This window comes from Oryctolagus cuniculus, chromosome 12 (assembly GCF_051225735.1).
Source record: "Oryctolagus cuniculus isolate XC-2025 breed Fujian yellow rabbit chromosome 12, ASM5122573v1, whole genome shotgun sequence".
Classification (NCBI taxonomy): domain Eukaryota; kingdom Metazoa; phylum Chordata; class Mammalia; order Lagomorpha; family Leporidae; genus Oryctolagus; species Oryctolagus cuniculus.
This window is the reverse complement of record NC_142878.1, coordinates 118,945,827-119,090,005: the sequence shown is the minus strand read 5'-3', so window position 1 is coordinate 119,090,005 and position 144,179 is coordinate 118,945,827. Positions and strand designations below refer to the sequence as shown.

The 144,179-nt window shown below is 43.2% G+C and overlaps 1 long non-coding RNA gene and 2 pseudogenes across 6 annotated transcripts in view; 2 read left to right on the top strand and 1 right to left on the bottom strand.

Annotated features, from left to right (window-relative positions):
• Window positions 1-10,185, bottom strand: part of LOC100358829 (NIF3-like protein 1 pseudogene) — a 12,860-nt pseudogene extending 2,675 nt beyond the window's left edge. The window contains exons 1-2 of the transcript XR_016217733.1: window positions 10,012-10,185; window positions 9,631-9,862 (exon numbers count right to left, since the gene is read on the bottom strand). The product of XR_016217733.1 is annotated as an NIF3-like protein 1 pseudogene (transcript). The remainder of the gene's footprint in view (window positions 1-9,630; window positions 9,863-10,011) is intronic.
• Window positions 10,186-37,356: 27,171 nt separating this feature from the next.
• On the top strand, window positions 37,357-134,509 carry LOC138844837 (uncharacterized). 5 transcript variants are annotated; one of them, XR_016217730.1, is made up of 6 exons: window positions 95,657-96,102; window positions 114,431-114,548; window positions 131,412-131,504; window positions 131,667-131,739; window positions 133,209-133,271; window positions 133,562-134,509. It is a non-coding gene; the product is annotated as an uncharacterized LOC138844837 (long non-coding RNA). The 5 variants fall into 5 exon arrangements; XR_016217731.1 differs by lacking the exon at window positions 131,412-131,504 and having other exon boundaries at window positions 95,662-96,102; window positions 133,562-134,507; XR_011381204.2 differs by lacking the exons at window positions 95,657-96,102; window positions 131,412-131,504; window positions 131,667-131,739; window positions 133,209-133,271; window positions 133,562-134,509 and adding exons at window positions 37,357-37,576; window positions 42,055-42,170 and having other exon boundaries at window positions 114,431-114,884.
• On the top strand, window positions 75,233-77,240 carry LOC138844581 (palmitoyltransferase ZDHHC5 pseudogene; annotated as a pseudogene).
• Window positions 134,510-144,179: the final 9,670 nt, after the last annotated feature.

Here is a 144,179-nt window from a genome sequence, read left to right as displayed (position 1 = left end):
CTTTGGCTCTGACTATAATTTATGTTACTGGTAAGGGTTTCAGGGCTTCGATTAAGACTAATTTGAGTAGGTTAAAATTCAAATGTATAATAGAATGATTTGCCTGAAAATATAACATTTAAAAGTGTCTGTGCAACCTACATTAATAGACTGAGAGAAATGAATGGAGAATTATTTAAGGCCACACAATAGATTCTGTCCTCCACACATTCCTGGTCTTATCTATATATAAGTACAGGCTCCAAAAAGCTCTCAAAGATCATACTGTTTTAGCAATTCCAAAATAACCTAAATAACCTGTTTATGCTTTTTTTTTTAAATTTGACAAGTAGAGTTAGATAGTGAGAGAGAGGTCTTCCTTCTGTTTGTTGGTTAAGCCCCCAAACGGCAGCTACGGACAGCACTGTGCTGATCTGAAACCAGGAGCCAGCTGATTCCTCCTGGTCTCCCATGCAGGTGCAGGGGCCCAAGCACTTGGGCCACCCTCCACTGCCTTCCTGGGCCACAGCAGAAAGCTGGACTGGAAGAGAAGAAACCAAGACTAGAACCCATATGGGTTCTAGTGCCCATATGAGATACTGGCACCACAGGTGGAGGATTAACCAACTAAGCCATCCCTGTTTATGTTTTAACACTAGGTAATTCTTGGCTCTGCAGCATATTGAGTGTTTATTTCCAGCCTTGAACTAAAACACTATGCACAACATCATCTTTATGACTCATAAAGGTTCTGTTTCAGAATACATCTCATAGGTATTTAGCAAATTTCCTCTTAATATTTAATTTGAAATGTAACAAATATGTCTTTTTGCTATAGCATCAGAAAGACAAGAGACTGTCTAAAGCCATACAACCCTGAACCTCCCACCCCCAATCTCATCTGATCTTGGAAACTAAGATGGGTCAGGCCTGGTTAGTGCATGGATGGGAGAAAGACAAGATACTAATTTGCTCTCAGCTTACATGGCTCTATTGTCTTATAACCATGCCAACTTTATCTTGTTCATGTGCATTCTCTAAGGATGAATGTTGTGTTTGCCTTTCTATTTTAATTAACAAATTTTCATAAAGGTCCTAAAGCACAATGTAAAATGAGCTGAGGAATGATGAAGTAAGCAAGTTACTGAGATATATTAATTTCTCTGGTCTTAGAAACATGTAGACATGTAGAAGTCAATAGATCTATACCTGGAAGAGAAAATGAAAGAAGGTGGTAGTGAGAGAACTGGTCAGGATTGTACCTACATTCTACTGTGCAAAACAAGATTATGATAGAAATGTATACAGAATAACAGATATATAAGCTGGAAGAACAAAAACAATAAACCTTCCTCTGCAAGAATAGTGTTTTACCCATGATTACAGGCTGGAAAGACATTCTTGAAAGAGCACTCACAATTTATTAATTGGTAAAGATTAAACACAACTTAGTTTCATGAAGACATTCATTTGCTACTGATTTTTTAAAAAATTTAAGTTAGTAAAGATAATATAATTTTAAGAATTATTACCCAAATTAATTACAGAATTTCAAAGAAAGATCATGTGTCACTAACTACTGAACAATGAAAAAATAAATCAATGATATTAACCATGTTCCTCTTAATACAGGTATCCCCTTGGGATGCCATGTTAGCATGTTTCAATAGAGTATCTCCAGATTTTATATACCTAAAATTCCATAAAAAGCATGCATGTTGGAGGAGTCCAAGATGGTGGAATAGGGAAGTGCATATACTAGTGGTAACTAGTTTCAAAAAATGTTGGAAGTACATTATTGGGGAAGAGTTAGAGAAAACTGTGGTGGAAATTCTACAGGAGAGAACGCCATGGATCAGTGTGGAAGATGCAGACATGCAGCATGAACACAGACACAACATGATGCCAGCAGCCAAAGGAGAAAGCACCAGCTTTGGAGAGTGAGGTGAGATCAGACTGCAGCAACCCATACCACTGGTGATACAGACAGAGGGAGACTTTGACGTGAGCCTGGCCTGGAGCTCTGAGGGGGAAAGTGTACCCACTGACCCAGTAAAAAAACAAGGGGGGGCATATTTCTCTCACTACATTCACTAAGCAATGGTGCCCAATATCAGTTGAGAGAAGGTGGACACCATTTTGGACAGAAACAGAAGATGCAGAAGTTCTTGTGCACGTGCTCAGCACCTGGCTGAGACAAGATGCCATCTACTACCAGTACCAGTGGCAGCAGCTTGAATGCATGCAACTTGCAACTGGTGGGGAGAAGGAAGCATTTGGTTGGTGGCTATTGTGCATGTGTGAGATCCAGAGATTCTAACAGAAGGAAAACTCCATGTTTCCCACTGACTTTGAGTCTGGCTGGGCAAATTGACTAGAGTCTGTGCACCCACATACTACTGAGGTCCCCCCAATCTCTCAACATGTCACAGGCTCCAGTGCTCAAACTGTCAAGGCTCTGGGAATGTCTGCCTCTCTGTGAATGAGACAGTCTAGCAAGGTGGAGCAAATCCTCTGCAACCCTTGACAGTGGGAGCCCTGCGTACTGAGACTGTGGAAACTCTGTGACTGCATAAGAAGGCACAGGATATAGCTGGTTCTCTGGGCAACCAATGTGAGCTGCTCTACAGGCACTAATCAAAAGAGAAAATTTTAAAAACCACAGGCAAGTGAAAAATGCTCACTATCACTAGTCACCAGAGAAATGCAAATCACAATCACAATGAGGTTTGACCTCACCCCTGTCAGAGTGGCTCTCAAACAGAAATCAACAATCAACAAATGCTGGCCAGAATGTGGGGAAAAGGCATCTTAATCCACTATTGGTGGGAAAATAAACTAGCACAGCTATTGTGGAAGATGTATGGAGACACCTCAGAAACTTGAACGTAGATATACCATATGACTCAGCAATCTTAATCCTGGGAATTAATCTAAGTGAAATGAAATAGGCACATGAGGGGCCAGCACTGTGGTGCAGTAGGTTAATGCCCTGGCCTGAAACGCTGGCATCCCATATGAGCACCAGTTCTAGTCTTGCCTGCTCCTCTTCTGATCCAGCTCTCTGCTGTAGCCTGGGATAGCAGTGGAAGATGGCCCAAGTTCTTGGGCCCCTGCACCACATGGGAGACCTGAAGGAAGCTCCTGGCTTCTGGCTTCAGATCAGTACCGCTCTGGCCATTGCAGTCATCTGGGGAATGAACCAGTGGGTAGAAGACCTCTCTCTCTGTCTCTACCTCTCTCTGTAACTGTTATTTCAAATAAATTAAATCTTAAAAAAAGAAATAGGCATATGAAAGAGCTATCTGTATCCTCATGTTCATTGCAGCTCAATTAACAATAGCTAAGATATGGATTCAACCTAGATGTCCATCAGCTGATGACTGGATAAAAAAATGTGATACATATATATATATATATATGTACATACATATATATGTATATATAATAAACAACTACTCAGCTATAAAATATAATGAAATCCTTTGTTTTGCAACACAATGAATACAATCAAAAACCATTAAATTTATTGAAATAAGCCAATCCCAAAAAGACAAATTCCTATGTTCTCCTTGATCTGTGGTAACTAATAGAGCAGCAAAAAATGGAATGTATAGGAGTGAAATTGATATTTTGAGAGTTTATGATTGTTTACAGCCCTTGTCTCTACTTCTGAACAACAGTGCTGTACTCTTTACTTAGTATAGGGTGAATCTTAAGAGTAAAAAGTCCACTGAAAGTAGATCAGTGTAGAAAGTAAGAGAAGCAGGGCTGACACTGTGGTGTAGTGGGGAGAACTGTGCCCAGTTTCAGTCCCAGAGGCTCCACTTCCAATCCAGCTCCCTGCTAATGTGCCTGGAAAAGATCAGATCACTCAGGGGCTTGGGCCCCTGCAACCATGTGGGAAACTGGGAAGAAGCTCCTGGCTCCTGGCTTTGGACCAGCCCATCTCCAGCCATCACAGCCATGTGGGGAGTAAACCAGTGGATGGAAGATCTCTGTCTCTTCCTTCCTTTGTCTTTGTAACTTTGCCTTTCAAATAAAAAATGAATAGATCTTTAAGGAAAAATAAGACAGGGAATTAGAGAGAAAGGATGAGAGGGGATGTGTGGGTGGGAGAGAGGATAAGGTGGGAAGTATCACTATGTTCCTAAATCTGTATATATGAAATACATGAAATCTGTTTACCTTAAATTAAAAAAATTAAAAACTGACATTTCAATAGCTGTGAAATAGAATAACTACAATAAAAAATTCTACTTGTAGGCCAAATAAATTGGAATAGTAATAAAAATGTAATATAATTTTTAAAATGGTCTGACTTTAACATGTATCATCCCAGATGATGTATTGAAAACCTAATAATACCTGGGACTGGTGCTGTGGCACTGAGGGCTGAGCCTCTGCCTGTGGTGCTGGCATCCCATATGTTACCAGTTCATGTCCTGGCTGATCCTCTTCCAATCTAGCTCTCTGCCACCTGAGAAAGCAGTGGAGAATGACCCAAGTGCTTTGACCCCTACCTTGATATAGGAGACCTGGAGGAAGCTCCTAGCTCCTAGGTTCAGACTGGCCAAGCTCCAGCCATTGTCGCCATTTGAGGAGTGAACCATCAGATGGAAGACCTTTCTCTCTGTCTTTCCCTCTCTCTGTCTGTAGCTCTACCTCTCAAATAAACAAAATCTTAAAAAAAAGTCCCCAAGACAATAGTTTCAACCCTCAGGAATAGATTGACACCAATTTTGAAAGGACCTTGAGGTGATAAGTTTTATCTCTTACACTCTCTCTCACCATGTAATGACTTCTGCCATGTTAAGTTACAGGAATATGGCCCTCTCCTGATGGGGCCTCTTGATCATGGACTTCTCATATGACTGTAAGATACACTTTTTCTTTATAAATTACACATTCTACACTGGTTTTGTAACAACACAAAATAGACTAAGACTGAAAATAGATCAATACATATTTTCTCATCTTTAGGAAAGAGAGAAGGAAAATGGAGAGCCAGCATGTGGCTTAGCAGGTTAAACTGCTGCCTGGAGTGCTGGCATCCTATTTGGGCACTGATTCTAGTCCTGGCTTGCTTTATTTATTTTTTTTTTTTGACAGGCACAGTGGACAGTGAGAGAGAGAGACAGAGAGAAAGGTCTTCCTTTGCCGTTGGTTCACCCTCCAATGGCTGCCGCGGCCGGCGCGCTGCGGCCGGTGCACCGCGCTGATCCGATGGCAGGAGCCAGGAGCTAGGTGCTTTTCCTGGTCTCCCATGGGGTGCAGGGCCCAAGCACCTGGGCCATCCTCCACTGCACTCCCTGGCCACAGCAGAGAGCTGGCTTGGAAGAGGGGCAACCGGGACAGAATCCAGCGCCCCGACCGGGACTAGAACCCGGTGTGCCGGCGCAGCTAGGCAGAGGATTAGCCTAGTGAGCCGCGGCGCCGGCTTGGCTTTTTACTTCTGATAACTCCTTATTAATATGCCTGGAAAAGCAACAAAAGATGCCCTAAGTACTTGAGAGTGTGTACTCATGTGGAGAATTGGATGAAGATCCTGACTTCTGGCTTCAGCTTGACCCAGCCCTGGACATAGCAGCCACTGGTGAGCGAACCAATGGATGGAATATTCTCTCTCTCTCTCTCTCTCTCTCTCTCCCTCTCTCTCTATTCCCCCCCTCCTTGTCTCTTCCCCTCTCTCTGTAATACTGCCTATTAAATAAATAAATCTTTAAAACAAAACAGAACACTAGCTTCTGGAGGATATCATGTTAATTTAAAAAAAGAGAAGGAAAATGCACAGAACTTTAGAAAGCCGTGAGACTATTGAGTTTTTATTTTTAAAAATTTTTAAAGATTTATTTATTTATATGAAAGTCAGAGTTACACAGAGAAAGAAGGAGTGGCAGAGAGAGAGGGGTCTTCTACAGGCTAGTTCACTCCCCATCTGGCTGCAACAGCTGGAGCTGCACTGATTTGAAGCCAGGAGCCAGGAGCTTCTTCCAGGTTTCCCAAGCAGGTGCAGGAGCTCAAGGTCTTGGGCCATCTTCTATTGCTTTCCTAGGCCATAGAGAGAGCTGAATTGGAAGTTCAAGCTGGGACTTGAACCAGTGCCCATATGGATGCCAGCACTGCCAGCAACAGGCTTACCGGTTGTGCCACAGTACCGGCTCCATTTTTTTTTTTTAATTTAGTTCATGTCTGTTCTCTAATAAGAATAGGGAAGGATTTTTTTTAATATTTATTTTTTTATTTGAAAGGCAGATTTACAGAGAAGCAGAAGGAGAGGGAGGGAGAGAGAAGTCTTCCATCCACTTGTTCACTGCCCAAATGGCTACAAACAGCCAGAGCTGAGACAATCTGAAACCAGGATCCAGAGCTTCTCCTGGGCCTCCCACGTGATTGCAGGGTCTCAAGGACTAGGGCCATCTTCCACTGCTTTCCAAGGCCATAGCAGAAAGCTGAGTGGGAAGTGAAGCAGGCAGGACTTGAACCAGCATCTATATGGGATTCCAGCACTGCAGGCAGTGGCTTTACCCACTATGCCACAGTGCCAGGCTCATATTATTTAGCAACCAACATAAGAAGCATACTTCAAAAAGTTTGCAGAAAGTTGAATTAAAAATAAGAGAAAACTGAAAATAAGCTGAAGAATAATTAACTAATCACCTTACTGGAGAAAAATTAATTTTCTTTGATCTTGGAAATATATAGATGCCCTTATGATCATAACTGGAAGAGAAGATGAATGGAGAGAGTGGTGGTTGGGTTCACCCTTCAATTCCAATGTGCAAAATAAAATTATTATTGAAATGAATTGGAAGTGGAGTAGCCAGGACTTGAACTTGTTCCCATATGGGATGCTGGCACTGCAGGCAGTGGGTTTACCCACTATGCCACAGTGCCAGCCCCTATGTATAAATCTTATGGCATCAGTAGAGACATTATGTCATATTATCCATTCCACATGAACAGGGAATGGTGATGTGAATATGTGAAAATATTCAATCTATGCATGATGATATGAAGTATTCATGGACAAAAAATTGTGTAACTTTTAGATATAGACAGATACACATATTAAGTGATTTTGTAAAGATGAGTTTAATTAGACCAATATAAATACACTAGTCATATGCTCTGTCAGATGCAGCCACAGGATCTGCAAATGTTTGGAGTTACCAAGTTTACATCCTTAACCAGAAGACATGGTGAATGAGAATTTAGAGTCTTTTTCAATGTATGATTAAATGAATATCTACAGTGAACTGGAAAATATGAATAAGAGGTTGGTGTTATTGGAAGTGGGTCCAATAGAGGGGGAATCCCCTTGCAGTACTACAAATGAGTCATATAGAACAATAGTGTGAATAAGCTAGAAGGTGATATTCCAGATAAAATTTGCATCTGGGTGCCACCATAGCTCAATAGGCTAATCCTCCACCTGAGGCACCGGCACATCGGGTTCTAGTCCCGGTTGGGGCAACGGATTCTGTCCCGGTTGCTCCTCTTCCTGTCCAGCTCTCCGCTGTGGCCCAGGAGTGCAATGGAGGATGGCCCAAGTGCTTGGGCCCTGCACCCACATGGGAGACGAGGAGAAGCACCAAGCTCCTGGCTTCGGATCAGTGTGGTGCGCCAGCCATAGCACGCCAGTTGCAGTGGCCATTAGGGGGTGAACCAATGGAAAAGGAAGACCTTTCTCTCTGTCTCTCTCACTGTCCACTCTGCCTGTAAAAAAAAATTTGCATCTGATATGTACCCCTAAAGATGTACATGTTTAGGATTCTGAGCTTTGAAAAGAAGTACACATGAATGCAAATTCTTGCCATTTATATTTTGCAAGGCAATTTTGTTGTGTTACTAAAACTTTGACTTACATTTCTCCTCACATGGAATTAAGAATTCAATCCATAAGTAGAGGTGTACTTCAAAGATTAAATAAGAAAAAATATACAAGACCCCATGGATATGCTTTTAATTAAACAGCATTTGAAAAACTTGTTCTCTTGCCATAGGTCATGGGACTCCAAATCCTATTAAGTTGACATTTACCAATGCCATTTTGCTAGTTAAAGTGATCAGTTTAAGTTCATAATTGATCATAAATATAGGATTAAGTGTCAAAGGGCTTATATAAAAAAGATCCGTGCCTTGCTAATAATAATTGATAGAATTAAAAAGCAGAGAATGATCCAACATGGGAAGTAGGATACACAGCAGACTCATAGAATCACCAATGCCCTAAACAGCACTCTGGCCTCAGAATCAGCCCTTAAGACATTCAGATCTGGCTAAAAAGCCCATGAGAGTTTCTCAGGCATGAAAAGCCAAGACACTGTGGAAAAAAAAATGACCTAAATGAAAAATCTCTGTGAGTAAGATCCCGGTAGAAAGAACAGGCCATCAAAGAAGGAGGTACCTTTCTCTGAAGGGAAAAGAGAACTTCCACTTTGATTATGGCCTTGTCTAAATAAGGTCAGAGTTTGTGAACTCAAGAGACTTCCATAGCCTTGGCAGCTCATAACAAGAGGCTCAGGTGATTACTGACATCATAAATAAGAATGTCAATTGTTAAATCAACAACAGGAGTCATTGTGCACTTGCTCCCCATGTAGGACCTCTGTCCTTAAAGTGTTGTACTATGAGAATTAACTGTAAAAGTAATCTTCAAACAGTACTTTATACTCTCCCTGACTCCCTCTCTCTCCTTCTCCCTCTCTCTCTTCTGAAAAGTCTTTCAGATAAGTAAATCAATAATTAAAAAAAAAAAAACTAAGAAAGCAGAACAGATTCAAGAAAAAAAATAAATATTTTAATAAGGACTCCAGAACAGGCTATAAATGTGGTACTACTGCAGTTTTGTCACTATGATGTACTAAAAGAAAAATAATGTGTATTATCATGTACTAATTTGAATGATTGATTATTGGTAATTAGAATTTAGTTTTAAATGAAAACATTTCAAGTGACAATATTCATCAGCCTAGTAGAAAAAGGTTGAAACAGGTCAGCGCCACAGCTCACTAAGCTAATCCTCCACCTGTGGAGCTGGCACTCTGGGTTCTAGTCCTGGTTAGGGCACTGGTTCTGTCCCAGTTGCTCCTCTTCCAGTCCAGCTTTCTGCTGTGGCCCGGGAAGGCAGTGGAGGATGGCCCAAGTGCTTGGACCCTACACCTGCATGGGAGACCAGGAGAAGCACTTGGCTCCAGGTTTGGATCAGTGCAACGCCGGCTATAGCAGCCATTTGGGGGTTAACCAATGGAAGGAAGATGTTTCTCTCTGTCTCTCTCTCTCTAACTCTGCCTGTCAAAAAAAAAAAAAAAAAAAAAAAGGTTGAAACAAAACACTCTCAATCTCACAAAGTCATGTGAATAGAAGGCATATCTGATTTATTCTAATAGGCCTTCCTAAAATTTACTAATTATTTTCTGACAATAGTGAATTTGGCTCATCATAGAAAATTCTTTGAAGGCTCTTGTTAAAATTGTCCCTCTTTGAAAAAGTAAATTTTACTGCATGAATCTACAAGAGGTAAATTTTTGTTTTATAGAACATTGGAAAACCGATGATGCTTAGTCTCTAATTTCTGATTTACTTTATAGAACAGAACTTATATAGAAAAAATTTCACTTTATCTATTTTTTTTAAATATTTACTTACTTATTTGACAGAAAGTCAGGAGAGAGACAGAGAGGTCTTCCCTTTGCTGGTTCACTCCCCAATGGCCACAATGGTCAGAGCTGGGCCAATCCAAAGCCAGGAGCCAGGAGATTTTTCTGGGTCTCCCACATGGGTGCAGGGGTCCAAGCACTTGGGCCACCATCCACTGCTTTTCCAGGTCATTAGCACAGAGCTGGATTGGAAATGGAGCAGCCAAGACATGAACTGGCACCTGTATGGGATAGCAGAGCCACAGGCAGAGGCTTAATTACAGTGGCACACACCGGCCCCCACTTTATCTAAATTTATGGTAAACCCATGAGTCGCATCACAACACAATTTTTTCTTCCTTCCCTCCTTCCCTCCTGCCCTTCTGCCCACCTGCCTGCCTGCCTTCCTGCCTGCCTTCCCTGCCTGCCTTCCCTGCCTTCCTGCCTTCCTGCCTTCCTTCCTGCCTGCCTGCCTACCTGCCTTCCTTCCTTCCTGCCTGTGGGGAAATTAGGCACAGGAGGCAATTCAAAGATGGTGGCTGAAGGGAAATTAGGCACACGTGGCAACTCAAAGATGGTGCCCAAAGTCATTTACCACCAAAGCTGATTGGCTGCGCAGCATCAGGGGAGGTGACAACTGATGATGTATACAGACATATGGCTGGTCCTGTAAAAAGTTGCCCTGTAAAATGACCTTTTAAGTAATTGGTTGGCCCTTATGCCCTGCCCCAGTAATCATGTGGTCTTGTGCTTTAAAAGGCTTTGCCATGTGCCAATAAATGGAGTTCTTGCTTGCTTGACTTGACTCACCACTGCGTCTGACTGTCTCCAGGATCGGGAGGCTGGGGAACGGGCGAGCGGCGCACTTACCTTTCTTTGGACCCAGTCCATCCTCCTTTGGGTGGACTAAGACCCAGCACCTGCCTGCCTTCCTGCCTGCCTTCCTTCCTGCCTTCCTTCCTGCCTGCCTACCTGCCTTCCTTCCTGCCTGCCTACCTGCCTGCCTGCCACCCTGCCTTCCTTCCTGCCTGCCTACCTGCCTTCCTTCCTGCCTGCCTGCCTGCCTGCCTTCCTGCCTGCCACCCTGCCTTCCTTCCTTCCTGTCTGCCTTCCTGTCTGCCTGCCTGCCTTCCTGCCTGTCCTTTTCTCCCTTTTTCTGTCTTCTTTCTTTCATTCTTCCTTCCTTTCTCTTTTTTCTCTCTTTTTCTTCTTTCTTTTTTCTTCTTCCAATTTATTTCTTTTTGTTTTCTTCATTCTTTTTCTTTCTTTTTTTCTTTTTCTTCCTGTTAATTTTTCTGTGTCATGATTCTTGCACATTGCATCCAAGGACATGGACCAGGGAGAGAGGCTTATGATTCCTGTGTTCAAGAACTCTCCTCTTGAGGGTCAAAGCATCTGACAAGGAAGCTCTCCTAGATTAAGTCCTCAAGTGCCTCTCTCAATAACAAGTGAGAGAAAGTGTGCTAACTGGAGATAATCTTTGGTTTAATTGACTCTGGGAGGTCTGAGTGTTGCTGGGGTCCTCATTGGGATATAATAATGGGTCACGAATCATGTGAATGTGACTATTCACCACAAGAGGGCTCTGTAGGGTCAATTACATTTTCACGATCATTGACATCTGATTCCCCACTGTTGTCTCCAGCTGCTCTGCTGGGGAAGAAAATCTGCTTCACTTGCAGGATACTTAAGTCCAGCACTGGCGGAAGCATAATTGAAAGAGCCCACAGCTGAGATAAAGGCAAAAAGACATTTGCTTCCATGTGAGAATGACTAAGAATACTGTCTTGATTGGGTAAAAGTCATCATGAAGAGGATCAGGGACCTCTGCATCTCCAAGTGTATTTCTACCTCCCAGCTGCGAACCCAGACTAGGGCATCCATTGAATATACAATGATTCCATACTTCTATGTGGTGATTCCCTGCTTAACACCGCCTGCTGAAATCTTGTTCCCATATACTTTTACCCAGCATGATTTGTCTTAATTTTCTCACTTCTCCCTGACAATATTCAACAATTTGCACACTGTGCTCTACATTTAACAGACTGACAACACTTAATTTTTGTGTGTACTATAAATCTGATAAATTGCTCTAATGATTTTTATTATTTCATCATTGTAAAAATTCCTGTATCATGTTCTTTAATAAGTTTGGCATAATACTGGATGGTGTTTGACACTGAAGACACTGTGTTTTTGCTTGCTAGTATTACCTAGATTGGGAGTAGTGATATCCTCTGATTATACCTTCAAATTGAACTAAAGAGAGACTAAATTCTAAAGCAGGAATAAAATTGCTGACAGTGGAGGTGAAGCTGATGAGAAGGAAGACAAGATTGGGTACTCTGATGGTGTGAGTGAGCTGTTTATGGGTGATCTGTTCCTTATATAAAACCTGCTGCTGTGGGTTTGCCAATTTTTATGTACCACTCAGTAACCTTCTTTCACGTATCTTTAAGAATTCTGTCTCAAATCTCTCCCTTAATTTCACTTTCACAGTTATGGAAAACAAAGTTTTGAACAAAGCTGATGGTTATGGATTTAAATCATTTGCAGAAATTCTTTCTTTCTAATGCATGGATCACTGATGCTGAAAGTTCCCTCTTATCTCTCCCAGCAAGAATCCTTAATGGCCCACACTGCTGGTGGTACTGTAGAAACTTACAGTGCTGAAGGTGTAGTCCAAAATGGAGGCTGTCATGATGAAATTCTCTGAGTGCACTATTTTAATATCAGGCAGTGGGTTAACACCCTGGCCTGAGTCCCCCACACTTTCGCATTAGGGTTTAGCTCTGAAACCTTAGTTGTTGGTACCTGACTCAAAGCTGGGATGGAATTTGAGAAGTGGTTTGAGATACAGGACCATTCATCAGATGAGAGCTGTCCTTGCCCTCTTGGCCTCGCTGTGCCTGCAGTTCAGCCACAACTTTAGCGTTCTCATCAGAAGTCATGGGTTCCACTCAGAGAAGTTTAATGTAAACTTCAGGATGCTGCCCGCGCCACCTGCCCTGCCCGACCGGCCTCCGGTGGGCTCCTTGCCACAGCCCAGGTGCCTGGTGACCCCGCAACATGCAGGGAGAGCCGAGGAGGGAGACTAGGAAGAGGTGGCGCTGCGAGGCCAGGCTGGATGTAGGGAGGAAGGGCTGGCATGGGCCGGTGCAGTGGCAAAAGGGGATTCTTCCTCTTTGGGACCAAAAATGTCTCAACCTCGAGACTCTGGATCCCCAACACTCCTTCCCTTCACATGAGAACACACCTAAATAAATCCTTAAAAGGTTGAGTGTGAATCAATCTGGCAGAAATTCACTAAGTACCAAGTTGATAGCACCCATCATAGAGTGGATGGGAGACTGAGCAGAGCCCAGCGTTGAACCATAGTGCTTCTGATGAGAATACAGGGCCCACATTTTCTCAGAAAGGAACACTGGAGGGGCCCAGCTTGAGGTGGGTCAGAGGCAAAAGTGCTAAAAGTATAACTGGGCATTCTCAATGAATGGGACTCACTCATGGTATTTCTGTAAGTTTGAAATAATTTCAAAATTAACTACTCTTAAAATGACCAAATTATAAGATGTCAATATCCATATCATGTTAGTAAAGCAGGGACAGCATCAAATACTATAAAGGCTAAACCTTACCCAATTCCTATTAGGCCGAAGTTGTAAAACTTGTCCCCTTCTAAGCATCTACATGTGTGGAGACTGCACAAAAAATAGAATAATATTCACAATACATTTTTTGTGAATATATTTGTGATAATTTGTAAACAGATTGATCTTTCTAATTTAAAGGTTTGAAAACCCTGTTGCTCTTTAAAAGTAATTATTTTATTTTTGTACTTGAAAAGTAGAGATGGGGTGTATCTCAAATCTGTTGGTTCACTCCCCAACTTTATGCCACAACTGGGGCAGGACCAAGCCCAAACCAGCAACCTAAACACAATCTGGGTCTCTACAAGGGTGGCATAGACTCAACTCCTTTAACCCTCACCACTGTCTCTCAGAATGCACACCAACATGAAGCTGGAATCAGAAGCAGAGCTGGGACTTTGCCCAGGCTCTCTGACATGGGATGCAGGCATCCCAAGCAGTGGTCACACCACTATGTCAAATGGCCACTCCTTCATTTTTAAATTAATTATTTTTATTTGAAGGAGACTGAGAAAGACAAGCAGCAGAAATCACTCATCTGTTGGCTTACTACACAATGCCCACCACAATCAGGACTGAGTTAGATGAAAGACAGGAGTCAGGAGCTTCATCCAGGTCTTCCATATGGTTGACAGAAATGCTTGGGCCATTATCCACTGCTATCTCAGACAAACTAGCAAGAATCTAGATTGGAAGAGGAGTTGCCAGGACTCAAAGCTGCACTCCAGTATAAGATGCCAATGTCAGAAGAGCAGCTTAACTTATTGAATCACATGCTAGTCCCTGCATCAATTCAAACCAGTGCACTCACCCTACCCTGTATATATTCAAAGAATGCAAAGCTGGACATCCCCTCCCTTTTCTTATTATAAAAGCCTCAGTCCTGCTCCACCTCAGAAGAACCGTGGTTCACTTTAAACTGAATCTGTCTCCCAATTTGCAATCCTATTCTGTATCTGAAAAACATCTCTCTGATTTTATTTTAATCTCATTTATGACCTTTTGCTTTATATAATCCAGGACTCTCTGGTCTTGTCTCCTTGCCTACTGGCAGATTTGGGAAAATGTTTTATATTATGTATTTTCACTACCACAGGTGAATACCTGAGGGTTAAAATGTTAGGTAAGTGAATGCTACATTTTTTCCTAAAAAGTCTTTGTTGAATTAGAATCCATATGTCTTAGTACTCATGAAGCAGATGTTCTTCAGAATCACATCCTCTACAGCTTTCCCTCAGATGTCTCAAGCAGGGCCTGAACTTCATTGGTGACATCCATAATCATATCCTTGAATGTGACTCCTAAAATATGGACATCTTTGCTCAGCCAAGGCCATCTGTACCAACGTCTAGGAGAGAAGGTCATAACTGTACCAAGGGAGTGGCTCTATGGATAGAAAATTTAAACCATGGTTGGGATTACCCTCAAGTATTTCCCTGTGCTGGCCTTCCACATGTCTTTCCCACACAATTACTGGGATAGGTACACAATCTGAACAGTCAGTAATTTCAATATATGGGAGTGTCACAGCTATGCTATGAAATAACCTGTAGATGTCTGAGTAAAGTGGGAAATTATACATGATTATAAATTTTTGAACTTAAGAATACAAAACTATTTCCTTATCAGTTTCAAATGCATCTCCTAACTCATTATGTGGCAGCAAAACATGAATTAATTCTGACGTATCAACTATGACCATGAGTGAACTATTCTCTTATATGAACCTTAGGTTACTCCACAAAATGACTGAACATTGGAAGAGCTAAAGTATATGGTGTTGCTTATGTAGCAAATAATAAATGGGATTTATATCTGTTTGTGTTAAGGTGGAGAGGATGATGAAACAGTGACCAGCACTATTCAGATTGAACAGTCGAAATACAAAACCTGGGGTTCAGCAGGTGCAGCTCTTTCACCTCTATCTCCGTCGTGTTCACTGTCACAAATAAGAAGCAGTTCCGGACAGGCTCAGATTCCTGAATTGCTGCAATATGATGGTCTTAGCCTGATTTCTTTTGTGGTGAGGACTCACTTCTCTCTTCTCTGGGGTTTCCAATCATCAGTTATCATTTTCCTTCTATCTGTTACTATTATTATTTACTTATTTGAGAGGCAGAGTTTTAGACAGCGAGAAGAGAGAGGGGCCTCTTCCATAATCTGGTCCATTACCCAAATGGCCACAATGGCCAGAGCTGGGCCAATCCCAAGCCAGGAGCCAGGATCTCTTCTGGGTTTCCCATGTGAGTGCAGGGGCCCATGCACCTGAGCCATCTTCCACTGCTTTTACAGGCCATTATCATGGAGCTGGATTAGAAGTGGAGCAACCAGGAGACCAACCAGTGCCCATATGAGTACCACAGGAGGAGGATTAGCTTCCTATACCATAGTGCCTGTCCCATCTCCTTGTCTCTTAATCCAGTCTATCTGCTAAATGGGAAACAGAATATTTCCAATTTAATGTCATCTCAACAGTCATTCGAAAAATTGTCATTTAACATTATTTTTTATTGTTACATGCATTTTAAATCTACAGCTAGGGGGCCAGCATTGTAGCATAGTGGGTAAAGAAACTGCCTGTGACACCATCATCCCTTATGGGTGCTGGTTCAAGACATAGCTGCCCCAATTGCAATTCATCTCCCTGCTAATATGCCCAGAAATACAGTGGAGGATGGTCCACATGCTTGGGCCCCTGTACCCATGTGAGGGATCTGAAAGAAACTCCTGACTCCTGGTTCCAGCCAGAGCATTGTGGCCATTTGAGGCATGAAACAGTGGAAAGAAGATCTCTTGCTCTTTCTCTCTCTCTCTTTCTCTCTCTTTTTTTCTCTGTGTAACTCTTTCAAATAAATAAATAATTATTTTTAAAAATCTTAAATGCACAGCTAAAAGTAAATAAAATTACTCTTCATATATTATATGTATTTTAAAAATATGCATAAGAGAAGCAGGCAGGTCTAGTAGTTAGATGCCTGAATCCTACATTACAGTGCAAAGTTTGATATCTTCATCCAGAACCATACTCCAGTTTCCTGTTACTGCAGACCCTGGAAAGCAATGGTGATGGTTCAACTAACTGGGTTCCTGTCACCCATTTGGGAAACCTATATAGAGTTCTTGACACCACCTTAAGTATTGGCACAATCTTGACCAATGTAGATATTTGGGGAGTGAACCAGTGACAGGGAGTTTAAGCCTAATAGTCGATTTTATTCTGCAGCCAATCTTTTACAACTACTTTGACACACAGAAATCTTTTCAAAACCAGACCATCCCTGAAATCTTTAGTTTGCATGCTCACACGCTGATGCTTAGATGTTCAAATATCTAATTTGGTCACAGTAGTCTGGATAACCAAGGTTACATGTTGGGGTGTGCAAATGAAAGGAAAAACAGGACATGGGGTCCCTTCCTCCAGAAAGTGTGCACAGACTAACCAGGTGTGGTTTCTTTACTGATAAGGATTACAACAGCCTATTGTAGAGCACATGCATGTGTTCATAGAACTAAGGATTCTCTGAAACACGTTTAGCAAGATATAGTAGATAAACATTGTGAGAGTCCTGAATCCACACTGGCCTGAGGCATCTCCCCCACTCTTTCTTGGCATCAGAAAGCAAAAGCACAGAGGTGCTGTGCTTATGGAGAGCCTCATCTTTCCCACAAATCAGGCCTGAGAGACTTTCTGTGCCTCACTGTTCCCACAACTGCCCCTAGTTATAAATCAGGCAGACATCCTGTGCCTCCTGGTATCAGGTATCTTCTCCAGCTGCTCCAGCCCACATGCCACATCCATTTGTTTGGCTGCTCCAATCCATCTCCCACCTATCTCCCACCTCCCTTGGTACAAGTTCCCTATGAAACCCCAGCCCTACACCTGAGCCCAGAGCACCTCTCCCTCTGAGGATACTCCTGGCAGTTCTTTGCCCTAAAACTTTTTCTTTGCTCAGCATGGTCTTGGTTGTAGTTCCCAGTCATGGTTGCAAACCCTAACAAGCATGTCTGAAAAAGCAGTTGCATGTTCTTGTGAAGCATACGTTCTCACAAGGGCTCAATGCTCTTCTTGTTAGTAGGTCATAAGCTATCCTTAATCAGTACCTGAGGTCACACTCTGTGTACTAGGAAGAAAATGTCTTCACTAAGAGTGCTCTGGCAGAAATCTTATTCTCCACAGTCACACTTTATCATCTTTACAAACCTGCCTGGAAACAACCAGGTTGACCAGATCTGAATCCACTGTGTGTGTGACTGAACGTGACTTTTTGCTTCATATCTAATGCTGTTCCTCTATTTTGGATTGCATATATGTTTGCGGGCTTATGCTTTGATTCATAGTAATTCCCCATGTTATGGAATTGATTTGCACTGAATACAAACTGCAAATAAAATAAATGAAATGTTGAAAGAGAAAAAAGGAATTTATCCAAATGTTCCTATACATCCAATAAATTTTTTAAGTTTAAATTTGTGAACACAAATGAATAAATCCATCTTGCTCTTCTATCTAACCCTCTCATTTCTCCCTCACTCAATGTTGTTCAACCTCTCCCAGTCCCTCTAACACTGATTGTGCTCCCTGCAGGAGTGTCTGTCTCCCCACTGCACTATGAGCTTCTGCCTTCACTCAGCTCTATCTCCTGTGTGCACCACTCACTTAAATTCACTTCGATCACTCCAATGGTTAATGAGGGAATTATTTCCTTAGCAATTCCATGACATAGAAGAGAAAAATCACAGTCTTTCATGTTTTTTCTCTGTAGGAAAATTCTTCATGGAGAAAGAAATGCTAATGTAAATGTTGGAAAGATATTATTGATCATCCTCTTGCCTGATAAACTTGGACAAACGTCCTACAAAAATAAAACTAGAACTTTATTTATTGGATGCATTTCAAAGTCTCAGGCCAAGATGAGAGGCTGCCCATTTTCTTACAAAGGAGGATCCAATCACAGACTGAACTGCATTTGCATCATCATAAACTCAGCAGAGACTGGTGTATCTTCCTGTATTCTCACCCAAAGAGAGTGTGATAACTAAGGAGACCAAACTGGAGAGAGAAAGGAGACATCATTGCAGTCTTCCCAACATTCCTAGATAGCACCAGTCATGAATCTCCACTCTTTTGGGAATAGCCTGCCATCAGCCCTACTCACAAGCACCTGAAGAGTGACATATGACCAACACAGGGAGCCCTTTTCTTATCCAGGGTCATGTAGAAGAGGGCTTGAGTACTGTATCTCACAAGGGCAGGTGTCATTCTAAGGTAAGTGACATATACATGTGTCTACACACACACGCCAGATCTCTAGGATTTTTTTAATCTAAAAATTCCATTTCCACTGAATAGCATACCCTTCCTACCATTTATAACCACTCTTCTACTTTCTGTTTCTAGTATTCTATTTTACTTAATTTAAAGGTTTATATTATTTATTTGAAAGACAGAGTTCCAGAGAGTGGTAGAGCCAGAGACAGAGGTCTTCCATCCACTGGTTCACTCCCCAAAACACCGAGATAACCAGAGCTGAGCCAATCTGAAGCCAGGAGCCAGGAGTTTCTTCCAGGCTTCCCACTTGGATGCAGGGGCCCAAGGTCTTGGGCCATCTTCTCCTGCTTTCCCAGGCCATATCAGAGTTCTGGATCAGAAGTGGAGCAGCCAGGACTAGAAGCAGCACCCATATGGGATGCTGGCACTGTAGGCAGGGGCTTAAACCCACTGCCCCACAGTGCCAGTCCCTCTGACTACCTTATTTATTTCATATGATTAGAATATTGCAGTATTTTTCCTTTGGGGACTGATACTTGTGGCTAATTTCATTTAGTAAAATATATTCAAGGTTCATCCATGTCACAGGATTTCCTTTTCTTCTGTGCGTGCATAACTTTTCACTCTGAGTACAGGGCACACTAGAAATCTTGGCTACAGTGAATTATGCTGTGGTGAATAATATTTGTATGTTGCTTATATTGAACTTTCAATACTTTTAGATGTATACTCAGAAGTGAGAGTATTAGATCACATAAAAATTCTATTTTTAATTTAATTAAGAGACACTGTTTTCTGTGGTGGTTGTGCCATTTTGCATTACCACAAACAAGACACATGTGGCTGAAAATCTTTGTATCTTTACCAACACAATTGGGTATTTCATTTTTTTTTAAAGAACAGGAGCAGGAGATCTTATTGGCCATTTCCAGGCCATGGTTATGAAGATCTCTTTGCATGTGCACTCAAAGTGATTCAGCATTGGGCTTCATTGTCAATGTGGTGCAACTGCTCCTCACCCAGGGAGAAGTATACGACTCTTAAGTACATTTTCAACTTCGTGCAATGATTCTTTAAAAAAAGAAAGATTTATTTATTTATTTGAAAGTCAGAGTTACACAGAGAAAGGAGAAGCAGAGAGGGAGAGAGAGGTCTTCCATCTGATGGTTCACTCCCCAATTGGCCCCAATGGCTGGAGCTGCACCAATCCAAAGCCATGAACCAGGACCTTCTTCCAGGTCTCCCATGTAGGTGCAGGGGCCCAAGGACTTTGGCCATCTTCTACTGCTTTCCCAGGCCAAGCAGAGAGCTGGATGGGAAGTGGAGCAGCCAGGACTTGAGCCAGAATCCATATGGGATGCCAGCACTTCAGGCCAGGGTGTTAACCCACTGTGCCACAGCACTGGCCCCTGTGCAATGGTTCTAATGGTAGGTCTGGTGGTATCATAACCCCATCTGGCTATCAATACTGTTTCTGTTCCAGGTAACTTTCTGTTAGTAAGGCCAAACACAGATTTCTGTCTGAACATTTCTCTAGCTTAGGATTCACATAAAAGATGAGCACCATCACATCATTTTTCCCATTCTGTCTGCCATGACCTAGAGTGTAGACCTAACAGGCTGACCCATATTTTAGCTCTTCCAATAAATTGTTCCTATATGGGACAGAACACTCTACATGAGGCTCCCAAAAAACACACACAAAAGGGGAAGTAGTGTTGCAATGCCCAAGTGGGATCAGAGTGGTGACCTTGCCTAGAGTTTCCTTCTTTGGGACAACCCATGTCACCATGGGGTCCTTCCTGCCCAAAGGTCTGAGGTATCAATAGTGAGAGCTGAGCCAATATCTGCAGGATTTCTTGAGTTTGGGCACCTGGAAAGTCAGGACAGAGCAGAACAGATGGCTTTCTCCAGTGGGTCTTCAGCAAAGAAAGCTTGACACAATGAGTTCCAGGTTCTGTTGTTGACTTTCATCAAGAAATTGATTTCATTTCTTGGGATCCACTTTCATAGGATTCCTCAGCAGAAAAGACCTCTCCAAAGTCTCATCCTCCTTCTGGCTCATGCCATGTCCATAATCACATAGCTGAATCCAAAAACCCCAGGGAGTGCTGGGTACAATCAGGACCCAGCTTTGCACAGACAGAACTGAGTTCCAACATGGTTCCCTCTAAATGCTCAGTTATGTGACCCTGAAAAATCACTGTACCTCCTAAAGACTCTGTAGCCTGGGCAATGGCAAGTAGAATGGCAGTTACTGGGAGTTAGGGATAGTGGAATTATAGGAAATTTTCATTCATTGGGTAGAGTTTCAGTCTCATAAGGAAAAACAGTTCTAAATATTGGTCACACCGCAATGTGCTTATCCTCAACATTGCTCAACAAACACAGCAATGTGCTTATACTCAACACTACTCAACATACACTGAGAAATGCTTAAATGATAAAATTCATCAGCTATATTTTGTTTTGTCAGTACCACACTAACAGTACATTTAAAAAGTGATCAAATAGGGGCTGGAGCTATGGCACAGCTCCAGCCTGTGATGCCTACATCCTATATAGATGCCAGTTTGAGTCTTGGGTGCTCCACTTTCCATCCAACTCTTCACTAATGTGCCTGGGAAAGCAGTGGGAAATGTCTCAAGTACTTGGCCCTGGCACACACATGGGGTACCTGGAAGAATCCCCTGCCTCTTGGCTTCAGATTGGCCCAACTCAGGCCATTGTGGCCATTTTGGGAGTGAACCAGTGGATGGAAGATCTCTCTGTCTCTACCTCTCTAACTTTGTGTTTGAAATAAACAAAACAAATCTTTAAAACAAAAAAGAACTCTTGATGTAAAAAAGGCAAATACACATCTCATAAAAGTTAACATGTTATGCTTTCTCAGAAGTGCTGTTAATACTTACCAATTTTGTAAAATCTCTTATATTTGCCCATTTCCACAATAACATTTCTGATTCTGATTCTGTTGATTTTTTTTTTAAATAGGAATCAGCAGATGCCATCTTCTCTCACTAAGGTCACTGATGACAGAGTGCAGAAGCCATGTTCAATGTGAATGAGGCCTGGATCCCCTCCCTCCTGGCTGTGTTTGAGGGAAACATAATTTGGTCACCCCTGGCATCTTACACTAGGTGGAAGCAGGTGTGCCTTGTTATGAACATAGAGACCATTTGTTCACAGCCAGGGCTAAATCCTGGGGTCTGTGCATTCCCTCATAAGATGTGCACACTTGAGACCCAACTCCTCATGCACCAACAATGCCACAGCAGGAAGAACAAGCATGACCCTTGCCCCTGTAGCAGGAGCTAGTTCTATCCTCACTTACCACTTGCACTGACAGGTGGGATAAAGTCTTGGGATGATGCTCTCAGTAGAAGACATGGATTTGTGCCAGGGAAAAGCATCAGAGCTTGAGGATCATACAAGCCCAACCCCATTTCTGCATAACAAAATATTTTTTCTGTTGTGTTTCCTTGGAGTAGAAGTTTTTATTTTTTTCTTTTTATTCATCATTTTCTACATCTTGAAAATTTATTGATTCTCCTTCAGGGTTCTGTGTATATTTTGAATTCCTCATTTTGTTCCCATATTATTCTTGATATTGAGTTGTTCACCTGTGTACTTTCCTAGGTTGAACAACATGTATACTCAACCACAGAGCACTACAATATGTAAAGCAAATGTTGACAGCTCTGAAGGGATAAACAGCAATGGAACAAACAGAAGAGGCCAATACTCCACTTTCAAAATAAAAGAGAATATCTAGGTGGGAAATCAATAGAGAGTGGTGGGTTTGAACACTGTAAATCAACTTTTCCTAACAGTTACACAGAGAGCATTCTACCCGACAGCTGCAGAACATGTGTTCTTCTCCACAGCTGTCAAAAATTCTCCAGGTGGGATCATCTAATTCAGAAAAAAATATGTCAACAATTTTTAGAAAATTGAAGTCATACCACTGTCATTCATAACCCCAATAGAATAAAAATAGGAATCTATTTGAGAAAAACTGGAAAAGTCACACATACGTGGATCTCAATCCACACTGTCAAAGAGCCATTGGCTTGAAGAAGAAATGAAAAAGGAAATAAAAAATATTTCAGTGAGTACATTTTGAGTTTTTTTTTTAAAGATTTATTTATTTATTTATTTGAAAGGCAGAGTTACACAGAGAAAGAAGGAGAGGCAGAGAGTCAGGTCTTCCATCTGCTGGTCATTCCCCAGATGGCCACAGTGGCCGGAGCTGAGCCAATCCTGAGTCAGGAGCCAGGAGCTTCTTCCAGATTTCCCACATGGGTGCAGGGGTCCAAGAACTTGTGCCAATTTCTGCTGCTTTCTCAGGCTACAGTAGAGAGCTAGATCAGAAGTGGAGCAGCCGGGACTTGAACCGGTACCCATATGGAAAGCTAGCAGTGTAGGTGGTGGCTTTACCCACTACACCACAGCACCAGCCCCTATTTTGAGTTTTGAGCTGGGATCCATATTAACAATCACAATCCTCAAGTCCAGGCTTGGGTACAAAGAGAAACCAGGTGGACATGGAAGGTCACCAGTAGAAAAGCTCTTTGAACACTGAGAACCATGGGGATCTTTAAACAGAGCAGACAGTCTTCTTACGGCCCACAACAAATTTAGGAGACCAGGATGCTGATGCTTATGACCAAGTTCAAAGGCAGACTGCAAAGTCATATATATTTTATATAAAATATAAACATTCCATAGTCTGCTGAGCTTTATTTTATAAATGGATTGATTATACATGAGCTCCCCCATAACACTTAGTAAATAGCTCAGTTTGCTCATTCAGCATATGTTCTTTACACATCAGGCACTAGACACTATTCTAAGTATATGGGATGGAGCAGCAAAAAGACACAATCAGGAAGGCTGCTTTTTAATAGGACACAGACTAGATACGAGAAAATGAATGAAAATTCACACTGATGCCATAATAAGTGCTATAAAAACATAAGTGTGTGAAATAAAGAAGCTGCTTTGAGCACTCTGAACAAATCAATCCATTTCCTCCTAAAGTGTAGTATCCCCAAATGCTTGATCATGATGGGTGATTTTATTTTGTTGAAAGGCAGAGTAACAGGGAAGGAGATTCACATACATGAAGGAGGAGTGCAGAGAGAGAGAGAGAGAGAGAGACTTCCATTCACTGGTTCCCTCCCCTAAATGGCTGCAACAGTTGGGCCTGGGCCAGACTGAAGCTAGCAGTCAGGAACCCCATCTGAGTATTTCATGTGGGTGGCAAGGAGTCAAGTAATCGAGCCATTATCTGCTAATTCCTAGGCACAGGTTTAGAGGATTGGATCAGAAAGAACACAGCTAGGATTCAAGTTGGCACTCTGATAGGGGATGCAGGCATCATAAGTGATAGTTTAATGTGCTGTACCACAATGCCAGTCCCAGCAAGTGAGTTTTATGTTTATGTTCTTGATGATTATTTCTTATTCCATTTTTGCATTGGAACCTGTGAACTAAACTGCAGTAGAAGGCAGAGAAAAGTTTATTTTCCTGAGAACAAATGTAGGTTTCACTCAGACTTGTTCCTGGAGGATATTTAACACATCTTCTAGATGTTCCAGTGTCTCAGGGTCTTTCACATATTGGTCTCCTTGTGCTCCCCTCTGGATTGTCTGTTCCAAGGGCTCTTGTTTCCTCACCTATTAACATCCTCCCACTGTCTCTAACTCTCCTCACTGTGTAAATGAGGGCATAGGCTTTTGGCTTGGTGCAGGAAAAGTGCCACACATGCCACCTTAGCAGCCTCCATGTGATATCACTTATCACTTCCAGCTTTTGCATGACATGGGTAAGCTCCAGTGCCACAAAACAGCCCAACATGGACTGACCCAACAAAAAAGCCCACAGACAAGTCACACACCAGTCAGCTGAGATGTGCGGATTTGTGGATCAAGAATCTAAGTATATTGCAAACCCTTAGCAGTTATGTCACTGTTGCATCCCAGAATCCTTTCAACAGAAAGATAAGACTAAGGGAGGTGCTTTAATTCAAGCTGTTGAAAGCATGTATCTTTCTTAGACAAATACTAAAATTACAGGAATTTCTACTATCCAGATCTTTATCCTTCACCAACATTCATCAACTTTTCAAAGCTTGGTTTACACTCTAAATTGCTTAACATCCATTGTAGTGTCATAGTAAATGTTACTATTGTCTGAAATTCTGTGACAGTGGGCATACTTGATGTGAGATTTCTAGTACATCCAGATCTGTATGACAGATTAGCATGGTGTCTTTGGAGTGACTGTCTAACTGCTTGTTTCCAAGAAAATAAGCATTCTATGTGACATCTATCGTGACCAATAGAAATCTGTGAAAATCAGGGCCAGCACTATGGTGCAAATATTAGGCCTCAACCTGCAATGCCAGCATCTTGTATGAGCATTCATTTGAGTCCTTACTGCTCCTCTTCCAATCCAACACCCTATAAATACATGTTGTAAAATAGTGGAGTCATCACCCAAGTACTTGGGCCCCTACACCCACATGGGAGACCTGAATGGAGTTCCAGGCTCCTGGATTTGTTCTGGTTCAGCCTCAGCTATTGTGGCCATTTGGAGAGTAGACTAATAGATGGAAGATCTCTCTCTCTCTCTTTCAACTATCTATCTTTCTCCTTCTCTGTCACTCAGCCTTCTATATTTTAAAGATTTATTTGTTTCTTTTGAAAGTCAGAGTTGCACATAGAGAGGAAGAGACAGAGACAGAGGGAGAAATCTTCCATCTGCTTGTTCACTCCCTCCAGATGGCTACAATGGCTGGTGTTGGTTCAGGCTAAAGCCATGAGTCAGGAGATTCTTCCAGTCTCCATGCGAGTGGCTGGAGCTCAAACACTTGTGCCATCCTCTGTTGCTTTTCCCAGGCCATTAGCAGGGAGCTGGACTGGAAATGGAGCAGCCAGAACATAAACATATAAGATGCCAGCATCACAGGTGCTTACTTTACCCATTACCCCTCAAAGCCAGCCCTTCTGCCTTTCAAATAAATAAATAAATCTATTTTTAAAAAATAAATCTTTGAGTATCTCCCTGGTTGTGTCTGAAATCATCTAGCCAATGAATGCAATGGTGTGATAACATCACTACAATGAACGGGGACCCAGACACTGGGAACTGATCCTGTGCCCAGCATGTAGAATGTTTGGTAGGTTGTTTTCTAAGTCTTTTTAAAAATCTATTTATTTGAAATAGAGCTACAGAGAGAAGAGACAGACAGAGAGAGAGAGAGAGAGAGACCTTCCTTCTACTGGTTCATTCCACAAATGCCTGCAATATCCAGAGATGGGCCGAGCTGAAGCCAGAAGCCAGGAGCTTCATCCAGGCCTCCCACATGGCAGGCAGGGGCCCAAGTCCTTGGGCCAGCTTCTTTTTTTAAGATTTATTTTGCTTATTTGGAAGTCAGGGTTACACAGAGAGAAAAGGAGAGGCAGAGAGAGAGAGAGAGAAAGGTCTTCCATCCACTGGTTCACTCCCCAGTTGGCCACAGTGGCCGGAGCTGCACCCATCTGAAGCCAGGAGCCAGGAGCTTCCTGCAGGTCTTCCCATGTGGGTGCAGGAGCCCAAGGACTTAGGTCATTTTCCACTGCTTTTCCAGGCCATAGCAGAGAGCTGGATCAGAAGTGGAGCTTCCAGGACTCGAACTGGTGCCTATATGGGATGCCAGCACTGCAGGCTGTGGCTTCACCTGCTATGCCACAGCACTGGCCCCTGGGCTATCTTCTGATGCTTTCCAAGGCACACTAGTATTGAACTGGATCAGAAATGGAGCAGTCAAGTCTCAAACTGGTACCCACATGGGATGCTAGAATCACTGGAAGTGGCTTAAGCCACTATGCCACAACAGTGTCCCCCCCCCCCAATGTTTTGAGAGTGCTCCTGGGATGGCAAGTATTTGTCAAGGGGTTTGTGTCAGACTCTACAGTACCTCAACATGTTATGAATGTCCCTCATATTCAGAAACCGAGTCATCACTCCTCCAAACCTGTTTCCTCTGAGACTGAGTTTCTGAACAGGACACTGTGCCACAAGAGCCCATCCATCCTCCAGGTCACAAGGGATGCTGAGATGACAGCAGCTGTCAGGTAGCAAGGGGTCATAGAACACTTCAGCACTGACTGGGGGTGAAAAAGAACATTTCAATTTTGTAGAGACCTGAAATCTGGGGCCTGACCCTGGAGGAGAGAAGCAGCCTCTGTGCTACTGGGAGGAAACATCACAAGATTTCCCTGCTGGGACCCCAAGTTACAGAAAGATGCTGCTGCTCCCTTTTCTGAACCTCCAAATGACAGGTTTGCCAGCTGCAGTCTTTGCAGTCTTCCTGTGGCTCCCTTAACCCACATGAGTAGGCACAAGACCCAACAGACAGGTGCCAACCAATCACTGAATTTGGAGTTTTACTGCATGTCACTATTGCTCCCTAGAGAGTCCAGTTGACACATTTCAGTAATTTCTCTCTGTGGGACATTTGAAGCTAGTTGACTCATCAGTGCAGTGTATAAGCCCTCTAAGAGTGGTTCTGAATTGGAGTGCTGAGGAGCCATTGATGTTTAGCTCTACCCAAAAGGTAAGGATGAACCCTGGGATGTATGTCATTTACCTGTGTGTTTACCTATTCAAATATCCCCAAGATATCAAGCATTACAGTTATTAAAAATATATCTTGGGTCCTGTCTGAAATGATGACACCCTATATAGGCACTGCTTCATGTACTAACTGCTACACTTCTTTCTTTTTTTTTTTTTTTAAGATTTATTTACTTATTTGAAAGGCAGAAATACAGAGAAGCAGAAACAGAGAAAAAGAGGTCTTCCATCCAGTGATTCACTCTCCAGATGGCTGTAATGGATGGAGCTGAGCTGACCCGAAGCCAGGAGCTAGGAACTCTCTCTGGATCTCCCACTCAAGGGTAGCTGCCTGATGACTTGGGCCATCTTCTACTGTTTTCCCAGTCAGAGAGCAGGATCAGAAGTAGAGCAGCCAGGACTCAAACTGGCATCCATATGGGATGCTGGTACTGTAGGTGGTGGCTTTACCTGCTACACCACAGCGCCAGCCCCTTCTGCACTTCTGATCTAGTTCCCTGCTAATAGGCCTAAGAATGCAGTGAAAGATGACACAAAACTTTGGGCCTCTGCACCCTTGTGGAAGACCAGATGGAGTTCAAGCCTCCTGCTTCAATCTGTCCCAGACCTAGCCATCACTGATAGATTCTGTGTGTGTGTGTTTGTGTGTGTTTGTAATTCTGCCTTTCAAATATATATATGTATGTATGTAAATATATATATATAGTACATCAAGCTACTGCCTAAAAAAAAAAAAAGAAAAGAAAAACACTCAAAATCAATGGCTACCCTTGTGGCACAGTGGGTTAACCCACCAGCTGTGATGCTGGAGTCCCATATCAGAGTGCTAGATTAAATTCTGAATGATTGACATTTTGCCCAGTTCTCTGCTGTTCCAGCTGGGAAAGCAGCAGAAAATGGCCCAAATACTTGAGTCTCTGACACTAATGTGTGAGATCCAGTTAGTATTCCTGTCTGATGGCTTCAGCTAAGTCCATCTTGGTTGTTGTCATCATGTGAGATGTGAACCAATGGACGAAAGTTCTCTATCAATATGCCTTTCAAATAAATCATTAAAAATAAAAGAATAAAATGCATAAATATTTAAGCTTAATGCTAGAAAGCATTTGATTAAATTCAGCATCTAAGCTTTAAAGAAACTGTTAGCAGAGAAGTAAAATATCAGAATTTTTTATTATAATCAAAATTGTCTCTGAGGAGCCCATAACAACCAGTATCATTAAGATAAGACAATGAAAGCTCTTTTCCTGGGAGTTTACCCTGACAAAGCTACCTCCTTCCATTCTATTTCTGCAACATTGTACTAGAAGTGTAGTCAGGAAAAGGAAACAACAAAATGGAAGCATTAGATAAATGGATCAAATTTTAAACAACAAAATTTTATTTTGTTTTTAGAAAACTTTTATTTAATAAATACAAATTTTGAAAATACAACCTTTGGATTATAGCAGTTTTTCTCCCCATCACCACCCACCCACCTGCAAAACATCCCATCTCCTACTCCTTCTCCCATCCCATTCTTCATTAAGATTCATTTTTAATTATCTTTATATACAGAAGGTCAACTTAGTATATACTAAGGAAAGATTTCAACAGATTGCACCCACACAGACACACAAAGTGTAAAGTATTGTTTGAATACTAGTTTTACCATTAATTCACATAGTACAAAACATCAAGGACACAGATCTTACATGGGAAGTAAGTGCAGGGTGACTCCTGTTGTTGATTTAACAATTGGCACTCTTATTTATGATGTCAGTTATCACCTGAGCCTCTTGTCATGAGCTGCCAAGGCTATGGGAATCTCTTAAGTTCACAAACTCTGACCTTATTTAGACAAGGCCATAATCAAAGTGGAATTTTCCTCCTCCCTTCAGAGAATGGTACCTCCTTTTTTGATGGTCCCCTCTTTCCACAGGCATCTCACTCACAGAGATCATTCATTTAGGTCATTTTTTGCCACAGTGTCTTGGCTTTCCATGCCTGAGAAACTCTCATGGGCTTTTTAGCCAGATCTGAATGCCTTAAGGGCTGATTCTGAGGCCAGAGTGCTGTTTAGGGCATTGGTGATTCTATGAGTCTGCTGTGTATCCTGCTTCCCATGTTGGATCATTCTCTCTTTTTTAATTTTTTCAATTATTTTTAGCAGGCACTGATCTTATTTATGTGATCCCTTTGACAATTAATCCTATCTTTATGATCAATTATGAACTTAAACTGATCACTTTAACTAGTAAGATGGCATTGGTACCTGCCAACTTAATGGGATTTGGAGCCCCATGGCATGTTTCTAGCTCTACCATTAGGGGTAAGTCCGAGTGAGCATGTGCCAAAATGTACCTCTCCTCTCTCTCTTATTCCCACTCTTATTTTTGACAAGGATCAATTTTCAGTTGAATTTAAACACCTAAGAATAATTGTATGTTAATTAAAGAGTTCAACCAATGGTATTAAGTAGAAAAAGGAAATACTAAAAAGAATAAAATAGTAAGCTACTCCTCAACAGTCAGGACAAGGGCTGATCAAGTCATTGTTTCTCATCATGTCAGTTTCACTTCTACAGGCTTCCTTTTAGGTGCTCAGTTAGTTGTCACAGATCAGGGAGAACATATGATATTTGTCCCTTTGGGACTGGTTTATTTTACTCAGCATGATGTTTTCCAGATTCCTCCATTTTGTTGCAAATGATCAGATTTTTAAAAAATTGCTGTGCAGTATTCTATAGAGTGCATATCCCATAATTTATTTATCCAGTCTTCTGCTGATGGGCATTTAGGTTGATTCCATGTCTTAGCTATTGTGAATTGAGCTGCAATAAACACTGAGGTACAAATAGCTCTTTTATTTACCAATTTAATTTCCCTTAGGTAAATTCCAAGGAGTGGGATGGCTGGGTCATGTGGTAGGGCTATATTCAGATTTCTGAGGAATCTCCAAACTGTCTTACATAATGGCTTAACCAGTTCACCTTCCCACCAACCATAGATTAGTGTGCCTTTTTCCCCACATCCTCTCCAGCATCTGTTATTCGTTGATGTCTGTATGAAAACCTTTCTAACTGGGGCAAGGTGAAACCTCATTGTGGTTTTGATTTGCATTTCCCTGATGGCTAGTGATCCTGAACATTTTTTCATGTGTTTGTTGGCCATTGGATTTCCTCTTTTGAAAAATGTCTGCTTAGGTCCTTAGCCCATCTCTTAAGTGGGTTGTTTGTTTTGTTTTTGTGGAGTTTTTTTGATCTCTTTATAGATTCTGGTTATTAAACCTTTATCAGTTGCATAATTTGCAAACATTTTTTCCCATTCTGTTTGTTGCCTCTTTAATTTTCTGACTGTTTCTTTTGCAGTACAGAAACTTCTCAATTTGCTGTAATCCCAATTGTTAATTTTAGCATTGACTGCCTGTGTCTCTAGGGTTTTTCCCAAGAAGTCTGCCTGGGCCTATATCTTGCAGGGTTTCTCCCATGTTCTCTAATAATTTGATGGTGTCGGGTAGTAAGGTTAGATCTTTAATCTAAGTTGAGTGGATTTTTGTATAAGGTGTAAGGTGTGGTTTTGCTTCATACTTCTGCATGTGGAAATCCAGTTTTCCTAGCACAATTTGTTGAACAAACTGTCCTTGCTCCAGGAATTGGTTTTAGCTCCTTGATCAAATATAAGTTGGCTGTACATGTTTGGATTGATTTCTGGTGTTTCTATTCTGTTCCACTGGTCTATCCATGTGTTCCTATACCAGTACCATGCTGTTTTGATTACAACTGCCCTGTAGTATGTCATGAAATCTGGTATTGTGATGCCTCCAGCTTTGTTTTTGTGTACAAGATTGCTTTAGCTATTTGAGGTCTCCTGTGCCTCCATATGAATTTCAGCATCATTTTTTTCCAGATCTGAGAACAATGTCTTTGGTATTTTGATTGGCATCATATTGAATGTATAAATCACTTTTGGGAGAATGGACATTTTGAAGATATTGATTCTTCTAATTCATGAACATGGAATATTTTTTTCATTTTTTGGTATCCTCTTCTATTTATTTCTTTAAAGTTTTGTAATTCTCATCATAGAGATCTTTGACATCCATGGTTAAGTTTATTCCAAGGTATTTGATTGTTTTTGTAGCTATTGTGAATGGGATTGATCTTAGAAGTTCTTTCACAGCTGTGGCATTGCCTGTGTATACAAAGGCTGTTGATTTTTGTGCACTGATTTTATATCCTGCTACTTTGCCGAACTCTTCTATGAGTTCCAATAGTCTCTTAGTAGAGTTCTTTGGATCCCCTAAATAAAGAATCATATTGTCTGCTAGAGGGATAGTTTGAGTTCTTCCTTCCCAATTGGTATCCCTGTAATTTCTTTTTCTTGCCAAATGGCTCTGACAAAAATGGCTCTTCCAGTACTATATTGAATAGCAGTGAGAGTGGGCATTGCTGTCTGGTATCAGATCTCAGTGTGTTGTGTTCCAGATTGCCCAGATAGAAAGAACCAGTCAGACTCACCGTAATGCAAAGAATGAAGGGACTTTATTTGTAGGTCCAGCATGCTGGGGCCCCAGCCTCCCATGCAATGCAGTGCTGGGAGACCAAGACCCCCTTCTCTTTGTTCTCACGGCTTTTATAGTTTCCAGGCAAACAAGTATTACATCTGCATTCCTTCCTTCCCCTGGGCTTGCAGGAGCAAGGACGGCCCACCTTATTGGTTGCCTCCACCTGCCTGCAGACAGGACTAAGGACTGCCTGGTGTCAGGTTTCATCTTCTCACACCAGGGGCATCCTGGGCCTAGTCAGTTTTTTTGTCTTGTGAGAAGCCTGTCATGGCATGGCTCTGGCCTCTCACAAGTGGAAATGCTTCCAACCTTTCCCCATTCGCTATGATACTGCCTGTGGGTTTTTCATAAATTGCCTTGATTGTATTGAGGAATGTCCCTTCTACACCCAATTAAACAAAATTTTCAATATATGTGGTTGACTCTACAATCTACAGAGGTAATCCAAAACAAACTATAAACTGACAAGAGAATTAAGTGATATTAGTGAGTATAAGATCAATATATATCAAGTGGCTTTCCATGTAGCAGCAGGAAAAAATAGCCATTTTAAAGGACAAAATACAGACTAGAAAACATCTATAGAGTATATTTAAATATTTTTCAAATCATTAAAAAAGCAAAATGACCTAAAACAAAATTAAGTCAAAAAAATGAAGAAAATGAAAAGCTCAGAATTCATTAAATTTTGAGTAAATTTCATCTCTTGTAAAGGAGTTTATTGAAAGCTCCAGGTCATAAGATCCCAGCAGAATCACAGACATTGGAGGGTGGGAGAGATCCCCACTCTCATGCGGTTGAGTCATCATGAAGGTGACAGCAGCTCCTGCTCTTAGGAGAGCGAGGCCCAAGGAGGGTGAGCACCTCCAGACCTGAGCCCAATACTCAACCCTCACTACCCGCACCAGCCACAGCCTGGATGAATGGCACCCCTTCTCCCCAACTGTCACAGAAATCTAGTAGGTGTGACTCTGATTGGCTGCATCTTCTCTGACATGATGCCTTCTCATTGGCTTAGCAAACTGTCCAATCAGACACACTGGATCAACAATGAAAAGCAACATGGGGTCTTTTTCTTCATGCTGCTAAATACAGCTTCTCCAGTCTGCTGCTTATAGTGGTTCCATGAGGCTCATTCTTTGTCATCTGTGAAGTTCTCTCACTACAAAAACCATCAGAAGGATGCCTGGAATCTGGAATATGGTGAGTTTGTGGGGTTAGTTGCTTCCTGCTTGCAAGATGGTATCTGGCATGGGACACTGGATGTCTTCTCATTCCTGAATGTGGTGACTTTGGCTCAGCCTTAGAGCTCTGTATTTTTCCAAATTGTGTGGTTAGGATGCACAGGTTCTCAGGGAGAATCCAGATTTCATGCATGAAATTTGGGGGAGAACCCATGATTTGTGGGATCCCCTGTCCCTTGTTTTTCCTCCTGGATAATGTAATTCCCCTCAGTTAGGAAACAGGTCACTAAATCCACAACCCAGTCCTCTTGCCACAGCTCTTCCTAAGGGAGTGAGGCTCTCATATTGTGGTTGCTGGGTATGAGCTGACCCTGGGGCAGAGAGCTAGATTAGAAGTGGAGCAGCCAGGTCTCAAACCGGTGCTCATATGGGATGCCAGTGCTTCAGGCCAGGGCATTAACCTGCTGTGCCACAGCACCGGCCCCTGTACTGTTTGCTTTTTAAAAATTGTAAAAGACAATGGACTTTTTTGTTTACATAAATCATTGATATAAGACAAACCATTTTAGACTACTTTAGAATAATTTGAAATTCTACATGTTCTTTTATTAAAATACTTTGCTCTTAGTTTAGAGGCTTTTTAGGATTATTTCAAAATGCAAATTAAGGAACCAATAGATAGGGAAGAGAAAAAATGAGAATGATAATGTGTCTTGGCACCCAAGATGTGTTCCAAATAACAAAGTGGTAGCTTTGGGATCCACAAGAGAGAAGGCCCACACTTCCAGGAACAAAAAGTCCTTGCCAAGGTCCCGCATGCACCTAAAGGTCAACCAATGAGGATCAGAGGCACCTAAACCTTTAACCCCCATGCCCTGTATCTATAAAAGGAGCCCTCCCAACCTCTGAAGCGTGACTTCCCTGGCCCCCACTCTGTTGGAACTGGTGAACTTTGCCCAGGAGGTGAATCCCAATAAATACCTGTAAACTGATTCATTTGGCTAGGAACATTTCTTACACACTGGACACCTTGCACAAAGAATGCAAGTGATCTTTGTCCTAACATGACATAAAACTGGTGTTTGGCAAGGAGAGAGAGGAACAAAGCAGAACAAATAACTTAAGGAATATAAGGGAATATAAGAATGTTACAGATTTGTAGCAGATAACTTTGTGTGAGGTTGCTTTGGCTGAGATTAGAAGGAAATTATTTCTATAAGTTTCTCATGTTATATAAGTACAAAGACAGAACTATGGATTTGGGCAACATGCTAAAGCAATAAAGTTATTTAGTTACAGGTATATATATGTATATATCTGTAATAAGATACATATATGTGTATATGTATGTATATATATCTGTAATAAGTCATATATACTTTATATATACATACATATGTATATATATACACATATAAGTCTTAATGTTTCATTTTGAAATCTATTTTTAATGCAATTTCCCTTTTAGTAGTTTCTACTTAATTGATGATTTTCTTTGTCAAATTTCTAGGCATCTCCTGTAAGTTATTTCTTCCTCCTTGGTTCTGACTGTTGTGACCTGACATTAAAACTGTTTTATTTAGAAACCTAAGGTTATGCCTACTTCACTAGGATAACTTGATTCTTCTGTCTTTTTGTTAGGTAAGAAGTCAGAAATTAACCTGTGTGTGTGACAAGACCTAAGGAAAGGGACATCTACAGCAGTCCAGCATTCGCATTTCAAAGTCACCCAATAACATTGCAGGTGCTGTCCAGTATCTGCATTTCAAAGTCCTGCCCTCAGACTCTGATAACCTTCCAGGAGGCCCTGCCCCTTCTACCTGGCCTGATAAGCATCCTTCCTCTAAGGCAGGCACCCTAGAGAGAAACCCCTTGGCAAAGCTAGCCAGGCTTCCCCTGTCTGACTTCAGTGGGAAACTCATAAAGGAATTTTTTGTATTTACACCCAAGAAGTCCTTTGTTCTGGAGAAGAAGGAAACAGCAAAAAGGTAGAAAGGCAAGACCCAGCCCCTTAAAAGCCCCAGCCTAAATGTGAACTAGGCACTCTGGTTTGTCTGGAGAGGTGCCCATCTGTTCTTACGTACGTCCCAACCCTGATAAACTTTGCTACTTTGCTTTCCACTGCTCTCTGTCTCACACCTGAGTTCTTTCTTGCACAAATACAAGGACCCTTAGCTTCTTCTCCAGTGGCATTTCCATAATGTGTTTAATTTTTCCCATGTAATCAGACAATTCCTTCAGCTTTTGTTTCTAAGGGTATTCTATCCAAGGCTTTCGTGTTCTTCAATAATATTTTTAGATAGGAAGATAGAAGTCAGCCTATGTGTGTGAAAGCAGCCATGGAAAACAAAACACGTGCTCTGCAGAAGTTATGCAGTAGTCTTAGAAGCATGTGCAGGCCAGCAGCACCAGTCAAACAGAACCTGAAGGGGGCAGTGGGAATGAAAAGAGGGACAAGGGTGCAGAGAATGGAGCCAAGACAAGGCAGTGTCTCAGCGACATTTATACATAACCAGCTATAGGTCAAGGCAACACAGAGGATAACACCATACACAAGCAACTTATCGGGCTTTCTGCATCACAGTCATAACATAGTTAATTTTAGCAGAATGTTCTTGTTTGATCATTCTCCTTCAACATGGGAGTACGTGACTTTTTTATCCCAGGAATTCCACAAGCCAAGACGGACCTTGACTTGTTGATAACTTCTTTATGGGCTGCCTACAGAAGCAGGCCTTGGGAAACAGCCCAATATTTTATACTACAAAGTCCTGCCTTATCCCAATAACTTCATAGGTGGTTCTAGTCTTCCCCTCCAATAAACACACACCCAGAAAACACTGTTCACTTGGTGCAAAGAAGGCTACTGAGTCTGATAACATTACCTAATTTTGTACCTGGGAAAGATTTTGTCTAGGAGAGGAGTGTGTGTGTGTGTGTGTGTGTGTAGAAACAGTGAGAAGTAGACACCCAGCTCTTAGAAATCCCATTATTGACCAGTGCCTCAGCTCACTAGGCTAATCCTCCACCTGCGGCACCAGCACCCCAGGTTCTAGTCCCAGTCGGGACACCAGATTCTGTCCCAGTTGCTCCTCTTCCAGTCCAGCTCTCTGCTGTGGCCTGGGAAGGCAGTGGAGAATGGCCCAAGTGTTTGGGTCCTGCACCCACATGGGAGACCAGGAGGAAGCATCTGGCTCCTGGCTTAGGATTGGCACAGCGCACTGGCCACCACGTGCTAGCTGGAGTGGCCACTTGGAGGGTGAACCAATGGAAAAGGGAAGACTTTTCTCTCAGTCTCTCTCACTAACTCTGCCTGTCAAAAAGAAAGAAAGAAAGAAAGAAAGAAAGAAAGAAAGAAAGAAAGAAAGAAAGAAAGAAAGAAAGAAAGAAAGAAAGAAATCCTGTTGTTAACTTCTGCTCCTCACAATCAACTTCATAGGGACATCTGTGGAAATTTACAGTAGGTTTTTAAGAGAGCAGGGAAGCCCCAGGTCTCTATTCTACCATTAGGCTGAGGCAGAGCTGAAGGACTCAGGTGCTGACCACCAGGAGGAATCAGAGAACTTAAGCCTTGTCATTGATCTAGCAACAAGCCATGACATCTGAAACCAGAGACTGTCAACTCTTCCATGGCTTCACCACACCAAAGTAATGGGGGAAAATGGTGATGAAGGAAGGTGCCTGGGGTGCGTGTCTCACAAGGAATTTAATGTGGACACGCAGTGAGCAAAGCAAGATTTATTTACATGAGAAACCTCTTGCCACAGCAGCCACTAGGGGGTCTCCAAGAGAGGGAGACCTGAAAAATGGAGTGGAGTTTTTTAACCATAATTTGGGTGAGCAGAATAGTAACAGCTAACAATTAGTCAGAGGCTGGGGACAAAACCCATAAATAATCCTGTCTAGCTTGCTCTTGTTAAAACAAAAATCCAGCTGAATAGTAGGATAGGCAAATTCTTTCTATTCTCCTGATAAAACTAGAAGCTCAGAAGGGCGGATCATTGCTTCCTTGCTATTCTCATGATGAAACTAGAAACTGGGGGAGTGGGATCACCACTTCTGTCTTGCTAATAGACAGGTTCTGGGGAGAAGCAAGCATCTTGTCCACTCTTACAAGAATTCCCCATTAGGTCATCTAGTCCTTACACCAGCACCCCCTGCATTACAACCTCTTTATAATCCCTGATCACCCTCCTCCAACAGCATGGTAGTCCTAATGAAGGCATCCTACCTTCCCCTAATCTTGTGAGTAATATTTGCAGAAGAGTTTTGGAAGCCTACTGAAAAAAGGAGATGATTTGGAAGGGCAGGCTTTTGACCCAGCTGACAGAGAACCCTCCCCCAACTGAGGTAGAAAGCACCTCCCTCCTGACACCCTGGACTCCCCTGACTGGCTGGTGGGACCTTCCTCAGAACAAAGCCTGAAAATCTGCATAATTGTCAATTGAATAGACTCATTGTTTTATTTCAAGCCTGGTGCTCCAATTACCCCTGTCCCTTTAAACACCCTTTGTGCTGCGGGGTTTGGTAGAAAAAGGCTTCTTTGGATTGGGAGGACTTTCTTTCCCAAGACTGCAGCTGCCTTCTGGAAATACACCCTTTCCTCTGGCCAGCACTCAGCTATGGCGAATTGAAGCGGTGAGCATCCAGAGCCGGATTATGTGTCTGGAAACAACACTGGTGAGCTAGCCCAGAAGTCTGCGATGTATTTTTGTTGTTGTTGTTGTTTAAAGATTTTATTTATTTATTGGAAAGTCAGAGTTACACAGAGAGGAGAGGCAGAGAGAGAGAGGGAGAGGCCTTCTATCCGATGATTCACTCCTCAATTGGCCATAATAGCTGGAGCTGCACCAATCTGAAGCCAGGAGCCAGGAGCTTCTTCCGGGTTCTCCCACACAGGTTATGGGCCCAAGGACTTGGGCCATCTTCTACTGCTTTCCCAAGCCATAACAGAGCTGGATGGGAAGAGGAGCAGCCGGGACTAGAACCAGTGGCCATATGGGATGCTGGCACTTCAGGCCAGGGCATTAACCCACTGAGCCACAGTGCTGGCCCCTGGAATGTATTTTTCAAGTGGCTTAACCCTTTCACATTAGTAAGGACAGCAATGGTCACTTGTACCTCCACCCCAGAGCTGCTTTTGAGCTAACATTTTGGCTGGGACTCTGGGGACATCCCCGCAGCTTCTGAGAGCACTTTCTCTCCAGGACTTTCCTTTCTGTTCCTGCTGGACATTAGCTATCTTGCGGGGAGTCAATGGCTCCCCTTTGTGTCCGGAGTCAACAGCTCTGAGACTGGGTAAGTTGAACCAGGGGCATACCTGCAATTTCTGTCTCTGCTCTTTGGGCTCATGGCATTTGGACCTGGTTTAGGTCATTTTTTGTGATACTGGTGTGTAGGAGATGGATTCTAAGATTTTTACTTCAGCCTCCCTGTGAGGAAATTTGGATATTTTTTGGAAGAGTACTCATTTGGTTGTTTGTATGAGGATTTCTTCCTCTTGGGTGAAATATGAGTGGTTCAATTTAATTTTCATCCAAAATCACCTTGAGTTGCATCGTGGCTGATTGGGCAGGATATAGTTACGATCTTATGACTAAGAAAAAAATGGTGTTCTATTGTAATATTGCATGGCCTGCATATGTGTTAAATTTAAGAGAATGTGGTTGTTAAGTGGGATTTTTAAATGTTTATTTTATTTGAAAAGCAGAGTTAGAGAGGCAGAGGTGGGGAGGGGTGTCCTGTTAGGAAAAGAGGCACAGAATAGAGAGGTAGTGTATGAATTTATAGCTGGACCGAATTTATTCAGGGAAAATAAATCTGTAGAGATGGGTAACCAACTGCCACTGTCAATGTGCCCATGATGGAACACCTGACAGAAGGCCCTGACCCCCAGGGAAGGCTGGGGATGGGGGTGAGGTAGGGGGCAGCAAGCAGAGGGGAATTCCTGGAACTGGTCTTTCAGGTGGCTGTAAGGGGTGGAGTATGAAGACAGCAGAGTGTGAGACCCAATTGAGGTGTTTTTTTTTTTTTAAAGATTTATTTATTTACTTGAAAGTCAGAGTTAAGCAGAGAGAGAAGGAGAGGCAGAGAGGGAGAGAGAAGGCTTCCATCCTCTGGTTCACTCCCCAGATGGCCACAATGGCCATCGATCTGAAGCCAGGAGCCAGGAGCTTCTTCTGGGTCTCTCCCATGGGTGCAGGGCCCCAAGGACTTGGGCTGTCTTCCACTGCTTTCCCAGGCATAGCAGAGAGCTGGATTAGAAATGGGGCAGCCAGGACTCAAACCGGCACCCATAAGAGATTCCTGCACTGCAGACAGCGGCTTTACCTGCTATGCCACAGTGCAGGCCCTCCAATTGTGTTTCTAGGGCAAAGAGTACATTCCAATGTTTATCTCTTTTGTTCAATGCAGGAGAATGGCTGAGGCTTATGTCCTTGTTCCTTGTTCCATCAGGTCCTTCATCTACTGGTTTACTTCTCAGATGGCTGCAATGGCCAGAGCTGGGCTGATTTGAATCCAGGAGCCAGGAGCTTTCTCTGGGTTCCCCCCACACAACACCCAATGTAAGGGCCCAAGGGCCCAAGGGCCTGAGCCATCCTCCACTGCTCCCCCAGGGCCACATCAGAGACCTGGATCACAATTGGAGCACCCAGGACCAGCCCCAATGGGCACCCACATGGGATGCTGGCACTCACTGCAGGTGGCTGCTTTATCCAATATACCACAGCATCAGTGGATTTCTAACAGTAGAGGTTTTGTGAGAGTTCTGGTAAATGGGACGGAGTAAGCATTTAAATCCCTTAAACCTTCCAGCAACTGTGTCTGTGGCTGTTGATGCCCAAGGAGACAGGTTAGGAGTCCTTGTCAATTTAGAAAAAGCAGGAGCTTCAGCTCTGCCTTAGCCCAATGGTAGAGCAGAGACCCTGGGGCTCCCTGATCTCTTAAAAATCTATCATAGGGGCCAGCACCATGGCTCACTTGGTTAATCCTCCACCTGCAGCACTGGCATCCCATATGGGTGCCAAGTTCTAGTCCCGGTTGCTCCTCTTTCAGTCCAACTCTCTGCTGTGGCCCGGGAAGGCAGTGGAGGATGGCCCAAGTGCTTGGGCCCTGCACCCACATGGGAAACAAGAAGTACCTGGCTCCTGGCTTCATTCAGATTGGCACAGCGCCCGTTGTAGTGGCCATTTGGGGGGTGAACCAATGGAAAGAAGACCTTTCTGTCTCTCTCACTGACTATCTGTCAAATAAATTTAAAAAATTAAAAAAAAAAATCTATTGTAAATTTCCACAAAGGCCTCTGATAAAATTGACTGTGAGGAACAAGAGTTAATAAAGCAATAAAAGATGTTTTTCCAACAGAGTGCTTACTGAATCTGAAATGAGGATATAATTATCTTCATGTATGTTAGTGTCCAGTACCATCACTGGGACTAGCGTTGCTTTCCAAGTTAAATGCTAAGTAAATTTTTCAGGTTTCAACTGTGGAACAATAGGGTTAATTGAGGTTACTAACAGCAGGAAGTAATTATATTCAGTTGATTGGAGCTTTTAAAAAGGAATTTTAACCATATTAAAGCCATCCTCCTTCCCTTTTCCTTTTCACATTTTATATAGCAAAAACCAATTACTGATATTGTATATTGCCTGAATTACTCTGGTGAATAGTAGCATTTGTATAATGGTGGACTTTTGCCCCAGCTAACAAAGAAGCCTTCACCCAACTGATGCTGAGTCCCCTGGTTAAGAGGCCTCATCAGAAAAAAGCTTGGGCATTTACATATTGTCAATTAAGGTGACTCATTGTTTTATTTACCTCCCCCTGAAGCTACCCTTGTCCTTTAAGAAACCCTTTAGCAGTTATGGTCTGGGATAGCAGTAGAAGATGGCCCAAGTCCTTGGGCTGCTGCACCCAAGTGGGAGACCCAGAATGATCTCAGGCTCTTGGCCTCGGATTGACACAGCTCTGGCCATCACAGCCAATTGGGGAGTGAATCTTTGGATGGAAGACCTCTCTCTCTCTCTCTCTCTCTCTACCTCTTCTTCTCTCTCTGTGTAACTCTGACTTTCAAATAAATAAATAAATTTTTAAAAATTAACCCTTTAACAGAGATAGAACATTTTATATCAAGAGCTCTCTCTTGGGGCTGTACTGTGGCATATAGAGCTGGACCTCCACCTGTAGTACTGACATCCCATGTGGTCACTGTTTCATGTCCCTGTTGGTCCTCTTCTGATCTGACTCTCTGTTTTGTGGCCTGGGAATGTGGTGGGAGATGCCCAGGGGGGCTTGGGACCCAGTACCCATGTGGGAGATATGGGGAAGGCCCTGGCTCCTGGCTTTGGATTAGCCCAGCCTCAGCCATTGTGGCCATTTTGGGGGTGGTCCAGCTGGTGGAGAACCTTTCTCTCTGGCTCTCCCACTCTCTGTGGCTCTGTCTCTCAAATGAATAAATAAAATCTTAAAAAAAAAGAGAAATTTCTTTCCCCAAGATGCCAGCTTCTAGAAATAAGCTCTTTCTTACCAACATTCATCCCTGTGCAATTGGCTACCCACATGGTGAGCCATAGGGCCTGATTAAAAGATTTAAAAAGAATTGCAGAGATTTCTATATTTTTCTGTGTCATAATGTATGCTATGCATTATATGTGTGTACTGTTGTATGTGTAAAAGTTGGTTGTGCTTATTTGTGTTATTTAAAATCACAACGTAATTTTCACCTAAGCACAGACATTAGATGAAAAGATGATGCAGTGTTCATTGCTTTCTATGAAGTCAAATTTAAAGTTGTTCTTTGGCAAGATCATGACTTAAGAGAATAACCATACTTATCTAATATGTTAGTTTCTCAGGCAATGTAAGTATAGTTGCTAAAAAATGAATTGGTGGTCTTTGCTGTGGCACCTTGTGCATCATCAGGTCCCTGTAACCTAAGGGATGTCTCCCTCTCCTCACCTTACTGAGAAATAGACTCAAGTATGCACTGACTGGAGAGGAGGTAGAGAAGATAATGTAGCAGTGCTGGGTCAGAATCCACAGCAAGGTTCAAGCTGATGCTGCAAGCCTTGCTGGATTCATGGATATGTGTGAGATGGAGCAAACATCAGCATCAAGCCGACAGGTGAGCATTTCTGCCTAATCTTTGACACCACAGGGCCATCTTGCTGTTCACTACATCACAGAAGAAGCCACGTGGTGGCAGACATGAGCTGGAAGTGGTATACAAACTGAACACACACTGAAGAGAATGCCCAGTACGAGCTGTGCAAGGTGAGGAGGATGACTGGGTACAAAGGGAATTCCACCCCTGATGGCTCATGATGCTTGTGCCATGCACAACCCAGATCCTCTCCTCAAGGTGATCATGGGATGGATTACTGAGTTGGGGACCCTATGCAATTTGACATGAGGTAATAGACCAGGTTTTCCTGCCCAGGGATAAGAGCATCTCTGACTTACAGTGGCTGAAGAGAGATAAAGCAGTGTAACAGCTACTCTGCAGTAGGATGACTTTTTGAATTGCTAAATGTAAAAGATAGATTTTTCTAAATACATGTACTCTTGGCTTAAAATATATAGAAGGCATTGGGCCTTTTGGTAAATTTTTTTTTTTTTGACAGGCAGAGTGGACAGTGAGAGAGAGAGAGAGAGAGAGAGAGGTCTTCCTTTTGCCGTTGGCTCACCCTCCAATGGCCGCCATGGCTGGAGCGCTGCAGCCGGTGCACCACGCTGATCCAATGGCAGGAGCCAGGTGCTGCTCCTGGTCTCCCATGGGGTGCAGGGCCCAAGGACTTGGGCCATCCTCCACTGCACTCCCGGGCCACAGCAGAGAGCTGGCCTGGAAGAGGGGCAACCGGGACAGAATCCGGTGCCCCGACCGGGACTAGAACCCGGTGTGCTGGCACCGCAAGGTGGAGAATTAGCCTAGTGAGCTGTGGCACCGGCCCGGTAAATGTTTTCATAAGTTGTTAACATATAACTGTTCAAAATTACTTGCTAAGTTTTCACTAAACAGTAAGTTACCAAGGATAAGAAATAATTTTTAAAGATTTATTTATTTAAATATTTAATATTTGCAAAGCAGAATAACAGAGAGAGGGAGAGGGAGAAGGAGAGAGAGAGAGAGAGAGAGAGAGAGGTCCCCCATCCAATGGTTCACTCCCCAGAGGGCTGCAATGGCTGGACCTTGCAGATCTCAAGCCAGAAGCCTGGAGCCTCCTCCCACTCTCTCACATGGGTGCAGGGGCTAAAGGACTCTGGGCCACCTTCTCTGCTTTCTTAGGTCATTAGCAGGGAGCTGGATTAGAGTGGAGTAACCAGGACTTGAACCAGTGTCCTTATGGGATGCCAGCACTCCAGCACTGTGGATGGAGGCTTAACCTACTATGCCACAGCACCAGCCCCAATAAGAAATAATTCTAAGTCAACATCCCCAAGTCTAGAATTTTTGAAATATTTATTTACGTATTTGAAAGGCTGAGTGAGAGAGAGATAGACATCTTCCATCTACTGGTTCATCCCCAGATGTCTGTAATAATCAAGCACTGGGCCAGACTGAAGGCAGGAGCCTGGAGCTCCATTCAGGTCTCCTACATCAGTAGCAGGGGCCTAAACACTTGTGCCATTTTCCTTTGCTTTTCCCAGGCCATTAGCAGGGAGCTTGATCTGAGGTAGAGCAGCTGTGATATGAACCAGTGCCCATATGGGATGCCAGCATCACAGGTGGTGGCCTTACCCATACATCACAACACTGGCCATGACATTAAAAATTTTCAAAGTGCGGGCAGCATCATAGGTTAAGTGCAGTCTATCATACCTGCATCCCATAAGAGTACTTCTTTGAGTCCAGACTGCTCCACTTCTAATCCAGCACCCTGCGAATGTGTCTGGGATAGCAGAAGGTGGCCCAAGTGCTGTGACCCCTGCCACACATGTGGGAGAACCACATGGACTTTCCTGGCTTCTGGCTTCAATCTGTCCCAGCTCTGGCTGTTGTAGATGATTGGGGAGTGAACCAGATAGACAATCTCTTTCTCATTGGCTTTATTTTTCTGTAACTCTGTCTTTCAAATAAATAAAACTAGGATTTAGTCCCCTATGTTAAATCAGTAAAGTTTTTTTAGAAAATATAAATATTAACAATAAATATTTGCTAGAGATTTTTAATATTTGATTTTAAAGTATGATAACTTTCTAAAAAAGATTTATTTATCTGAAAGGCAGAGATACAAAGTGAGAAAGAGGAAAAGAAAGAGCTCTCCATCCAATGACTTACTACCCAAATGGCCTCAATGGGTGGGGGTTGGGTCAGGCAGGAGCCAGTAAGCAGGAGCTAGGAGTGCCTGCTGAGTCTCCCACACAGGTGCAGGGACTCAAGTACTTGGGCCACCTTCCTCTGCTTTTCCCAGGTGCATTAGCAGAGAGCTGGATCAGAAGTAGAGCAGCTGGGACTCAACTGAGCCAGAGTCCACATGAGATGCTGGCACTGAGGAGGAGGCTTAACCTTCTATACCACAGTGCCTAAAATTTTGAGAGAGAGAGGGAAAGGGAGAGGCAGAGTGAAATGTCTTCCATCCATGGGTTCACTCCCCAAATGACCGCAATGGCTGGAGCTGAGCCAATCCAAGAGGAGCCAGGAGCTTCTTGTGGGTCCCCCATTCTCAAGAACATCTTGCTCTGCTTTCCTAGGATTAGCCTACTACGCTCCAGTGCCTGGCCCCTCTAATAACATTTTCAACCATCTTCTCAACTGCAGCTTCTTACAGTTTCCATTTGGTTGACTCCTTTCCAACAGCTAGTCATCTCTTATAAGCTGTTTTCTCCTCCTTTATTGTTTAGTTATGGCCTGTCATGAGAAATGCTTGTCTTTATAGCTGATATTGTGGCACAGCGGGTTAAGATGCTGCCTGTGATGGCAGCAACCCATATGGGCACTGGTTTGATTCCTCATGGCCCACTTCTGATTCATCTCCTAGCTAATGCACCTGGGAAAGCAGGAGAGGATGGCCCAAGTCCTTGGGACCCTGCACCCATGTGGGAGACCTGGATGAGTCTCCTGGCAGTGACTTCTGCCTGGCTCAGTTGTAGTGGCCATTTGGCTAATGAACTAGCCAATGGAAGATCGATCTCTCTCTCTCTGTAACTCTACCTTGGAAATAAATTAATCTTGAAAGAAATATTTATCTTAGGAGACTAGGGATAATAAGAGTACTTGATCTTTACACCTAATTTTTTAAAAAGCTTTATTTATTTATTTGAAAGTCAGAGTTACATGGAGAGAGAAGAGGCAGAGAGAGAGAGAGACAGGTCTTCCATCTGCTGGTTCACTCCCCAGATGGCCAAAACAGCCAGAGCTGTGCTGATGTGAAGCCAGGAGCCAGGAGCTTCTTCCAGGTCTCCCAAATGAGTGCAGGAACCCAAGGACTTGGGCCATCTTCTGATGCTTTCCCAGGCCATAGCAGAGAGCTGGATAGGAAGTGGAGCAGCCAGGACTCAAACCAGTGCCCTTATGAGACGCTGGCACTGCAGGCAGTGGCTTGACCCACTACGCCACAGCACCAACCCCTACACCTAATATTTTTTAAGCTTTCTTTTTATTTTAAAGGCAGAGTTTACAGAGAGAGGGAGAGACAGAGATCTTTGGTCTACTGCTTCACACCCCAAATGGTCACAATGGCTGAACTTGAGCCACAACAGCCAGGAATCAGGAGCTTCTTCTTGTTCTCCCACCTTGCTGTCAGGGGCCCAAGGACTTTTTCATTTTTCATTGATTTTCTAGGCACATTATCAGGGAACTGTATCAGAAATGGAATAGTCAGGACTAGAATCAGTGTGCATGTGGAATGCCTGTGTCACAGGTGGTGGCTTTTACACTCCACGCCACAACACTGGCCCCTACACCTGACTTTTCTAGATGTATTTAAATTGTTCTATGGGATTTTTTTTTCTGCTTTTGTTTCTAAGGTGTATTATTTTCTTTAATTTTGTTGTATTTATTTATTTGAAATGCAGAATTACAGAGAGGCAGAGAGAGAGAGAGAGGTCTTCCATCTGATAGTTCACTCCCCAGATGACCACAATGGCCAAAGCTGCACTGAGCTGCAGCCAGGAGCTTCTTTTGGGTCTCCCACAGGGATGCAGGGGCCTAAGGACTTGGGCCATCTTCTGCTGCTTTCCCAGGCCATAGCAGAGAGCTGGATCAGAAGTGGAGCAGCCAGGATGTGAACTGACACCCATATGGGATCGCAGCATTGCAGGCGGTGGCTCTACTTGCTAAGCCACAGTACCGGCAACAGGTGTAATCTTTTCTAAGTTTTTTCATTCTTTTATAATGTCGAATGCTCACAGCCTCCAGTGTCTAAGTTTGGGTACCTTTCCTTTGGGTTTAGCTTCTAAGTAATCTGGAGGAGCTTCCCATTAGAAGAAACACAGCACAAAAGAATTTTCTTTACCTTTTGGTTACTACAGAAGGGAAAGAAATTTTGTGTTTTGTCAAGATTATCTCATGTATTCTCTGACTTTGGGTTTAGAAAACTGAGTTTTAAGAGTTGAGATTTTTAATATATTTTAAATGTCTATGTCTACTAATTAAATATTCAATATACTTAATATATTTATACATAATTTGACTTAATATTATGTAAGTGATTATTATAATGATTAGGGATCCTATGTGGTCTTCCATCCACTGGTTCACTCCCCAAATGACTGCAATGGCCAGATCTGAGCTGATCAGGAGCCAGGGGCCTCTTCTGGGTTTCCCATGTGGGTTCAGGGGCCCAAGGACTTGGGCCATCTTCTACTGCTTTCCGAGGCCACAGAAGAGAGCTGGATGAGAAAAGGAGCATCTCATATGGGATGCTGGTGCCACAGGCCGGGTCTTTATCCTGCTGTGCTACAGTACCAGCCCAGAATAGCAGGCTTTGACCCAGCGAACAAAGGAGCTTCAGCCCCATCAAAACATCTTCACCTGGTTGATGCCTTGGATATCCCCAGATGAGCACTTATTAGCGCAAAGCCTGAATAGCTGCCAAATTGTCAACTAAATAGAATCACTTTGATTTCTAACCTCCATCTGAAGCTACCCATTTTTTAAAAAAAAGATTTATTTATTTTATTCGAAAGGAAGAGGTACAGAGAGAGAGAGGAAGAGATGGAGAGAGATTTTCCATCAGCTAGTTCATTCCCCACATGGCTGCAATCACCTGAGCTGGGCCAGACCAAATCCAGGAGTCAGAAGCATCTCCCAGGTCTCCCAAGGGGGTGGCAAGGGCCCAAGCACATGGGTGACCTTCCACTGATTTCCCAGCTGCATTCACAGTGAGTTGGATCAGAAGCAGAGCAGCTGGTGCCCATATGTGACAGTGGTACTGCTGGCTGTGCCTTTACCCCATATACCAGTGTCTGCCCCTCGACCCATGTTCTTAGAAACAGCTCTTGCTGGCTTGTTGGGTGGAAAGAGCACATTTTAGATGAAGAGATCTCTTTCTCCCCAAGATGCCAGCTTCTTAAAATAAATGCTTTCCTCTCTGGTGAATCCAGTTGTCGAGAAGCAAGGGCCTGATTACTGTTCAGTAGCCTTATTTTGTGCTGACTTTACATAAAAAGTATAAACACCCACAGAATGCTTACCCAAGTGAATGAATGGGCATTTGTCAGTTCAGGTGTCTTCCTGATTTCTTCCCCCACTGCCCTCAGAAGTGACCAGGTCTAATTCTTTGTGTTTCTTTTTGTAGTTTATGATCTGCTTCTTCCAAAGAAGAATTTTGCTTGTGTTTGTTTCTTGGCTTTTCAACTTTTCAGGATGCTGATACTAACTATTGATATTTTACACTAAAAAGATGTCTTCCTTTTTTGCCTTGAGTGTTTTTTCCCCAGATATTTCTTTTTTTTTTTTTTTTTATTTTTGACAGGCAGAGTGGATAGTGAGAGAGAGAGACAGAGAGAAAAGTCTTCCTTTGCCATTGGTTCACCCTCTAATGGCCGCCGTGGCCAGTGCGCTGCAGCCGGCGCACCACACTGATCTGAAGGCAGGAGCCAGGTGCTTCCTCCTGGTCTCCCATGTGGGTGCAGGGCCCAAGCACTTGGGCCATCCTCCACTACCTTCCTGGGCCACAGCAGAGAGCTGGCCTGGAAGAGGGGCAACTGGGACAGAATCCGGCACCCCGACCGGGACTAGAACCCGGTGTGCCGGTGCCACAAGGTGGAGGATTAGCCTATTGAGCCATAGTGCCGGCCTCCCCAGATGTTTCTATTCTAGGTTGTCGTTCAGGCAGTTCACGTCAGTGGTTCCAGTGGTTATGGAACGTTGCTTTCTTCTAGATTATTATTTGATGTCTGTGACTGTTACTTTTTTTAATTCCCCACCAATGCTAATGCATGGCAAATATTTTAAATATCTGAGAAAAATATTGTTAGGCAGCAGGTTGTGGATAAATTCAAATTTAATATGAAGTATTCATAGAGTGGAGGGATTATCTAAATTTGCATTGATGTGTATTTTGTGATTTGTCAACACTGGGATGACCTTATTTCCTTATTCCATCTAGTAGTAACTGGCATCTCTGATTATTCATTACTAAATACCAGTTTCCAGTGACTTGGTATTTCCACTTTTATATTTATTTGTACTGATTACCACTGATGTATCTGTAATGCCCATTCAGCTGTATGGATTTTACTTTGCACAGATTGATGCTAAGGAAACAGTGTACTATCCTTTTGGAAAACTGCCTTCAGTTTCATTGTGTAACACTTAAAATTTTTCTGACCTAAATCCTAATCAGAACTGAAGCTATCTTTGTGTTTATCCTACTCTTAATGTACTTATATATTTTCACTTGAAAAAAATGGAATAATTTAGCACATTAGTGGTGATAAATATGTGTGTAGAAGTGAAATAAACCTCACCACATGCATTCTATCATGTATGTAGTTGGATACTTTTAAGGAATTTGAGATACAGAAAAAAAGCAAGAGATGTTTTAAGGAAAACAGTCCTGCCTGAGTAATTTTCTATATAATATAGATTATAGTGAAATCATAATTTTTTTTGGTGTACTGCTACTTATTTGAACAATTGTGATGAACATTATAAATTATTTCTATACGATTTATTTATTTGAAAGGCTGAGTTACAGAGACAGAGGAAGAGAGAGAGAGTCCTTCCAGCTGCTGGTTCACTCCCACATGTCCTCAATGGCTGGGGCTGGGCTGATCTGAAGCCAGTAGCCTGGAGCTTCTTACAGGTCTGACATGTGAGTGCACGGGGCCCAAGGACTTAGGTGTTCATCCACTGCTTTCCCAGTCCATAGCAGAGAGCTAGACCAGAAGTAGAGTAGCTGGGACTCAAATTGGTGCCCATATGGATGCCCACACTGTAGGAGGTGGCTTTACCCACCACTCCACAGTGATAGCCCCTGACAAAGATTTTTTTTTACAGAATTGGTAAGAAATTAATATTTTAGTTAGTCTAACAATAGTTTATGTTTAATCAAAGTGATTGGTAGACTTGTGTGTGCTCATTTGGCATCTTTTCTGTTTTTCCCATGTGTAAAGATTATATTCCCCTGTCGCTCCCCCTCTTCGTGGAGGAACAACACAGGACCCTGCGCTGTTCTTTCGTCTGCTCAGCCCTCCCCGGGTTTGCTGCTGGTTCTTCCCGGGTTGGCTACTGTCCCTTCCACCTCCGTGGAAGGGCGGTTCCCCCTGGCCACTTTCCCCACTTCCGCAGGGGAGCGGCACACCGCCGGCTGGCTCTCTCGGGGGCTGCACAGGTGTTCCCCTTAGATGTTCCTCTTAGATGTTCCTGGTGCATGCCGTCTCTCTCCTCCTTTATAGTCCTCCTCCGCCAATCCTAACTCGGCTGCCCACACGCCGAGTACGCTGCTCTCCTCCAATCAGGAGCAGGATCAGCTCCGGGAGGTCAGCACTCAAGTTGGCAAGAGGCAGCTGCGTAGAAGCTGTTTTCTTCTCTCCCAACGCCATATTGTGGGAGAGCAGATGCATAGAATAAGTCTTAATTCCAGTAACTTAGTCCAGTCCGGGTTGCTCCCCATATTCCCCCACAGGGAGGCTACTTCATTTTTGTCACTGAGCCAATATGCCCATTTTTCTATATACATTTCCTTCATGCTCTTGATTAGCACAGTAGAATCTAGGAAGAATCTAGACTTTTTGTCTGACCCCTCCTTCTAAGCAATTTCTCTTGCAGATAAGATTCTAGAGACATCTACATGTGGCCAAGACCGACAAAAATAAATATATTGCTGGTAGGTTATTTATTCCTCAGCTTCTTTCACATTGTATGATAAGAGTCTTATGAGATTTTTTAAATAAATTGGAAAAGCATAAAGAAATATAATTCAGAATCAGGATTCATATAAGATAAAGTAATAATGGTTTCAAGATTTAAAGCCATCTGAGCTGAATTCACATTGGCCTTAATTTTTTTATTGCCATAGCTACAAGACTTTTTATATGGTTTGAATTCAAACTTTGGCAAGAATTTGCTACATCAGAAAAAATTAAAAAGATAATATTTTTAATTATTAAAATAGAGTGTCTTAAGCTTTTTGGAGGCTGAACTTGCTTCATGGATTAGATCAGAAAATGTGTAGAGGATAGAATCTATTGCAGGTCCTTAAATAACTCTCCATAGTTTTATCACAGTGAGTGTACAAATGCAGGATTACTACACTCCACAAAGTTATGTTTCGGGCAAATTATTCCATTTATCAATGGCATAAACTATAGTCAGAGCCCAAGACAATTCTCTAGTTTTTGACTTGAGTCTTTTGCCATCTTTTTTTTTCTTTGACAGGCAGAATGGACAGTGAGAGAGAGACAGAGAGAAAGGTCTTCCTTTATCATTGATTGGTTCACCCTCCAATGGCCGCTGCGGCTGGCGTGCTACAGCTGGCACACCATGCTGATCTGAAGCCAGGAGCCAGGTGCTTCTCCTGGTCTCCCATGTGGGTGTAGGGCCGAAGGACTTGGGCCATCCTCCACTGCACTCCACTGGTTCAGTCTTCAAATGGCAAAATAGTTGGAGATGGGCTGATCCAAAGCTAAGAGCCAGGAGCTTCCTCTGGGTTTCTCAGGTGGGTTTAGGGGCCCAAGGACTTGGACTATCTTCCACTGCTTTCCCAGGACAAAATCAGAGAGCTGGATCCAAAGAAGAGCATCTGGGGCCCTTGCTGTGGCATAGTTGGTTAAGCCTCTGCCTGTGGTGTCGGCATCCCATATAGGCACTGATTTGAGTCCCAGTTGGTCCACTTCCAATCCAGCCCTTTTCTATGGCTTGGGAACATAGTTGAGGATGGCCCAACTCCTTGGGCCCCTGCACCCAAGTGGGAGACCTGGAGGATGCTCCTGGCTTCTGGCTTTGTATCCTCCAGGCTCCAGCTATTGCAGCCATTTTGGGAGTGAACCAACAGATGGAAGACCTTTCTCTGTCTCTGGCTCTCTCTCTGCAACTCTACTTTCAAATAAATATTTAAAAAAGAAGAAGAGCATCTGGAACACAAATTGGTGCCCATATGGGATGCTGGCACCATGGGTGGAGGCTTAGCCTACTCTGTGTTATGGAATGAGAGAGAAAGGGAGAGAGACAGAAAGAGAGAGAGAGAGACAGAGACAGACACCTTCAATCCATTGATTCACACCCACAACAACCAGGACTGAGACAGGGTCATAACAGAGAGCCAGGAATATAGTCCTAGCCTCTCACTTAAGTTGCAGAAGCTTAATTTCTTGAGTTGTCAACACTCACTTCTAGTGTCTAAATTTACAAAAATTGTGACATTGCAGTATATTGGGTTAAACAGCTGCCTGGGATTCGAGTATCCCTATGGGTTCTAGTTTGTTTCTTGGTTGCTCCACTTCCAATCCAGCTCCCTGCTTAGGGCACCTGTGAAAGCAGCAGAAGATGGTCCAAGTGCTTGGGCACCTGTCACCCATGTGTGAGACCCACATGAAGCTTCTCACTCCTGGTTTCAGTCTGGCCCAGCTCTGGCTGTTACAGACACTTGGGGAGTAGAGCAACAGATGGAAGATCTTTCTCTGTCTTCTCCTCTCTCCAAAACTATGTCTTTTAAAACAAAAAAGTAAACAATTAAAAATAAATAAGATGAAAAATGCATCATTCATTCTTTGCTTTTAAATATTGCTACCAAGTAGCCTTGACTCAAATCATCAAAATGAAAATTTTTCTGGAATGTTCCTTTCATATCTTTTTTCCTTAGAAACCTTTTATTTAAGGAAGACAAACTTCATCCATTTCATAATTACAACTTTAAGAACATAGTGACTCTACCCACCATAGCCACCCTCCCACCTACACTCTTCTTCCTCTCCTATTCTCATTCCTGTTTTTTACTAAGATCTATTTTCAATTAACTTTATACACATATGAGTAACTCTATACTAAGTAAAGAGTTCAACAGATAATGTGAAAAAATTGTTCCTCAATAGTCAAGACAAGGGCTGTTCAAAGTCATTGCTTCTCAAAGTGTCAATTTCATTTCTATAGCTTACCTTTAGGTGCGCTATTAGTTATCACAGATCAGGGAGAATATATGTTTTTTTTTTTTTTTTCCTTTTTAGACTGGCTTATTCACTAAGTACGATGTTTTGAGGTTTCTCCATACTGTCTTCCATGGTGTCTTTACCAGTTTACATTCCCACAAACAGTGGATCAGGGTTAACTTTTCCACACATCTTTGCCAGCGTTTGTTTGATTTCTATGTGAATGCCATTCTAACCGGGGTGAGGTAAAACTTCCTTGTGGTTTTGATTTACATTCCTCTGTTGAATGGTGATCCTGAGCATTTTCTCATGTATCTGCTGGCTATTTGGATTTCTTTTTAAAAATACCTATTTAACTCCTTTGTCCATTTCTGCACTGGGTTTTTCATTTTGCTGTTGTGGAATTTCTTGAGCCTTTATAAATTCTGGTTATTAATTCTTTATCAGTTGCATAGTTTGCAAATCATTTCTCCCAGTTTGTCAGTTGGCCCTTCACTTTGATAACTTTTTTTTTTTCTTTTTGCAGTACAGAAGCTTCTCAATTTGATGTGATCCCATTTGTCAATTTTGGCTTCGATTGCTTGTGCCTCTGCGGTCTTTTCCAAGTAGTCTTTTTCTATGCCAATGTCTTGCAGGGTCACCCCAACTTTCTCTAATAATTTGGTATCAGGTTGTTATTTAAATTTTTTATCCATTTTAATCCATTTTGAGTGTATTTTTGTAAGGTGTAAAGTAGGAGTATTGCTTCATACTTCTGCATGAGGAGATCCAGTTTTCCCAGCACTATGTGTTTAAGAGACTATCCTTCTCCAGGATTGATTTCTGCATTTATATTCTGTTCCATTGGTCTATCCATCTGTTTTTGAACAAGTGCTAGGCTCTTTTGATTACTGCACTATAGTATATCTTGAAACCTGGGAGTGGTGCTGTGATACAGTGGGTGATTCTCCACCTGCAGTGCTGGAATCCCATGTAGGCACCAGTTAAAGTCCTGGCTGCTCCTCTTCCAATGCAGCTCTCTGCTATAGCCTGGGAGTGCAGTAGAGGAGGGCCCAAGTGCTTGAGCTCCTTCCTGTGTTTGCATTGGAGACTTAGAAGAACCTCCAGGCTCCTGACTTCGGATTGGCCCAGCTCAGGCCATTGTGAACAATTGGGTAGTGAAGCAGTGGATGGAAGACCTCTCTCCCTCCCTCTCACTGTCTGCAACTCTACATCTCAAATAAGCCTCCAGCTTTGTTTTTGTTGTTTAAGATTGCTTTAGCTATTCAGGGACTCTTGTGTTTCCATATGAATTTCAGCATCCTTTTCTATATCTGAGAAGAATGTCCTTGGTATATTGAATCAGTATATTGAATCTTGGTGTATTGAATCTTTAAATTGTTTTCAGTAGTTTGGAGCTTGATATTGATTCTAACTCCATGAACATGAACAATTTTTCATTTTTTGTCTCATTTCTTTCTTTAATATTTTGTATTTCTCATCACAGAGATCTTTGACATTGCTTAAATTTACTCCAAGGTAGTTGATTGTTCTTGTATCTATTGTGAATGGGATTGATTTTAGAAGTTCTATGTCAGCTGTGGTATTGTCTGTATATACAGAGGCTATTGATGTCTGAGTGTTATCTTATATCCTGACCTAATCCAATCTGATATATAAAAGATTATTTATTTATTTACTTGAGAGGTAGAGTTATAGACAGTGAGAGGGAGAGACGGAGAAAGGTCTTCCTCCCATTGGTTCGCTCCCCAAATGGCCACAATGGCTGAAGCTGTGCCAATCTGAAGCCAGGAACCAGGAGCTTTTTCCCAGTCTCCCATGTGGGTGCAGGAGCCCAAGCATTTCAGCCATCTTCTACTGCTTTCCCAGGCCATAGCAGAGAGCTGGATTGGAAGAGGAGCACCTGGGACTCGAACCGGCATCCATATGGGATGCCAGCACCGCAGGCATGGAGGATTAACCTACTGTGCCACGGTGCTGGCCCCTCCAATCTGATTTTGAAAGAGAGTCCCTAGAGATGGGAGGAAAAACAGACTAGATCCCAAAGGTTATGTTGGAAATTTGATGATCTTGAAACAAGAGAATGTCCTCAGAAGAAATCAAAACTTCAGGCAGCATAGTGTGAAACTATGAGAAACTAAATTTCTGTTATTTTATTCATCTAGTGTTTAGTACAATGTTATGGAATTTTCTCACTCAAAATTATAAATCATATACCTCATGTACTTGTCAAGTTTTTGTACATTTGATGTGATCTTTGGATTCCATTTTAGCTTTTTTCTGTATTTTTTAAGATTTATTTATTTCTGTGTCTTGATCCAAAACTTTATTTTTTTAATTTCTTTTTTTAAAAAGATTTATTTTACTTATTTGAAAGACAGAGTTACAGAGTGAAGAGAGGCAGAGAGAGAGGTCTTCCATCCGATGGTTCACTCCCCAGATGGCTGCAATGGCCAGAGCTGTACCATTCTGAAGCTGGGAGCCAGGAGCTTCTTCTGGGTATCCCACGTGGCTGCAGGGGCCCAAGGACTCGGCCATCCTCTACTGCTTTCCCAGGCCATAGCAGAGAGCTGGATCAGAAGAGGAGAAGTCAGGACTAGAAACTGCACCCATATGGGATGCTGGCACTTCAGGCCAAGGCATTAATCTGCTGTGCCACACGCCAGTCCCTTTTCTCTGTATTTTTGTTAAGCACTATTTATTAAAAATTCCATAGCTATAACCCATGGACTTGCAGTGCCATCTATTTATGAGTGCCATCTACTACAGCTAATGGTCTTTTAATGGCTTTCTCAGGTAACCAATGACCCAGTTTCTTCAAGTCTTCCACATTTAAGCTGTGCATCAGCTGTCATTTTGACCTCAGGCTGATAGAATGGTGTTTACTGATGGTCATTGTGGCTGGATGATAAAGAACAGTGATTTTCTGTGATTTTCTGAAATGTGACAAAATTTTCTTCCACTGTATCTGGAAAGAGTCATGTGGCCTTGTTTGCATTTTTAAGTATAGAAATGGGGGTGTAAGATCCTCTCACAAGAAACAACACTGAAGATGAGTGGTCCCTGGTCATCACATGTTGGAATGTCTCTTCTCCCACAGGTATCTTTTTTTTAAAAAAAATTATTTGACAGAGTTATATACAGTGAGAGGGAGAGTCACAGAGAAAGGTCTTCCTTCAGTTGGTTCACCCCCCAAAATGCTGGCACAGCCGGCACTACGCTGATCTGAAGCCAGGGGCCAGGTGCTTCTTCCTGGTCTCCCATGCAGGTGCAGGTGCCCAAGCACTTGCGCCATCCTCCACTGCCTTCCCAGGCCACAGCAGAGAGCTGGACTGGAAGAGGAGCAACCAGGAGTAGAACCCAGTGCCCATATGGGATGCTAGCACTGCAGGCAGAGGATTAATCAAGTGAGCCGCAGTGCAGGCCATCCCACAGGTATCTTAACTTTTCTCAACCAGAGACCACAATGTCCCATTTTACACTCAAATCCAGAATCTAGAATGATGCCAGGCACCCGTGTTATCTCCAGATGTAGCCTCCCTTGATACATAGACCTGTTAACAGAGGAAACAAGTTATGTGCCTTCTGTGTACCCATTGTAGAGGGTGAAAGCATGAGTAAGATAAACCAGAGTAACTCTTCAGGTTTTCAGATTCCTTTATGATCTGAAAAAAGTAGGGAGTCACGAAGGGTGGGGGGGATCATCATAGCAATTTGTCTATCATGGAGGCAGAAATAGGGAATGACCTAAGTTCACATGGCACACACTCTACTGAGGCCTTGATTATGCATCCTCACTGCACAAGTCTCTGCCCTCTGCAGTATCCTTCCTCTGCAATCCACATTGCAGCCTTTGGCAAAGACTCTCGGGGTTAGATTGCTTAGGTGTTGTATTTCCTATCTATCACCCTTGGCCTCTATGGCTTAAACCCTCAGTACTTTTTTGTCAGTTGGATTGCTTCTGACAATAAAAAGTGGACTTAGATATATGTTTTTGTAGTTTTAGATGGAGTCAACCTTTTTTTTTTTTTTTTTTTTTTTTTTGACAGAGTGGACAGTGAGAGGGAGAGACAGGGAGAAAAGTCTCCCTTTTTCCGTTGGTTCACCATCCAATAGCCACTGTGGCCAGTGTGCTGCGGCTGGTGCACCACACTGATCTGAAGCAGGAGCCAGGAGCCAGGTGCTTCTCCTGGTCTCCCATGCGGGTGCAGGGCCCAAGGACTTGGGCCATCCTCCACTGCACTCCCAGACCACAGCAGAGAGCTGGACTGGAAGAGGAGCAACCGGGACAGAATCCAGCACTCTGACCGGGACTAGAACCCGGTGTGCCGGCGCCACAGGTGGAGGATTAGCCTAGTGAGCCATGGTGCCAGCTTGGAGTCAACTTTTTGAGATGATTTTTTAATCTTTCATTTTATGATTTTTTAAACATGTTTTATATATGCTTCATTCTCCTTTCCTTTGGCCAATTTTGAGCATTTGAAAGCATTTGAGGTCTATTTAACTGTTCACATATTTAACAGTGTTGTCATGGCCATAACCTTCAGGTATCAGTTACTTTGGAGATGACAGATTGCTATCATTTCCCAAAGGATTGCTTGTACTTTTTAGAAGAACTGGAGGAGGCAATGTTAAACAATAATATATAAAATAAGAATACTCTCTGACCCCCACTATTGTCCAGCAGTGGTCATGTTTCATCTTTTTTTAATGGTTTATTTATTAAATTGAAAGGAAGAGTCATAGAAAGAGGAGAGAGAGAGAGGTTCTGTCTGCTGATTTGTTACACAAATGGCTGCATTGACTGCTGCTATGACAGTCTGAAGCCAGGATCCTGGAGCTTCTTCCATATCTCCTACATGGGTGGAAGAGACCACACCCTTGGGTTATCTTCTGCTTTCTGATACCTTAGCAGGGAGCTGGATGAGAAGTAGTACAGAGAGGTTTTGTACTGGCACCTATATGGGATTCCAGTGTTGCCAGCAGTGGATTAACCTGCTACACCACAATGTTGGCTCCAGTATTCTTTTTTTATTGAACCAACCAAATAGGTGTTTTCAGGAGATTCTTTGAGTCTTGCAGGTATAAATTGTGTGCAAATAATCTTTTTTTCAAGACTTAAAAGTTAAGCTATGGCCTGTAGTGCCAGCATCCCATATGGGTACCAGTCTCACTCTTTGCATCATATTCTTGTTGATTTTTTTTCCAATTTCTACTTCCTGTGCAAGTGTCCATACAGTCTTTCATGTACACATCATGGAATTGAACTCCACTTTCAACCCTCTGTGTAACCAATTAGTACCAAATTGTGTTCACGCTTCCTGTCTTTTTCTTCACTATTCTGACTACTCTATGTCTAATGGTTGGTCATCATACCATGTCTTCTCCAATTCTTCCTCTCTATTTCTTCATTCTCCTTCCAGACGTTGACTCTCAAATTCAAATCTTCTGGGGGCTGGTGATGCTGCACCAGCATCCAATATGGGTACCCGTTTGTGTCCTGACTGCTCACCTTCTGATCCAGCTCTCTGCTTGTGACATGGGAACATAGTGTAAGATGGCCCAAGTGCTTGGGCTCTGGCACCCATGTGGGAGACTTTGAAGGAGCTCCTGGCTCCTGGCTTCTGAGTGACTCAACTCTGGCCATTGAGGCCATTTGGGGAGTGAACCAGCAGATGGAAGAAATATTTTCTATCCCTCCCTCTCTGTGTCTGTAGTTGTACCTCTCAAATAAATCAATAAAATCTTGTTTAAAATCTTGTCCCTTTGATCTGTTATTTTTAAATATTTATTTTTATTTATTTGAAAGATAGAGTTACAGATAGAGGTAGAGCCAGAGAGAGAGAGGTCTTCCTTCCACTGGTTCACTCCTGAAATGTCTGCAACAGCCAGAGTTGAGCTGAACCAAAGCCAGGAGCCAAGAGTTTCTTTTGGGTCTCCCACATGGATGCAGGGGCCCAAGCACTTGCGCCATCTCCCACTGTTTTCCTAGGCCACAGCAGAAGCTGGGTTGGCAGTAGAGCAGCTGGGACTCAAACTGTTCCCTGTATGGGATGCTGGCACTGCAGGCTGGGGCTTTAACCCACTGTGTGGGGAGCAACTCGGACTAGACTAAGTTACTGGAATTAAGACTTATTCTATGCATCTGCTCTCCCACAATATGGCGTTGGGAGAGAAGAAAACAGCTTTTACACAGCTGCCTCCAGTTCAGCCAATAAACTGTAGGACTTGCTCCTGATTGGAGGAGAGCAGTGTACTCGGCGTGTGGGCAGCCGAGTTAGGATTGGCGGAGGAGGACTATAAAGGAGGAGAGAGACGGCATGCACCAGGAACATCTAAGGGGAACATCTAAGGGGAACACCTGTGCAGCCCCTGAGAGAGCCGGCCGGCGGTGTGCCGCTCCCCTGCGGAAGTGGGGAATGTGGCAGGGGGAACCGCCCTTCCATGGAGGTGGAAGGGACAGTAGCCAACCCGGGAAGAACCAGCAGCAAACCCGGGGAGGGCCGAGCAGACAAAAGAACAGCGCAGGGTCCTGTGTCGTTCCTCCACGAAGAGGGGGAGCGACATAATGGTGCCGTGACTCGGATATGAAGCCTAGGCAGGGTTTAGTGTCGTTCCTCCACGAAGAGGGGGAGTGACATAATGGTGCCGTGACTCGGATATGAAGCCTAGGCAGGGTTTAGTGTCATTCCTCCACGAAGAGGGGGAGCGACACACTGTACCACAGTGCCAGCTCCAATAAAATCTTTAAAAAAATGCAAATCTTCTAAGATAACTTTCCAAGTTTATGTGCCCTGTTTGAGGACATACGCAATATCTTTTATGTAAACAATAGCAATTACATTGATTTTTGGAAGAAATATGAAAAAGCTTATAAGTATACCTTTGTTTATAAATAATATTCAAAAACAGTGATTCATTCAGTTAACACTTCTTTGAACATGTTTACTGTTTTTTTCTCCTCACAGTCAAGGACCACTCACCTAGATATGGTGCATTTGTAGTTCCCATCACTTGGTCTAGTTTTTTCTTTGCCTTTTTGCCAGTGTGTTTTGCAATTTTATATTCATGAGGACACATTGATGAAGAGATATGTCTTTTCTGTGAAGTGTAACCTGATGATCCAAAAAAGTTTTATTTACTACTTATTTATTTATTTGAAAGAGAGTTACAGAGAGAGAGAAAGAGATAGATGTCCCATCTGCTGGTTGTCCCCAAATTGCTACAATGGCTGGGGTTGGGTCAGTACCTGCCCAGAACTTCTTCCAAGTTTCCCAGGTGGATGGCAGAAGTCTAAGTACTTCGGCCATCTTCCACTGGTTTTCCACATTTATTCACAGGGAGTGGATAAGAAATGGAGTAGGTGTGGCTCATATTGGTACTCATGTGGGATGCTGTGGGTTCAGATGGTAGCTTTATCTGCTGTGGCACTATACCATCCCCTAAAATTTATTGTTTAATAGATTTATTTAGAAAGGGAGAGAGACCTTCCATCATTAGTTCACTCCCCAGATGGTGGCAACAGCTGGAACTGGAACAGATGGGAGCCAGGAACTTCTCTCAGGTCTCCCAGGTGGCTGCAGGGCCCAAGGACATGGGCCATCTTATGCTTTCCCAGGTGCATTAGCAGAGTGCTGGAAAGGAAGTTAGCAACTGGGTCTTAAACAGGTTCCCTGTGGTTTTACGCACTATGCCACAAGGCCATCCTTCCAAAGTTTTTAAAACATTGTTAGCCTGATCTACTTTGAATGGACGTCTCACTTGATCTAACACCCTTCAGTTACACATTACACTTATGTCTACAGATTACACTGTGATCTTTTACTGAATAAGGGAAACTCTATTATAGTAAATTTCATAATTGCAAAGTTAATATGAAATTGATATGTTTTGATTATCATTTTCCTTTCTGTTGGCCTATAGCATACAAAAATTAGCTTCATCTTATATAAGAGGCAAGATAGACATAAAGAGAAGAATGAACTCCCTGTCACCCTTCTTTGTGATCCAGAGCTGATACCTTTTAGAGAAATGCACTGTTACAGGTGTGGACTGTGGACTTCACCCTGAAGGAGCAGCAGGACCTGGACACTTTAAAAGGTTTAATATTATCTGTACCACTTGTGTAGCCCCTGCATTTCCAGGCAAAAGAAGGAAATCATTTTGCTGATGGAGCAACTGTGTTCAGCATTAAGCAGCACAATTCTTTGTCTCTGACCCAGGTGAAAATACAAAATCCCCAGGATATTCAAACATGCCGCCTTCTTACAATTGATATGTAGTAAACCCTGCAGGGTTTTCACCCTGCCAGCCAACAGACAAGAGCATGTGGGTGGTAAATCTGAACTGGCTCTTCCTGGGCTTGGCTTACATGCACAGCAGGGGTTGTATGACTGTCCCAGAGGCATCAGCAGAGTCCAAAGAGGATTCATATGTGAGTATGGTGGTTGATAGCAAGGTTCAGAGATTGTAGGGTCTTGGTGGGGAGGCATCCTTGCCACATGCTAGCATCACAGCACTGCTTCTTTCCTACATGAAGATGGGGAGAATTACCCCTTCCTGTCTCCACCTTCTCCATTTTACTGTTTATTTCTTCTGCTTTCTTGTTTTGGCTTGAGTTTTCTCTGAAAAATTTTTTTAGTTTCAAATGTTAGAATTATAGCTATGCCACAGTGCTGGCCCCTCAAGTTTTATCCTGCTATGGAATGCATGGAACATTTCTCTGTATTAATACAAAAAAATTTTTTTTAAAAGTTTTAATCCTATACAGATTATATTGTTCTTTATTTTTTTAGTGTAACCTGATAATATTTGCCTTTATAAATATTCAACTGAAAAATAGTTGTAGATACTTTAGGGTATGATGTGATCATTTGATGAATGTTAATTCTGGGATTTTCAAATGAGAATTATTCACATTCTCTCTCTTTTTTTTTTTTTTTTTTTGACAGGCAGAGTGGACAGTGAGAGAGAGAGACAGACAGAAAGGTCTTCTTTTGCCATTGGTTCACCCTCCAATGGTCACCGCAGGCAGCGCGCTGCGGCTGGTGCACCACACTGATCCGATGGCAGGAGCCAGGTGCTTCTCCTGGTCTCCCATGGGGTGCAGGGCCCAAGCACCTGGACCATCCTCCACTGCACTCCCTGGCCACAGCAGAGAGCTGGCCTGGAAGAGGGGCAACTGGGACAGAATCCGGCGCCCCGACTGGGACTAGAACCCGGTGTGCCAGTGCCAAAAAGGTGGAGGATTGGCCTATTGAGCCACGGCACTGGCCCAGAATTATTCACATTCTTCACCTCATATATTATGGTGAGAACATTTAAAAACCTCTACAAGAAATTTGAAATATGAAATGCAACATTATAATTTCATTCATGGTGTTTAGGGGAAACTTTGTGCATATTTACCAATGTGTCCCCTTTATCCTTACTCCACCATTCTTCTCTCTAACATGCATTCCAGATTTTTAGTGAGATAATATTTGTCCTTTTGTGTCCTTCTGGGTTTGTCACTTCACATGATAATCTCTATATTCACATAAATTGTCAAAAGTGACAGAATTTCACTATGGAAGGCTCAGTGGAACCCCATTGTGTTTATGTGGCACATTTCAAGTCTATTCATGTGTAGGTAGATATGTCCACTGTTTTTACATCTAACATTCTGAGTAATGTGTAATACACATGAGAATATAGGCAGCTCTTCATTATACTGGTTCTATGTCTTTCATTTATATACCTTAGTAGAGGATTGTTAAAACTAATGGTATTTCTGTTTAAGTTTATGCTATTTGCCAAGCTGTCTGTTTTAATACACAATTGCATATGGTACAATGAGTCTCTTAATGGTGAAACATAATTTAGCAGGCTATTTGGAAGCTGAGGAGGGACTAACAATGACCTAATTTCATTCAAAATATCACCTCATGTCAGCTTCAGCAATTAACTCCCCAAATGTCTGAAACAGCTGTGTAGGGCCAGACCAAAGCCAGGAGACTGGGACTCCATCCAGTTCTCTACTTGGGTGGCAGAGATCCAAGAACTTGGGCCATCTTCCACTGCTTTTTTAGGAGCAGTAGCAGGGAGTAGCACCAGAAGTGGAGTAGCCAGGACCTTACCATATGGGATGCTGGGATCACTGAAGCATCACTGCAATTTTAGTCTATCTTGCCTCCAGCTGGGGAACGTTTCCCTCACCACAACCTTCATGGTCAATTGGTCAATGCCTGTATTTTCCCCACAAGGGGAAAATTGAGATGTGACAGAGCTTAGCACAAGACATTGCCTTGCATCACACAAAGAAATAGATGTGGCATAATAAACAGACTGGGTATAGAAAAATACACATCAGCATGATCCAGGCCATAGCTAGATCACTGCTCCTGGTATTCAGTAGTCTCCTCTAATATCAAGGAGATAAGGATCCCTGCCCTCATTATTTCTTTTGCTTGTAGCAGTGGAACTTGAAACTAGAGCTATTAGGCAAGAAAGAGAGCAAACTGATAAAAATAAGAACGTAGTGGAATTAGTTGTCTGTTACATGGCATTGTATCATTAACAGAGACAGCAGGGGGTTGATGCTTCAAGTCATCCCTTTCCCTCACATGAGAAACTTAGATTGAACTCTCAGATCCTAGCTTTGACTTAACTCATCCCCAGCTACTGTGATCATTCGGGGCATGAACCAACATGTGGCTGCTCTCTGTCCATCCATCCCTCCCCTCTTTTGGAATTTCAAATGTCAAAAAACCCTAATGAGTCCATTAAAAATGTTAGAACTCAGAAAAATTACAGAAGATAAAATCAAACCAATGCACTTGCAATGAAAATTTCAATGTTATTCTTTAGGGATGTTTTTAAGATTTATTTGAAAGCAGAGTCACAGAGAGACAAAAAGGGAGAAGTAGAGTTGTCAACTAGTATTAGGGCACATATATTTGCCATTTTCAGTAATGGAAAGAAGTTTGCAAAGTAGCTTGCAATATATTGGAAAGGATATAGGAAATATGAACATCATGAAAGAACTTGACGGTATAGTTGGACAAGAGAATACACTTGCTGTTCAAGTGCACATGTAATACTCTGCAGAAGAACTTTTGCTAGGTCACAAAAGAGCCTAAATAAACTGAAAAGATACAAATAAAACAATGAATGTTCTATGACCACAGGGATTTATCTTGAGTGTCAATAACAGAAGGACGTTTGAGAAGTGCACATGTATATGGAAAATAGCAACATATTCCTAAATAGAGAGCTATAGAAAATAGATAACAAGTGGAAGTAAAAAATACGAGATGATAGGAAATGAAAATGAAACATAAAAATAGGATGCAGTTAAAACAGGTTACGAATATGATCTCTCTCAATTTCTATAGCTTTTTAAGTGCTAAACTGGAAAATTGGGATCACTTCAGCTCTGCTATTCTTCATTGTGTAGGGTGGTCTGTAAGCAGTTTGTCAGTGTCTAACAAAAAATGCGTTAGTTGCATCAGAAGTCCAGCAGAGGGCAGCAAGAAGCCACTGAACAATGAGTTTGATCCTGAACTCACCCAAGAGGGCTCATATGGTGTGCATTCTTAATCCACCAGGTGGTGTAGGTGCTGTGCCTACAGTAAATACAAGAACATTTTTCCTTCAAGACTGTGCTAAGGAAGCACGATTGCAGCTTCTGGAAGACTTGGGGCTGTTTCCACATGGAGGAAATGATCCTGCACATGAGCCTTGTTGCAGTCCAGGATGTTTCTCATTTTTAAAAAATTTTTATTTGAAAGGCAAAGAGAGACAGACACATACACATAAACAAAGAGAGAAAGAGGGAGAGATAGTGATTTTGCATGGGCTGGAACTGGCCAGGCCAAAGTCAGAAGCTGGTCACTCATCTGATCTCCCATGTTGGTGGCAGAGAGACAACTATTGAGCTTGCTGCTTCCGTGGTTGTGCATGTGCAGGGAGCTGGAACAGAATCAGTACTGGGACTTGAGACAGACAGCACAGTATGGAATGTGGGTCTTCAACTACCAGGCCAAGTGCTTATTCCCTGGGAGTTTCTCTTAACTAGCAACAGAGAAGCAATCATTTTCTAAGATGTTCCTGGGTGGCTTATTTATTTTTTTCATGTAAAGTCAATTATCCATCATTGAGTGTTTTAATCAGATGTAGCTGCATTGGGCTATGTTGTTTTTATATGTATCCCAGAATGTTTGGGAGAAGGAATCCCACCACAGATTCAGAGATTGGCAGATAATGAAAGTGTGATAACAAATTTATCAGGATTTTGCAGTACAGACTTGGGGAGCACTCACTGCTGGTTTAGTCTGAGGCAAGAGGAAAAGATGTGAGCTCCTATACTAATGCCTTCATTAATTCTCTATCACCGACTTTTTAAATCTGGGGAGGGAGTGTTGAGTAGTGGCCCCCCAAAGCCACACTGTATTTTTTTTTCTATTTATTTTATTGGAAATAGGTACAGAAAGAGGTAGGGAGAGTGATAGCTAGAAAGATAGCTGTGTCTTTTATGCACTGGCTCACTCACAAAATGACAATTGCCAGAGTTGAGCTAATCCAAAGTCAGGAGTTTGTCCTGGATCTCCTACATCAGTGCAGAGGCACAAGGACTTGGCCATCCCCCGCTACTTTCCAAGGTGCATTGCCAGGGAGCTGGATTGGAAGTGGAGCAGCCAGGCTCCCAAATGGGATGCAGATGCTACAGGCTGGTGCACCACAGCACAAGCCCAAATCAGTAATTTGCAGCTTCAAAATATTTCTAAATATTTTCAAAAGCAGAGGTGTGAAATATCATGGCTGATGCTGTGGTATAGTGGGTAAGCCACCACCTGGAGCACTGGCATCCCATATAGGAGCTGGTTCCTATCCCAGCTGTTCCACTTTCAATTCTGCTCCCTGTTAATGCACCTGGAAAAGCAACAGAAGATGGCCCAACTGCCATCCATGAGAGAGGCCTAGAATGAGTTCTTGGCACCTCACTTTGGCCTCTAAGCCCAAACTATTGTGGGCATTTAGGGACTGAACCAGCAGATGGGTGATCTCTGCTGTGTCCTTCAGTCTATCTGGAATTCAAAGAAAAAATTAGTTTAAAAATGTAAGGGAATGGGATTTGACATAATGATTGGAACACTCCTTGAGAAGCATATCTTTTATGTCAGCATGCCTGGGTTCAAGTCCCATCTCTGCCCTTATTGCAGGACATACCTCCAATCTGGTTGGTGGTGTTGCTGTAGAACCCCTAACCTGTATATACTTGCCCAAGACACAGTAAGCCAATCACTGGCTTTGGTATGGTGGAGTAAAGAAGCATTTATTTTAAAGACCAGAGCAAGGAACTTAACTCCAGGGCTCCCCAGGAAGTTAGAGGCAAAGATTCTTATAGATTGAAATTAGAGGTGACAGATGCATGTTCAGCTTGTGTCCAGGTTCCTGATCGGTTCGTGATGCTTTTGACCTTCATTTTCCTAGTTGAAGATGCTATATTCTTTAGGGAAGTGTAATGGTGTTCAAGTGGGCGTCAGTGAATCTGGGAGTTTACATACAATTGGTAGTTATTTGCTGCTCCAGACTGGGATGTTTCCTTACCTAGATGTGGAACTCCCCTAAATAAACCCATCCAGACAATATTGACCAGCAGGGTTCTATCTGTTGCAGAAAAGTGACTTCTTGTGTTCAGGCCAGCTGTATCACTCCCTCAATTCAGTGAATTATTTTTGGTACAATATGGATAAGGACGCCTTGGTCTAAGGGAGACAGAGGAGATGCTTGGTCCTGCTTTTGTTTTATAGGGGTTTCATTTTAGATGTTTTTATTTTTTGTTACTTCTCCATCCTTAGGAAAAAGGGACAGTGATTGGTTAGACTGCTTCGTGAAATTTGTGGGGTAATGTGGGGGTATTTTTAGGATGAAAGGAGAGGAGGTTGGAGGCATTTCTTTTACTTACTCATTTGCTTACTTAATAGTTAACACAGAGAGAGATATCTTCCATCTGCTGGTTCACTTCCCCAGGTGGCTGCATCAGCCAGGGGCACAAGTACTGAGCCATCTTCTGCCTTTACAAGGCCATTAGCAAGGTGTTGGACTGGAAGTGGAGCAGCCAAGACTGAAAGCAGTACTCATATGGGATGCTGGGGTCATAGTTGGCAATTGTTGCTACACCACAACAGCAGCCACCATAGGCATTTCTTTAAGAAAAAAAACTTGCTAGTTCTGGGTTTTGCTGTAGCAATCTGATATATAAATAGAAGGGTTACACAGCCAGTTTCTGCATAGCTTTACCTTGCAGGTATATAACCATTCTACAGCATTAATAAAAGCAAGAACATGGTAGTATTTCTGTATCTCAAGAGAAACCAGAGAAATTAGTGATTTTTCTGCCAGAAAACTTCCAGTTTAAAACCAGGGATAGTCACTGATTAAGATTTGTGTGCATGTGGCAGGCACTTTGGTGTAGAGGGTAAAGCCACTGCTTGCCTTGCCAGTATCCTATATGGGCATGGGTTTGAGTCCCAGCTGCTCTACTTCTGATCCATCTTGCTGCTAATGCACCCAGGAAATGAGCAGAGGATGGCCCAAGTACTGGGACTCTGGAACCATTTGGGAGACCTGGAAGAAGCTCCTGGCTTTTGACATTGGATGGGTCCAGCTCTGGCTGTTGCAGCCATTTGAGGACTGAACCAGCCGCTGGAAGATCTCTCTGTCTCTTTCTCTCTTTGTAACTCTGTCTTTCAAATAAATGAATATTTAAAAAACAATAAAAAAGAGACTTAGAGTAAGACCAGACATTGCATTTTAAGACATGTTGAGTTGGAAAGCAGTTCATACAGCAGACTCATGGAATGACAATCATTTTATATACCATAGTGACCTCAGAATGAGCCCTTAAAGCATTCTTGTGTGGTTGAAAAGCCCATGAAAACATTTCAGGCATTGAATTCTAAGACACTGTGGCAAAAATAAAAAAAGTCCTACATGAAGGATTGCCATGAATGATACCCCAGTGGAAAGAAGGAGCCATCCAAAAAGAATGTAGTTTTCTTTGAAGGGAGGACAGAACTTCCATTTTGCCTTTGGCTTTGCCTAAATGCTGACAAAGACTGTGGTCTCAAAAGGCTTCCTTAGCCTGGGCAACTCATGGCAAGAGTCTTGGGTGATCACTGACATCATACATAAGAGATTTAATTGTTAAATTACAGCAGGAGTCATTGTACACTTACTCCGCATGCAAGACCTCGGTCATAAATGAGTCGTAGTATGTGATATACCTATAAAGGTTGTTCTCAGAAAGCCTTTTTTTTTTAATATTTAATGTATGTGTCTGTGTGCAAATAGTTGAAATCTTAGTACAGAGCTGGTCTTCTGTGTATAAGGTTTATTGAAAATGAATCCTTCAAGCCGGTGCCGTGGCTCAATAGGCTAATCCTCCGCCTAGTGGCTCCAGCACACCAGGTTCTAGTCCCGGTCGGGGTGCCGGATTCTGTCCTGGTTGCCACTCTTCCAGGCCAGCTCTCTGCTGTGACCAGGGAGTGCAGTGGAGGATGGCCCAAGTGCTTGGGCCCTGCACCCCATGGGAGACCAGGAGAAGCACCTGGCTCCTGCCTTCAGATCAGCGTGGTGAGCTGGCTGCAGCGTGCTGCCCGTGGCGGCCATTGGAGGGTGAACCAATGGCAAAGGAAGACCTTTGTCTCTGTCTCTCACTGTCCACTGCCTGTCCAAAAAAAAAAAAAAAGGAATCCTAATGGAGAATGGGACTGGGAATGGGAAAGGGAGGAGGAAAAAGGGAGGGAGTAGGGGTGGGAGAGTGGATATGGTGGGACAAATCACTCTATTCTTAAAGATGTACTCATGATATTTATACTCACTAAATAAAATGTTTCTAAAAAAAAAAATGATAGGCTTGTCCCATTGCTCCCCGGTCTTCCCTTAAGCTAATAAAAATGACTAAATAAAGAATGAATCCTTAAGACAAAAAAAAGACACTTTGAATATAATTTGCCAGTGCCTTATATGCAAAATCACATTCTCCAGTTCTATGTATAGAACGAAGATGAATAACCAGTGTTCATACAAATAGAACAGAGATATGGACTAGCTTCAATGAAAGTTTGGGAAACTCACAGATTTCTGTATATCTCTTCCATGTTTCTTGAACCTAGGGAAGTCCCAAAGTATGTCTTTAATCTTTATCCCAATAAAAACTCAGACCATCAACATCCCTCTTTCCTAACTCAAGTCAGTGTGAGTGTTCACCCTTACCTCATCTGAGACATAAGGCCTGGGTGAGGACTTTGAGTTTAACCTTCTGTTCTAAGATACCTGGTAACAGTGCTGTTGCTTCCATAGATTCTGGAGGAGTTACTGCTGTGTGTTCAATGGTTGAATCTTCTTGTCTTTGAAGCTGTTTCCAGCCTTTATTGTTCAAGGCCTGTAGTCTTTAAAGCAAAGGGCCTTTATTCCAAGGGACATTTTGGTGTCTATAACATCATTCACATGACATACAAAATTATCAGCTTAAGGTTTATTTTGTATAGATTGAATATCAAGTCCCATTTATAGTTGCCTTGGCAACTTAAGATTTAGTCTGCATAGATTGAATATCGAATCCCATTTGTAGTTGCCTTGGCAGGGTCAGACCAAATGATTTTATGGGCTTTATGTGGCTAGGGTATGGAAGTCCTCCACCCCTGCTAAAGGGCCATTAGAATAGCCTGCTGGGACACATTTGTTCAATACTTGTAGTCATTCACATTTATTGTCTCCAGAGGGGCCCGTGGACAATGTGGCTTGATTTAAAAAAAGGCTTTTTTTCTTTTGGTAATATTTCAGTTATCAAATAGTATGGCTTAGACTCTCCCAAATAGCCAGAAATGAGCCAGTAGCCTTCCTTTTTCCAGAAGTGAGCCCAGTATGCACAGTGAGCAGTATGCACAGTGGTAAAAAAACTGCCCAAATGTGAACTGTTGTGTCTAATTCAGTGAACAAGTGGCTGTAATTCTTAGACATGTCAGCTAGCCTTGGGTGACCAAGTCCACATCTTACAGTATCAGCCCCTTTATGTTTTTTAGGATTTTATTTTATTTGAGAGGTAGAGTTACAGACAGTGAGAGGAAAAGACAGGGAGAAAGGTCTTCCTTCCTTTGGTTCACTCCCCAAATGGCTGCAACAGCTGGAGCTGTGCCAATCGGAAGCTTCTTCCCAGTCTCCCACATGGGTTCAGGGGCCTAAGGACTTGGGTCATCTTCTACTGCTTTCCCAGTCCATAGCAGAGAGGCAGATTGGAAGAGGAGCAGCTGGGACTAGAACTGGCACCCATATGGGATGTCAGTGCCACAGGCAGAGGATTAACCTACTGTGCCATGGGGCTGGCCCCCGTTTCTTGGTTTTTGTTGGAGCTGCAAGTTGGGGCTTTAACCCACTGTGCCATAGCACTGGCCCCTCCATTACCAGTTGATGGGGTTTTTAGTTTTTTCCTTTCCCTCAAAGTTCTTGAAATTCTTGTCTAAAGTAGCCAAAAATCTGTATTCAAGAACATTTTCTGTGAAATTGATTACAAGTGTTTTTAGAGAAGAATACAAAACTATGGATGACAGAAGTCTTTAAATAAACATAGTTAAAATTATGAAATTGATTAATTGACATGAGCCATTTATGTTCATTCCGTACAGGATGTTACAAAACAACTAAAGAGGGACCAGCATTGTGGCATTGCAGGTTAAGCTACTGCCTATGATGCTGGCATCCTGTATGGGTTACACTTCGAGTCCTGGTTGCTCCACTCTGATCCAGCTCCCTGCTAATGCACTTGGGAAAGCAGCAGAGGATGGCCAAGTGTGTGTGCTCCTGTACCCATTTGGGAGAACTTGAATTATGACCATATTGCCTGGCTTCAGCCTGGCTTAGCTTTGGTCATTGTGGCCCTTTGGAGTGTGAACCAACAGAAGAAATCCAATCTCTTTCTCTCTCTCTCTCCCCTCCTTTCTGGAATTCTGCCTTCAAATAAATAGAAAGATCTTTAAAAAGGAAAGAAAGAAACTGAAGGATTTTACACACCTATTGTCCCTTTTAGGACTCTGGGTCTTTTTATGAAGATAACCATCGTGACTAGTAACAACACAACAGAACTATCACATTTTAAAACTTATATAACTTCTAGGACATTTATATCAATGGCATATCTATATAAATATAATTTAACATTGAGCATAATTTCATGACAGTACTTTCCTAAAATGCAAGTTGCATGATAAACTATTACCTCTAAAAGATAAGACATATATCCTTTGACCCATCAAGGGTTCCTGCTGAAAATCTCAAAGTGAAAAAATTTAGAACCTTGATTCTGAGAAAGTCTCAGGATGTCAAAAGGGCTTAAAATATTTGGTCAAAATAGGCTCACTTATAATTTTGAAATAGCATCCATCTGCTTAGTGTGATTCAACCAGTTCTAAACCAGATTTACTCATAAATCTGATGATTTTATAAAACAAGTATATATACAACTTGTAACTCTTAAGACTCAGCTTTTTCCAAACAATTCTGATTGTTTGCTGAGGCACAACATTTGTGGTTTTTGGTCAGTCACCAAAGTGGAAGTAAAAACCTTGAATAGAAAAATAGCATATAAAATAACCCATTACTTAGAAAAATTTAAGAGTCACAACCAGGAAGGAGAAGAAAGATTAAAGAAGCTGACTAGAAAATTCACAGATGGTTAAAAACTAAGCAAGAATTCTTAAAAGGAGATGCTGCAGTTTTTTTTTTTAAACAAAAGATATCATGATCAGCACTATGGCATAGCACGTGAAGCTGCCAACTGCAGTGCCAGCATCTCATTTGGTCACTAATTTGAGTCACAGCTGCTCCACTTCTGATTCAGCTGTTTGCTATGGCTGGGAAAACAGTAGAAGATGGCCCATGTCCTTGAGCCCCTGCATGTTGGAGACCTGGAGGAAGCTCCTACCTCTTGGCTCCTGGCTCAGCTCTGGCAATTGAGGACATCTGGGGAGTGAACAAGAGGATGGAAGATCTCTCTCTCTCTCTCTCCTCTGCCTCTCTGGAACTCTGAAATAAATCAATAAATCTTTAAAAAAAAACAGATTCCAAAATTAAAGTCCAAGGCTATTTCCAGATATTTACTAACATATCAGTATGCACATATTTTAAACAGCTTGTTTAAAAAAAGCATCAAATTTTAATTTTATTTCAGTGTACCTTTGATATTCATTCCAAAATTTTAGACAACAATGAAAATTTTTAAAATTATAATTGGGCAGGCATTGTGGTATAGTAGATTAAGCAGCTGTCTGGGATGCCTCATCCCAGAGTGCTGGTTTGAATAATGACTGTTCCACATGTGTAAAAAAGAGTTTATTTATTTATTTATTTATTTGAAAGGCAGAGTTATAGAGAGAGAGAGATTCCAAAAGACAGACATATTTTCATCTAGTAGTTCACTCCCCAAATGGCCACAGAATCTGTGGCTAGGCCAGGCCAAAGTCAGAAGCTTCTTCTAGGTCTCCTAATGTGCTTGTAGGGACTCAAGCACTTGGGTCATCTTTTGTTGCTTTTCCAGGTGCATTAGCAGGGAGCTGGATTGGAAATGGAATAGCTGGGACATGAACTGCTGCTCAAATGGCTGCCACCATCTCAGCACTCTGCCACAGTGCTAGACCCTGCTCCATTTCTGATGAAGCTCACTGTTAATGTGCCTGGGAAAGCAGTGGAGGATGGCCCAAGTGCTAGGCTCCTTCACCCATGTGGGAGATTTGGATGAAGCTTTTGGCTTTCACACACACACACACACACACACAATTTTTCTTACAAGATTTTTCCTTTTCAAACCTTTTTTTAAAAGATTTATTTTATTTATTTGAAAGTCAGAGTTAGAGAGGAGTAGAGACAGAGAGGTCTTCCATTTGCTTGTTCACTTCCCAGATGGCTGCATTGACCATTGCTGTGTCAATTCAGAGCCAGAAGCCTCCTCCAGGTCTCCCACACAGGTGTAGGGACCTAAGGGCTTGGGCCATCTTCCATTGATATCCCAGGCCATAGCAGAGAGCTGGATCAGAAGAGGAGCAGCCAGGACTAGAACTGGCACCCATATGGGATGCCAGTGCTTCAGGCCAAGGCATTAACTCACTGCGCCATAGTGCTGGCTACTTCAAACCTTCTGTTATGTGCTCATGCTTTCTGCAACTTACTTAAACCTTCAGTTTTTGTCCTATTTTTGTCCTTACATTCTAGAGTATTGCAGCCTTTCCACCTTATGACAAAAATTTACATTTTGAAATAATTCATTTTTTAAAGATTTATTTATATGTTTGAAAGTCAGAGTTACACAGAGAGAGAGCGTGCATTTCCATCTGCTGGATCACTCTCCATATGCCCACAGCAGCCAGCACTGGGTCAGAGTGCTTCATCTGAGTCTTCCAAATGGGTGCAGGGACCTAAGCACCTGGGCCACCTGCTGCTTTTCACCACCCACTAGCAGGGAGCTGGGTAAGAAGTGTGGAGCCAGGACTTGAACTGGTGTCCATATGAAATAATGGAATTACAGGAGGCTGCTTTAGCTGCTATGCCATTATTTTGGCCCCAAAATAATTTTTTTTTATTTTTAAAGATTCTATTTATTTAGTTGAAAGGTACAGTTACAGACAATGAAAAGGAGGGAGCGAAAGTGATAAAGGTCTTCCGTCTTGCTTCAGCCCCCAAATGGCCGCAATGGCTGGAGGGGTGCCAACCCGAAGCCTGGAGCCAGGAGCTTCCTCCCAGTCTCCCACATGGGTACAGGGGCCCAAGGACTTGGGCCATCTTCTACTGCTTTCCCAGGCCATAGCAGAAGTTCTCTGGATTGGAAGAGGAGCAGCTGGGACTAGAACTGGCACCCATGTGGGATGCCGGCACTGCAGGCAAAGGATTAAGCTACTATGCCACAGCATCAGCCCCATCACCATCTCAAAATAATTCTTTAAAAACTTATAAATTAACATAATTTTCAAAATGAAACAAGATAAAAATTTCATACTTACTTTTAAACCATCTTGAATTACTTTTAAAGAATGTTAAGATGTTAAGAGTACTTAACTTTGAGAGCGGAGAAGGGGTGGGGGCTATGGGTGGATGGCAGAGTGAGTAGGGGCAGGTGCAACTGCGTGACCCTCATGAATGAGAGAAACGTCTCACGTGCCCGGGGCAGGGAGCCAATGGGAACACTGGGAGGGCTCGATACCCTGCCCTGAGAGCCATGGCTGTGCGCTGGCTCGTGGAGGAGTGGTGCAGGCGTGCAGCGTGCGGGGGCTCTGTGCTGCCTGTCAGAGGCTGGACAGCACTGCCGGGAGGCTGTGGTGACAACGACGGTGGCGGTGATGGGCACTGCTCCAAGGGAGGCACCATAACCCAGTTGAACTCTGTGTCTGGAAAGCCCAAGATTGAAGAAGAAAGACCAGACACAGTGACTAACCTGGAAACTGGGACATCTTTGGAACTGTGCCTTCATCCCGAGTTATTTTTTAAAGTATCACATGGTATCAATGTCTTCGTCTTATTCTGCTTATTGGAAGAAAAGGCTTCAAGGATTTTAAGTTTTCCTTCAGTTTTGGATGAACTCTATAGGAAATGGGGCCCTTGAAGGGCTTGGGAATAGCAAGAAGAGATTGAAGACAGAGCAGCTTGCTCTCTCTCTGTTTTCTCTCTTCTTAAAGGAAAGTATTTACAACTCAACTTGTAACAGCTGTAGTCCAGCATTAGCCACCAAGAGAGAAATAAATAATATTAGAGAGCCATTGCAGACTACAAACCCTGGTGAAGTCAAGGTGTGGGAGTGGTGGCATTGAGAAGGCTGCCTAGAACTGACAAGGGCTGCAGTAAAAACAGCTCTTCTTCCATGCTGGAAGGGGCTGCAGGTTCCTTCGTGGATAAAAATGCACAGTACACACCTCTTCTAGGTGCTGCTTACATTTTGTGGGAGTGTGGTAGTTGTGGAGGTACTAGAGTATCTCCTCAGGAATTTTCCTTGCTCAGAATTTCCTGCCCTGCCTTGATATTTCCCTTTCTTTTTTTTGAAGACCTGCCTCTGTCCATGAGCAGTACCTTGATCTGTCTGACTGTCCATGTTCTCTACCTGCAGCCATTTGTATGTGTACAACCTACTGTTTGTCTCCCATTTCTAAGCTGTTAAACTTGTGGGTTTTTTTTTTTTAATATTTATTTGAAAGTTACACAGAGGAGAGGCAGAGAGAGAGAAGTCTTCCATCTGCTGGTTCACTCCCCAATTGGCTGCAATGGCTGGAGCTGTGCCAACCCGAAGCCAGGAGCCAGGAGCTTCTTATGGGTCTCCCACGTGGGTGCAGGGGCCCAAGGACTTGGGCCATCTTCTACTGCTTTCCCAGGCCATAGCAGAGAGCTGGATCAAAAGTGGAGCCACCAGGACTCGAACTGGTGTCCATATAGGAGGCCGGCACTGCAAGCAGCGGCTTTACTTGCTACACCACAGCGCCAGCCCCCAAGTTGTGTTTCTTAACCTCCTCTTCTGCTTTGTTCTGGGGAAGTGGTTATTTATCACTTGCAATCACCTTTCCCCCTCCCATATGCTTTCCTTCGTTTGAGATATTTTGACCTTCAGTTTTGTTTGGAGATGTGGAAGGATGATAATTCTAAATTTTTGGTTTCCCTGATTTTTTTGTTTGTTTGTTTGTTTTTCTGTACTCTTCTCTGTTGGTTCCCTTATCCCATTGTCTTATCCGTTCTGCCTCTGTGTGGGCCTGGGCTATGCAGCAGGTTAGATGTCCCTTCAGAGCTCCAACATGCCCGCAGAGTCTGGACAGAGATTCAGACCCAGAAACACATCCTGACCTCAGCAGCCGCTATCTTCTTAGTGGGAGCTACAACACTCTTCTTTGCTTGTACGTGTCCAGAACTAAGCCTGAATATGTCACCTGCAGTGCCCATCTACAATGCCTTTGTTTCTCTTTGTTCTGGCCAATTTCATTAGGGCCACCTTCATGGACCCAGGCATTTTCCCTCAAGCTGAGGAAGATGAGGACAAGGAAGATTTTCAAGCTCCCTTGACAAAACAGTGGAGATCAATGGCATCCAGGTGTGCATGAAAGGATGTGCCACCTGCCGCTGCTACTGTCCTCCTCAGCGTTCCCACACAGTGTCTGTGATAATTGTGTGGAGGAATTTGATCATCCCTGCCCCTGGGTGAACAACTGTATTGGCCGCCAGAACTAGTATTATTTCTTCCTCTTCCTCCTTTCCTTGACAGCCCACTCTATGGGTATATTTGGCTTTGGCCTCCTTTATGTCCTCTGCCACATAGAGGAGCTCTCAGGGGTCTGCACACTGTCACAATGGCAGTGATGTGTGTTGCTGGCTTATTCTTCATCCCTGTAGCTGGCCTCACAGGGTTTCATGTGGTGCTGGTGGCCTGGGGACGCACAGCCAATGAACAGGTTATGGGTAAATTCTGGGGAGGCATGAGCCCCTTCACCAATGGCTGCTGTAACAATGCACTTTGCAATTCCCCAGCACCCAGATATTTGGGAAGACCAAAGAAAGAGAAGACAATTGTAATCAGACCTCCCTTCCTTCAGCCAGAAGTGTCAGATTACTGTGAAGATCATGGATAATGGCATCCAGGGAGAGCTTAGGGGAACTAAGTCTAAGGGAAGCTTGGAAACAACAGAGAGCCAGTCCACAAATGCCAAACCCCGGCCTCCTCCTATGCCAGACCTGAGCAGCTGCATGGGACTGCGAACACACCTTTGCCTGGCTACTAATGGAGATAGCAGCTTTTGGGGCAAGGACAGTCCCCCACACCAACCATGTACAAGTGTCGGCCGGGTTATAGTAGCAGCAGTACATCAGCTGCCCTACCTCATTCCTCCAGCACCAAGTTAGTCATGGGGACAGTTTGAGGAAGCCAACCTCAACTGCAGAGAGCAGCCATCATCCCAGTTACCACTCAGAGCCCAGCTTGGAACCCGAGAGCTTCTGTTCTCCCACCTTTGGCAAAAGCTTTCACTTCGATCCACTTTCCAGTGGCTCTCGTTCCTCCAGCCTCAAGTCGGCACAGAGAACAGGTTTTGTACTGGACGAGTTGCAGTCCATGCGTTCAGAAGGCACCACTTCCACCTCCTGTAAGAGCCTGGCCAATCAGACATGCAACGGAAGCCTGAGCCAGACCCAGCTTTCAGCTACACCTCTCCCTTCCTGTCAGTATTCCTGGCCCAGCAACAGGAAGCCGAGAGGCATCCACATTTGGTGCCAACAGGTCCAACATGAGAGCCCTCACCAGTCCGTTATGACAATCTGTGGCCTCTCTCCAGGGATGAGAGAAGCTGCTGCACCAGTCACCCAACTCCCAGTCCATGAGGAAGAGCCAGGCTTGGGAGACTCAGGCATTCAGTCAACACCTGGCTCAGGCATGCCCTCAGAGGGCTTCCTCCTTAGCTGATCTGAAGAGATTACCACCGAGCAAGACTCCACTTGGACGCCCAGCTGTCCCCCATTTGGGGAAGGCAGAAAGGCTAAGGGGCCAGGGAATAGGGTCCCCTGAACCAGGTCCAACCACCCCATATCTGGCTGTTAAACATCTTACAGCAGCCAAAAATCCCCACCTGGTGTCCCTGAGATAGAGGAAGTGGCCTTGCAGCCACTGCTGATGCCTGAAGATGAAGTACAGCTCAATACTGCCCACAGCAAATCCAACAGCAACCCAAGAGCATCAGCTCAGCCTCCCCTGGCCCCACAAGGGGAGGAGTCAAGAAACTGTCATGAGTGGGTGGTACCACCTGAGATATGGTGTGAGCTGTCAGTGCCTCCCCTTCCCCACACCACTGTGTCTACACCAAAGGGCCCCAGGTGGCCACCTTCCTTCCCTCAAGGGGCTCCCTTCCCCTGCATGGACATTTTTCAAAACCCTGATTCCCAGAGGATGAGTGTTTTATAAAATGCAACCGAGTTGGGGAGTTGGAGAGTTGGGGCTGTGAGGCTGGGGTAGTAGCTCCCCCCTTTTACCTTTTAAGACCTTCCTTCCCTAATCCCTGGACCAGACTCAGTGGACATTTGTGCAATTGCTTGCCCTGGAGAGAACCAGATCATTTTTAAACCAGAAATAATTTTTTTATTATTGTTACAGATCCTATTTTTTAATCTTCTGTGTTACCAGGTGTGTGTATAAATATCAAAGAAATTATATATCTATCTTGGGATGGGAAAATGAGGGAGGGATATGTAAAAGAAAGAGGGTCTTACTTTTCCTGGTCCTCAGACCAGCAGGAAAAGAGGGGAGACACCAGAGTCTTCCTTTCCCCCCATGGTCCCTCTCTTGTCTGTTACCAACTAAGGAAGTAGTAGAACCCCCTGTTGCTGCTAAGTGATCAGGAAAGAAACCTGGGGAGAGAGGAGTCTGAGCTCTTGGTTAGAAGAGGAAAGGACTTGTGGAAAGTTAGTTTTCTAGGCTTATTGGCATTTAGCTTCCCAGGAAAGGGGTCAGAGCTCCATGACATTGGTGGTGGTGGTAGGAGGGGGATCAGGAAAAGCATCTGGCCTAATTCAAAACACTATTAGAAAATCCCCCCTTTCTTGGGAGAGAGGGGTTGGGTGGCTTTCTTAAGTGAGCCCCTCAGAGCTTCCCCTAGGCTACAGTTAAGGTGATTTTAAAGTGCAAGGACAGAAGAGAAAAATCCAAAATGCAATATTTTTCATCACATGCCAAAAACAGGACAGAGGAAAGGAGTGGCAGGCCTAGGCCCCTCCAGATGTCCCCTGGGGGTTACCCCTCAGCCCACCTTAGAATGGTGCTGGGTAGAGGAGATACCTGGGTTCTAATCTCTAAATAGGGGAGACTCCAGCCTCTTCACAGAGTCCCTTTCATTTTTTATTCTGATTAGGCATTTTCAACTGACAAATGAGAGAAATCCTGATCTATCAGCAAACAAAAAAAGACTACTTAAGTTTATATTTAGAAACATTTATGTCATTTGCTTTACCCAGTTTATGCTTAACAGCAATACCTAGATGTCTTAAGAAACTGAGACAGTATATAACAATACCTAGATGTCTTAAGAAACTGAGATAGTATATAACTAAAGTTATAATTTCTTTTCACTACCCCAGAGCCAGTGAATGACTTGCTATGTCTCAGGCAAATGAACCCATTTGAAGTTGCTGTAGCAATTCCTCCTGGCAGTTTTGGGAGTTTTCAGCAGCAACATTTTTTTTTAAATATTTATTTATTTTTTTGAAAGGAAGAGTTATAAAGAGGCAGAGGCAAAGAGAGAGAGAGGTCTTCAATTGGCTGGTTCACCTCCCTGAAATGGTCGCAACTGCTGGAACAGGGCCAATCCAAAGCCAGGAGACAGGAGCTTCTTCGGGGTCTCCTCATGGGTGCAGGGTCCCAAGGACTTGGGCCCCCTTCTATTGACTTCCCAGGCCACAGCAGAGAGCTGGGTTAGAAGTGGAGCAGTCGAGACTCAAACCAGTGCCCATATGAGATAATGGCACAGCAGGCAGTGGTTTTACCAGCTATGACTCAGTGCCAGCTCCTTAAAGCTATGATTTTGAAAATTTTTCCTATGAAAGAAAACTCAAAAGGCTGATTCTGATTCATTGTACTTAATACACAGAGCATAATTTTAACCTTAGTTAAAATTTTCATATTTTGGCTGACACTCACTGGCTGCTGGTGTTTTGAATGACCTATGAATAATGGTGTTTGCATGGGAGTTTCAGGAGCCCACTGAAAGGAAATGACAGAAGGCAGACCTCACTGACAGCTCATGAGAAAACATGTAACCATCGACTGTGAACAACTGAATTCTATTTCCAAGAAGCCTCCTCCCAGACCATCTGTAGAGTTACAGAGGAAAGGAGAGACAGAGAGAAAGGTCTTCCATCTGGTTCACTCCTCAAATGGCCACAATGGCCATTGCTGGGCCAATCCTAATCAGGAACAAGAGTTCCTTCTGGGTATCCCACATGGGTGCAGAGGCCCAAGCACTTGGCAAATCTCTACTGCTTTTCCAGGTCGCAGCATAGAGCTGGATGAGAAGAGGAGCAGCCAGGACTAGAAATCATGCCCAGATGGGATGCAGGCACCTGCGGTGGCAGCTTAGCCCACTACATCACAGCCCCAGCCCCATTCAGAGATCTTTTAAGTGGCCATTTCTTATTCAGTCTTAAGGAGGTCAAGCAGCATTATAGTAAAACAGCTTTTTCTTTTGTAGTTTCCAAATACAATTTATTTATTTTAGAAAATAAGTGCTAAGGGGCAATAAGAATAGAGCTTTGATCACAATTGCTGTTTAGTCCAGACCTGTAAAAGAACCAAGTTAGAAAACAATTTCTTGGGCTGGCACTGTGGTGCAGTGGGTTAACGCCCTTTCCTGAAGTGCCGGCATCCCATATGGGTGCTGGTTCTAGTCCTGGCTGCTCCTCTTCCAATCCAGCTCTCTGCTATGGCCTGGGATAACAATAGAAAATTACCCAAGTCTATGGGCCCCTGAACCCATGTGGGAGACCCAGAAGAATCTTGTGGCTCCTGACTTTGGATTGGAGCAGCTCTGGTTGTTGCGGCCATCTGGAGAGTGAACCAGCAGATGGAAGACTTCTCTCTCTGTCTCTAGCTCTCTGTGTAACTCTATCTTTCAAATAAATAAAATAAATCTTTAAAAAAAATAAGAAAGCTATTTCTCAGGGAAGAGATATCTGACTACAAAAGGGAGAGCTCTCTTTCTATTTTATTTAATTTTTTGCAAATCAGAGTTACACACAGAGAGAAGGAGAGGCAGAGGGAGAGAGACAGGTCTTCCATCTGCTGGTTCACTCCCCAATTGGCCATAACAGCCAGAGCTGTGGTGATCTGAAGCCAGGATCCAGGAGCTTCTTCTGGGTCTTCCACACAGGTGCAGGGGCCCAAGGACTTGGCTAATCTTCTACTGGCTTTCCCAGGCCAGAGCAGAGACATGGATTGGAAGTGGAGCAGCCAGGACTCAAACTGGCACCACACCACAGCACTGGCCCCAGGGAGAGCTCTCTTAAATGCAATGTTCAGGGGTCAGCATTGTAGCATAATGGGTAAAGTCACCTCCTATGTTGTCAGCTACTCCACTTCCAATCCAGCTCCATGCTATTGTGCTTGGGAAAGCAGCAGAAAATGATCCAGTAATTTGGGCCCCTGAACTCATGTGGGAGACTTGGAAAAAGAAGCTCCTGATACCTGGTTTTAGACCAACCCAATCCTGGTCATTATGGCCAACTGGGGAATAACCCATGGATGGAAATTCTTTCTCTGTCTCCCTCTCTCTCTGTACCTCTGTCATTCAAATCAATTACATCTTTTGAAAACAAAACAAAAAAACCAATGTCCACTAACAGCTGAACAAAATATTAAAAGAGATATTACCTGGTAGCACCATGTACAAGTTTGATACTTACCAAATACGTTTCCCTAGATTTCAGTTGGAATTTTAATCTGGTTTCTGCCAGTCTGAAACTCCTTAGGCCAATGACACCAGGTCAACAACTAGTTGCTCAGGTTATTTCTGATTCAAAGAAATATTCAGGAAGCAGCAAGACAGCTCACAGGGGTGATTTGTACCAGGGGCTGCTTTGCCTACTCTGGACTGTGCTCCCTTCATGATTGCTGTATCTGTCTTTCAAAATGAAATAAAATAAAATAAATCTTTAAGATAAATTGAAAAAGCCAGAATCATGGAGCAAATGAACCTTAAGCACCAGAACAGTGGTGCTTCTAATACAAAAGTATTAGCGGTTAAAGCATGAAATCTGGATATGCCATGTAAGGTAATTATAAAAGAGATGTATATACTTGCTGACCATTCCAATAAGAGAATAAACTCTAAAATAAAGGTACTACAGATAAATGACATTTTAGAGTAATAAAAGGGTCAATCAACCTGGATAAGATTAATTCTAGATATGCATGTATCTAACAAATAAGCCCAACATTAAATGAAAGAAAATGACAAAAATCATAGAGAAAAGACTGGTCAAGACTAGTATTAGGAAGGGGCACTGTGGCATAGGGAGTAAAGCCACCAATTGTGGCACTCGTTCTAGTTCTGGCAGTTCTAGTGATCCAGCTCCTGGCTAGCTCACCTTTTCAAAAGATTTATTTATGTGAAAGAGTTACAGAGAGTCAAACAGAGAGAGAGAGGTCATCCATCCACTGGTTCACTCCCCAGATTGCCAAAATGGCTGGAGTTGGGTGCAGGGGCCCAAGGACTTGGGCCATCTTCCACTGTTTTCCCAAGCCATAGCAGAGAGCTGGATCAGAATTGAAACAGCCAGGACTCAAACAAGGACCCATATGGGATGCTGGCACTGTAGGCAGTGGTTTTGCCTACTGTGCCACAACACTGGCCAGCTTTGTAGCAATTTTGAAAGAAAATCAGCAGAGGAATGCCTCTCTCTCTCTCTCTCTAGTCCAGCATTAGATATAATAATTCTTAAAAAATTAATATTAGGAGACAGAAATATGTCACTTAATAATGGACAGAACAGGTTTGCAATATATTGGAAATGATAAAGCAACTTGACCATGTACTTGAACAAAAGAATACACATTCTGTTCAAGTACTCACAGAACATGGTCTGCAGAAGACCTTTTGCTAGATCACAAAAGAACTTCAACAAAATTAAAAGAATAAAAATAAGAAAGGACATCCTATGACCACAATAGATTCACCTGGAATATCAGTAACAAGAACATTTGAGAAGTGCACAATATGTGGAAAATAAGAACACACTCCTAGGAGCTACAGAAACAAATCACAAAGGACAATAGCAAACATTGTGAAATGATTGGAAATGAAATGCATATAAAAAAGGTAATGGGATACAGTTGAAGCTGAGATTAGAGGAGACTCAGTCTCCATTCCTATAGCTTTATAAAATGGGAAGTTGTGACCACTTTAACTTTGCTATTCATCATTATGTAGGGTCTTGAAAGTTTGTAAACAATTTGTCAGTATCTGCCAAACACTTTATTAGTTCCACCAGAGGGCCAGCAGGGGGCAGCAAGCCACCGCTAAACAGTAAGCTTTGCACCAAAACTCACCCTGGAGGAGTCAAGCACAGGCTTGCTACTACCAGTGATGTACGCACAGCACCTACAGGAAAGCAAGAGCATTTTTCCCTCAAGACTGAGCTAAGATATGATTGCAGCTTCTGGAAGACTTGGGCAGTTCCCACATGTAGGTAAAGATGCTGAACATGACCCTGATGGCTTAAGAAAAAATATTTTTCTTGTCCATGATGTTTTTCATTTTTAGAAAACATTTCATGGGGCAACACTGTGGCATAGTGTTACCGGTAAAGCCACCACTTGCAGTGCCGGCATCCAGTATAGGCATCGGTTTGTGTTCTGGCTGCTCAAGTTTCAATTCAGCTTTCTGCTATGGCCTGGGAAGGCAGTAGAACATGGCCCAAGTCCTTAGGTCCCTGCGACTGTGTGGGAGACCTGGAATAGGTTCTGGCTTCTGGCTTCAGATTGGTGTGGCTCCAGCTGTTGCAGTCATCTGGGAAGCGAACCAGTGGATGGAAGACCTCTCTCTCAAACTCTCTCTGCCTCCTCTCTGTAACTCTCCCTTTCAAATAAACAAATCTTTAAAAAAAATTTCATTTGAAAACAGAGACACTGATTAAGAGACAGAGGGATACACACACTCAGAGAGAGAGAGAGAGAGAGAGAGAGAGAGAGAGATTGTCTTTGCACCTGCTGGGACCGGCCAGGGCAGTCAGAAGCCAGAATCTTATTCTGAATCCACCATGCTGGCAACAGAGAGATAACGATTGAGCTTGCTGCTCACCTGCTTGTGTATGAACAGGAAGCTGGATCAGAATCAGTACTGGGACTTGAATCCAGGTACCATAACATGGAATGTGGGTCTTTTCACTACCATGCCAAATGCTTTTTCCCTGAATGTTTATCTCATTTTCTGAAATGCTTCCAGGTGAGTTATTCTGTGTTTCTTCATATAAAGTTTAAGGAAGAGTCATGTATCCATTATTGAGTGTTTTAATGGGATGAAGCTATATCATGCTGTGATATTTCTACAGATTCAAGAAGGCTTGGGGAAAAAATCCCAACATAGATTCAGAGAATGGCAGACAAAAACAGTGTGAAAATATACATAGTGTATCCAAACATTGCAATACGGACTTGGTGGTCCTGCATTGAAGCCTGAGGGGAAAAGAAGAATCTGACCTCCTGCATTCATGCTTTCATTAATTCTATATCATTCTCTTCTACACAACTTCAATGTAGTTGTAAATGTCTTCTAAAGCAGAGGTGTTAAAACTCATGTTATGTTCGGTTTAGATATATTATTTGTACCCAAACCATAATCTATTATTTTCTAACTTTCCTGAATTTATTAAAAGCAAACTTTCAAATAATATATTTAAAATAATACTGAGTGTATCTCATTTATGTTTGTGAGAATCTCCCTGTTTATTTGACAATTTTTTCAAAGAAAATCAGTTTTCCCTCTTCTAAGTAGAGAAAGAGACTTGTGAGGGAAAATATCTCAACAAAGTTAGCTGGGCCGGAATTTGGCACAACAATTAAGCTGTCACTTGGGACACCCACATTTAGCTATGAGAATGCCTAGGACAGAGTCCTGGCTCTTCTAATCCCATCATCTTGCTAATGGGTACCCTTGGAGGCTAAGCCACTCAGATCCATGCCAGCCATGAGGGAGACCTGGAATGAGTTCTTGGATCCTGGCTTTGGCCTCACTCAGCCCCAGCCATTCTGGGCATTTGGGGAGTGAGCCATCAGATGGATCATCTCTGCTGTCTTCTCAGTCTCTCTGGCATTCAAGTAGAAAGTTAATTTAACAAACTAAGGAAATGGGATTTAGCATAGTGATTGGAACACTGCTTGAGATGCCTACATTCTATGTCAGCATGCCTGGGTTTCAAGTACCATCTCTGCTCCTATGCAGAATAATCCCCTCAAACTCATTGGCAATGTTGTTATAGAACCCCCTAACCAGGACCTGCCCCATGGCATAGCGGATAAAAATCACTGCCTGCAGTGCTGGCATACTATATGGGCACCACTTTGAGTCCCAGCTGCTCCACTTCTGATCCAGCTCTCTGCTTTGGCCTGGGAAAGCAGTGGAAAATGCCCTAGGTCATTGGGCCCCTGCACCCACATGGGAGACCCAGAAGAAGCTCCTGGTTTCAGATCAGTGCAGCTTCAGCCATTGCAGCCAATTAGAGAGTGAACCAGCAGATGGAAGACCTCTCTCTCTCTCTCTCTCTTACTCTCTCCCTCTCCCTCTCTGCCTCTCCTTCTCTCTCTGTGTAATCCTGAGTCTCAAATAAATAAATAAATCTTTAAAACAGAAACAAAAAATAAAACAAAAAGAACTTCCTAACCTATATGTGCTTGCACAACACACAGTAAGCCAATCACTGACACTGAGTGATGGTAGCTTGAGGTGTTTATGGCAAAGTCCAAAGTAAGGAGATGAGAACTTTTCGCTTAATTTCAGGGCTCCCCAAGAAGTTAGAGGTAAATGTTTTTATAGATTAAAATTGGGGCTGACAGGTGCATGTTGAGCTTTGTCCAAGTTCCCGATTGTTCAGTGGTGCTTGTGATCTTCCTTTTATTGGTGGCGATGACATGTTCTTTAGTGAATTTTATGATGTACAGGTGAACTTAATTTGTCTGGGGTTTATGTGTAAATGGTAGTTATTTACTTCCCAGACTTGGATTTTTCTTACCTGATCTGAAACTCCCCTAAATAAACCTTTCCAGACAATTTTGGCTAACAGGGTTTTGTCTATTGCAGAAACAAATGACTTCTTTTGTCAAGTGATTACTAGCTTGTCAGGCCAGCTGTATCACTCCCTTTTTTTAAAAAAAGATTTATTTATTTATTTACTTCAGAGGCAGAGTTTACAGACAGGGAGGGAGAGAGATAGAGATAGAGAAAAAGAGAGAGAGAGAGAGTCTTCCACCAGTTGATTCACTCCCCAAATGGCCACAATGGACAGAGCTGAGCTGATCTGAAGCCAGGTGCCAGGAAATTCTTTCCACATGGATGTAGAGGCCTAAAGACATGGGCCATCTTCTGCTGCTTTCCAAAGCCATTAGCAGGGAGCTGGATCAAAAGTGGAGCAGCTGGGACTAGAACCATCCATATGCGATGCTGGCACTGCAGGTAGAGGCTTAGCGTACCATGCCACAGCATTGGTCCCAAATTTTTTCGATACCATACAGGCAAGAAAGCTTTGGGCTAAGAGACACAGACAAGAGGCTGAGCCCTGATTTTGTATTATGGAAGTTTTGTTTCAATTGCCCCTATTTCTTGTTATTCCTCAAACCTCAGGGAAAAGGAACAATGGCTGTCTGACTGGGGTATTGTAAGAATGAAAGGAGACAAAGTTTTAGGTATTTCTTTTATTAGTTATTTATTTACATAATAGTGAAGTTAACAGAGAAAGAAAGAGAGACAGAGTTTTTTCATTGCTGGTTCACTTCTCAGATGGTTGCATAATCCAGGGATTGATCATGACGAAGCTAGGAGCTTCTTCAGGGTGTTCCACATGAGTGGTAGGGGAACAAGTACTTGAGTCACCTTGTGCTGCTTTTGCAAGGCCATTAGCAGGGAGCTGGATCAGAAGTGGAGCAGCTGTGACTCTAACCAGCATCCATATGGGATACTGAGTAGAAGTTGGCAGTTTTACCTGATACACTACAACGCCAGCCCCTGTAGGCATTGCTTCAGATAAAGTTTCTAGTCTTGGGTTTAGCTGTAGAGATCCTCTGCATTATGAGAAGGATTGCACAGGCAGTTTCTGTGCAGCTTTTTTTTTTTTTAAGATTTATTTATTTATTTGAAAGGCAGAGTTACAGAGAGGCAGAGGCAGAGAGAAGTCTTCCATCTGCTGGTTATCTGCCCAGATGGCTTCAATGGCAGAAGCTGAGCTGGTTCAAAGCCAGGAGCCTTGGAGCTTTTTCCAGGTCTCTCACACAGGTGTAGGAGCCCATGTACTTGGGCCATCTTCCACTCTTCTCCCAGGCCATAGCAGAGAGTGGATTAGAAGTGGAGCAGCTAGGACTTGAACCAGTGCCCATTTGGGATGCTGGCACTGTGGCATAGCAGGTAAAGCCATTGTCTACAGTGCCAGCATCCCATATGGGCACTGGTTCAGGTTCCAACTGCTCCACTTCCAATTCAGCTCTCTACTATGGCCTGGGAAAGCAGTAGAAGATGGCCCAAGTCCTGGGGCCCTGTACCTGCTCAGGATACCCAGAAGAAGTTCTTGGCTCCTGATTTGGATTGGCCCAGCTCCAGCCATTGTGGCCATTAGGGGAGTGAAACAATGGATGGAAGATCTCTCTCTCTCTCTCTCCCTCTCTCCCTCTCTCTCCTTTTCAAATAAATAAGTAAATAAATAAATCTTTTTTAAAAAAGATTTAGCCTGCTACAGGTTTATTGAATTTCAAGTCCCATTTACAGTTGCCTTAGCAAGGTCAGACCCATGGGCTTTCTATGACATGGAATGGGTGTTCCCCCCTCTGCTAAAGGGACATTGGTCAGATCTAGCTGTTCAATATCATATAATTATTCACATATATGTGTCCCAGAGTGGTCTCGTTGCAAGGTGACTGGATTAAACATTATAGCTTCAAAGTAACATTTTGGCTATCAAATACTATGGCTTAATATCTCCCAGAGAGCCCAAAATGAGGCAGTAACCTTTAATCCAGGAGTGGACGCACACACAGTGAGTTGTGTGTATTGTGCTGGGTTGGCCAAAAGTGAGCTACTCTGCATCCTGCAGTACACAAGTGACTGTTATTCTGAGACATATCAGCCAGCCTCACGTGGTAATGCCCAGATCAATCTTACAGCATCGGTAATTTTATTTTTCCAAAGTTTGAATTAGTGCTCTGCATCCTAATCCCAGCTTCTCAGGAACAACAATGTCAAAGAACTTCCTCAGAAGTTCACTGTGAGTGCTGTACAAAATTTCTAGCATTAGGTATGAGAACACTAAGTATCACATCAAGGTAGCATCTCCTCTTCAAAATGGAAGCCCTCTCCAGAGGATATAGTTCTGACAGAATGTTCTGTTATAGTTACTATCAAATAATAATTCATTAAAAATCCCTTCCTTTATAACCATCCTGCTTCATCGAACCTGATTTAGGATTGACACTAATGACTCATTGCATCTTGATTTTTGTTTCCTCTTTGTGACCAAAATCCATTTCTGAAAATGCAGCTGATCATGTTCCAATTTTTCCAGGTTTTATTTGACTTGGTTTTTCATCCAGACCCATGTCAAGAAACATTTGATGAGAAGGGGTCAGTGTGAGCACATTTTTAGCCAACTTTGAGCAACAATGAGGGTTTAGAAGGAGCGGTCTTCAGGCTAGTTTTACTTGCAGTCCATTAATAAACTTAGCTATATTTGTTATGTAGCCAGAATTCACTATCTCAAAGTGCCAGGCCAGGAGTATTATGCTGGGAATTATACTTCTGAAAAATTCTGCCAGGCAAGAGGCATAAAACTCAAAAGAAAAATATATAACAATGCTGGCCCTGTGGAGTAGTGGGTAAAGGTGCTGCCTGCAATGCTGGCATCTCATATAGGCACTGGTTCATGTCCTGGCTGCTTCACTTCTGATCCAGTTCTTTGCTATGGCCTGGGAAGATGCAGAAGATGGCCCACGTCCTTGGGACCCTGCACCCACATGGGAGACCTGGAAGAATCTTCTGGTTCCTGGCTTTGGATTGGCACAGCTCCAGCCATTACAGCCAACTGGGGAGTGAACCAGTGGATGGAAGACCTTGCTCACTCTCTCTGCCTCTCCTTCTCTTTCTATGTAACTCAGACATACCAATAAATAAATATTTTAAAAAAAGAAAAACATGTAACAAAGCCAAATTGTGTTGTCATCCTAAACAATGAACAGAGTTAAAAGTTAATAGCAGAATATTATACTATAATTGACATTATATAAGGAAACTAGAAATGTTGATTAATCATACATTAATAAGCCCCATAAAACATTTTTTAAAATGGGTTTATTTATTTATTTGAAAAGCAAAGTTACATAGAGGCAAAGGCAGAGAGAAAGTCTTCCATCCACTAGTTCATTCCCCAAATAATCGTAACAGCTAGAAATGGGCCAGTCCAAAGCCAGGAGCCTTGGAGCTCCTTTCAGTTCTCCCCTGTGGGTGCAGGGACCCAAGCACAGGGACCATCTTCCACTGCTTTCCCAGGCCATAGCAGAGAGCTGGATCAAAAGTAGAGCTGCTGAGACTTGAACCAGTGCCTGAATGGGATGCTAGCACTGTAGGCAATGGGTTTGGAGATGTGAGCTAATGCTGGGCTGATGAGAAAGAGGGAGAATTTGGGCTAGATTTCAGGGTCCTTTGAGATAACAGTGTGAGCTGGGAGAGGTTCAGGCTGAGACTGGACTCTGAGGCTGAGCAGCTGAGATATGGGGAGATAGCTTGAGAGGAGGAGTGAGAGAGATCTCGGGCTGACAGCAGGAGTCTTCTGATAGTAATGTGTCCAAAAGTCAAGGCAGGACAGGCCTGGTTAAAGTAGGGTGGCACTGTATTGGCAAGGCTGAAAAACAGGGGCCTGCTTGTTGCTATGTAAGAGGTCATCATGGATCCAAGGCTTTTGTCCTTGCTCCATCACTGTGTATGATAAAGTCAGAACAAAGCATGCTTTGATGAAGTTGATTTCTGGTAGAAATTCTACAATAAAAATCTATCCAATCACAATCTGCTGCAGTTCAGATAGATTTCACTCTTTAGCTAAAGGCATTCATGTTTGGTGCCTTTCAGCTGGGAATCTGAGGAAATGTCCAACCAGGGTAAATGCCATAAAAGTGGCCATGGACTCTAGTAGAGACAACAGTGTGCACCACCGGTGACAAAATCCAGCTCTAATTACAGAACTCCAAATCCCCAGTGAGAGGCCACACAGTTAGCATCTTTCAAGTTCACAAGGTGTACTTATATTTTGCAAGAACTCTCAGTCAGGCCTCAAGCTATGTGTATGTTTTAAGTAGATATCATTTGCTATACCTTTTACAGGAAAGACAAACAGAAAATTAGCCACATTGGGCCCTTCACTCACAATTTCCAACATCACTACTACCATCAATTCTGATTTAAGAAGAGGTCAATTGTGCATCTTGGGGAAGGGGCAACAGGGATGTATTATTTTGCTGTCTCTTTGCTCTGTTTCTAGCCTGCAAATCTCTCCTCTTCTCTAGTTGTCCCAGGTAAGAAGTCAGATTGCTTCACTTGCTCACCTGTCTGCCTTGCAAATCCCATGCCCCACTCTCCCTCTGTCAGAGCCTCATTCATGTTGTAAGTCAGAGGAGCATAAAGGGAAAGACATGGGGTCAGGAGACCAGTTCATATTCCCGGGGCTGTCCCTATCACACCAACCCCTAAAAGTGTTGTTGCTATGGCAACTCTCCAACCTTGAAGCTAGTGCTTCAAAATTCCTCTGACTGCAGGTCCCCATGTATCCCCTGGCCTCAGCAGGCACTCCAGATGCAGATTTGGTCCATGCATACTGAAGTGGTGGCCAGGCAGAGGCAGGACTAGCTTGAACTCCTGCCTATCACCCATTCTTTGTGTGTCAACAGCTGGAGCCAGCACCATGAGGCCACAAATATCTTCACGCCTTCTGTGCCCTGCCTACCCTGTTGGCAAATGTGCAATGAAGCCATCCTCTGAGGCTTCTGCTGTATCCTTGGATGAATGGGTTCTAGTGGGGTGGGGCTTTTTCTCCTCACATGGTTTTGAAAGTGTCAAGATAGTGCTTGCCCACCTCTAGTCTCAGGGGATTTCTCATTTTCTGGGAGCATATACTCAAGAGGTTGGCAGCTGGGCACTTCTGAGTTGTGAAAGGGATTATTTATTTATTTTGCTTTTTTTTAAAAAATATTTAATTTATTTGAAAGACAGAGTTACAGAGAGAGGTAGAAACAGAGAGAGGTCTTCCATCCAATGGTTCACTCCCCAGGTGGCCTCAATTGCTGGAGTTGTACCAGCTGGTGCTGCATTGATCTGAAGCCAGGAGCCAAGAGCTTCTTCCAGGTCTCCCCCTTGGGTGCAGGAGCCCAAGGACTTGGGCTATCTTCTATTGCTTTCCCAGGCCATAGCAGAGAGCTGGATCAGAAGAGGAGCAGCTGGGACTCAAACCAGTGCCCATATAAGATGCTGGTGCTTCAGCCCAGAGCTTTAACCTGCTGTACCACAGCACCAGCTCCTATTTATTTTGATTTTTAAGAAGGACTCTTAGGTTGAGTGTGACCAAAATCCCCTGCCTCAATTTTCTCATATTGCAGTACACCCACAAGGTGAGTATTGACTCATGAGTCTTCTATTTAGTTGACACCTCAAGATTCTGTTCATTCAATAAGTCATTATCATCTGCCCTCTGTGGGTATGTGGGAGATCTGGTGGCAGGAGAGTTTAATGCAAAAAAGAAAATATCCACCTGCGGCTCCGGTACTCCAAGTTCTAGTCCCAGTTGGGGCACTGGATTCTGTCTTGGTTGCTCCTCTTCCACTCTAGCTCTCTGCTGTGGCCCAGGAGTGCAGTGGAGGATGGCCCAAGTGCTTGGGCCCTACACCCACATGGGAGACCAGGAGGAAGCACCTGGCTCCTGGCTTCGGACCGGCACAGCGCACCAGCCGTAGTGGCCATTTAGGGGGTGAACCAATGGAAGGAAGACCTTTCTCTCTCTCTCTCTCACTCTCTAACTCTGCCTGTCAAATAAAAAAAAGAAAAGAAAAGAAAAGAAAAGAAAAGAAAAGAAAAGAAAAGGAAAGAAAAGGAAAGAAAAAGAGCCTTCCCATGAATGAGGAAACCTCAGGGTAAAACGATTCTGGCCTCAAATGGAGGACCTCCCACAGTCCCTCTGGTCAACCACAGCCAGAGGTGAGTTTCTCTTTCTTGTTATGCCTCTCTACAGACATGAGCACCAGGATAGAAGCTAGGACATCTCAGCCTGGTACAGGTTAATGACAGTTTGACAGCTTCCAGTCAGTCAGGATCCATGCTCTGGCCCCAGCTTCAGTTACCAAGCATCTGCCTATCACCTGCCTATTTTCTTTTCAGACAACTGTGTCATTTCTGGGCTCTCATCCCTCTGAGATTTGACCTTAGCCCAGTTGTTCTTACCTGACATGGACATGAAATCCACAAATGATGTAGGTGATTCTGTTGTGCACTTACACCTTTTATCACACTGTTTTGTAATTGTCTATGTCCTTGTCACCTGTCCCCCAGGACTGAAGTGTCTTTAGAGTAAGCACTATATTCACATCATTCATGTTGTATCAGTTATACCCAGGAGGGTACCAGGCATAATGCAGACAAGTCATCCTGTCTCCCTTCCTCCTCTGCTCCTTATGCCCCTAGTGTTAGATGCTCTTGGTTCTCTCCTCCTCCTCCACACCTCCCTCTGCACACTGCTACCACATTCAGACCCCCACACACCATGCTCCTCTACCCCCTCTGACCCCATGTGCTCTCCAGTTCCAGTGGCTCCAAACAAAGATACAGCAAGGGAGTGAGGCTTAGTTGTACCCATAAAGCCAAGCTCCTGTGCTCCATTATCACTAGATGAATTGTGGATGTTGGCCTTGAATGTGTTGATTCTGCTCAGTTCTGATGGCCCCATGACAACTCAGAGCATGGTAGTCTCCCAGAAATCAAAATGCCTGCCTTCATATTACATCCAGCTAGGGGCCACAGAGCTCTGCATCACTGTTCTTGGAGCCCTTTCCACTTAGTCACAGTTCACACCGACTGCTTTCTTCTTCTCTTTGTGCCCACTCATGCCTGCCAGAGGAGCCAGTTTATGAACCAGTTTAAGAGCCATGATGCAGAGCCAGTGACAGGACACCTCACTTGGACTTTATAATGCATATTTTGACTATTCTGGGAATGTTTTTACTTATGTCCTGCTCATTGTACTTTGAGTACCTGAGATTGCTGGACACATGAACTGTGACTTAGTGAGGTGTTCCAAATTCAGCTATGAATTATATAATTTTGAATTTCATTTTTATTTAGGTTGTTCGTATAGCCACTGATTATGTCTTCTAGTTTCTTTTCTTTAAAAATAGTTTCTCATCAGCATTTTTTTAGATTTTATTTATTTATTTGAAAAGCAGAACTTCAGAGAGGCAGAGGGAGAGAGAGAGAGAGAGAGAGAGAGAGAGAGAGAGAGAGAAAATCTTTGATGTGTTGGTTCACTCCCCAGATGGCTGCAATGGCTAGAGCTAAGCTAAGAAGCCAGGAGTCAGGAGCTTCTTCTGGATCTCCAATATGGGTGCAGGGGCTCAAGGACTTGGGCCATCTTCTGCTTTCCCAGGTCACAGCAGAGAGCTGGATCAGAAGTGGAGAAGCTGGGACTTAAATTGGTTCCCATATGGGATGCTGGCACTGCAGGCAGAAACTTTACCCACTGTCGCTCCCCCTCTTCATGGAGGACGACACAGGACCCTGCACTGTTCTTTTATCTGCTTGGCCCTTCCCGGGTTTGCTGCTGGTTCTTCCCGGGTTGGCTACCGACCCTTCCACCTCCATGGAAGGGCGGTTCCCCCTGCCACTTTCCCCACTTCCGCAGGGGAGCGGCACACCGCCGGCCGGCTCTCTCGGGGGCTGCACAGATGTTCCTTCAGATAGATGTTCCTGGTGCATGTTGTCTCTCTCCTCCTTTATAGTCCTCTTCCACCAATCCCAACTCTGCTACCCACACGCTGAGTACGCTGCTCTCCTCCAATCAGGAGCAGGTCCTGCTGTTTATTGGTTGAACTGGAGGCAGCTGTGTAGAAGCTGGTTCCTCCTCTCCCAGCACCATATTGTGGGAGAGCAGATGCATAGAATAAGTCTTAATTCCAGTAACTTAGTCTAGTCCGAGTTGCTCCCAGTTGCTCCCCACAACCCACTACAGCACAGCACTGACCCCATGTCTTCTAATTTCTAAATAACTGCATCATAGTGAGGACCATTGTATATGGTAGCAGTTTACATAATAGGCTTGATGATTTACATAGGGCTTATTCATAACATTTACCCATGAGATTGTGTTCTAGATTTATGCAAACTTTGTAAGTTGATTGGAGGTAGCCTTTTGTTACTGATGAACATTAATGTAGTAAGAACATCTTGTCCTTTAAAAATAAAATCCAAATTAAGATTTACACATGAGTTTCCATCTGCCTTCATCCACCATATTAAAGCATTGAACTCCCATTGATTCTACATGTAGATCTCAATGTAATATTTGCCTTTTCTTCATTCTCACTGCCACAGTACCTCTGTGTGGATCCTACTAAATTATCTTTAATAGACTACTTTACCCCCTGTCTTTTATTTTCCTTACCTTTGTGTGCAAAGCCTTTTGTGATTCAGTCCAGTCTCCCTGCTTCTATCTGGTTGTTCAGTGTCTCTTACTTCAATTCCTAGGGAAACTAAGTGGCTGGTAGTTCTTTCCACACACAATACAGAAGATTGCTCAATAAACACTTATTAAATAAATGAATGGAATGCCTTCCATAGAAAGGGTGAACATTTGACCTGTTGGCCTGGATGGTTCCTGTTTGTACACTTCAACCCTAATTGTGACAGTCTCCAAATAGATTTCTATTTCCTTGTCTCCTCTACTAGGCAGTTCTTGGGGGTCACAACTCTTATTTGCTTGTTTCTATATCCTCATTTATTCATTGAACTAAGAGTCTTACTCTGTCCAGATGCTGAGTTAATTTCAAGGCAAACATGTTTCTTGTCCCCATGACATTTTCAGTTTGGCAAGAAAGAGCAGTCTACCCAAAGAATATTGCCTGACAGTAAATAGTGTGAAACCAATGGATAAATATTTAAGCATTCCTAATCCAGCAACAACTCTAATCCCATGAACTAGAATTGACAGAAGCAATCATAAACATAGACCTCCATGTCATCCAGTTATCCATTTGCATTTCTACTTAAACATTTTAAAAATCATATGTATACCTAAGATTGCATAATATATATGCTATCTTGATATTAAACATAAGAAAAAATGAAAATTACAATGGAATAATAGCAATTTTGAATTGTCTTCCTTTTTAGACAAGTTAGAATCCTATGTTCTCTACAGTGTAGATTATTGTTGTAGGTACTCTTGCTCCCTCACTTTTTTTTTAAAAAGATTTATTTATTTATTTGAAAGTCAGAGCTACACAGAAAGAAGGAGAGAGAGAGAGATCTTTTATCTGCTGGTTCACTCCCCAACTGGCTGTAATGACTGGAGCTGTGCCCATCTGAAGTCAGGAGCCAGGAGTTTCTTCCAGGTCTCCCACATGGGTGCAGGGAGCCAAGGACTTGGGCCATCTTCTACTGTTTTCTCAGATCATAGCAGAGAGCTGGGTCCAAAGTGGAGCAGCTGGGACTCAAACCAGCACCCACATGGGATGCCAGCACTGCAGGAGGCAGCTTTACTTGCTTCACCACGGTACCAGCCTCCCTCTCTCTCACTTTTTTTCCCAGATGACAAATCTGGGGTTTTAGAAACTGAGCCCCAAGACAAAAGAATTTCTTAAACCAGTATTATATTTTAGTTAGCCTTTAACCTAGACATTTTAATGATATTGCCATGGGCAAGTTCTAAACTTTTTTCACCTCAGTTTCCCCTTAGTGAACTCCTGATTATACTGTCTCCAGAATTAATCCAAGGTATAAATGCTATGAGGTAAGGCATTTAGTCCCTTAATCTTGCTCCTAGAAGATACTTAGCAATGTTAGTTCATTATCCAGTTCCCTTCTTTGTTTCTATGCTTGAGGAATTAAAAGATGGTGTAAAATGATTTGAGAAGAACTATAAACATCAATAAGACACAAATAAAATTGTATTATCAAATCTGCATGTTAAACTCTACCCTCTACACCTCTGCTAAAAGGTATATTGCTTTCATAATCATTTATTATGTGAGAGAAGTTTCCAGGAACAATGCAACCCATAAGATGTTTCTGGAAGAAGACAGAAGTTATGAAGGAGCCAGGATTTGGGATCAGTTACAAAAGAGAGTGCCATGCTTTAAGATTTGATTCAGGAAAAATACCAACTGATCCTTGAGATTTTGGGGTGGGAAGGAAAAGAAGAGGGGATGTGAACAGAGCGGATGCCCCCTTCTGGCCAGTATTTCTCCATCCACTCCACACTGAAGCCCCTGGGGATCGCCCACTGGTCTCTAGAAATGCGTGGCCTGGACTCCATTTCCCAGAGTCTCCAGGTGCTCTGACGTATTCTGTGTTCCGATTGCCTGTGCGTGTGGACGTGGTAGTACCTGCACCTGCGTACGTGCATGTCGGTTCCTGCTCTCTGGTGCAGAGTTGAGAACGGAGGAAGTTCATTCATGGGGAGTCAGCCTGAGAGGCCACGCTGCTCCTTCTCCCACATTGACTGTGGCTCTTGCTCTGCATATACAATCCCAGGAAGTCTGTGGAGACACCCTGAGCCGCCACCCGCTGCTTCTGTGCCTCTTCAGCTGCCGCCTGTGGGTCCCACATGCCGGGGACTTTTTCTGCCCCACACTCTCCGCTTTGCTCCCTGAGTGTCCTGAAGCAGGGGGACGGGCTTCCGGGACTTTCAGGCAAGTATGGAGAACAGAAGGGGGCACAGATGTGTGTGTGGGAGAGGGATGGGCGAGAGGGCGGGTGGCGGCTCCACCACGTGGCTCACTTGCTTCTCAGTGATCCTGGTGGCTTCCCGGGGCGTGGTCAGGTCTGGGACCTTGGCTCTCCTGTCTCCCACCACCACTGCCCAGCTTCCCAGTGCCTGGCTGGCCCGCGTGTTACCTTGCTCAAATTTTCCTCAATGTGCTTTAATGTGGTGGTTACGAAACAGAGAGCACCGGTCAGGACAACTGCACAAGCAGGGTGGATGAGAGGGCAGGGAAGGAAGGCCATGAGGCTGCCAGTTCGCTCTATTTAAATAAGCTGGGCTCCCACTTAGGGTAGGTCACAGAATGCCTTCTGGCTGCTGCTTCTGTGGGGTGGGGCTCAGTGGCCTTCAGAGGAGTGCGGGAGGCTGCAGGGGTGGGAAGGAGGGTCAGAATAGGAGCTGCTCCGTGGCCCCTATTCTGCACCTCATCGGGCGTTGGATTCCCCATGGACACACCTGGCAGCGGTGGCACTCAGCAGCTGCTGAGCTTTTCGCCAGAGGGACCAGCATGAAGGGTGAGCAGTAACTTTGCGGGTTGATCCTTCTTCCGAGTTTAGTTAACAGACTTTTCAATCTGGAGTTTGAGGCCACAGAATCTTAGCTGATGACTTAATTGCTGCTTTTCAATTTCTGTGGTCAGCCCTTCTTCCTTCTCCTGTTAGGAAGGATGTCAACTGCTATTGCCTGCCGCTGACCCCTTTACAAAGTGAGAGCGAACTGTGCGGTCAACAACTGCAGCTATTTTAGTCTGGATTTGCATGAAGTGGAGAACTATAAACACAAATACAGAAAGGTAGCACTTTCTCTGCCCAGTTCTTCAGTCACCCAGTGCTCCACCAGGCTGATTATCTTACAGTCCATACTTTTTTTAAAAAAGATTTATTTATTTATCTGAAAGTCAGAGATACAGAGGGGCAGAGGCAGAGAGAGAGGGAGAGGTCTTCCATCTGCTGGTTCATTCCCCAAATGCCTGCAATGGTCAGAGCTGGGCTGACCTGAAGCCAGGAGCCAGGAGCCAGGAGCCAGGAGCTTCTTCTGGGTCTCCCACTGGGTACAGGGCCCAAGGACCTAGGCCATCATCTACTGCTTTCCCAGGCCATAGCAGAGAGCTAGATTGAAGTGGGGTAGCTGGGACTTAGAAAAAATTCACCCCTCCCTTTGAAAACAATCCACCTGGCATGGCCCATATGGGATGTGGGCACTGAAGGGGGCAGCTTTACTCATTCTGCCACAGCCCTGGACCCCACACTGAATTAACTAAGAAGTCCAGATACTTGTCTTATTTTGGGTTCTGTGTTTAACTCATGACATTTTTTGGCATAGGACGATATTAATTCTACATTTTCACAAAGACTGTGGTCTGTGGAAGCACCTATACAAGTTGTTAATGGGAGGAGGGGTCAAAAAGAAGAGGGGAAAGAAAAAAAGTTCACCTCTCCCCCCACAGAGATGTAGAGTAGATGTGACCTTGAAAACTATTGCTGAGTGAGTTTCAGTGTAATGCAGTTTTCACATGAATAACTGAGTGATTCCAGTGTCCTGATAGAATGTCATTGCCACCAGATTACCAGTTTATGAAACTCACTTAGCATAATGAGGCCATCTAGGAAGTGAATACAGAAAGTGATTTCTGGATAGAGGGTGTTAGAGTGACAGCATTTCTCTTCTCAGCCCCAGTGTGTTGTTTTTGACCTTTTCTCCAGTGCCCTCCCTATCACAGTGCTTGTGAATGGACCAGCATTTTTGTGCTTCTGGTGGGAAGCAGCTCTTGTAACAACTGTAAGACCACTTTCTGAGCAACTATGTTGTTTACCTGTTAATACAACTTGGAAAAAGCTGAGAACAGGATGCTTAGACTCATCAGGCTAACTGGCTGTCCTTGGCACATCCTTCCCCTCATGGCTATAGGTTTCTGGCAAGTTTTATAAAATGTGTAAGAGAGAAATATTTTGTATGAGATACATAAGCTGGTAACGAAGTAACACCTGGACAGTAGGGACTCCATCTTGAGAAAGCACCCACCCCCAACCATGAGATTCTGGTCTGAAACTATCATCTAAAGCACCATGCATTTGTGTCCCTTCCTCCTTCTTTCCTTCAATGCTGGAGCAGCCTTAACAGAGTTAAACTGGGTAGCACTGGTCATTTTTTCTTTGGGTGCTTAGAAAGCAAGAGAAATTGTTTTTTTCTGCAGAAAGGGATTGAGGAGGCACTAGACAAAGTCAGCAGTAGCTTTCTTGGCTCCATCGTATGTCAAATTGAGTCAGAATATTTGTGGTCAGTTTTCTTTAAATAGAAAGGCAGAATGAGAGAGGGGCTTTTTTTATTTGTTCTCCTTAATTTTAATCTTTTTTATATTTTTTTAAAAGATTTTTTTATTTATTTGAGAGGTAGAGTTATCAGCAGAGAGAGAGATAGAGAGAAAGGTCTTCCATCTGCTGGTTCACTCCCCAGTTGGCTGCAATGGCCGGAGCTTTGCTGATCTGAAGCCAGGGGCCAGGAGCTTCTCCTGGATCTCCCACATGGGTGCATGGGCCCAAGGACTTGGGCTATCTTCTACTACTTTCCCAGGCCACAGCAGAGAGCTGGATTGGAAGAGGAGCAACCGGGACTAGAACTGGTGCCCATATGTGATGCCAGTGCAGAAGGTGGAGGATTAACCTACTGCGCCACAGTGCTGACCCCTCTTTTTTTTATTCTAAGAGAGAGATCATCATCTTCTGGTTCACTCCCCAAATAGCCACAACAGCCTCTGCTGTGCTAGACTGAGGCCAGGAGCCAGGAGTCAGATCTCCTACTTGGGTGTAGGGGCCCAAGTACTTGATCCCAGACCATTGGCAGGGAGCTGGATGTGAAATGGAGCCACCAGGACTGGTACCTATATGGGATGCCAGTGTTACAAGGGATGTTTTCAACTAGCTGCACCATAGTGTGGACCCCTTTCTAAAACTTTTTAAAAGAAATTTATTTATTTGTGGCTGGCGCCATGGCTCAACAGGCTAATCCTCCACCTAGCAGCACCAGCACACTGGGTTCTAGTCCTGGTCGGGGTGCCAGATTCTGTCCTGGTTGCCCCTCTTCCAGGCCAGCTCTCTGCTGTGGCCAGGGAGTGCAGTGGAGGATGGTCCAGGTGCTTGGGCCCTGCACCCCATGGGAGACCAGGAGAAGCACCTGGCTTCTGCCTTCAGATCAGTGTGGTGCACCGACCTCAGCACGCCGGCCACAGCAGCCATTGGAGGGTGAACCAATGGCAAAAGGAAGACCCTTCTCTCTGTCTGTCTCTCTCTCTCACTGTCCACTCTGTCCAAAAAAAAATAAAAAAAGAAATTTATTTGATAGGCAGAGTTAGAGGAAAAGATAAACACACACACACACACACACACAGATATCAATCTTCCATCCACTGGTTCACATCCTCAGTGGCTACAACAGCCAGCGCTGGACTGGATCAAAGCAGGAGCCAGGAGATTCAACCATGTCTCCCATGAAGAAGCAGGGATACAAGCACTTGGGCTATCCTCTGATACTTTCTCAGGCACATTACCAGGGAGCTGGATTAGAAGTAGGGTAGCTGGGACATGAACCACAGCCCATGTGGGATGTCAGTGTCACAGGCAGTGGCTTTACATATTATGCCTCAATATTGGCCCCATGTATGCTGGAAACATATTTAAGGGTTATTAGAAGGCCAGTTGATTGCCATCAGATGCCATTCAGCCCTGTCCTACAGAACCATTTTGAAATAAGTAACATTTCTCACATGATTGAATGTCAGTCTACAAGACTGCTTCCACAGGAAGAGAGCTTCAGGGGCAAAGGGGGCAGTGATGTAGAAAGGGAGTAGGAGTGAAGGAGGAGGGAGGAGGTGGAGGTCAGTAGAGAGGTTGGGAAGTACTCAAAAGCAAAAAGTAATAGGACACAGGTCATTAGTGCAGATTGCCAAAATTAACCATGTATATTATAGCTTTTTAAAATTCAAAGTTAATTTCTGACATAATTTCTGATATAGTTAACTCTCATTTCAGTTTTTTCATATGATAATGTTTATAAGCAGTAGAGAATGGGCGTAATTAAATGCAAAACCATACTCCTATATAAGAAATTTGTATTAGATGCCAGCAACACAGGCAGTGTTATTTCCTATGAAATTATTCCCATGTTTCCTGATTAACATTCTCTGTTGGTTGAAGAGGATGGCAGGTTGGGAGACCAGGGAAAGAGCGAGCACCTGTTTTCTGTTCAGTTGGGCTGAGCAGCAGGGAAACTATCAGGGAAGTTTGTGAGCAGGAAAAGTGAGGTTGGAGGGTGAGAGAAGGCAGTGTAGAAGGTAAGTAGAGAGGAAATAATTGCAGAACATATTCACAGATTAGTTTGGCAAAAGCCAAGTGTGAACAGAGACCTAAAAAGAGGGAAAGGAAAGTTAAAGACAGAGAGCAGAAGAAATGGGAAATTGGAAGCATCGGAAGGAATTTTGACTCTGATCACACACACTTTTGGAAGGTGTGGGGAAACAGGCCCTTGCACTCATATTGGCAGGAGAATAACACAGTACTCTCTTTGAAGGATAATTTAGCAGATCAAAGTTCTTTAAATGTAAATGTCCTTTGCTAGGATTCAACTGCAAATTTATCTAACATATATTTGGTCAAATACATAAAGACCAAGTCAGGTCTTTGTAGTATTGTTGAAGATGGGAATAAATCAGAAGCAACCTAAATGTATATTGACAGAGAAGTGGTAAAATGCATTATGCTATATCTGTACAGTCAAATACTAAATATGTAATAGGTCTGAAAAATGGTGTAGGGACAGAGTACTTATGTAAAACAAGGTACAGAAAAAATGCCCCTTTGTAAAAAAAAGGACACATGCATATGTATCTCTTTATAAAGTGCTATTTACTATTGTCATTTCATTTAGAAGGCAGAGAGACAGGCAAGGAGAGCTGTTCCATATCTTCCTGTGAATCTGCTGATTTGCTTCCCAAGTGGCTGCAATGGCTGGGGCTGGGCCAGGCCAAATCCAAGAGCCAGGAGCCAGGGGCCAGGGGCCAGGAGCCAAGAGTTTCCACCAGGTCATCTTTCACTGCTTTCCCAGGCACATAAACAGGGATTTGGATCAGAAGTGGAGCAGCTGGGACACAAACTAGTGCCCATAAGTGATGTCAGCATTAAAGGTGGTGGTTTAACCCATTTATGCCACAATGCCAGCCCTCTGCACAAATATCTTTATGAAGGCATTTCAAAAAGTTCATGAGAAATAGAATTAAAGATGACATTATTTTGGTGCAAAACTTGTAATTCATTTACCTCTTTTCATAATACACACTACACAAATGGTTTTGAAACCTTCTTATATGCATGGACTTTGGAATTAGTTACAAGGGCCGACATTGTGGTGCAGCAGGTAAAGCTGTCACCTGCTGTGCCCATTGGGCACTTAAGTCCCAGCTGCTCCACTTCTGATCCAGCTCTCTGCTATGACCCGGGAAAGCAGTGGAAGATGGCCCAAGTCCTTGGACCCCTGTGCCCATATGGGAGACCTGAAGAAGCTCCTGGCTTTGGATCTGCTCAGCTCCAGCCATTGTGGCCATCTGGGGAGTGAACCAACAAATGGAAGACCTTGCTTTCACTCTCACTCTCTCTGTCTCTGCCTCTCTGTAACTCTGCTTTTCAAATAAATAAAAATAAAAATTTAAAAAGAAATTAATTACAGCAAATTAGACTTAATCATTTGATTACATTTTCATGATACTTTAAAGTACTCTTGTATATATGCATATAGAAATCTCAGAAGATAATGTAGGAAATAGTTAAGAGTAGTTTGTTCTGGGAAATATGACTAGTATAGAATGCAGGGAGTCATGCTTTCATTTTATACTCTTCTGCAGTCTTTAATAGCTAATATGTGTGTTGTTATGAAGAAGTACTTTTAAAAGTAGAGAGAGAGAGAGGGAGAAGTTGAGGGAGTGAGGGAGAGAGAGAGCTTCCATCTACTGTTTTCTTCCAGAAATGGCTTCAATATCTAGGGTGGGCTAGGATAAAGCCAGAGACCAGGAACCCCATCTGGGTCTCCCACATAGGTGATAGGGATCAATGTGGTGGAACAAGAAGGTCATGCCAAGATGGCCACTGGCAACAGAAACTGCCTGGCAACAAGCCGTGATTGGATGGCTTCGGAAACCACATGAGAACAGAGCCTGACTGACAACAGGCTGTGATTGGATGGTTTCAGAAACTGCCTGGCAACAGAGCCTGGCTGGCAACAGTCTGTGAAAGGATGGCTTTGGAAACTGCCTGGCAACAGGCTGTGATTGGTTAGGGCATAGACCGCCCCTTGACTGGATTGGCTGCCTTACTATATAAGCAGCTGTAGCAACTGCTTGCCTCAGGCCTGCTTTCACCCGACTCCTGGGGTCTGTGTGGTGACTCTGCACCTCTTTCCCCCACCACCCTCTTCCTCTCAGAAACGAATCCACAGCAACAGGGATCTAGGCACTTGGGTCACTGTCTGTCCTTCCAGGTGCATTACCAGGAAACTGGATTATCAGGGAGCTGGAACAGAAGAGCAGGCAGGACTCATATCAGGCTTTCTGTTATGGGATACTGGTATTCTAAGCAACAGCTCAACCTGCAGAATCACAATGCCACCCCATGTATTATTTTTATAATTAAAATGCCTAGATTTTGATTTTAAAATGATAATTTGTGGTTACGAAGACAGAAAAAGTATATTATGTAATAACTGAGGAATTGAAAATGAAAAAGACTTTAGTTAATGATATGTCAATATCAGGGCCAGTGTTGTGGCACTATGGGTTAAGCCACCTCTACATGCAAGCAATCCCACCTGCATGTTGGTTGCAGTCTCAGCTGCTCCACTTCCAATCCAGCTCCCTGCTCATGATGTGGAAAAACTAAGGTAGATAGTGTGGAGAGCAACTGGGAGCAACTCGGACTAGACTAAGTTACTGGAATTAAGACTTATTCTATGCATCTGCTCTCCCACAATATGGTGCTGAGAAGGGAGTAACAACTTCTATGCAGCTGCCTCTCGCCAATTTGATTGACTGAGCTGCAGGAGCTGATCTTGCTCCTGATTGGAGGAGAGCAGCGTACTCGGCGTGTGGGTAGCAGAGTTGGGATTGGTGGAAGAGGACTATAAAGGAGGAGAGAGACAACATGCACCAGGGAACATCTAAGGGGAACATCTAAGGGAACACCTAAGGGAACACCTGTGCAGCCCCCGAGAGAGCCAGCCGGCGGTGTGCTGCTCCCCCGCGGAAGTGGGGAAGGTGGCAGGGGGAACTGCCCTTCCACGGAGGTGGAAGGGTCGGTAGCCAACCCGGGAAGAACCAGCAGCAAACCCGGGGAGGGCCGAGCAGACAGAAGAACAGCGCAGGGTCCTGTGTCATTCCTCCACGAAGAGGGGGAGCGACAGATAGATAGTTCATGAGCTGAAAGCCATACCTCCTCCACCCCCAGGTAATCCTATCACCCACATGTCAAGCAGACTATGTAAATACTGCCCTTTTGGAAGCTCATAAGAAGCTTGGTGAAGGGGAATGCATGCTTGCTCTCTCTCCCCTCATGGACACAGAAGAGCCTGGTATGGGAGTCTGTCTTTCCCCTTCCTGCCACACTCTGCTTTAATAAAGACTATTCCTATGTATTCTCACTATAAATAAGCCTCATCATGCTGCATGTTGTATTTGTGCCTGAACTTAGAATTCTTCTTTAAGTAAAAGGCAAGAGCATGAAATTGAAGTTTGAGGCTAAGCTAGCCCACAGCACTAATGCACCTGGGAAAGCAGCCCAAGTGCTTGTGTCTCTGCCATCCATGTGGGAACTCAGATGGAGTTCCAGGCTCTTGGCTTTGGCTTATGATGGGACAAGAACATAAGCGTCAGTCATTTTAGGTTCTTGTTACCCCTGCCTTCTTTCAAGAGACCAGTTCAGTCTCACATCCTATATTGTTCCCACCTCACCCCATACATTCTTCTCCAGGTTTGGAAGCCCTTGAAAAACTTGGAAAACCTATATGGAGAAGCTCATCTCCACCTACTATTCCCCACCTTTACCCTAACCCACCTAAGATATAATAAGGCCCTGGTTGCTGGTGTCTGGGACTTCAGCCACATGTTTGGTCTTTGTGCACACTGGCAGCTGGTCAACTTCTGCAAGTTCATTTTCTTTGAATAAATTCAGTCTGACTGTGTGTTCATATCATCACCTTACGTGTGGTGTGCCATGTGAGGGGGGAGTGAGGGAATGGCAACTGGCCTCAATCAGCCACTCCCGTATCCTTTTGGTAAGAGCTGTGCATGTTAATTTTCTCCAGACTTTCTTCTCCTTTCTGAACTCTTTTCCCTTTTTACTGTCTCTACCTACCTTCTCTTTCCCACCATGTCCTTTTCCCTTCTGACTCAGATGGCCCTGAGAGATGCTCTCCAGATCACTTTCTCATCTGCTTGCACTTTCTCATTTCTCAATGCATTCACAGAGCTTTTGCCAGATCTCATCACTGCAGGCCACAGTGAACCTAATTCTCAACCCACTGGATTGGTAAGAGAGGTCTCTGCCACCTCAAGCATATTGGGGCAATGCTCATGAGGTTTCTTCCTCCCTTTAGGGCCTGGGTATTTGATTGGGCCAGTTCATGCCCCTCTTAGGGCCTGGCATGTTTAGTCAGTTTCCTGCTCTTGGGGGAAATGCTTATCTGTAACAGCTTAAAACTGGGACACTGGTCCGAGCTTGGGGATTCTCGTGGTCTCCTCTTAGAGAACTCAGAACTTAGGTTCTCAGTTGGGATGACTCTTTCCTGTGAAAGGACCTTCTTCCCTCAGGCCATATTTTGCTTAATTCATGAGTTCTTTTTTTTTTTTTCAAGATTTTATTTATTGGCCAGTGCCATGGCTCACTTGGCTAATCCTCTGCCTACAGCGCTGGCACCCCGGGTTTCTAGTCCCTGATGGGGCATCCGTTCTGTCCCAGTTGCTCCTCTTCCAGTCCAGCTCTCTGCTGTGGCCCAGGAAGGCAGTGGAGGATGGCCCAAGTGCTTGGGCCCTGCAACTGCATGGGAGTCCAGGAGGAAGCACCTGGCTCATGGCTTCAGATCAGCACAGCGCACCAGCTGTAGTGGCCATTTAGGGGGGTGAACCAACGGAAGGAAGACCTTTCTCTGTGTCTTTCTCTTTCACTGTCTAACTCTGCCTCTCAAAAAAGAAAAAAAAGATTTTACTTATTTTATTTGAGAGTATTGGGCATTGCCTAAAATGCCCATCACAATATGGTGCCTGGTGGATGTTTGAGGGGTGTGTCTGTGGCTGCTGCCATTAAGCTACATCATCAGACCACCGGCAGGGATAGGTCTGCTTTAGTTCCAGACACGTGGACAGTGCATGATCTCTATACTTTGCTTAAGGTGCCCCTGTGTGTGGTCCACCCATGCCTACATGACATTTTCACTGATTGGCTCCCCTACTTTGCATGTCTTTTGTAAGCTTTATAAGCCTGCACACTTCCTCAATAAAGTGGTTCCTGCTTCGACAGAACTCATGGGTGCTTGTGGTATGTTCACCTGTCAACCTTACCTTTCCCGTTCACCTTTTTGGGGAGGGCTTGTGCTGCCCCTGCTGGTCAGGGGCTAGCATCGGGCTTGAGACCCCAACATGAGAGTTATAATTACAGACAGAGAGAGGGAGAGACAGAGAAAGGTCTTCCTTCCATTGGTTCACTCCCCAAATGGCTGCAATGGCCAGAGCTCTGCTGATCAGAAGCCAGAAGCCAGGAACCTCTTCCTGGTCTCCCACATGGATTCAGGGATCCAAGGACTTGGGCCATCTTCTGCTCCTTTCCCAGGCCGTAGCAGACAGCTGGATTGGAAGTGAAGCAGCCAGGACACGAACCAGTACCCACATGGGATGCTGGCACTGCAGGTGGAGGCTTTATTCCCTATGCCACAGCAGTGGCCCATAAAGACTTCTTTAACTAGCTACTTCCTATCCTTCTATGAGTCCTAAAATCCTAAAACTAACATAATGCAGCCACATCTTGCACTGCTACTCTATATCACATCTAGATTCTCTCTCACATGAAGACAAAAATCTCTGTTCCAGCCATCTCCAGTAATATATTTGGCAGTGCTGGCAAAGAAATCTCAAGAACTGTGGCAAGTCCTGAGCAACTTCACTTGAAAGAATGCCCCATGCCTAGCCGCCTTCTATCTTTTCCCTTGCCTTGTCTAGCGGCAGCCAAAATCTCTTCGCTAATATTTCATGGAGACAAAGTCTTGCCTGTTATTTTAACCTGGCCACATTGGAATTTCTCATGACCTCCACCAAGTGGGCCACCAAGTCCTTTGTAAAGTCCTGGTAGGATTTCAGGAATTCCACACCCATGAAGCCCTCTATCCAGCAATATTCCACACAAGGGGTGGAAAGGAAATAAAGGGCCCCTCCCATGGAAACATTACCTTGGGAGATAGCTCTCCTAACCTATGTGGAATAATGCTCGAACCAACTGGCTCACTGGGTTCATTACTATTTCCAGGCATAACTCTCTCTCCACAGTAGCACTTCATTTTGTCACCTATTACATTGTCCTCATTGGGAATCTCTTCAACAAGAAGGTGCCCATCTGCTCTGATGAATGTCCTCCTTCATGAAATTGAATGTGATGTTGAACAATCACTAGTGAGTAACTCATCTGTAGCACCCTGGCCACACTGGGCACAGTCAACCTTGGGGTCGTGGAGCTGCCTGAAGATGTAGTTGCTTCAGACAGTTCCAAGTAGCTGATGGTTGACCAGACATTATTAGCCCAAGGTGTTTTCTGGATAAAAAACTAGGCTCAAATTCAGTTTAAAATCCAAAAAGATGTCTTTGGTAAATAATGATCTCGTGCATGAAATTTTGGTTCAGTTGTAAAATTCAACTGGATATTGGGTTTGAAGGAATTTCTGTCTTGAATCTAGGAAGATTATTTAAAGAATTATTTTATTTAGTTGGAAGAGTTACAGAGAGAGGTACAGCCAGAGAGAGAGATTGCCCATTCCACTGGTTTACTCCCCAAATGACCACAATGGCCAGAGCTGATCTGATCTGATCCCAAGCCAGGAACCAGGAGCTTTTTACAGGTCTCCATGGGTGCAGGGGCCCAAGGACATGGGCCATCTTCTACTGCTTTCCCAGGCCATAACAGAGAGCTAGATCAGAAGTGGAGCAGCTGGGACTTGAACCATCGCCCATATGGGATGCTGGTGCCACAGGCTGGGACTTTAACCCACTGCACCACAGTGCTGGCCCCTATTTTGTAATCTCTGATTTACAGTCTATAAAATAATTTAAATTTGTTAACAAATATATTTTTACAAATGTTCATATATGAAAAATTATTCAAGACCACTTGAGATTAAGATTGAAATTTGCTATATTCTTTTATTTAGAAAATCTCTTAATTTGGAGATTTTTTAAAGGATCGATTCAAAATGTAACTCAAGGAAATCAGCAAAACTATTTGGTGATAGTCTTAATTGCTAATTCTGAAATAGATTAAAAGCATCTCCTTTTAATAGTTTTTTGTTTAATTGGTGACTCTGTCAGTTTTCTACCAACTCCAGTAAGCTCTCTTTTCTTCTCTATTTCTCTGTTAAAATTGCTTCAAATTATGAGATGATTCTGTGTGCTAACTCATTTAAGGTTTTACTTATCCATTTTAGAGAAAGACCAAAGAGATCAATTGTTTAAAAACACCTGAGTCTTTATTAATAAGAGTTGTGGTTTGATTATATGCTCATTTTAAAGCATTTGAGGGATCACTTTTGAACAATGATCAAGTCTGGCCTATATTACATTAAGATGTTAAGGGATCCTATTTCTACCAGACATTTTAAGCCTTCTTGGCATCTTTGCAGGCATTCAAAAAATAAAGTTCCAAATTCTTTGGACTTTGATATTTCCAGTTGGGACCCTGGAAATGTTAAAGGATATTTCTTTCATCTTGTAGAGACATCAACTAATTAGGCTAATTGGGTTATATTAAAGGTAGTATCAAGATGTGAAATGGTACTAAATGTTATGATGATGTAAAATGCTATCAATACAAATGTCCAAATGCTACAAAAGTCCTATCATCTTGTTGTGTTGCTATCAGTCATGATGGTTATCTTCATAAAAAGGTCCTAGAGGCCTAAAAGAGATAAATGTTTTATAAAATCTTGCAGATGCTTTTGAAAATACTGTCTGGAGTAGGCAATCACCTCTTCTTTTTATTTAATGAGTTTATAAATTTAACCATTTACAATTTTACCTATTTAAAGTCTTTCATCATTCACATTTTGTACTAAAAATCAAATTTACTGCTCATGGAAATTGAAACATTGTGGGCTCTATGTTTAAAATGTGTCCTCTTCAAGGTTCTGAAAGACTTTTTGTACAGTAAACATTTGAAGCCTTCCTTTTCAAACCAAACTAAGGGAGAGAGGGTCTTAATAATTACTTCAAAATGCATGACAATTTAGATAAGATGGTCTTAATGTTTGATCTTACCTAGAGGGACATACTTTTCCTTATGGGCATAATCTTATCTTTCTTTTTTTTTTATTTTTATTTATTCTAAAGGTTTATTTTTATTTTATTTATCTGAAAGAATTACAAAGAGAAAGAGAAGTCTCCCATCTTCTGGTTCACTCTGCAAATGGCCACATGAGCAGAACTATTCCAAAGTCAGGAACCAGGAGCTTCTTCCTAGTTCTCCCACATGGATTCAGGGGCCCAAGGAATTGTGCCATCCTCTGCTGTTTTCCTAGGTGCATTAGCAGGGAGCTGGATCAAAAGTGAAGCATCTGGGACTTGAACTGGCATCCGTATGGTGAGCCAGCACTGCATGCTGGGGCTTTAACCTGTTGTGCCACAGTACCAGCCCTGAAAAACACTGTGATAACATGCCTGTGACTATAGATTTGTAGCTCTGGCCACCAAGGATTAGGGATGGGATTGAGCACCCCCTTGGCTGACCTTCCCAAAGGCTGCCTCTGTAGTCCACTTTAACAGAGACTAGGAGGAAGAGGAGTTATTTAGGCAGCCAATGTACAAGAGCAATGTAAGGATAGATGGCAGGCCAATTAATGGTTGCCTTACATAGGAGTCTTCCACCAAGGAGACCCAACAAAGCCTGTCTACCTCAAATGGCACTGATTGGCAATATGAGCAATCTGGGCATTGGGCAAGCAGCAGTCATGCTAGAAGATGGCTCCTGAAGGGGCCTGACAACTCTACCAAGAGCGACACTACTGGAAATGGAACTGCCCTGGAGGTTGAAGGACTCCTGGGTCAGAGCTGCAGACCCTGTTGGCCCTCCCTAAACTGAAAAAGCCCTTCACTCTTCCCAACTTCCAAAGTAACCAGCATGGTTGAAGGGATGACCTAGCATCAGTAACATTGCAGGCAGAGTTCTAAATTTCTTTTAGAGATGTCACCTATTAAAACTAATCTATTCAGGCCAGCTCTCCTCCCAGGCCAGCTAGGAAATGAGGGGCCTCAGGACCAGAAGCAGGCCAGACTAACTACCCCACAGCTCCTTGACTGCACGTACACACTAAACAAAACAGGAGCACTCAGGCGTACATCTGTCTTCACATTAACTGGCAGGACTCTTTTGCTCTCCTATATCCCTCTTTGTTCTCCTCATTTTGGCCATCTTTCCCACCATGGGCAATGTTTCTAATTTCTCCTTTTATCCTCATAGTCATAATGCTTCCATTATTACCATGTATAATTAACATATTTCAAAAGCATATGACTACTAAATCCCCAGCAATTATGCAGGAAAAACCCAAGACTGCTCTTCAATCAATCCAATCCAGAGTACAGATACTCACTCCATGTCAATGGTTCATATCAGCAAGAAGTAGCCAGAAAGAAACTGGCACCCCATGTCCTTATCTATACTCAGAGTTGGGACTGATGGAACAAGGACATAAGCCTCAGTCATTTCAGGTTCTTGTTACCCCTTCTGTTTTCTTTCTTTCCTTTTCTGTCTTCCTTCCTTCCTTCCTTCCTTCCTTCCTTCCTTCCTTCCTTCCTCCCTCCCTCCCTCCCTCCCTCCCTCCCTCCCTTCCTTCCTTCCTTCCCTTCATTCATTCATTCATTCATTTCAGATTCTTCTGTTTCCTTCCTTCCTTCCTTCCTTCCTTCCTTCCTTCCTTCCTTCCTTCCTTCCTTCCTTCCTTTGTCCCTTTCAAGATTTAATTTGAAAGAGTTACACAGAGAGAGAAAGAGAGGCAGAGAGAGAGAGAAAGAGGTCTTCCATTTACTGCTTCACTCCTCAAATGTCTGCAATGGCCAGAGCTGAGCTGATCTGAAGCCAGGAGCCAGGATTTTCCTCTGGGTTTCCCCATGGGTACAGGGGCCCAAGGACCTGGGCCATCTTCTACTGCTTTCCCAGGCCATAGCAGAGAACTGGATCAGAAGTGGAGCAGCCCAGTCTCAAACCAGTGCCCATATGGGGTGCTGGCACTGCAGGCGGTGGCTTTACTCGCTATGCCACAGTGCCAGCCCCTATATTTTATAAGAAGGTATTTCAAAAGGTTCATGGACAATACACATTATCATTTAATTTTATAAACATGAAATGTTGAGTGCTTTTATATAAAGCATTGCTAAAGAACTAAAAATCATTAGGATGATAGAATGTATGTAAATTCCACAGAAGAAAAAAATCTACCCAACCTGGACCTCTGTATCTGTTCAAGCTGATGTACTAAGACTTTTAAATTGGTATAATGATTGAAAATGTTAGAGATTCCCAAAACAAATGTACCTATTTTTAATCTATTTGATTGTAAGTAAAATATGCAACTTACTTTTTTATTATTTTTAAAATAAAATTGAGGCCCAGCACTGTGAAAATAGTGGGTAAAGCCAGTGACTATGGTGCTGGTATCCCATATGGCCACCAATTCAAGTCTCAGATGGTCGAAGTATTTGGGGTCCTGCACCTATGTGGGCAGCCCAGAAGGAGCTCATGGCTTCTGGATTTGGATCAGCCCAGTCCTGGCCATTGTGGCCATTTGGGATGTGAACCAACAAATGGAACCAACATCTCTCTCTTTCTCTCTCTATCTCTCTCTCCCTCTCTTTCTCTATATTTCTCTATATATCTCTATAGCTATCTCTATAATTCTTTCAAATAAATTTTAAAAATCTCTATCAAAATGGGTTTAAATATTTTCAGCTATTTCCTACAATACAGAAGAATAAAGGACCTTTGAAGAAACATTGAAGAATTCATTTTAACATTGGATAATATCACCTATTTTATAAAAGACTTATTTGTTTATTTGAAAGTCAAAGTTACGGAGAAGAGAGAAAGACAGATCTTCCATCATCTGGTTCATTCCCCAAATGGCTACAAAGACAGGGGTTGGGTTAGGCCAAAGCCAGGAACTTCGTCCATGCCTGCCACATGGTGAAAGAGCCCAAGCACTTGCCCAATTCTCTAATGTTTCCTCAGGCCATCATCAAGGAGCTGTAGCAGAAGTGTAGCAGCCAGAACTTGAACTGGCACCCATATAGGATTTCATTCTCACAAATGGTGGCTTAAATGCTAGTCCCTCCTTATATTCTTTATAAAGTTACTTTTAAAAGTCTCCTTCTAAATAAACAAAAGATATCTCTATGATTTACCAAGGTTATTGTGCAATTTATTAATTGTCTCTATTTACAAGTCAAGCTAACACCAGGATTTGTTAGAAGATCCAAATGGGGGCAGTGCTATGGTGCAGTGGGTTAAAGCCCTAGCCTGCAGCACCAGCATCCTTTATGGGCACCAGTTCAAGTCTTGCCTGCTCCTTTTCTGATCCAGCTCTCTGCTATGCCTGGGAAAGCAGTGGAAGATGTCCCAGGTCCTTGGGTCCCTAACCTACATGGGACACCTGGAAGAAGCTCCTGGCTCCTGGCTTGGATCAGTTCAGCTCTGGGCATTGCAGTCACTGGGGAGAGAACCAGTGGAATGGAAGACATCTCTCTCTCTCTCTCTCTCTCTCACTCTCACTCTCGCTCTTGCTCTCACTCTGGCTCTGGCTCTCTCTGTAACTCTGTCTTTCAAGTAAATAAAATACATCTTTAAAAAAAGAAACTTAAATGAGTCCTACCCCTTGGGCATAAACTCAGCTAAATCTACAGTGTCTGTCATCTGTCCATAGTAAAACTCAAGTCTGGTACATATCTCTCTTCAGCTAGACATTACTGTGTCCTTCCTTTAAGAATCAAGAACAGGGGCCAGCATTTGGTGCAGATTAAGCAGCTGCTCACAATGCTGGCATCCCAGATGAACTCAGGTTCCAGTCCCAGTTCTGACCCAGTTCACTACTAATGTGTGTAGGAAAGCAGCAGAACATTACTGAAATACTTTGGCACTTTCCACTTTTATGGAAGAACCGTTGGAGTTCCATGCTCCTGGTTTTTGCCTGGCCCAGCCCCAGCAATGGTAGTCATTTGGGGAATGAACCAGCAGGTGGAAGATCTCTCTCTCTCTCATAAATAAATATTTTAATAGAGTCCAGAACAGACTATAAATGTGCTACTACTCTACACTTGTCACTATGATGTGCTGAATAAAAAATAATTAATGTATATTATCCTGTACTTATTTGGATGATTGATTACTGGTAATTAGTATTTAGTTTTAAAGAAAAAATTTCAAGTGACAGTATTCATCAATAGGAAAAAGTTGAAACAAAGCACTCTCTTTTTTTTTTTTTTCCTACAGGCAGAGTAGACAGTGAGAGAGAGACAGAGAGAGAAAGGTCTTCCTTTTCCATTGGTTCAACCCCCAATGGCCACTGCACCTGCAATCGGGACAGAATCTGGCACTCCATCCAGGACTACAATCTGGTGTGCCGGCGCCACAGGTGGAGGATTAGCCTATTGAGCCACGGTGTCAGCCAAAGCACTTTCTTAATCTCACAAAGTCATGTGGCTAGGAGAAGACATATCTGATTTTTTTCTTATCAGCCTTCCTAAAATTTACAAATTTTTTTCTGGCAACAGTGAATTTGGCTCATCATAGAAAGTTCTTTGAAGACTCTTAGTAAACTTCTTCCTCTTTGAAAAAGTAAATTTTACTGCATGCCACTGCAAGAGGTAAATTTTTGATTTATAGGAAATTTGAAAACCAATTATGCTTAGTCTCTAATTTCTGATTTACTTATAGAACAGAAATTACACAGATAAATGTTACTTTGTCTTATTTTTAAAAATATTTACTTATTTATTTGACAAGCAGTCATAGATAGACAAGGGGAAAGACCAAGAGAGAGGTCTTCCATTTGCTAGTTCACTCCCCAAATGGACACAATGGCCAGAGCTGGACCAACTCAAAGCCAGGAACCATGAGCTTCTTCACACATGGGTACGGGGGTCCAAGCACTTGGGCCACCATCCACTGCTTTCCCAGGTCATTAGCACAAAGCTGGATTGGAAGTGGAACAGCCGAGACATGAACCAGCACCTGTATGGGATACCAGTGCCACAGGCAGAGGCTTAATGATTATGGCACAGCACCAGCCCCCGCTTTATCTAAATTTATGGTAAACCCATGAGTTGCACCACAATGCTATTTTCTTTTCCTTCCTTCCTTCCTTCCTTTCTTTCTTTCTCTCTTCCTTCCTTTCTTTCTTTCTCTCTTCCTTCCTTTCTTTCTCTCTTCCTTCCTTTCTTTCTTTCTCTCTTCCTTCCTTTCTTTCTTTCTCTCTTCCTTCCTTCCTTTCTTTCTCTCTTCCTTTCTTTCTTTCTCTCTTCCTTCCTTCCTTTCTTTCTCTCTTCCTTCCTTCCTCCCTCCCTCCCTTCCTTCCTTCCTTCCTTCCTTCCTTCCTTCCTTCCTTCCTTCCTTCCTTCCTTCCTTATTTTTCTGTGTCATGAAGCTTGCACATTGCATCCAAGGACATAGACCAGGGAGAGAGGCTTATGATTACTGTGTGCAAGAACTCTCCTCTTGGGGGTCAAAGCATCTGACAAGGAAGCTCTCCTAGATTAAGTCCTCAAGCGCCTCTCTCAATAACAAGCGAGAGAAGGTGTGCTAACTGGAGAGTATCTTTGGTTGAATTAACTCTGGGAGGCCTGAGTGTTGCTGGGGTCCTCATTGGGATATAATAATGGGTCATGAATCATTTGAATGTGACTTCACCACTAGAGGGCTCTGTAGGGTCAATTACATTTTCACAATCATTGACACCTGATTCTCCACTGTTGTCTCCAGCTGCTCTTCTGGGGAAGAAAATCTGCTCCACTTACAGGATACTTAAGTCCAGCACTGGAAGAAGGATAATTGAAAGAGCCCACAGCTGAGATAAAGGCCTAAAGACACTTGCTTCCATGTAAGAATGACTAAGAATACTGTCTTGGTTGGGTTGGGTAAAAGTCATCATGAAGAGGATCAGGGACTTCTGCATCTCCAAGTGTATTTCTACCTCCCAGCTGTGAACCCAGAATAGGGTATCCATTGATGAAACAATGATTCCATACTTCCATGTGGTGCTTCTCTGCTTAACATTGTCTGCTGAATTCTTATTCCCATATATTTTTACCCAGCATGATTAATTTTATCACTTCTGCCTGACAATACTCAACAATTTACACACTGTGCTCTACATTTGCACACACTGCCAACACTTTCACTTGATGTGCATAATAAACCTGATAAATTGCTTTAATGATTTTTATTATTCCATCATTGTAAAAAATCCCAGTATCATGTTCTTCAATAAGTTTGGCATAATACTGAAAGTTGGATGTTTGCCATTGAAGACACTGTATTTTTGCTCACTGGTATTACCTAGATTAGGAGTAGTGATATCCTCTGGTTATACCTTCAATTTGAACTAAATTCTAAAACATAAATAAAATTGCTGATAATGGAGATGAAGTTAAAGAGGTAGAAGACAAAATTGGGCACTCTGATGGTGTGAGTGAGCTGTTTATGGTGGTCTGTTTCTTATATAAAACCTGCTGCTGTGGGTTTGCCAAGTTATGTACCACTCAATAACCTTCTTCATGTATCTTTAAGAATTCTGTCCCAAATCTCGTCCCTTAATTTCACTTTCACAGTTACAGAAAATGAAATTTTGAACAAAGCTGCTGATTATGGATTTCAATTATTTGCAGAAAATCTGTCTTGCTAATGTGTGAGTCAGTGATGCTAAAAGATTCCTCTTATCTCTCCCAGCAAGATTCTTTCATTGCCCACACTGGTGCTTGTGCTGTAGAAACTTAGAGTGCTGAAGGTGTATCCAAAATGGAGGCTGTCATGGTGAAATTATTTTAATATGCATTTTAAATGATCACCATATTTTTGTGTTGCTATTGACTAACTCACAGTATCATGTTATCCTTTGTTCAGCTGAGCTATACTGCAATCTTCTTTATGGATATGATCATCACTTTTTATCCAGAGATTAGCATTCATTAGATTAGCATTCATTACATATCTCATCTGAGTTAGGCAAGTATCAAGGAATGAGGTTGTGTTGGTAAATAATTTAGTTATACTGTGTGTCCTGTGGAATGTAAAATTTAAGAGATAATTTATCATAACCACCTCAGAGGTCCTTTGGTACATCTTTCTGAATCACTTAGAGATGAGAACTCCTTTGAAAGAAGAAATGAAGTAGCTGACACATGGAGCCACTGCCTGTAATGCCAGCATCTCATGTGAGCACTGGTTTGAGTCCCAGCTGCTCCATTATGATCCATCTCCCTGTTACTGCATCTATTTGGGGAATGAACCAGCAGATGAAGATCTCTGTCTCCACTGCAACCTTCTCTCTCTGTATCTCTGCCTTTCAAACAAATACTGTAAATCTTATTTTAAAAGAGTTTAGGGTCCAGCACTGTGGCGTAGTGGGCTTAGCCTCTGCCTGTGGTGCCAGTTTGAGTTCCAGCTGTTCTTCTTCCAATCCAGCTCTCTGCTTTGGCCTGGAAAAGCAGTCAAAGATGGCCCAAATGCTTGGGCTCCTGCACCCATATGGGAGAGAAGAGTGAAGCTCCAGGCTTCTGGCCCCTGGCTTCAGATCAACCCAACTCAGTCTGTTGTGTCTACTGGGAAGTAAACCAGTGGACAGAAGATTTTTCTCTCTGTCTCTCCCTTTGTCTGTAACTCTACCTCTCAAATAAAACAATAATTTTTTTTATTAAAAACAGAGTTTAGCCTCACCTTTGGAACTTCTAGTAATTTTGATGGGTTGAGAGGAAATTTGTAAAGTCTATGATACAACTGAGAGCCTTCCGAGTCCTAGCATGTAAGAAGATAATAGCGAGCAGACAGCTGGTAGACAAGACCTAACAGGGTACAACCCATACATAGCATTGTCTTTCTGAAGACCACAGTAAGTCCTATGGTCCCTGTTCAAAGGTCATGGGAAACCATCCACACAGTTGAAAGAGGAGTGTGACTTGATGAGATTTTGGTTTGTAAAATGGCCTTAGTATTAAAGAACATCTCCAGAGAAAACATAGAAGAGTACTGCTGAATGGTAAATCTTCATTAATAGTAACAAGACTTGATGAAAGAAATGGCACCTTTAAGGGAAATGTAATTCAGGGAAGGGAGATAAGAATTAGTGAATCTTTTCTCCTAAGATGGTACTTACACCAACTGTAGATATTGGGGCCCTAATTTGGTGTGTTGAAGAGGATTCCACTAGGATCTGGAATAACTTGAGCATCAGAACACATAATTTCAGACTATAATACCTTTAACAAGATAAGAATCTATGAACTCATAATGATATAGTACATAATGACACACTAACGAGGACAGAAGAGTGAGCCCTTAGCTTTGATGCTAGATCAAAATATAAATGAAGAAACAATATTGGGAATTAAAACACCAGCATTTCATATAGTATTGATGATTAAAAATACTATTAAAGGTAGTGGATAAAAATTTGATAGGAAGTAGGATACTGGTATAATATTGGAATAATTTTTAATAAAAGTCCACACATTCCAAAAAGGAATAAAAATGTATATGAATGCTGTGGTGCAGGAAGTTTCACCACTGCCTGCCACACCAGCATTCCACATCAGAGTGCTGTGGTGCTGCCTCAAGTTCCAGCTTCCCTGCTTTTGATCAAGCACAATGTGAATGCACCTGGGAAGACTTCAGAACATGGCCCAAGTCCTTGGGCCCTGCCACCCATGTGGAAGACCAGGAAATAGTCATTCATCCTAGCTTCAGCTTGACAAAGAACTAAACATTGCAACTCTTTGGAAATGAACCAGCAGAGACAGAGAGAGGGAGAGGGAGAGGGAGAGAGAGAGAGAGAGAGAGATCCAGCTCTCTGCTATGGCCTGGGAAAGCAGTAGAAGATGGCCCAAGTGCTTGGACCTCTGCACCTGCATGGGAGACCCAGAAGAAGCTCTTGGCTCCTGGCTGTGGATTGATGCAGCTCTGGTTGTTGCGGCCAATTGGGGAGTTAACCAGTAGATGGGAGACCTGTCTCTCTCTCTCACTGCCTCTCTTTCTCTCAAATAAATAAATAAATCCTTTTAAAAGATATAGATGTAGACATAGATATAGATATAGATCACTCATTGTAATTCTGCATTCAAAATGGATAAATAAATACTTAAAAGGTTGCATGTGAATCAATCTGGCAGAAATTCACTAAGTACCAAGTTGATAGCATCCATCATAGCACAGGTGGGAGACTGAGCAGAGCCCAGCATCGAACCATGGTGCTTCTGATGAGAATACAGGGCCCACATTTTCTCAGAAAGGAACACTGGAAGGACCCAGCTTGAGTCATCTCTGCTCTTGATATCTATTAAGGGTTTTCATATTAGAATTTCATATTAGAATTCCAGAAATATAACATGGAATCACAGTGGGAGAAATGATATTTTGGCTGGCGCCACGGCTCACTAGGCTAATCCTCCGCCTAGCGGTGCCGGCACACCGGGGTCTAGTCCCGGTTGGGGTGCCGGATTCTGTCCCGGTTGCCCCTCTTTCAGGCCAGCTCTCTGCTGTGGCCTAGGAATGCAGTGGAGGATGGCCCAGGTGCTTGGGCACTGCACCCCATGGGAGACAAGGAAAAGCACCTGGCTCCTGGCTCCTGTCATCGGATCAGTGCGGTGCGCCGGCCGCAGTGTGCCAGCCACGGCGGCCACTGGAGGGTGAACCAATGGCAAAGGAAGACTTTTCTCTCTGTCTCTCTCTCTCACTGTCCACTCTGCCTGTCAAAAAAAAAAAAAAAAGATATTTTAACATGGTTGGAAAAAGATGTGATAGTTCTGTGGATTGGGTTGTGTTGGATTAATGTTGGTTTCTTAAATTGGGGTTCATATGCTATTTATCAGGGGACCACCCTATAGTTAGCAGAAACATCTTGGGTCAGGGGCAAAAGTGCTAGAAGGATACTAACTGAGCATTCTCAATGAATGGGATTCACTCATGGTATTTCTGTACGTTTGAAATAATTTCAAAATTAACTACTCTTAAAATGACCAAATTGTAAGATGACAATATCCACATCATGTTAGTAAAACAGGGACAGCATCAAATACTATAAAGGCTAAACCTTACCCAATTCCCATTAGGCCAACGTTATAAAACTGGACCCCCTCTAAGCATCTACATGCCTGTATGGAGACTGCAGAAATAATACAATAATATTCACAATGTGTTTCCTGTTCTGAATACATTTGTGATAGTTTTGAAACAGCTTGATCTTTTTATTTTAAAGCTTTTGAGAACTCTCTTGATCTTTAAAAATAATTATTTTATTTTTGTACTGAAAAGAAAATATGTGGATATGTCTCAAATCTGTTGGTTCACTCCCCAACTTTATGCCACAACTGGGGCAGGACCAAGCCCAAACCAGCAACCTGAAACACAATCTGGGTCTCTACAAGGGTGGCACGGACTCAACTCCTTTAACCCTCACCACTGTCTCTCAGAATGCACACCAACATGAAGCTGGAATCAGAAGCAGAGCTGGGACTTTGCCCAGGCTCTCTGACATGGGATGCAGGCATCCCAAGCAGTGGTCACACCACTATGTCAAATGGCCACTCCTTCATTTTTAAATTAATTATTTTTATTTGAAGGAGACTGAGAAAGACAAGCAGCAGAAATCACTCATCTGTTGGCTTACTACACAATGCCCACCACATCAGGACTGAATTAGATGAAAGACAGGAGCCAGGAGCTTCATCCAGGTCTTCCATATGGTTGACAGAAATGGTTGGGCCATTATTCACTGCCTTCTCCACACTAGCAAAAATCTAGAATGGAAGAGGAGTTGCCAGGACTCAAAGCTGCACTCCAGTATGAGATGCCAATGTCAGAAGAGCAGCTTGACCTATTGAATCACATGCTAGTCCCTGCATCAATTCAAACCAGTGCACTCACCCTACCTTGTATATATTCACAGAATGCAAAGCTGGACATCCTCTCCCTTTCCTTATTATTATTATATTAGTTCCTCAGCAGAACCATTGTTCAGTTTAAACTGAGAGAACAGAGCAGCTCTGATTAGTACAGTGATATGCTTTTTGGGTTTTGGACACTTTTTTTTAAAGATTTATTTATTTATTTATTTGAAAGTCAGAGTTACACAGAGAGAGGAGAGATGAGAGAGAAAGAGTTCTTCCATCCACTGGTTGACTCCTCAAATGGCTGCAATGGCCAGCGCTGTACCAATCTGAAGCCAGGATCCAGGAGCTTCTTCTGGGTCTCCCACACAGGTGCAGGGGCCCAAGGACTTGGGCCATCTTCTTACTGCCATAGTAGGCCATAGTAAAGAGCTGATTTCTACGCCACAGGTCCAGACCCTGGACACTTTTTTGAAGGTTGAGTAATTTTGGCAATGACAGAAAGTTTCTTTTACAATGACTTTGATGGGGCTGGTGCTGTAGCATAACAGTTAAAGCTGCTGCCTGGAGTGCCAGCATCCCATAAGGGTGCTGGTTCAAGTGTCAGCTGCCCCACTTCCAATCCAGCTCTCTGCTATGGCCTGGGAAAGAAGTAGAGGATGGCCCAAGTCCTTGGGCCCCTGCACCCACTTGGGAGACTCAGAAGAAGCTCCTGGCTCCTTGATTTGGATCAGCACAGCTGCAGCCATTGCAGCCATCTAGGAAGTGAACCAGCCAATGGAAGCCCTCTCCCCTCTCTCTCTCTGCTGCTGCCTCTCTAACTCTGCCTTTCAAGTAAATAACTAAATCTTTTTAAAAAAGTGAAAGAAAAAGAAATAATAAAATGACCTTGCTTCCCACAGCTAAAGTATTTTATGTTATCAGGATGTTTAAGGGCAGCAGCCAGTAAATTAGTTTTGTAAAGCTCAGTCTGTACTGTTTGAAGAAATTTGTTCATTTCTGCCATCGTAGTTTCAGGTTTTGGAGACAACAGCTTTTAAAACATTTTTTAATCCTGATTTGCCTTTTCATAAGCCATTTGTTTTAGTAATATTTTGCCACTTCCTGATTATCTACCTGATGTCCAATAGCTTTTTCTAGCCTATCCACAAAGGACATATTGCCCTCAGTCAGCCCCTGATGGACTAAAGAAAAGGAAGTGGACAGGTCTTTAACATCAAGAATCTTTTTCCATACTTTTAATGAATGTTAGAAATTGTTACATAAGCCTTCGTCCAAGGATAAGCAACTTGTCGACCAAGATCTGAATACACTCCCTCTCTCAGCAACTGCTCAAAAGTGGTAGGGACATTGTTACTTAGTTAATCTATGGCTTGTACAGAAGCCCAATCTCTATTCCTGAGCCCAAACAGTGTACTGGGCTGGAGTAACCAAGATTTTAACTAAAGTTTTCCAGTTCCATGGCACCATCTCACATCCTTCTCCAATTCCCTCCAGTATGCCCACTGTACCAGAACTCTGTATCTTGTACTCCATTAAGCCCTTTTTTAGCCCTCTGTAAACATTATAAGGAATATGTTCATGCCAGGGAGCTGCATTTTCGGGTCAAGCTACAGGACAAACAGTTAACACTGGTGATTCCCCTTGTTCCCTGGCTTGTGGAAGCGTACCTAGTACCACTGACACACCTGAAGGGGACTCAGATATCACCACCACAACAGCAGATGCTGAGAGTGCAGAGGTCTCTGTGAGGCAGTGGGGACAAGCCCATTGACCAACCTTCCTGGCCAGGGACAGTGGCCAAGGGAATTGTAACCTTACTAATGGCATCCCAGCAGAGATATCACACATGCAAAAACAGAATAGGAGCTCAAGGCTCCTGATGTTATTTTTGACCAACTTTCTCTCAATCAGTTACTGTTTTTTTTAGATTTATTTATTTATTTCAAAGTTAGAGTTACACAGAGAGAGGAGAGGTGAGAAAGAGAAAAAGGTCTTCCATCCACTGGTTGACTCCTCAAATGGCTGCAATGGCCAGTGCTGTACCAATTTGAAGCCAGGAGCTAGGAACTTCTTCCTTGTCTCCCACATGGGTGCAGGGGCCCAAGGACTTGGGCCATCTTCTTACTGCCATAGCAGGCCATAGCAGAGAGCTGGATCAGAAGTGGAGCAACCAGGACTTCAACCAGTGCCCACCACTGCAGGTGGTGGCTTTTACCCATTAGACCACAGTGCTGACCCAACAATCAGTTATTTTTAAAGTGCCTTCATCAGGATTCCAAGGATAGCAACTATTAATTTTTTACAGCAAGCATCCAATTACTTTTTGGTAAAGAGTGTCCCTCTTCGGGCCAGCACCGTGGCTCACTTGGCTACTCCTCTGCCTGCAGCAGTGGCATCCAATATGAGCACCAGGAGCTAGTCCCAGGTGCCTCTCTTCCAGTCCAGCTCTCTGCTGTTGCCAGGGAAGGCAGTGGAGGATAGCCCAAGTGCTTGGGCCCCTGCACCCACATGGGAGACTAGGCGGAAGCACCTGGCTCTTGGCTATGGATTGGTGCAGTGCCAGCCGTAGTGGCCATCTGGGGAGTGAACCAATGGAAGGAAGACATTTCTCTCTCTCTCACTGTCTATAACTCTACCTGTGAAATTAAAAAAAAAAAGTGTCCCTCTTTCTAAAGGAGATAAAGCAGCCCAACTTTATGTTTCCATTACACCAGGTATGGAATTCCCCATCTATATGACTCACCAGGATCTTGAAGAGATGAGTGTGCAAGTGAAAGGAGAGACAGGAGAGACAGGACATGGAAACAGTTCCTCTGCAAAGTGCTGCCAAACTAACCCGGGGTGTTTTCTTTATTGATAATGATTACAACAGCGTATTGTACAGCTCATGCATGTGCTCATCTAACTCCAAGGTTTCTCTGGAACATGTTTAGCAAGGCATATTAGATAAACAAGTCTAGGGAAGCTGCTGCATGTCTTTGGGAAGCCAACCTTCCCACAAGGCTCAGTGCTCTTCTTGTTAGTGGACCATAAACTATACTTAGTCCCTGCAGCCACACGCTGTGTACTAGGAAGAAAATGTCTTTGCTTTGGCAGAAATCTTATTCTCCACAGTCACATTTGACTATCTTTACAAACCTTCCTATGAGCAACCAGGTTGACCAGATCTGAGTCCACTGTGTATGTGAATGAACGTGACTTTGCTTTATATCTAAATACTGTTCTTCTATTTTGGATTATATATGTGTTTTGTAGCTGTGCTTTGATTCATAGTAACTCGACTTTTTATGGAATTGATTATCATTGAATGGAAACTGAAAATATAAACAAAATATTGAAAGAGAAAAAAGAATTTATCCAAATATTCTAATGTATCCCAGAAAATTTTTTAAGTATAAAATGGTGACCACAAATGAATAACTCCCTCTTGTTCTTCTATCCAATCCTCTCATTTATCTCTCACTCAATGCTGCTCAACCTCTCCCAGTACCTCTAGTACTGATTGAGCTCACTGCAGGAGTGTCTGTCTCCCCACTGCACTGTGAACTTCTGCCTTCACTCAGCTCTATCTCCTGTGTTCACCACTCACGTAAATTCACTTTGATCACTCCAATGGTTAATGAGGGAATTATTTCCTTAGCAACTCCATGATATAGAAGAGAAAAATCAAGTCTTTCATGTTGCTTCTCTGTAGGAAAATCTTTCATGGAGAAAGAAATGTTAATGTAAATGTTGGAAAGACATCATTTTATTTATTTGTTTTTATTTTTATTTTATTATTTTTTTTTGCCAGAGTTAGAGAGAGTTATAGACAGTGAGAGAGAGAGAGAGAGAGAGAGAGAGATAGAAAGGTCTTCCTTCCATTGGTTCACCCCCCCAAATGGACGCTACGGCCAGCGCACTGCGGCGATCTGAAGCCAGGCGCCAGGTGCTTCCTCCTGGTCTCCCATGCATGTTCAGAGCCCAAGCACTTGGGCCATCCTCCACTGCCTTCCCGGGCCACAGCAGAGAGCTGGACTGGAAGAGGAGCAACTGGGACAGAATCCCGTGCCCGAACTGGGACTAGAACCCAGAGTACCAGCACCACAGGTGGAGGATTAACCTAGTGAGCCACAGCGCCGGCAAGAAAGACATTATTGATTATTCTCTGGCCTGATATACCTGGACAAGGGTCCTACCAAAATAAAACTGGAGGGACCGGCACTGTGGCACAGGGGGTTAATGCCCTGGCCTGAAGCACCGGCATTCCATATGGGTGCCAGTTCAAGACCTGGCTGCTCCACTTCTGATTCAGCTCTCTGCTATGGCCTGGGAAAGCAGTAGAAGATGGCCCAAGTCCTTGTGCCCCTGTACCCATGTGGGAGACCCAGAGAAAGTTCTTGGCTCCTGGCTTTGGATCGGCACAATTCTGGCCATTGCAGCCAATTGGATGTGAACCATCAGATGGAAGACCTCTCTCTTTCTCTCTCTCTCTCTCTCTCTCTCTGCCTCTCCTTTCTCTGTGTAACTCTGACTTTCAAATAATTCAATAAATATTTAAAAAATAAAATAAAACAAATAAAACTGGAACTAATATTGTTGGATGCGTTTAGAAGTCTCAGGCCAAGATGAGAGGCTGCCCATTTTCTTATAAAGGAAGATCCATTCATAGGATTCAGTTGCAATTGCATTGTCATAAATTCAGCAGAGACTGGTGTATCTTCCTGCATTGTCACCCAAATACAGTGTGGTAACTAAGGAGACCAAGCTGGGGAGAGAAAAGAGATATGGCATTGCAGTCTTTCCCAACATTCCTAGATGACACCAGTCATGACTCTCTACTCACTTGGGAATAGCCTGCCACTAGCCCTACTCACAAACACCTAAAGAGTGACCAAAGACTAACAGAGGGAGCCCTTTTCTTATACAAGGTCAGGTAGAAGAGGGCTTGAGTACTGTATCTCACAAGGGCAGTCGTCACTGTAAGGTAAGTGATGTATACATGTGTCTACACACACACACACCAGATTTCTAAGATTGTTTTCATCTAAAAATTCTATTTCTACTGAATAGCATACCTTTTCTACCATCCATAACTACCCTTCTAATTTATGCTTCTCATATTCTATTTTTTATTTATTTATTTATTTATTTATTATTTTTTAAACTTTTATTTAATAAATATAAATTTCCAAAGTACAGCTTTTGGATTATAGCAGCTTTTTCTCCCCATAACCTCCCTCCCACCTGCAACCATCCCATCTCCCGCTCCCTCTCCCATCCCATTCACATCAAAATTCATTTTTAATTATCTTTATATACATAAGATCAATTTAGTATATACTAAGTAAGGTTTTCAACAGTTTGCACCCACACAGAAACACAAAGTGTAAAGTACTGTTTGAGTATTAGTTATACCGCTAATTCACATAGTACAACACATTAAGGACAGAGATCCTACAGGGGGAGTAGATGCACAGTGACTCCTGTTGTTTATTTAACAATTGACACTCTTGTTTATGGCGTCAGTAATCACCCGAGGCTCCAACGCCGATCTTATTTAGACAATGTCATAGTCAAAGTGGAAGTTCTTTCAAGTATCATTTCCGAAATGAAAAGACTTGAAAGTCATTACTCTCCTCATTACAACAATAATAAGCTAAACAAAACAAATATCAACAGCTTCTCTGGGCACACTAAGGAGTTGCAGTTACAATGCAATGAGCACCCAGGAGTCATCAGAGGTCGTAAAGCTGGAATCACAGCTGGGACCTGCTTATCTGGAACAGAGCCCTGGCTGAAGCACTTAGAGGGTAACTTTGTGTGAAGGCAATTTTACCCAGTGGCTGGAGGCCATTCCTACCATGAATAGGAAACTCCCAGGCAACATGGACTTAGGGATCCAATACTTTGCTTTATCTTGAGGAATCCCACCAACTTTTCACAGTAGAGGGCTTAGAAACATCATTTATTAGCTATGACAGGGAAGAGGAACAGTAACCATTGTGAAATAGGATGAAAACCATCTTCTTATTTAAAGGCTTAAATGTGAATCGTTTAAATATATTCATTAAAAGATAAAGATTGACAAAGTGAGTATAATAACAATATTCGGCTACATCTTGTCTTTTGGACATTCACTAAATATACTGATTCAGACAAGTTCAAATAAAGCGATAGCAAAAGATATGTTAAAACTAATTGAAAGAAAGCTGGAGGTACTACACTAATTTCAGATAAATGGAATTCAGAACAAGGAAAATTATCAGAGACAAACAGGAAGATTACTTAATGATTAGGCAGCCATTGCTTTAAAACCTAGCAAATTTGTGTATACACCTAAATTCAGAACTGCAAAATACACTTCAAAAACCTACAGAATGAGGGTGGGCATTCTGGCAAAGCAGGGTATGCCACTGCTTGGGACACCTGTATTCCATTTTGGAGTGCTGTTTGGAATTCTAGATGCTCCCCTCTCAATCCGTCTCTCTGTCTTTCTGCTGCATGGTTGACCAGGATGGAATTCCTGACTTAAGCCTGCCCAGCTCCAGGTATTGCAGCCATTTCAAGTGTGAAACAGTGAATGGAAGATCTCTCTCTGTTTCTCTCTCTCTCACACACACACGCGCATGTGCTCTCTCTGTCTCTCCCCACTCCTGCTCTACCCAGACACCCTAACTTTCAAATAAATAAATATTTTTTAAAAATTGACAAAATTTCAAGGAGAGAGAGAAAGTTCCACTATTATATTTGGGAACATCAATCTTCCATTAATTGGCTGTTCAAAAATGCAAAAAACCAGAAGCATAAATTTGGCTTTAATAGCCTTATCAATTACTTTGGTCTAATAATATTTACAGAATTCTTTGTCCAACAAGATCAAGCTTCCATGGATGGACCACAGTCTGGACAACAAAATACACCTGAAACTGTAAATGTTCACAAAACACATGAAGAATGTTCCCAGATAATAAATTTTAGGAAACTGTAGCAAGAAGAACAATTGAAGCATGAAAAAGAAAAGGAATGAAAATTGAAGTATAAATGAATAATATTGAAAAATAGGAAAATAATATATGAAAATCAGCAAAACCAAAAGATACTTCAGTGAAATAACAAATTCATAAACCTCTCTCCATGCTCATTAAGAAAAGAGAAAGACAGAAATTACCAGTATCAGAAATCAAAGAGTGGCCATCATTGGAAATGAACATTAATGTCCCATGGAAACTTAAGGATAATTAGGGGCTACTAAAATCACTATGCACAAAAATTTGATAACTTAAATGAACAGAACAATTGCTTGAAACACAAATTGCCAATACTTACACAAAAAGAAATATAATCAGTCAAGGCCCATTTCCTTTAAAAGAATTGAATCAAGATGCATACTTCTTCCCACCACCACTAAAAAAAAAGGAATGAAAATATCAGGCAAGGGTAACTCATAGTTGAATTCTACCATACATTCCAAGTACAAAAAAGGACAAGTCTCTACCATTTCCTCTTGAGATCTGAAGTGTAGATAATAATTTATAACTCAATTGGTGAAATCAGCATTACCTTAATAAAAAACTTGTTAAACTTCTAAGAAAGGAAAACTATAGAAAAACATTTCACATGAACAAAGATGCAAAATAAAAATAGAAAGCAAAATAATAATAGGTAAAATCCAACAATTTTATGTAGTACAAGCAAGTGGTATTTATCCCACGTAAGCAAGGCTGTCAGCATTTAAAAAAATCAATAAATTGGACATACTACACAAACTGCAAAAATGTTAAATGATTACATCAACTTTTGTAGAAGATATTTGGCATAAAAAAACTGAGCAAACAAGGAACAGAAGAGAAATTCCTCATCTAGATAAAGAATATCTACCAAAACCAGCTTTAATAGTGAAATTGGACAGTTTTCCCTTAAGGTGGAGAAAGGGGGAAGTGTCTTTTTCTCACCACTACTTTTCAATATTATGGTGGAATTACTAGACAGTGCAGTAACACAAAGAAAGGATACAAAATGCATACATATTGGGAAGGAAGACATAAAACTGCTAGCAAATGTCATTATTGCATGTATAGAAAATTCAAAAGTACATCATAAGTACCCCTGGAACAATGTTAGTGTAGCAAAGTGGCAAATTACATGTACATTTCATTGTTGTTCCATGTATGGGTAAGAGCTAGGATTTGAAATTTAAAAACAAAATTAAGCATCATTTAAAATTGCATCAGGTTAAGAAGCAAATCCCAATCGGTGTCTTTTAACTGGACAGTTCAGGCCATTAACGTTCAATGTGACTAATGAAAAGTGGTAACTTTGCCCTGCCATTTGCCAAAGATAAGTTCTAATATATGCTTTGAATTCCCTGTGATCTTTTGCTGTGAGGTTTCCTTCCTTTATCTTCTTTCATACTGATGACCGTGTTTCTGTGTTTCTGTGTGTAACACATCTTTAAGCATCTTTTGCAGGGCTGGACGAGTGGCGACAAATTCTTTCAATTTATGTTTGCTATGAAAAGTCTTTATTTCACCTTCATTCACAAATGATAGCTTTGCAGGATATAATATTCTGGGCTGGCAGTTTTTTTTGTGTTAGTACCTGGGCTATATCTAGCCATTCCCTCCTAGCTTGTAGGGTTTCTGATGAGAAGTCAGCTGTGAGTCTGATTGGAGATCCTCTGAGAGTAATCTGACGTTTCTCTCTTGCACATTTTAGGATCTTTTCTTTCTGTTTCACTGTGGAGAGTTTAATTACAACGTGTCGTGGTGAGGATCTCTTTTGGTCGTGTTTATTAGGGGTTCTGTGAGCTTCCTCTACTAGGATTTCTCTGTCCTTCTCCAAACCTGGGAAATTTTCTGCTAATATCTCACTAAAAAGGCCTTCTAATCCTTTCTCCCTCTCCATGCCTTCAGAAACTCCTAGAACCCGAATGTTGGGTTTTTTAATAGTATCCTGAAGATTCCTGACAATATGTTTTAGATTTCTAATTTCCTCTTCTTTTCTTTGATCTGACTGTATCCTTTCCTGTTCTCTGTCTTCTAAGTCCGATATTCTCTCTTCTGCTTCACCCATTCTGTTTGTAAGGCTCTCTATTGTGTTTTTCATTTGATATATTGAATTCTTCACTTCTGTCACTATCACAGTTTCCTGTTGTACTAATTGTTTCGTTTCATTTTGATTCCTCCTTAATATTTCATTTTCACGAGAGAGATTTTCTTTTTTTAATTAATTAATTTATTTATTTATTTTTTGACAGGCAGAGTGGACAGTGAGAGAGAGAGACAGAGAGAGAAAGGTCTTCCTTTGCCGTTGGTTCACCCTCCAATGGCCGCCGCTGCAGCCGGCGCACCGCACTGATCCGATGGCAGGAGCCAGGAGCCAGGTGCTTTTCCTGGTCTCCCATGGGGTGCAGGGCCCAAGCACCTGGGCCATCCTCCACTGCACTCCCTGGCCATAGCAGAGAGCTGGCCTGGAAGAGGGGCAACCGGGATAGAATCCGGCGCCCCGACCAGTACTAGAACCCGGTGTGCCGGCGCCGCAAGGTGGAGGATTAGCCTATTGAGCCACGGCGCCGGCCTGAGAGAGATTTTCTATCTTGTCCATTAAGGATTTGTGTAGTTCAAGAATTTGTTTTTGAGAACTTCTTAATGTTCTTATCAATTTTTTGAGATCTGCTTCTTGCATTTCTTCTATGTCATCATCTTCATAATCTTGAATTGGGGTGTCTTTTTCATTTGAGGGCGTCATGGTGATTTCCTTGTTTTTATTACCTCGGTTTTTGCGTTTGTTATTTGGCATATTGGAGATATTTGGTTTCTTCACTGTGGTGCTTTTTCTTGTTATACTATGACTCTAGATTAAGTGGACTATCTGTTTTTGATGGAGCCTTAGGGCTTGAGATGGGTGTGGCCTGAGAGCTCTGTTTGGTGTGCCAAAGGTGACACTCCCAGGTTAGGCCTGGTAAATCTCTCTCTCTCTTTCTTTTTTTGATTCAAAAGGGAAGTAATTCTGCACAGCTGAACGAAGTTGGAGTTAGTTAGCAGGCAAATGATATACCCACAGGAGCCAGAGATTGGAAGCTCTTTCCCAAGGACCACACAGGGAATCTGTTCTGCCCTCAGAGTGGGCTCAAATTCTCCTTCAGTCTCCCACTGGGTTGCCAAAGTGACGGAATTGTAGCGTCTCTGGAGAGTACTCAGGTGAATTCCGTGAGTTCTCTCCCCCACCGTCTCTTTTTTCACAGTCTCAGTTCAGTAGCACCACAAATTTACTAGGTCCTAATCTCCTGTTAATTCACCCTGCCCAGAGTCAGGTTTTTCTGCTAGGCTCAGGACTGGTGCAGACCTGAAGTTGCTCTGCTTATGATGTATGTCCAAGATGGCGCCTGCTCTTTGTCTTGCTCGCCCTTGAGAGGTGAGCGGAGAGAGAGAAACCCATGTCCGTACCAGTCACCTTTTTTTTTCCTCTCTCTCTCTCTCTTCCAGTTAGCCTGGTGAACTTTTCCCCCCCAGGGGTCATTCCCTCTAGTCTCCTCTCTCCGCTTGCCTGCCGGTGTCTCAGGCTATTGAGGTTCAGCTCACCTCGCGTTCCAGCGCTGGTGTGTTGAGTCTGCCGCTGGTGTCCCGAACTGTGGGCTCCCACGCTCTCCACGCAGGTCCGCTGTGAATCACGTGTTCTGGAAGAGTTTTTTCTGCTGTTTCCTCCCCTACTCTTCCTTGAACCTGCAGTATCTCCACTTTTATTAAACTATCTCTCCCCGGACTATCAGTGTGCTCCCTTCCTATTCCGCCATCTTGCCTCTGTCCCCTTCTCATATTCTATTTTTTTAAAGATTTATTTATTTTATTTGAAAGTCAGAGTTATGCAGAGAGAGGAGAGGAAGAGAGAGGTCTTCCATCTGATGGTTCACCCCCCAATTGGCTGCAATGGCCGGAACTGCGCCAGCCCAAAGCCAAAAGCCAGGAGCTTACTCTGAGTCTCCCACATGGGTACAGTGGCACAAGGGCTTGGGCCATCTTCTACTGCTTTTCCAGGCCATAGCAGAGAGCTGTATTGAAAGAGGAGCAGCTGGGACTAGAACTGATGCCCATATGGGATGCCAACACTTCAGGCCAGGGCATTAACCTGCTGGCCCCTTGTATTCTATTTTTCAAAAAAGATTTATTTAATTGAAAGAGTTACAGAGATAGGTAGAGCCAGAGAAAGATCTTCCATCCACCGGTTCACTCCCCAAATGACCACAGCGGCCAGAGCTGAGCCAATCTGAAGCCAGGAGCCACGAGCTTCTTCCAGATCTCCCACAGAGGTGCAGGAGCCTTAAGACTTGGGCCATCTTCTACTGCTTTTCCAGGCCATAACAGAAAGCTGGGTCAGAAGTGGAGTAGCTAGGAATTGAAGAGGCACCCATATGGATTGCCGACACTGCAGGTGGGGCTTTAAACCACTGCACTACAGCACTGGCCTCTCTGACTACTTTAAATACTTCATATGTTGGAATCTTACAGTATTTGCCCTTGGGGGACTGATATTTGTGGTTAATTTCACTTGGGAAAATAACCTCACTGTTCATCTTTTCTCTGTGCCTGCATAACTTTCCACTGTGAGTGCAGGCCACACTAAAAGTCTTGGCTACAGTGAATTATGCTGTGGCAAACAGTGCTAATACTTTATTTATATTGAACTTTCAATGCTTTTAGATATTTAATAAGAACTGAGTTTATCAGATAATATAAAAATGTTATTTTCAATGTAATGAAGAATATTCATACTGTTTTCTGTGGTGGTTGCATCATTTTACATTACCACTGACACTGTACATGTAGCTGAAAATATATATCTTCATCAAATTATGTACCTGGGTTTTTTGTTTGTTTTTAAAGAACAGGAGCAGGAGGTCACATTGGCCATCACTGGCCATGGTTATGAAGATCCCTCTGCACAGTTATGAAGATCCCTCTGTACTTGCACTCAAGGTGAATCAGCATTGGGTCTCATTGTCAGTGTGGTGAAATTGCCCATCACCCAGGGAGAAGTGTATGACTGTTAAGTACATTTTCAACTTCCTGCAGTGGTTCTAAAGCTAGGTCTGGAGGTATCATAACCCCATCTGGCTTTCAATACTGTTTCTGTTCCAGGTAACTTTCTGTTAGCAAGGTCAAGCACAGATTTCCATCTGAACATTTCTCTAGCTTGGGATTCACATAAAAGGTAAGTGCCAGCACAACATTCCTCTACCCATTCTGCCTGCCATGACCTAGAGTGTAGACCTAACAGGCTGACCCAGATTTTAACTCTTCCAATAAATTGTTCCTAGATGGGACAGGACAGCCTACATGAGGCTCCAAAAAGTACCCACAAAAGGAGAAGTAGTGTTGCAATGCCCAAGTGGGATCAGCGTGGTGACCTTGACTAGAGTTTCCTTCTTTGGGACAACCCATGTCACCATGGAGTCCTTCCTGCCCAAATGCCTGAGGTATCAATAGCAAGAGCGGAGTCAATATCTGCAAAGTTATAAAGTATTCACATCCTAGATTTCTTGAGTCTGGGCCCCTAGAAAGTCAGGACAGAACAGAACAGATGGCTTTCCCCAGTGGGGCTTCAGCAAAGAAAGCTTAGACACCCTGAGTTCCAGGTTCTATTGTAGACTTTCATCAAGAAATTGATTTCATTTCTTGGGATTCTCTTTCATGGGATTCCTCAGCAGAAAAGACCTCTCCAAAGACTCATCCTCCATCTGCCTCATGCCATGTCAATAATCACACACATTTATGACACATAGCTCAACTGAAAACCCCAGGGAGTGCCTGGGTACAATCAGGACCCAGCTTTGCAGACAAACTGAGTTCCAAGAGGGTTCCCTCTACCCTCTCAGTTATGTGACCCTGAAATATCACTGTATCTCCTAAAGACTCCAAAGTCTGGGCAATGGCAAGTAGAATGGCAGTTACTGGAAGTTGGTGGTGGTGGAATTGTAAAAACTTTCCTTCAATGGGTAGAGAGTTTCAGTCTCATAAGGAGAAACAGTTCTGAATATTGGTCCCACAACAATGTGCATATCCTCAACACTACTCAACCATACACTTAGAAATGCTTAAGATGATAAAATTCATCAGCTATATTTTGTTTTGTCAGGACCACAATAATAGTACATTTTAAAAATGGTCAAATAGGAGCTAGACCTGTGGCACAGCAGGTTAAAACCCTGGCCTGTAATGTCAGCATCCAACAAGGGTGCCGGTTCAAGTCCTGGGTGCTCCACTTCCCATTCAACTCTCTGCAAATGTGCCTGGAAAAGCAGTAGAAGATGGCCCAAATACTTGGGTCCCTGCACCCACATGGGGGACCTGGAAGAAACTCCTGGCTCCTGAATTCAGATTGGCCCAGCTTGGCCCATTGTGGACATTTGGGGAGTGACCAAGCCAATGAAAATTTCTCTCTGTCTCTACCTGTCTTTCTCTAACTCTGCCTTTCAAATAAATAACACAGATCTTTAAAAAAAAAAAAAGTTGATATGAAAAAAGTAGCCAAATACACATCTCATAAAAATTAACATATTTTCTCAGAAGTGCAGTTAATACTTACTAATTTTGTGCAATCTCTTATATTTGCCCATTTTCACAATAATATTCCTGATTCCATTTTGTTGAGTTTTATGTCATTAATTTTTTTTGAAATAGGAATCCGATGCCATCCTCTCTCACTAAAGACACTGATGACAGAGTACAGAAGCCATGTTCAAGGTGGGTGTGGCCTGGGTTCCCTCCCTCCTGGCTGTGTTTGAGGGAGACATAATTTGGTCATCCCTGGGCATCTTACACTTAGGTGGAAGCAGGTGTACCTTGTGCTGAACAGAGAGATGTTGTGTCCACAGCCAGGGCTAAATCCTGGGGCCTGTGCATTCCCTCATAAAATGTGCACACCTGAGCCCCAACTCCTCATGCACCAACATTGCCACAGCAGGAAGAACAAGCATGACCCTTGCCCCTGCAGCAGAGCTAGTTCTATCCTCACTTACCACTTGCACTGACAGGTGGGATGGATCACTCTGAAGAAATCACTGGATGATGCTCTCAGTAGAAGACATGGACTTGTGCCAGAGAAAAGCATCAGAGTTTGAGGATCATGCAAGTCCAATCCCATTTCTACATAACAAAATGTTTTTTCTATTGTGTGTCTTTGGAGTAGAAGTTTTCTATTTATTTCTATTTCTTTTTATTCACCATTTTCTACATCTTGAAATTTGATTGATTCTTCTTCATTGTTCTATGTGTTTTTTGAATTCCTCATTTTGTTCTTATATTATTATTGATATTCTTGAGTGTTCCTCTGTGTACTTTTCTAGGTTGAACAACATGCATACCCAACCTCAGAACACCAGAATATATAAGCAAATGTTGACAACTCTGAAGGGATAAACAGCAAGGGAACAAACAGAATGTATTACTACTCCACTTTCAAGAGTGGTAGATTTGAACAATATTATAAATCAACTTTTCCTAACAGTTACACAGAGAGCATTCTACCTGACAGCAGCAGAACATGTGTTCTTCTCAACAGCTGTCAAAAATTCTCCAGGTGTGATCATCTGTTAATTCAGAAAATATGTGTCAACAATTTTTAGGAAATTGGAGTCATATCATTGCTTTCATAACTCCAATGGAATTAAAATAGAAATCAATCCCGAAAAAAATGGGAAAAGTCACATGTATGTGGATGTCAATCCACACAGTGTCAAACAGCCATTGGTTTGAAGAGGAAATCAGAAAATATTTCAGTGGGTACATTTTGAGTTTTGAGCTGGGATCCATAGCCACAATCACAATCCTCAAGTCCAGGCTTGGTACAAAGAGAACCAGGTGGACATGGAAGGTCACCAGCAGAAAAGCTCTCTGAACACTGAGAACCATGGGGATCTTTAAACAGAGAAGACAGAAGTCTTCTTACTGCCCACAACAATTAAGGAGACAAGGATACTGATGCTTATGTCTGAGTTCAAAGGCAGATTGCAAATTCATATATATTTTATGTACAATATAAACATTTCATAGTCAGCTGAGCTTTATTTTATAAATGGACTGATTGAACATAAGCTCCTTCATTAACATTTAGTAAATAGTTCAGTTTGTTCATTCAACAAATGATCTTCACATGTCAGGCACTAGACATTATTCTAAGTATTTGGGATGGAGAAGCAAAAGACATACAATCAGGAAGGTTGCTTTTTAATAGGTCACACACTAGATATGAGAAAATGAATGAAAACTCACACTGATGCTGTCATAAGTGCTATAAACATGTAAGTGTGGACAGAGAAAGAACTGGGATATAAAGAAGCTGCTTTGAGCACTCTGAACAAATCAATCCATTTCCTCCTAAAGTGCAGTATCCCCCAGATGCTTGATCCTGAAGGGAGATTTTTTAGAGATTTATTTATTTTGCTGAAAGGCAGAGTGAGAGGGAAGGAGATACACATACATAGGAGAGGAATAAAGAGAGAGAGAGATTTCCATTCACTGGTTCCCTCCCCTAAATGGCTTCAACAGTTGGGCCTGGGCCAGACTGAAGCCAGGAGTCAGGAACCCCATCTGAGTATTGCATGTGGGTGGCAAGGAGTCAAGTAATCAAGCCATTATCTGCTAATTCCTAGGCACAGGTTAGGAGATTGGATCAGAAAGAACACAGCTAGGATTCAAGTTGGCACTCTGATAGGAGATGCAGGCATCATAAGTGATAGTTTAATGTGCTGTACCACAATGCCAGTCCCAGCAAGTGAGTTTTATGTTCATGTTCTTGATGATTATTTCCTATTCCATATTTGCACTGGAACCTGTGAACTAAACTGCAGTAGAAGGTGAAGCAAAGTCTATTTTCCTGAGAACAAATGTGGGTTTTGCTCAGATTTGTTCCTGGAGGATATTTAACACATATCAGGTTGTTTCTTTGCTCTGGAACCTGTGAACTAAACTGCAGTGGAAGGTGAAGAGAAGTTGGAGAGGTCCCCTGCTCAGAGGCCTGGTCTGCCTCTGTGGTCAACTCTGGCAGTAGGCTGATATGGACTCCAGGCAAGGTGGTGAGGCAGCATCTCGGCTTGAGCATCTCGTAGTCAACTTGTGTCACTTAGCAAGGGGGCTAGTGAGCTGGCACTTCAGCTCCACGTGCGAGGAGATCCAGAGGTTCGCATGCACTGGGCCCATGCACACACACACACACACACACACACTCACACAGACAGTGGGGTTACAGCTCAGGGACAGCTCTGAAGGTTGGCTTGTGCCGCTACCTGCTCCATGCAGAGTAGCAGGCTGCCTCTTCAGCTCCGGATGTAAGGAGATCCAGAGGTTCACACACACCAATTTGGAAGAGTACTCATTTGGTGAAATACGAGTGGTTCAATTTAATTTCCATCCAAAAGCACCTTGAGTTGCATTGTGGCTGATTGAGCAGCTTATAGTTACACTCCTATTACTAAGAAGAAAGTGGTGTTCTATTGTAATACTGCATGTCCTGTATGTGTGTTAAATTTAAGAGAAGTTGGCTGTTAAGTGGATTTTTTAAATGTTTATTTTATTTGAAAGGCAGAGTTACAGAGAAGCAGAGGCAGAGAGAGAGAGAGAGAGGTCCTCCGTCCACTGGTTCACTTCCTAGGTAGCTGCAATGGCCAGAGCTGGGCTGATCTGAATCTAGGAGTCAGGAGATTCCTCCCAGACTCCCTCCACCCTGGATGCAGGCCCAAGCACCTGAGCCATCCTCCACTGTTCTCCCAGGCCACAGCAGAGAGCTGGATCACAACTGAAGCAGTAGGGGGTGGCCCTAACTGGCACCCAAATGTGATGCTGGCACTGCAGGTGGCTACTTTACCCAATATGCACAGCATCAGCCCCTGTTAAGTGGATTTCCTATAGTAGAGGTTTTGTGAGAGATCTGGTAAATGGGATGGAGTAAATATTTAAATCCCTTAAACCATCCAGCAACTGTATCTGTGGCTGTTGATGCCCAAGGAGACAGTTAGGAGTCCTTGTTAATTTAGAAAATGCAGGAGCAGCCGGCGCCGCGGCTCACTAGGCTAATCCTCCACCTTGCGGTACCGGCACACCGGGTTCTAGTCCCGGTCGGGGTGCCGGATTCTGTCCTGGTTGCCCCTCTTCCAGGCCAGCTCTCTGCTGTGGCCAGGGAGTGCAGTGGAGGATGGCCCAAGTCCTTGGGCCCTGCACCCCATGGGAGACCAGGATAAATACCTGGCTCCTGCCATCAGATCAGCGCAGTGCGCCGGCCGCAATGTGCCAGCCACAGTGGCCATTGGAGGGTGAACCAACGGCAAAGGAGGACCTTTCTCTCTGTCTCTCTCTCTCACTGTCCACTCTGCCTGAAAAAAAAAATGCAGGAGCTTCAGGGATATTTGTCCCATTCTTGGCTCTTTTTTTTTCCCTTCTCTTCCCTCCCCTTCCCCTCCTCTCCCCTCCCCTCCCCTTCCCTCCCTTCCCCTCCCCTCCCCTCCCTTCCCCTCCCCTTCCCTCCCCTCCCTTTCCCCTTCCCTTCCCTCTCCTCCCCTCCCTTCCCCTCCCCTTCCCTCCCCTCCCCTTCCCTTTCCCTCTCTTCCCCTCCCCTCTCTTCCCCTCCCTCCCTTCCCTTCCCTTCCCTTCCCCTCCCCTCTCCTTCCCTCCCCTTCCCTCTCTTTCCCCTCCTCTCCATTTCCCCTCCCCTCCCCTCCCCTCCCCTCCCCTCCCTTCCCCTCCCCTTCCCTCCCCTCCCTTTCCCCTTCCCTTCCCTCTCCTCCCCTCCCTTCCCCTCCCCTTCCCTCCCCTCCCTTTCCCCTCCCCTTCCCTCCCCTCCCCTTCCCTTTCCCTCTCTTCCCCTCCCCTCTCTTCCCCTCCCTCCCTTCCCTTCCCTTCCCTTCCCCTCCCCTCTCCTTCCCTCCCCTTCCCTCTCTTTCCCCTCCTCTCCATTTCCCCTCCCCTCCCCTCCCCTCCCCTCCCCTCCCCTCCTCTTCCCTTCCCTTCCCTTCCCTTCCCTTCCCTTCCCTTCCCTTCCCTTCCCTTCCCTTCCCTTCCCTTCCCTTCCCTTCCCTTCCCTTCCCTTCCTTTCCTTTCCTTTTATAAAGCATTTACTTAATGAATACAAATTCCATGGATACAGTTTTGGGAATACAGCAGTTCTTCCCCCCCATACCCACCCTCCCACCCCCACTCCTCCCTGTCCCACCTTCTACTCCCTCTCCTATCCCATTCTTCATAAAGATTCATTTTTAATTATCTTTGTATACCAAAGACCAACTCTACACTAAGTAAAGATTTCAACAGTTTGCTCGTACACAGACACACAATGTATAAAGTACTTTTGAAGATGAAGATGAAGATTGAAGATGAAGTTTTACCATTAATTCTCATAGTACAACTCATTAAGGACAGAGGTCCTACATGGGAAGCAAGTGCACAGTGACTCCTGTTGTTGATTTAACAATTGACACTCTTAATTATGAAGTCAGTGATCACCTGAGGCCCTTCTCATGTGCTGCCAAGGCTATGGAAGCATTTTGAATCCACAAACTCTGTCGGTACTCAGACAGGGCCATAAGCAAAGTGGAAGTTCTCTTCTCCCTTCAGAGTAAGGTACCTCATTTGATGGCCCCTTCTTTCCACTGAGGTCTAACTCACAGAGATTCTTCATGTAGATAATTTTTTTTTTTTTTTGCCACAGTGTCTTAGCTTTTCTTGCCTGAAATGGTGTCATGGGCTTTTCAGCTAGATCCAAAGTTCTTATGGGCTGATTCCTATGTCAATGTGCTGTTTAGGGCATTTGTCAGCTCCCCATCAAATTTCTCTCAGCTGCAGCCCAGACAAGCTATGCAGGGTGGGTACAGATCATGGATGGATGAGGGTGTATAGTGCAGGAAGATGAATAGGGTTAGGACTCATGGGAAGCCAGCCTTTCTTATGTTGCTGTTTTTTCTTTTAATAAATTTTGGGGAATTATTAAAATCCCTTAAATGTCTCACCACCCTGGTAGGTAGATTTGCAACCTCTACAGACTGCCACTATTTCTAAGGTATACTAACTAAATAAAATGTTTGGAGTTCTCTCATCTTATACTCTCACATGTCGCTCCCCCTCTTAGCGGAGGAACAACACAGGACCCTGAGCTGTTCTTTTGTCTGCTCGGCCCTCCCCGGGTTTGCTGCTGGTTCTTCCTGGGTTGGCTACCATCCCTTCCACCTCCGTGGAAGGGCGGTTCCCCCTGCCACTTTCCCCACTTCCGCGGGGGAGCGGCACACCGCCGGCCGGCCCTCTCGGGGGCTGCACAGGTGTTCCTTCAGATAGATGTTCCTGGTGCATGTTGTCTCTCTCCTCCTTTATAGTCCTCTTCCACCAATCCCAACTCTGCCACCCACACGCCGAGTACGCTGCTCTCCTCCAATCAGGAGCAGGATCAACTCCTGCAGGTCATCACTCAAGTTGGCGAGAGGCAGCTGCGTAGAAGTTGTTACTCCCTTCTCAGCACCATATTGTGGGAGAGCAGATGCATAGAATAAGTCTTAATTCCAGTAACAGTCTAGTCCGAGTTGCTCCCCACACTCACATTATGCTAGAATCTATATACAGCACCCATACTGGGGTTTCTAGATCTGAGATAGGTCTTGGAATTCTTGGTAATCAAGAAGCAAGAAATAGGACTCAGAATACTGACTCAAATTTAAAAATTTAAAAATTTAAAAATCTGGACATTGCTAGCCAAGACTGCCTAATGCATGTAAGAATAACAGCCACTGATGATGTACTGTGGAGAAGCAGAGCAGTTCACTCTTGGACAGCCCATCTCACTATTGCAACCTCATAAACAACAGGGAGGTTCCCAGCTCACAGTCACATGACCTGCTCATTAATCTAAAAATGATGAGTGTCAGCCACCTTTCTTCTAAAGCCTTCTGAGGAACATGTGCATGGATGCTTGGAACACTATAGTCCAGCAAGCCTGTATGTGATTGACATCCCCTTTAGAAATTCGGATCTGGAATTCATTTTTTTTTAAAGATTGATATTCTTTAAACAGCAGGGTTGCAGAGAAAGAGATAGGAAACTATGCTTTTTCTTATTATGCAGGTGCCTATTGGATGGTGAAGGAGAGATAATTGAGCTTAAATTTCCCTACTGAGGAAGGCAATCCCCCAAAGCCAAATGGCTTGAGACACCTCCATGGCCATCCAAAGAAGAAATGTGTGCCTCTATCAAAACAAGATATTGTGTATAAAATCCCAATAGCTCTGGGATCATTTTCCTAGCTAACATGTCCATCCAGTTTAATACTATGTCTGACCTACAAACTGAGCCCTCGTCAATGGCTTTACTTAATTTCCTGGATACCATCTGGAACCAGGTCTATTTTAGGAGGAATTTTAAATTAGGACTAACATTCTAATAATATTATTGGGAATTTACTTAGGGTTTAAAGTCACTATGTTACAGAAACTTTACAAATGAACATATGAGCCAGAAGCTAAACAAATGTTCTTGCCTTTATCTCTCTTCAAAGGGAGAAAGCAAGGGTCAAAACCATGTCAATTTTCCATTCCAAAAATTCCCCTACATTACTTTCATTCAGCAGAAAGTAGCCAGAATGGAGTCAATTCCCCTATTCCATACATAGGGATCAGAAAACTTGACAGTGAGGAATTATTAGCCATAATAAAGGCACCTTCCCTTCCCACATTTTACCTTCATGAAGGCATCTACTCTAACCCTAGTCTTGTGAATATTGTTTTCATAAGAATTTTAGGAGTCCACTGAAAGGGGATGATTTGGAATGGCAGACTTTTGACCCAGCTAAAGGAAATCTCCTCCCAATTGATGTTGAGCTCTCCCAACTGATGTTGAGCTCTGTAACAAGAAACTGCCAGCTGAGGGATCCATGCTACACTCCCCTGCCAAGGTAGGACCTTCATCAGAAATGGTAGAGTTAGAAACATAACAGGGGATTCCAATTCAATCCCATCGAGGTGGCATGTACCAATGCCATCTCACTAGTACCAGTGATCAATTTCTGTTCACAATTGATCATAATGATAGGACTAAGAACCAAAGGGATCACATAAACAAGAATAGTGTCTGGAAATACTAGCTGATAGAATAAAAAAGGTAGAGAACGATCCAACATGGGAAGTGAGATACACAGCAGACCCATAGAATGGCAGATGTCCTAAACAGCACTCTGAACTCAGAATCAGCCCTTAAGGCATGCAGATCTGGCTGAAAAGTCCATGAGAGTATTTCAGGCATGGAAAGCCAAGACACTCTGGGGAAAAAAAAAACCTAAATGAAAGATCTCCACACGTGAGATCCCAGTGGAAAGAATGGGTCCTCAAAGAAGGAGGTACCTTTCTCTGAAGGGAGGAGAGAACTTCCACTTTGACCATAGCCTTGTCTAAATATGATTAGAGTTGGTGAACCCAGGGGGCTTCCATAGCCTTGGCAGCTCATGACAAGAGCCTAGGGTGATTACTGATGCCATAAACAAGAGTGTCAATTTGTTAAGTCAATAACAGTAGTCACTGTGCACTTACTCCTCATGTAGGATCTCTGTCCTTAGTGTACTGTACATTGAGATTTAATGTTATAACTAGCACTCAAACAGTATTTTTCACTTTATGTTTCTGTGTGGGAGCAAACTGTTGAAATCTTTGCTTAATGTATGCTAAACTGATCTTCTGTATATAAAGAGAATCGAAAATGAATCTTGATGTGAATGGAAGGGGAGAGGGAGTGGGAAAGGGGAGGGTTGCGGGTGGGAGGGACGTTATGGGGGGGAAGCCATTCTAATCCATGTTCTGTACTTTGGAAATTTATATTCATTAAATAAAAGTTAAAAAAAAGGAAAAAAACCCAAAAAGCATGAAATTCTGCATAATTGTTAATCAAATAGACTCATTATTCTATTTCTAACCTCACTCTGCAACTGTCCTGTTGGCTTGTTGGGAAAGAGCTCATTTTGGATTCGGGGATCTCTTTCCCCCAAGAGTACTGGATTTTTTAAATTAACCCTTTCCTTTTACCAACACTCTGATGAGTTGACCATCTGAGCAGCAAGCAGCAAGGGCCTGATTATTTGGTAACTATCATTGAGATTTCATAGACTTCTGTGTCCTTGTTTGTGGATTAACTGTTCTGTTTTATTCTCCCCAAAACCATGTCTTCATTATTTTAATTGGCACTTGGGACAGTCCAAGCCTTTAGAAACAACACCATTCTAATTTCTAATTAAATTTTAGTACTTTATCATCAGGTTTGATTTCCAAGTTATCTGGTTGAACAGCTTGTTAAAATAAACAGACTATAAGAGAATATTTTACATTTCTGATTATTAAATGAGGAAAAGACATTTTATGTTTTGTCAAAATCTCATTCTCTACTTTTTTTTATTTTTTAGATTTATTTATTTATTTATTTGAAAGTCAGTGTTACACAGAGAGAGAGAAGGAGAGGCAGAGAGAGAGAGAGGTCTTCCATCCACTGGTTCACTCACCAATTGGCTGCAATGGCCGGAGCTGTGCCAATCCAAAGCCAGGAGCCAGGAGCTCCAGGTCTCCCAGGTGGGTGCAGGGGTCCAAGGACTTGAGCCATCTTCTACTACTTTCCCAGGCCACTGCAGAGAGCTGGATTGGAAGTAGAGCATCTGGGACTTGAGTCGGTGCCCATATGGTATGCTGGCACTTCAGGCAGTGGCCCCTTCATTCTCTACTTTTGTTAGGTTTCCATACTTAAATTTAATAGTTGAAAAGATAGTTTTGTTATTAAGATATTTAAGTAATTTCTTTATTAATCAAATAATTTTTATTACTAGACCAATTCCCCAGAGATTAGAGTTGGCTAGAGGATAAAGGTTTATTTCAAGGACTAAATAGTCTTGGGGGAAGAGATCTCAAGATCCAAAATGTGCTCTTCCTGCCCATAAGCTAGTAAAAAAATGGAAAAGGAGTAGCTACAGTGAGATTAGAAAATTTGAGTCTAGTTAATTGATAATTTGGCAGATTTTTCAGGCTTTGTGTTCTGATGATTTATTGGAAAACCCAAGGTGTCAGTCAAGCATTGGTTTTTAATTTGAATTTTGTCAGGTGCATCAGCTGAAGAGTTTCCTTGTTAGCTGGGTTGATCCTGGATTCCTTGTGTAGGGAACAAAACTTTTGCAAAGGCAAGTGAAATCCACCTTAGCTAAGTGTTGCCAGATCTGGCAAGCAAATGCATTTGGTGCACACCAAGGTTGGCTATACATCCAAAGCCAGGAGCAAGATGCTTCTTCTGGGTCTCCCCTGTGGGTGCAGGGGCCCAAGACCTTGGACAATCTTCTACTGCTTTCCCAGGCCATAGCAGAGAGCTGGATCAAAAGGAGAGCAGCTGGGTCTTGAACTGGCACCCATATGGGATTCTGGCACTGAAGGCAGCAGCTTTACTTGGTACACCACAATGCCAGCTCCAAGTCTGACATTCTAAATCAACTTTCAGTGTGTTCCCAAAATTCTGAATTCAAATGTTCACAAAGCAGAAGAGAAAATGTCTGCATTAAGCTAAAAATCTGAAATGGATAAGGAACATGACTTTATTATGGTTACACGGGTTCCCTGGTGAACTTCGTGTTAAGCAGAATGCTACCCAGAGCTCATTCTCTAATACATTTGTAGAAACACTGCTTTTTATTTATTGTAAAAATATTTATTATGGCCGGTGCCATGGCTCACTAGGCTAATCCTCCGCCTGTGGCACCGGCACCCCGGGTTCCAGTCCTGGTCGGGGTGCCGGATTCTGTCCTGTTTCTCCTCTTCCAGTCCAGCTCTCTGCTGTGGCCTGGGAAGGTAGTGGAGGATGACCCAAGTGCTTGGGCCCTGCATCCGTATGGGAGACCAGGAGGAAGTAACTGGTTCCTGGCTTTGGATCGGTGCAGCACAGTGGCCATAGCGTCCATTTGGGGGGTGAACCAATGGAAGGAAGACCTTTCTCTCTCTCTCTCTCTTACTGTCTAACTCTGCCTGTCAAAAAAAAAAAAAAAATGGCTTCAATGGCTAGGACTGCACCAGGCCAAAGTCGGAAGCCAGGAACTCCATCCAGGTTTCCCAAGTGGGTAGAAGGGGCCTAAGTTCTTGGACTGCCTTCAGATATTTTCCCAGGTGTATTAATAGGGAGCTGGATCAGAATTGGAGGAACCAGGGTTTTAACCAGTGGTGGTAGCAACCCATGGTTCCATATCACATATGAATGCTGTTTTATTAATTTATTCATGTGAAAGGTAGAGAAAAAGACCCTTCTTCTGCTGGATAACTCTACAAAAGCCCACAACAGTGAGGGAGGTAGGAATGCCATGTGGGTATCCCATGCAGATGGTGGAAACCAAGTTTTTGAGCCATGAGGCTGTGGACTCAAAAGAACACTCATGGGAGCTGTGTTGTGGTGTGGTGGGTAAAGTCACCATCTGCAGTGCTGGAATCCCATATGGGCATCAGTTTGAGTCTTGGCTGCCCACTTCTAATCCAGCTCTCGGCTATGGCCTGAGAAAGTAGAAGGTCACCCACATCCTATGGCTCCTGTGCCTATGTGAGAAACCTGGAAGAAGCTCCTGTCTTCTGGCTTTGGATTGGCTCAGTTCCAGCCATTGCAGCCAATTGGGGAGTG